This window comes from Bos indicus, chromosome 13 (genome assembly GCF_029378745.1).
Source record: "Bos indicus isolate NIAB-ARS_2022 breed Sahiwal x Tharparkar chromosome 13, NIAB-ARS_B.indTharparkar_mat_pri_1.0, whole genome shotgun sequence".
Lineage (NCBI taxonomy): Eukaryota > Metazoa > Chordata > Mammalia > Artiodactyla > Bovidae > Bos > Bos indicus.
Genome location: NC_091772.1, coordinates 42,002,049 through 42,120,989, shown reverse-complemented (window position 1 = coordinate 42,120,989; position 118,941 = coordinate 42,002,049). Strand labels below are relative to the sequence as shown.

The following is a 118,941-nucleotide window of genomic DNA, read 5'->3' as shown; positions in this document are numbered from 1 at the left end:
AGGCTATAGAAGGCACTGCCGGCCGCCAGCGGCTGCCCTGGTCCCTGGGCTGAGGCAGAAGGATGTGGCTGACCCTGGCCAGAGGCTTGCTGGTCCCCCACGTGCAGGCCAGCAGCAGACTGACAGCCGTGACAAGGCACCGCCCTAAAAGGCCCAGGGGACATTTGCTCTTTCCAGACTAAGACACCTAAGAAACCACGGGGCTCAGGAGGTCAGAGGTAACAGGGCCAGGTCTCCATGGGACTTCTGGGGTGGTGGGCCTGGGGTGGTGGGTTTTTCACATGCCATTGTCCTCATGCAACCCTTCTACAGATGGTGTCCATAATCCTGTGATGTTGGTTTATCAGCTCCTAAGCAGGCTATAGCGAAGGATAAGGAAGCCTGGCGTGCTGCAGTTCACGGGGTCACAAAGAGTAGGACATGACTTAATGACTGAACACCACCAACAAAGCAGGCTACGTCACTTAAATAGTGGTCAAGACCCATCCTGAAAACAAAGGGCACCCAGGCCCTGAAGGCCAATGGCTGCCGTCGCCTGGTTTTCTGTGAACATACCTCCATTCTCCCCAGGCAAACAGCAGCAGAAGCTGAAGAGGATCCAGACTTTGCTGCTGTAACCTTCAAGTCTTCAAGTCCTTTGCCCGTGTTTTCTATTTGGTTGTCGGTCTTCCACTGATCTGTAGAATTTCTTTATCCTTAATGATTTGTGGGTAGGTGTGCTGCAAATATCCTTTTCTGGGTTGTGGTTTCCTCTTTCTGTTTGAGCTATGCTAAGTTGGTAAAAATACATCTTTACTGTTAATGATGTGTGTGTGTGTGTGTTAGTCACTCAGTCTTGTCCGACTCTTTGTGACCCCACGGAATGTAGCCAGCCACGCTTCTCTCTGTCCATGGGATTCTCCAGTAAAGAATACTGGAATGGATTGCTATTCCCTTCTCCAGAGGGTCTTCCCGACCCAGGGATCGAACCCTGGGCTCCTGCATTGCAGCCAGATTCTTTCCTGTTTGAGTGATAGAGGAGTCCTTAATGGAGTGAATGTATCAATTTTTTTTCTTACATTTTGCAGTTCTGATGTCTATTTAGGAAATTAAGGTCATAAAACTATTTTCCTGTATTTTCACTTAAAACTTCTTAAAGTTTTAAAGTTTAGCATTTCATATTTATGTCCATGCCGATGCTGCTACTGCTAAGTCACTTCAGTCATGTCCGACTCTGTGCGACCCCATAGACGGCAGCCCACCAGGCTCCCCCGTCCCTAGGATTCCCCAGGCAAGAACACTGGAGTGGGTTGCCATTTCCTTCTCCAATGCATGAAAGTGAAAAGTGAAAGTGAAGTCGCTCAGTCCTGTCCAACTCTTAGTGACGCCATGGACTGCAGCCCACCAGGCTCCTCCGTCCATGGGATTTTCCAGGCAAGAGTGCTGGAGTGGGATGCCATTGCCTTCTCCATTTATGTCCATAACTATCAAGATTTTCTTTTTTTTTTTTGCATGGTGTGTTTACTAATGTTTGTTTAGAATTTTTGTATCCATGTTCATAAAGTGAGACTGGCTCTAAATTGTACTTTCTCACACTGACCTTTTCTGTTCTGGGTTTCAAGGTTTCAGACAACAACCTGGGGAGCATGTCTATCTGGGTCCCTGCAGGACACACTAGCAAAAGGAGGGCTTACTTATGGGGGTACCTGCAATGCTGTGGGCGAAGGAACCCAGGGCACAGGACTATTATTTCCTGAAGGATGAAGGGAGCCAACTCCAGTGCTTTGGCCACCTCATGCGAAGAGTTGACTCATTGGAAAAGACTCTGATGCTGGGAGGGATTGGGGGCAGGAGAAGGGGACGACAGAGGATGAGATGGCTGGATGGCATCACTGACTCAATGGACATGAGTCTGAGTGAAATCCGGGAGTTGGTGATGGACAGGGAGGCCTGGCGTGCTTCGATTCATGGGGTCACAAAGAGTCGGACACGACTGAATGACTGATTTGATCTGATCTGAAGGGAGCCTCAGATGGTCACCTGACCAGGAGACCAAGGAAAACTGCCATGATGTTTCTTACCTTCTGCCCTCCACCTCTGGTTGGGCATCTTTTGGCCAAACACAACAGGAAGTCAGAGGTCATGGCCCCATGGATGTAGTCCGTACAGGTCAGAACCACAGAGCAGACAGCACCACGAGGCAGCTGGTGAGTGGGGCTGGGGGTAAGGTGGTCTGACATGGAGAGGTTTCCCTACTTTCATTCTCGGGAAGAGTTGCTGGATTTTTAAATTTTTTTGTCCATTTGTTTTGGGGAATGGGAGGAGAGATTCCCTGATTTGACTTCATTGTCTACCAGACACCCTCCCAAAGTGGTCGATTCTCACCCTTAGAGGTAGTTCTGCAAAGTCAGTAGAGATCCTGAATTAACAAAGATTGAACCATCATCCTGCCCCACCTTTCAACCCCCAGGGAAATGCAGATTTGCTTCCCGTGTTGGTCACCCATCAGCATGTAACCTTCTTTCACACAACATATTTCATTTGATTTGACATCTTAGTGACTTGTTAACATGGACTCACAGCCCACAGCCCCACAACTCATGCCTGAATGAAGCTCATCCAACACACGTGTTTTCTCTGGAGGGCACAGTCCAGCCTTCTCCCTTGAAGACATTAGACAGCACTTCAGCATGGTGCTTGGGGGACAGTTTAAATAGTGAAATCACCAACAGAAAGTACAAAGTGGGGAAAACATGGCACTAAATAAACGACGAGAAGGACACTGATTTGTAACAAGAGAGCAGCATGGTCTAGTCCTCGTGAGCATCGGGCATGCCAAGGTCTCCTGCTCTGCCCATGTCCACAAATGACTGCAAAAGTACCCTGGTATTGATTTGGTTACAAATAGATGTTAGGGAGTAGGCACAGCAGCAAGTATGGAATCCGTGGGCAACAAGCATCACACATTTCCTGATCCTGTCACCTGTGCAGAGCGTGGAGGGGAAGAGACCTCACACCCTAGAGCAGCCAGGTCCATGTGATTGCTTCTGGGAAAGCCTTTCTTGCATCTTGGGATGGACTTGAGTATTTTGGTAACAGCCAAATGTGACAAAACTCAAATATGCCACAATGGTGAACTGCTATGTTACATTCGGGGCATGAATTGGACGCTCTAGAATAGTCATGTTCTTTCTTTTTTTATAGGCATACAGTTGTTCTACAATGTTGTGTCAGTTTCTGCTGTACAACAAAGTGAATGAGCTAGCTGTATACATATATCCCCTCCCTCTTGGGCCTCCCTCCCACCCTCTGCATCCCATCCATCTAGGCTGTCTTAGAGCCCCAAGCTGAGCTCCTTGTGTTATACAGCAGCTTCCTGCTACCTGTTTTACACACAGCAGTGCACATGCATCAATCCCAATCTCACAGTTCATCCCACTCCTCTCCAATCCATTTCCTACGTGTTTCTTAAACATACACTTCTTAGACTCCAGCTTCAGGAGATGCCAACACAGAGAGCTAGGGGGTTAGGGATCGGTATTTCTTGAACATCCTTTGGGAACTGCTTTAATCAACACGCTGATGCTGCCCTTGGAGCTTCTAGGTTGGTCCCGCCACCAAATCCACAGAGGCTGCTCTGCTTCTTAGATGCTCATGCCCACTTTTTGCAGTTTTTCTCTTTACTCCACATTGAGTACTGCCTCTAATTTCCTGCCTCCTCCTTTCCCAATTCTGCTCCAAATTAGTTTTTTGAAGTCAGAATAATGGATATAGTGAAAATAAATAAACTTCACCTGAGAATCTAAGGCTTCCTTCTGCCTCTGAAGTGCCTGCACTGTAGGAACTCTGTGACGTATGCTTTAGTGACCTTTCTTTCTAGGAGTTTGACCCCGTTTGCCTTGTTCTGTCAAGACAGGCTTCATTTTCTTAGATGTATTTTGTGTGCCAGAGCCCACAGTGTATGTATTAATAGTTTGAAGCTGTCACAAGTTCTCCTTTGGTAGTGACTTTCATAATTGCATCACTACCTTTGCTTTAGTATTCCCAAATATAAATGGTCTAGACTTTGCATTACAGAATAACTCCCTCTGGGACAGGCCGGGAAATCACTGGCACAGGAGAGCGTCTGTCTATGAATACTTCTCCTAGGAGAATAGACGTCGTCCTGGCAGGCAGAACTGTGTCCTAAGAAATCCATTTCACACTATGGCCAGCATTATGTCAAGAATAAGAGAGCTCAATGGCTTGCGTCCATTGAAAAGAATTCAGTCAATAGAGGACTATGCACAGATCCTATATATGGAAGTCTTCGGTAACCAAGGAAGAAAACAGACATTCACATGGAGACCGAAAACCAACTTTGAATTTGTCTTGGGGCAAATGCTTCCTTCTTAACTGCCTGGCTCTTCAGATAAACTGGGTCCTCTCTGGAGCTGAGCGGTGGGCGCGTGACCCTCGCAGGGTTAGGGCCCGTTTCCCGTGGCCGCCCTGCATCGCTAGCGGAGTTCGCGTGCGGTCGAGGTTTCCTGCGGGCACCCGGGCACCCGCCGTGTCCTCACCCGCTCCGTTATCCCGCGCCCCGGACCAACCCCTGGCCACGGTCGGTCGTGCTGGGCAGGAACTCCTGATGCAACGGGATGCTGCCGTTTCAGGCCGTCTTCCCTGGAAGCCGCGGGCCCTTTTCCATCTCCCGCATCTTTAAAGGCCAAACGCTCTCAGGCACCCGTCTCCAGGATCCAGCTGCCCGCCGGCTCTGCGCCCTTCAGGAAACGAGAGCGGACGTCTCGCAGGCTCCCGCGGGCCGAGCGCGGACTACAACTCCCGATAGGCTGCGCGCCGCGCCTCTGCGCCCGGGCGCTGCGAGAGGACGGCCGTGGCACTGCCTGGACTACAGCTCCCGAGAGGTCGCGCGCCGCGCCTCTGCGCCAAGCCGCTGAGAGAGGACTTGGAGGTGCGGGCGGCGCGTCCGGCCTGCTGAGGAGGTTGTGGCGGGGAGTGAGGCCGGCAACATGGACAACGCGGGGAAGGAGAGAGAGGCGGTGCAGCTGATGGCCGAGGCCGAGAAGCGAGTCAAGGCCTCCCACTCCTTCCTCCGAGGGCTGTTTGGGTGAGCGCCGGACTGCGCGTGCCCCGGGGAGGGTTTCCGTCCCTGCCCGGCGGCCCCCAGAGCGCCCCGGGGGCCCTCTAATCCCTACACACCCTCCAGAAAGTCCCCTAAGTCTCCCCGGAGCCCCCTGGGGTCCCCAGGACGCTGCAGGGCTCCCCACGCCCTCCAGGGATCCCCTAGGATACCAAAAGCCCCCCACCTTGCCTCCAGGGACTCCCTAGAATCCCCGGAGCACCCCCCACGCCCTCCAGGGATCCTCTAGGATCCCCGAAGCCCCCACACCCTTCCAGGGATGGCCCTAGGACCCTCGGAGGGCCCTCGGAGCCCCCCATCTTGCCTTCAGGGACCCCCTAGAATCCCCAGAGCCCCCCACCTTGCTTCCAGGAACCCCCTAGAATCCCCGGAGTCCTCCACCTTGCTTCCAGGGACCCCCTAGAATCTCCGGAGCCCCCCCCCCCCCCCTTGCTTCCAGGGACCGCCTAGAATCCCCGGAACCTCCCACCTTGCCTCCAGGGACCCCCTAGAATCTCCGGAGCCCCACGCGCCCATTAGAACCCTTCAGGACGACCCCAGGGCCCCCCACATGCCCTTCCGAGATCTTCTATGACCCTCGGAGGGGGCCCACCTACACCCCGCGCGGGTGGCGGGTCCCACTGGCCGAGCACCAGTGTGCGTGACGCCGCGGCGGCCACACCGGTTTGCTGTTTCGCCTGGACTCGGCCCGCCCCTCTCGGGAGTCCCGCGTGGGCGTGAGGCTCCGGGGAGAGGCGGGCCCCAGACCTCTGCTCGGGCTCCAGGCCCGCAGTCCGCCGCCCTGTGCCCGCGCGCCTTGCGCCTTGCGCCAAGCACACCGGTAATAGCCGTGGGGTGAGTGAGGACGTGCTCTCAACCCGGTGCCATTGCTTCGCCAGAGATTGATGTGATAACCAGGGTCTCCGGTTGGTTTAGGGATAACGCAGCTCCTCGAAGTCTGGGTCTCTTGGAAATCCCGTTCATTTCCTGTAATTCTTCTGCCCCCTCCTAGGGAAGGTCTTAAATTCGGACTTCCCAAAAAGCAGAGCCTGCACTGACATTTCTTGGAAGAATTCTGGCTGGTTGAGTAGGTGAATGATTCAGCTGTTTAGGATGAAGGAGGCAGAAAATTCCTGGTGGTTTTCCGTATTTTCTTATGAAAGCGAAAGGCCCTTGGCCAACACCCAGAGCATTTGCAAATTCAGCTTGGAATCTCCTTGTTTTGCCACCTTCGTTGTTTGAGTTGTGATATTTTACCAGTGTTGATAATCTCCAGGAAACGCTTAAATGCAGGTTTCATGCAGTGCGCGTAATATACGACGCAAAGATGCAGGAAGGTAACGGTTCCTGCCTTCAAGAACCTCTCTAGGCGTTTATCCCTGCTGCTGCTGCTAAGTCGTTTCAGTCGTGTCCGACTCTGAGCGACCCCACAGACGGCAGCCCACCAGGCTCCCCCATCCCTGGGATTCTCCGGGCAAAGAATACTGGAGTGGGTTGCCATTTCCTTCTCCAGTGCATGAAAGTGAAAAGTGAAAGTGAAGTCACTCAGTCCTGCCCGACTCTTAGTGACCCCATGGACTGCAGCCTACCAGGCTCCTCCATCCAGGGGATTTTCCAGGCAGGAGTATTGGAGTGGGTTGCCATTGCCTTCTCCAAGGCATTTATCCCTGGTGGTTTCTAAATTTATCATGTGATGTATGGTTTAGAGTATAGCCATGAATTGCAAATTTGTACTCCTTTAAAAGTTATGACAGTACTATAAGGAACCCTGTCTTATACCTAACCTTAACACCAAGCGGTAACTCCTTTCTCTGGTTCACAAAACAATTACAGTTTATTCCAGTAAAATTTAATGTCATAGCACCTGGAGCTGGGAGGGGATCTTAATGGCACAGCATTTCCAGTCCAGATTCGCATCCCTGGAAGAGAATCTGTAATCGGCAGAGAAAAAAGCGCCTGACAGCACTTGATGATTCTCAGAGGGATGCTCCTGCTGGCTCCTTTTGATGAAGAGGTGTTGCGTTGTGCTTCTTGTGAAATTTGACCACATCTTGAACCAGTAATCCTAAAAGGATTTTAGAAATGCATTTTGTCTTTAGAGAAACGTCTTTTTTTTTTTTTTTTCCCTTCTTGATCACCTGTTTTGTTGTGGAGCATTGTAGAAGACTTCATCCTCAGCATTCAGCCTCAGTTTGCACGGAAGTCATTGCATCTTAGGACTGATGCGGATCCAGCAGGTCGGTGCACTGTCCTTGCTCTGGGACCAGGGGCAAGTTCCTTAGCCCCTCCGTGCCTCAGTTTCCTGTGCTGTAAGACGAGTGTAAGAGAAGTGAGTGAAGGTTCCATGAATATATGCTTGTAAAATGTTTAGTCTTAAAGATGAGGATTATTAATTAGCATCTTCATCAGAATTATCAGGCCCGGTTATTTATCAAGGAAACAGAGAACCAAGCAGATGAAGCTGACTTTGCCAGGATTTCAGAGTCAGAGACTTTTTGGACTGCATCCTTGGGCTTTTAATGAAGTAAAATATCAATATTTGAAAGAGCTTTGCACCACCTAAGTGTTATTTATACTGTGGAGGACTGTGTAGTAATGCTTGTCTCCGGAAAAGCTTGGGGAAGAAGGGTACTCAGAGTTCTTTGAGCTTTAATAGCGTTACATAATTCTTTGAAGCCAACAGCTAGATCTAGTTTCTCTGTCACTGACAATGGGAAGACAGATTCTGTGTCAGTTTTAGGCGTTCAGAATCTTACCTTACGTTGGGCATAACTTACACCTGTCTTCAGCTTTCTGGGCTAGGATACCTTTGTTAATCCTCCCTGCCCTAGCTCCCTTAGCCAGAGAATTTTCCCCTCTACTTGTTTCCCTTTATTTAAACCACAGTGCAGTCCATCTGCATGTCAGACTCCTAAGTTAACAGCACATACCCACATATTGGTGTCACTGAGCCCACCTGTGTAAGAGCTGACAGAACTTTAATGGGGACAGGTGATGCTGTTTGGGGTGCTGGTGGCCGTTACAGGCACTCAACCTACTTTACTGCAAATGTTTCACGCTTGGGGCTGCTTAACCCAACTGCAGATTAAAACCTGTGTAAGAGTGGATCCCCTTTGCTCAGTGTCGATCCACACACTGTGCTAGTTCTGTGGCAATGCCGCCTTCTCACTGCTCTTCTGTGGCTGTTCCTTTTTGTTGCTTTCAGTAAAATTAGCCAAAAATATGAAGAAGTCAATCACGCATTCTTCTGTACGTAAGGCACAAGTTCAGGCTCCCCTGCGAGATGTCCGTGTTCCTCGCAGGTCTTTCCCACAGTACCCTGCAGGAAAGGACCTGCTGAGCCATCACAAGAAACCACTGTCATGATGGTCAGTCTTTCTGCTTGACTGACAGATCAACAGTGATGTGTTCTTGGAGTCCTGGAATTCAGTTAAAACTTAACTCCTTCACTGGCTTAGCTTAGTGTAGCAAAATTGCCACTGAAGGGGCTGTGCTTTGATTTTGTTTCCAAAGATGAGCTATTGAATTTTGTAGTTAACGTCAAATTTTAGTTTACCATCTTAATGAACTGATGGTCAGCCGACCTAGGTCTGACAGCAAGATGGCTTTGCATTTCTACAGCCTGTATTGTCTGTGCCATCCTGTTATAGGAGACCACAGTGGGGAACACTGCCTGTGGAGGAGAGTGGCTTAAGACTGACTGTGGGAGCAGGTTCTGGGTGGTTAACCCTATCTTCCCATGCTCTTGAATGTTCCCCAGGCTCAAAGCGTGTGCTACTGCTAAGTCACTTCAGTCGTGTCCGACTCTCTGTGACCCCATAGATGGCCTCCTACCAGGCTCCTCCGTCTCTGGGATTTTCCAGGCAAGAAAACTGGAATGGGTTGCCGTTTCCTTCTCCAATGCATGAAAGTGAAAAGTGAAAGTGAAGTCGCTCAGTCGTGTCCGACCCTCAGCGACCCCATGGACTGCAGCCCACCAGGCCCCTCCATCCATGGAATTTTCCAGGCAAGAGTACTGGAGTGGAGTGCCATTAAAGAGCTATAAATCTGGCAGTGTCAAAGTAAATTTAATGAAAGGCCCTATAGGGTTGTGTGCATGCTCAGTCATGTCTGACTCTTTGTGATCTCCTGTACTGTGGCCCACCAGGCTCCATGGAATTTTCCAGGCAAGAATATGGGAATGAGTTGCCATTTCCTACTCCAGGGGATCTTCCCCACCCAAGGATCAGACCCATGTCTCATGCATTGGCAGGCAGATTGTTTACCACTGTGCCATCTGGGAAGCCTCTTATAGGTTTGCTCAGAAATAACTGAATCTATATTTCTTAGCTACTTGTGAAAATTGGGAGTATTTCTTAAGCATTGTGGGCCATTAATTATCAGTATTTTTCACTCAGCTTTATTTTGGCAAAGACTGTGTTTAAATTTTGCCAAATTATGATGGGACATATGATGGCATTTGTAAAGCATTTAGGTCCACCTCAGTTATAGTAGATATTCAGATGCAGATTGAACTTTAAAAAAAAATTTATTATTAAGCTTAGATTTGGAGACAGGTGGTATAGTGTAAGAAGTATATATGTTATATTTCTTATAATTTTATGTAATAACAGAATAACCTGTTATGTATTATGTAATGTATATGTGAGCCATAGTAATATGTACACACACTCTGTGTGTGTGTGTGTGTGTGTGTTTATGTATATATATAAGGCCAAATACAGATTCTGGTTTATTGGCTTGGTGACCCTGGCCAAGCAAATCGTACTCAGAGCTTCTGTTTTTTTTTTTTTTTTTTAGCTTTCACATGGGCAGAGGGAAAGAATTTACTTGTCAGAGCTGTAAGGATTGAATAGGTGCTGCACAGAGCTGTATTATAATCATTTGGTTTTTTGATTTTTAGTGTCAAGTTATTTCGTATATGAAAGATAATCACGATTGGCCTTTTTCTGTTTGCGTTTTTGCAGTGTTCACCGTATTCTCTCATTTCTGTGAGCCCTGTGAGGTGCAGAGTCCTTTACCAGTGGTAGGGAGGACCAGGACTGTGCTGCCCTGCGGCTCGAGGGTGTAAGGTCCTGGGGGTCTACCTTGTTTGGTGGCTGTGGCCCAGCACCTCCCTGGGACTTCAGGGGTCTCCGGTGAATGCCTTACAGATGCTGATTTGTTTTCTTGTGCTCTTTCGTTTAGTTTGAAGAGCAAAGGTAACAAAGTGAAGGGGAGTCCATGTTGCTTTCTTCTGTGTTTCCTTCAATACTTGTTCGTTGTAAACATAGCAGCTACCTATGGTAGGAAATGGCAAGGAGTACAGGACGGTTTTAGTTGAAAAGTAGAGTTTTCCCTGAATCCTCATGCTCCTCAATCTTACTCAGCAGAGGTAACTGTTTTTAACTTTCCTTTTGATTCTTCTGATGGTTGCTACCATGATTCTAAATAATTTTAGAATACTTTTGCTACCTTACTAATTTTAGATAATGTTTGTTGATTCTGTTGAAAATGAAGAAGGTAGCATGGCTTACGTGACAGTGCATCTTCTTCACCTCCTGATTTTTGTGATTTCTCAATCTCTAAATACGATCTTTTATATGTAAATAGCATTTAAGCTTCATATAATTCTACTTTAAACTTTTTTCAGATATTTCCCTGTATCTCTGAGTTATAGAGTGACCGTGAAGGTAGTGTTCAAACTGGGATATTTTTGAGATGCCAAGAAGATGGGTATAAACCGGGAGTGTCCCTGCAACCAGGACAGAGGATCATCCTAGTTATCAGATCAGATCAGTCGCTCAGTCATGTCCCACTCTGTGACCCCATGAATCACAGCACGCCAGGCCTCCCTGTCCATCACCAACTCCCGGAGTCACTCAGACTCACGTCCATCGAGTCCGTGATGCCATCCAGCCATCTCATCCTCTGTCGTCCCCTTCTCCTCCTGCCCCCAATCCCTCCCAGCATCAGAGTCTTTTCCAGTGAGTCAACTCTTCGCATGAGGTGGCCAAAGTACTGGAGTTTCAGCTTTAGCATCATTCCTTCCAAAGAAATCCCAGGGCTGATCTCCTTCAGAATGGACTGGTTGGATCTCCTTGCAGTCCAGGGGACTCTCAAGACTCTTCTCCAACACCACAGTTCAAAAGCATCAATTCTTCTGCGCTCAGCCTTCTTCACAGTCCAACTCTCACATCCATACATGACCACAGGAAAAACCATAGCCTTGACTAGACGAACCTTTGTTGGCAAAGTAATGTCTCTGCTTGTGAATATGCTATCTAGGTTGGTCATAACTTTCCTTCCAAGGAGTAAGCGTCTTTTAATTTCATGGCTGTAATCACCATCTGCAGTGATTTTGAAGCCCAGAAAAATAAAGTCTGACACTGTTTCCACTGTTTCCCCATCTATTTCCCATGAAGTGGTGGGACCGGATGCCATGATCTTCGTTTTCTGAATGTTGAGCTTTAAGCCAACTTTTTCACTCTCCACTTTCACTTTCATCAAGAGGCTTTTGAGTTCCTCTTCACTTTCTGCCATAAGGGTGGTGTCATCTGCATATCTGAGGTTATTGATATTTCTCCCGGCAATCTTGATTCCAGCTTGTGCTTCTTCCAGTCCAGCGTTTCTCATGATGTACTCTGCATATAAGTTAAATAAGCAGGGTGACAATATACAGCCTTGACGAACTCCTTTTCCTATTTGGAACCAGTCTGTTGTTCCATGTCCAGTTCTAACTGTTGCTTCCTGAACTGCATACAAACTTTCTCAAGAGGCAGGTCAGGTGGTCTGGTATTCCCATCTCTTTCAGAATTTTCCACAGTTGATTGTGATCCACACAGTCAAAGGCTTTGGCATAGTCAATAAAGCAAAAATAGATGTTTTTCTGGAACTCTCTTGGTTTTTCCATGATCCAGCGGATGTTGGCAATTTGATCTCTGGTTCCTCTGCCTTTTCTAAAACCAGCTTGAACATCAGGAAGTTCACAGTTCACATATTGCTGAAGCCTGGCTTGGAGAATTTTGAGGATTACTTTACTAGCGTGTGAGATGAGTGCAATTGTGCGGTAGTTTGAGCATTCTTTGGCATTGCCTTTCTTTGGGATTGGAATGAAAACTGACCTTTTCCAGTCCTGTGGCCACTGCTGAGTTTTCCAAATTTGCTGGCATATTGAGTGCAGCACTTTCAGAGCATCATCTTTTAGGATGTGGAATAGCTCAACTGGAATTCCATCACCTCCACTAGCTTTGTTCGTAATGATGCTTTCTAAGGCCCACTTGACTTCGCATTCCAGGATGTCTGGCTCTAGGTGAGTGATCACACCATCGTGATTATCTGGGTCGTGAAGATCTTTTTTGTACAGTTCTTCTGTGTATTCTTGCCATCTCTTCTTAATATCTTCTGCTTCTGTTAGGTCCATACCATTTCTGTCCTTTATCGAGCTCATCTTTGCATGAAATGTTCCTTTGGTATCTCTGATTTTCTTGAAGAGATCCCTAGTCTTTCCCATTCTGTTGTTTTCCTCTATTTCTTTGCATTGATCACTGAAGAAGGCTTTCTTATCTCTTCTTGCTATTCTTTGGAACTCTGCATTCAGATGTTTATATCTTTCCTTTTCTCCTTTGCTTTTCGCTTCTCTTCTTTTCACAGCTATTTGTAAGTCCTCCCCAGACAGCCATTTTGCTTTTTTGCATTTCTTTTCCATGGGGATGGTCTTGATTCCTGTCTCCTGTACAATGTCACGAACCTCATTCCATAGTTCATCAGGCCCTCTATCAGATCTAGGCCCTTAAATCTATTTCTCACTTCTACTGTATAATCATAAGGGATTTGATTTAGGTCATACCTGAATGGTCTAGTGGTTTTCCCTACTTTCTTCAATTTAAGTCTGAATTTGGCAATAAGGAGTTCATGATCTGAGCCACAGTCAGCTCCTGGTCTTGTTTTTGCTGACTGTATAGAGCTTCTCCATCTTTGGCTGCAGAGAATATAATCAATCTGATTTCGGTGTTGACCATCTGGTGATGTCCATGTATATAGTGTTCTCAGGAGACTTTATAATTCATTTTTATGCTTTCACTTTGAGTTCATTTGATCACTGTATAAAATCAGCAAGACTTTTGTATCTTAAGAATTTTTGGTAAGTGATATGTAGGAGTTCACAGTAAGGAGATTTTGTAAGCAGAATTTCAGAATGTTAATCATGCCTGTATTTGAATATTAATAGAACTTATCTTAGGAATGTTAATTTAATTAAAATCTAACAAGTTAATAGATCAGTACTTTATTGGATTAAAATACATGTTTTTCACAGTAAGGAGATATCTGCCAATTCTGGTTTTAATGGGTGTTTTCATTATGGATTGAATGAAGGACTTATATTTTAAGGCCTTTTCAATAACTGTGAGGTAAGCATGACTTTTTCCCTTTAGTTATTAGTACATTAACCAAGGGATATCCTCATACTGAACTGTCCTGGCATCCCTTGAATAATCCCCTGAATTATAATGTATGAATTTTGTAATGGGCTGTTGGATACTGTTTTAAATTATTTCAAGTTCTTTTATTTGCAGTGTGTGTATGTGTGTAGTCTTTTTCAGCTGAAGCACTGATGTCACAGGGGCCTCATAAAAACAATTTGTAAGTTTTTATTTTTTATTTTTCTCCATGCTCTGGTCTCTGCATTTTTAAATTGAATCCTCTTAAGGGAAGTCATGTTGGGCTTTTTGGTGTTAATTTCCTTGATACTTTTCTTTTTCCCCTGGAAATGTTTAAATGTTTAAACTTCCTATCTCTACTGAGGTTAGTTTTGGTAAATTGTATTTTTAAGGAGCTCATTCGTTTCACCCATGAATATGCTTGTACAGGTATCTCTTCGAGAGCCTGCTTTTCATTCTCTCATGTATATGCCCCAAAATGAAATTGCTGGATTATGTAGTAATCCCATTTTTAATTTTTTGAGGAACTGCCATACTGTTGTCCACAGTGGTTGTACCATTTTACATTCCTATCAACAATGCACACAGATTCTAATTTCTTTACATGCTTCCTTCCAGCACTTGGTATTTTATAAATAATGTGCATTCTAACAGTTCTGAGGTTATATCTCATTGTAGCTTTGATTTGCATTTCCCTAATTATTAATAATGTTGAGCATCTTTTCATATGCCTATTGGCCATTCATACATGTCCTTTGGAGAAATGTCTATTCAAGTCCTTTGTCCTTTTTTTTAAATTAATTTATTTTTTATTGAAGGATAATTACTTTATAGAATTTTGCTGTTTTCTGTCAAACTTCAACATGAATCAGCCATAGGTATACATATAACCCCTCCCTTTTGAAACTCCCTCCCATCTCCCTTCCCATCCAACCCCTCTAGGTTGATACAGAGCCCCTGTTTGAGTTTACTGAGCTATACAGCAAATTCCTGTTGGCTATCCATTTTTAAATTGACTTTTTTGTTGTTGTTATTGAGTTTTAGGAGTTTGCTGTATATTCTTGATGTTAATCCCTTATTGGGTATGTGATTTGAGGATATTTTCTCCCATTCTGTATGAGGCCTTTCTACTCTCTGAATAGTGTCTGTGATGCACAGTTTTTTTTTTTTTTAATTTTCATGGAGTTCAATTTGTCTGTTTTTTTTTTTAACCTGTGCCTTTAGTGTCATATCCAAGATACCATTGGCAAATGTAGTGTCATGAAGCTTTTGCTCTGTTTTCTTTTAAAAGTTTTTGCTGTTTTAAATGTCACATTTAGGTCCTTGATCCATTTTGATTTAATTTTCGTGTAAGGCTATGCATAAGGCTGGAGCTTCCCTCATAGCTCAGTCAGTAAAGAATCTGCCTGCACAGTGGGAGATCTGGGTTCGATTCCTGGGTGGGGAATTCCCCTGGGAAAAAAAATGGTAACCCACTCCAGCACTCTTGCCTGGGAAATCTCATGAACAGAGGTGCCTAGTGGGCTGCATACAGTCCATGGGGTGGCAAGAGTCAGACACGACTTAGCGACTAATCCACCACCACCACCGTATGTAAGGCTCCAGCTTCATCCTTTGGCAAGTCAGTATTCGATTTTCCCAGCACAGTTTGTTGAAAAGACTGTCTATTCCTTGTTGAATATTTGACACCTTTGTTGAAAATCATTTGACCATAAAAGCAAAGATTTGTTCATGGGCTTTCTTTCTAGTCCCCTGGTCTGTATGTCTGTCTGTATTGCCAGTACCACATTGTTTTGATTACTATAGCTTTGCAGTAACTTTTGAAATCAGGAAGTGTGAGCCCTCCAGTTTGTTCTTCTTTTTCAAGATTATTTTGGCTTTCAGGGTTCCTGTGATTTTTGCTTTATAAAGATGGCTGCCATGTTTGGGTGCCTAGACGTTCACAACCAGTATACTTTCACTTGAATTGTATCTTTAGTATTATGAAGTGAATTTCTCTATTTCATTTGATACTTTTGAGCCCAAATTCCACCTCCTCTGATGCCAGGGTAGCAGTCTTTGCTTTCTTGTTACTTGTGATTGCCTGTTTTAGGGCTGTGTTAGTCAAGAGGATTATCTGATGCCTGTGGCCATGTGGCCTGGGCTGCCCGGCCCCAGGGAGAGGGCAGCTCCCCTCCCTCATCGAGTCTGGGCACAGTGGCCAGGGCTGACTTGGAGGGAGGGAGTGGGAGCAGAAGCTGAAGGGGTTGTCTATGCTTCTGTCACCAGAGGAGTACGCTATTACCCCGTGACTCTTCTTTAGTACCCTTTGCCTGATTTCCTTACTTGGGAATCTAGTGTTTTGTCTGCCCTGGGAAGCCTGCATTACCTACCTGTATGCCAGTCAGTGAATGTGCTCTACTTACCCCTCTATTCAGGGTGTGTGTGTGTCAGGGGGATTCAGGTATTTGTATAGGTCTCTTTCTGCTTACAGTAGGGTTATGTCCCCATAAACCCATTGTAAGTCAAAAATGTGTTTAACACACCTACCTGGCCTACCAGAGCACTTCCATTAGCCTACAGTTGGGCGAAACAATCTAGCACAGAGCCTGTTTTATAGTAGAGTGTTGACTGTCTCATATAATTCATTGAATACAGTACTGAACATGAAGACAGAGTGGGTGTCTGGTCCAGAATGATTGTGAGTGTGTTAAGGAGCACATGCCTGACTGTGAACTCAGATGGTGCCCTTGCCAGGCCCGTCACGAGAGAGGGTCACTGCAGACCACTCACCTGGGAAAGGGCCAACATTGGGAGTGTGCTTTCTCCTAAATTCATATTACCTTCACAGCACCTTCTGTTCACATGTTGGTGTGGTTTCCTTGATGACTAGGATTTTGGGGGTGGGTTGGGGCTTGCTGCCACTCCATTTCTGCCACCTCTGTTTCCCAAAACCCTGGGTTTTATTTCCAGCTCTGCTTTCTTTCACTAACTGCCAAGCCTCCTCTCTCCTTCCCTCCCCCAGAAGCACATCTTCTGGAGCCTGATACCTCTAGCCAGGCCCCCCTTCCAAGCCCCCATGCCCTCCAGGTCTCATACTTGTCTCCTGGACCCCACACTGCAGCCCCTCTCTGAAGGGGTGTTGCTGCCTGTGAACTGCACTTGTGGGACCCTGCTGCACCCCATCTTGTGTCCAGGTATCCCCTCCTGATTGCTAGCAGGGGCTGTCTTCTCCTTAGCTCTGTTGTGTGCATGCTAAGTCACTTTAGTTGTGTCTGATTCTGTGCGACCCTATGGACTTTCGCCTGCCAGGCTCCTCTGTCCATGAGACTTTTCAGGCAAGAATACTGGAGTGAGTTGCCATGCCCTCTTCCAGGGGATCTTCCTGACCCAGGGATCGAACCTGTGTCTTTGTGTCTCCTGCATCAGCAGGGGAGTTCTTTACCACTAGCGCCACCTGGGAAGCCCCTAGCTCTGCTGGTTCAGGGTTTTTACTGCCCCAGCTTTCTTAAATGAAATCTTGTTGACTTCTGACTCAGTGGTCTCCAATTCGTTGAGTGGATCCAATCCATTGGTTACATCCACTCCTTGTTGATCTGTGTGGTTCCAGAAAATACAAGGACCTGTTTTTGTATTTAGGCAGCTACCATTGTCCTATAGGAATCTCAGGTCTCAATGATTAAGTTTCTGTTTAAAAAAATTAAAATTTTATGAAGATTGAAATTAAATACCAAAGTTTCTCTTGACAAGTCATGTTGTGTGTGAGTCATTTCTGAGTTTATCCAGTAATTCCTATTCTTAGCTTCCTTGTAATGTTTAAGTATCTTGGTTTGTTTTACTAAAAGATCCAATCTATACATATCTCCCCTCTACAGGAGGCGTGACCCCTCGTCACACTTGACCCCTCATCTGGAGCTATTACCAGATAAAAGTCCCACCAGCTTTATGTGCTGTACCTATTCTTATAACTTTATTTCAAGAAGTTATGCTTAAATGCAAATACTTTGGTCAGACAGTCCTTAAACGTCTCAGATTGTTTCCTGCATTTGAGAATCTGTGATTCTTTTTTGTTAAATAGAAATAAAGTGAGATGTTCTCAGAAGGTGGAATCCCAGGGTCCAAGGCAGAGCACATGGTGGTCGAGGCTGAACTCCCTGCTCGGCTTCTGCTGGTTACTCTGGGAGTGCTGTGGATCTGGGGCAAAGGGTCAGGAGCTGATGGATCCTTGCATTTGTTTGTTAGCAGTCCGACTCCAAAGCCTACCTCCTTGCAGCCACACCTCTTGTTTCTGGTTTGTGAAAAAGCAAAGGATTTGAGTCAAGCAGTTACAGGCACGTGAGCCATTGGTGCCCACAGCTCTTGCCTTGTTATCTCCCCACCCTCACTGTCCATGTGCTCAGTTACAGTTTCCTGGGCTTCCAGATAGCTTTCACTCATCACAAGGAAAATGCAAGATTCTGAATGAGTGAGGGGTTAATAGTCTTGTCTGCGTGTAGATGTCATCTGAGCTCTCTGGACTACTAGGCTGTGATTTTCCCAGGCTGAGTTTTTCCCTCCTAAACAGGAAGGGGCAGGGAGGAGAGTCAGGGGCTTGGACCTGGCTCTGCTGTTTTGGGCTCCTGGGGAGCGGTGGGGGTGCGTGTCGCTCTCACCCCATCTCCTCTGTGGAACCTGGGGTGGGGGTGTCAGGCAATCAGATTTTTCCAGCCTGCAGTTAATTATTCTTTTCTCAGCACTTTGACCTCCTTGGTAAGAACGTTATTTTCTCAGTGTTTTCTGGCAGGTTAGTGCCGTGTGCTGCTGCTGTTTAGTTGCTAAGTCGTGTCCACCTCTTTTGTGACCTTACGAACTATAGCCCACTAGGCTCCTTTGTCCACGGGACTTCCCAGGCAAGAATACTGGAGTGGGTTGTCATTTTCTTCTCCAGGCGATCTTCCTGACCCAGAGATCGAACCCGAATCTTCTGTGTCTCCTGTACTGGCAGACAGATTCTTTACCACTGAGCCACCCAGGAAGCCCGCCATGGGCTGTACTGTATCACTTACAATGTAGACTCCTCACTGAAACTTGTTTCTGTTTTCATGAATCTTCTACCTCAGTTCTAAGGGCTTTGGATAACAGTCAGTCAAAACTATTTTTCTTTAAAACTCAAAAAAATCAATTTTCACAGGTATAAAACACAGTAGACATTTGGAGTGACTTAAAAGTAAATTTTTTCAGTGCAAGTTCAGTTCAGTTGCTCAGTTGTGTTTGACTCTTTGCAACCCCATGAGCTGCAGCATGCCAGGCCTCCCTGTCTAACACCAACTCCCGGAGCCTACCCAAACTCATGTCCATTGTGTCATTGATGCCATCCAACCATCTCATCCTCTTCTGTCCCCTTCTCCTCCTGCCCTCAATCTTTCCCAGCATCAGGGTCTTTTCAAATGAGTCAGCTCTTCGCATCAGGTGGCCAAAGTATTAGAGTTTCAGCTTCAACATCAGCCCTTCCAGTGAACACCCAGGACTGATCTCCTTTAGGATGGATTGATTGGATCTTCTTGCAGTCCAAGGGACTCTCAAGACTCTTCTCCAACACCACAGTTCAAAAGCATCAATCTTTGGTGCTCAGGTTTCTTTAGAGTCCAACTCTCACATCCATACACATCTACTGGAAAAACGATAGCCTTAACTAGACGGAACTTTGTTGGCAAAGTAATGTCTCTGATTTTTAATATGCTGTCTAGGTTGGTCATAACTTTCCTTCCAAGGAGTAAGTGTCTTTTAATTTCATGGCTGCATGGAGTAAAAAAAAATAAAGTCTCTCACTGTTTCCACTGTTTCCCCATCTATTTGCCATGAAGTGATGGGGCCAGATGCCATGATCTTAGTTTTCTGAATGTTGAGCTTTAAGCCCTCTTTTTCACTCTCCTCTTTCACGTTCATCAAGAGGCTCTTTAGTTCTTCTTCACTTTCTGCCATAAGGGTGATGTCATCTGCATATCTGAGGTTATTGATATTTCTCCTGGCAATCTTGATTCCAGCTTGTGCTTCTTCCAGTCCAGCGTTTCTCATGATGTACTCTGCATATAAGTTAAATAAGCAGGGTGACAATTTTTTCATGAATTCTTTAAGTTGTGTCTGTTTATGACAAGTGAGTTCTCTGGTGCTGTTAATGTCAGCATTTTTCTGGTGATTCTGTTAAGTGAGAGGTGAGGGTCTTGAGTCTCGCAGAGTTCATTCATTAGTTTTGTAAAGATCGCTGAACCTGACATCAGGTGTCCGCTCCACCACTGACTTTGGCTGGATGACAAGCCATTGACCTCCAGGTACAGTGTTTTCCCTTCTGTAATATGGAGACTGCATTCTGCAGTCCATAGGGTCACAAAGAGTCAGACACAACTTTGTGACTGGACGACAACAACACAGAGATGTCATCTTTTGTGGTCGTTGTAATTCTGAAGGTGGCAGAAAGCACATGGAAACATGCAGCATAAGACAGCATGTTGTAGGCGTTCTATTATTCTTAGCTGAACCTGCTTCTGAAAATAATAGGATAAAGTACATTTTAATTAAGCTAGTTTTATTTAGAAACCTTTAATAAGAATGATTGCACTGTAATTACAGTTCAAGATTCCTGGTACACTTTAGAAAAATAAGACACAGAAAGTGGCAAGCCTTTTGTTATCTCCAAGGAGCTGTGGCTAAGATTGAAAGCTTTCCTGAGTTAGGAATGTTCATCACAATAATTAGCTTTTTTTAAATGTAGCTTTGAAGTGAAGGAAAAGGAGCGTGAAGGTGTGAGCGAGAAGTCTTTGCTCTTCTACCGCTTTATTGTTGGTGTGGTTTGTTGCCATCCTGTCCCTGGTTGTATGACATACCCACCCAAAGGGGAGTTTTTTAGAGGAGAGGGAGACAGCTTTATTGAGGTGTAATTCACATACCATACTATTCACCCATCCAGAGTGTCCAGTTGAGTAGTTTTTAAGCATATTCGCTAAACGATGCGGTTACCACAGCAAGTGGTTTTAGCACGTTTTCATCACCCCAGAAAGAAACTGCCCACCCCCTCCATTTCTCTCCAGCACTCCCAGCTCCAGGACCAGCCTGTTGCAGCCCTTGCTGGTGCATGGTGGGCTCCCCTGGGACTGGCCCTTCACTCCACATGATGTCGTGAAGGTCGTCTGCTTTGTAGCACAGTTAGTGCGTCCTTCCGTACATCATTCCTTTTTATTGTCTGATCTGCTCCACTGTGTGTATACCACCTTCATTTATCATTTTTCAGTTGATGGACATTTGGGTTGTGTCCACTTCTGTCTATCATGAGCTATGCTTCTGTGAACATTTGTGTACAAGTTTTTGTGTGGACCGATGTCTTCGTCTCTCTTAGGTATGTGCCTTGATGTAGAATTTGGGGTCATTCAGTAACCATGTTTAACCTTTTAAGCAGCTGCCAGACTCATCCAGGGTAGCTTCTTATACAGTTTGCCACTTGTACTGGCAGTAAATGAGGGCGCTGGTTTCCTGCATCCTCCCTGCATTTCCTTAGTCCTCTCTTTTGAGTCTAACCAGCCTGGTGGGAATAAAGTGCTGTCTTATTTGTGGTTTTGATTTGCATTTCTCTGATGCTTAATGATGTTGAGTATCTTTTCAAGGGCTTATTGGCTATGTCTTTTTTTTTAAGCTTTGGGGAAGTGTCTATTCAGATCTTTCACTCATTTTTACTTGAATCATTAGTCTTTTTGTTATTGAGTTGTAAGGGATCTTTATATATTCTAGATACAGATCACGTACGAGGTATACAAATATTCCAGAGTTTGTATGCCTTCAGTACACAAATCTAGTTACAATGATCATCCTGACTGACTCTGGGTCCAGCCCTACACAACTCCATATGGATTATTTCTTCTGATCTTCATAATAACTCAGAGGTATAGACTGTGTATTACCCTCAGTTTACACATGCAAGATTGGAGACCCAAAGAAACTAAAGTACTAGTCTGGAGTCAGACACTCAGTGGTGACTGCCCCAGGTAGAGTCACACGTGATCTGTGCCTGCCCTCTGCAAGCTTCGTGGCATGGGGTGCCCCTCCTCTGGACTGCAGTCAGCCTTCGCCTCGCCCTCTCTCAGTCCTTAAATCCATTTTCTGCCGGGAGTTCCCCTTGGCGTGTGGTGTGTGTTGTGGAGAGCCCGTCTTGTTCTGGTTCTCTCTCTCATTCTTTCTTGTTTATAGAGTAGACACACGAGACAGAGGACCAGTGGGCGTAGAGGCCGCAGCTTGGTGCAGTGGAAACTCTGAAAGCAGTGGGGTTCCCCTACGGGATGTTGTAGAGTGCATTTCCACCCCCGGCCCCGTTCACGCCAGGCATTGCAGCCCTTGAGCAGCCTGGTGCATTGCTGCTCCTGCGTCGGGTTTTGTTTTTAAGTCTGAACACAAACAGCGGACGTTAAAAGCATCAGCATGTCTTTATCCTTCAAAATTCAGCCTCCTTTGAAAAACGTACTTCTCATTCCTTGGGACAAGTAAAACTTCGGTTCACATGCATGGAAAGGACGCTCTTGAGGGTGTAGGCCCTGGGTCCCGCCACAGCGGTGTTTGCGTCTCGGTGCTCTGGAATCCTCGCAGGGTGGCGTTTACTCTCTTAGACCTCGGTTCCCTCACCTGGGACAGCAAGGGTGATCAGAGTGTCCCGTCCGAGCTGCTGGCAAGGTTCTCTAGCACTGGTCTGGCACGTCGTAAGTGCTTGGTAGATGTCCATTACTTGAGGGATATTTAGGGACATGGATGGTTGTTACTGTAAAACTTAACCTCATCTTTACATTTTTCTCAGAGGAAACACAAGAATAGAAGAGGCTTGTGAAATGTATACCAGAGCTGCGAACATGTTCAAGATGGCCAAGAACTGGAGTGGTATGTATGAAGGTGGTGTTTGTTTGCTTTCCAGGCAAATAACTTTAAAATCACTTTGAAGGAGGACATGACTCTCCGCCTTCCCCTTAGAAAAACTGCTGGCTGCGTGGGCAGGGTGGGGGAGAGGGGCTGTTGATCCAAGGGAGCAAAGCTTGAAATACTGATTGAAGTTTAGGCATAAAGGCGTGTCTGCTTTAGTGTCTGCAAAGCACTTACTACAGTGGGCATGTGGTTTTAAAAGACTTACTATTACTTGGAGTTAAGAAGGGTAACCTTTGGTGTTTACTCATGTGCTTAAATAAATTTAGTACAAGGAGTGAAAGTTGAAGTAAAAGTTACTGAAAAAGATGTCAGATACATAGAAATGCCTGCTTTTCTTTGCCTAAACCTTGGTGGAGACTTTCTAACCATACCTTACCCTGATAACTGATTGTGGTGCCCTGAGAAATGAGGCAGTTGTGGGTGTTACTTCTAAATCCTGACAGACTCCTCATTTTCTAACATAATACTTTTTTTTTTTTTTTAAACTTTACATAATTGTATTAGTTTTGCCAAATATCAAAATGAATCCGCCACAGGTATACATGTGTTCCCCATCTTGAACCCTCCTCCCTCCTCCCTCCCCACACCATCCCTCTGGGTCGTCCCAGTGCACCAGCCCCAAGCATCCAGTATCGTGCATCGAACCTGGACTGGCAACTCGTTTCATACATGATATTTTACATGTTTCAATGCTCTTCTCCCAAATCTTCCCACCCTCTCCCTCTCCCACAGAGTCCATAAGACTGTTCTATACATCAGTGTCTCTTTTGCTGTCTCGTACACAGGGTTATTGTTACCATCTTTCTAAATTCCATATATATGCATTAGTATACTGTATTGGTGTTTTTCCTTCTGGCTTACTTCATTCTGTATAATAGGCTCCAGTTTCATCCACCTCATTAGAGCTAATTCAAATGTATTCTTTTTAATGGCTGAGTAATACTTCATTGTGTATATGTACCATAGCTTTCTTATCCATTCATCTGCTGATGGACATCTAAGTTGCTTCCATGTCCTGGCTATTATAAACAGTGCTGCGATGAACATTGGGGTACACGTGTCTCTTTCCCTTCTGGTTTCCTCAGTGTGTATGCCCAGCAGTGGGATTGCTGGATCATAAGGCAGTTCTATTTCCAGTTTTTTAAGGAATCTCCACACTGTTCTCCATAGTGGCTGTACTAGTTTGCATTCCCACTAACAGTATAAGAGGGTTCCCTTTTCTCCACACCCTCTCCAGCATTTATTATTTGTAGACTTTTGGATCGCAGCCATTCTGACTGGTGTGAAATGGTACCTCATAGTGGTTTTGATTTGCATTTCTCTGATAATGAGTGATGTTGAGCATCTTTTCATGTGTTTGTTAGCCCTCTGTATGTCTTCTTTGGAGAAATAACATAATACTTTTACGCAGGGAAGGTACACAAAATGAAATCAGAATTCTTTTCGAGAGGGGGTGGCTCTTTTCCAACACTGATTCAAGAAGCAGAATCTTTCCTCTACCCCTGGAAAAAAAGAGGTTACATGAAGGGGTTTTTCTATAGTGAAGGTGGACATGGCTTTTGACCAGGCCTGCCTGGTCTCTGTGGGTCTCTGGCCCCGTTGAGCCTGCAGATGACCTGAGGTGGGGGGCCTTTCCCTCCCAAAGTGCATTTGTTTCCCCAGGGGCTCTCCGAGCTTGACGGAGATGTCCATGCCACGCCGAGTCATGTGAACGTAAGGTGTGCGATCTCTCCACTTGTTTCTAAGGTGGATGCTTCCCAGTCAGTTCCGTGAAGTAGATGCTTTGGCTTAGATGGCCCTGAAAGGTCCTTTCTGGCTGTAAAACTCTTTTTAAAACATTTAGATAAGAAAGACATGTTCTGTTTCCAAAGTGCCTTTGCCCCTGAATTATAATGTATTTTAAAAGAGAGGAGAAAAGAGGATTAGTGGTCACCGCTTGTTTTTGGTTCAGGTCCTATTAGTGTTGTTGTTCAGTTGCTCAGTCGTGTCTTAACTCCTTGTGACCCCACGGACTGCAGCACACCAGGCTTCCCTGTCCTTCACCATCTCCCGGAGCCTGCTCAAACTCATGCCCACTGAGTCAGTGATACCATCCAGCCATCTCATCTTCTGTTGTCCCCTTCTCCTCCTGTCCTCAATCTTTCCCAGCATCAGGGTCTTTTCTAATGAGTTGGCTCTTCGCTTCAGGCGCCTAAAGTATTGAAGCTTCAGGTTCAGCATCAGTCTTTCCAGTGAATAATCAGGTTTGATTTCCTTTACGATGGACTAGTTGGATCTCCTTGCAGTCCAAGGGACTCTCAAGAGTCTTCTCCAACACCACAGTTCAAAAGCATCCATTCTTCAGGGCTCAGCCGCCTTTATGGTCCAGCTTTCACATCCATACATGACTGTTGGAAAAACCAGGGTAAAAAGTGATCTTATCTAAAAAGACCTTTTCCTTCCTTTATCTGGGGACCAGATGTTCTAACCTTTGAAAATTCCTTTCAGAGTGTTACTGTTTATATAACTGAAGAGGATATATGTGTATCCTCACCCCCACCCTTGTGATCTCTTGCCTGGGCTGACATCTCCCTGCTTCTTGACTTTACCTGTTTGTTTTAAAGAAACCAAAGTAGCCCTGTTGAATCTCTAGTCAGGTCATGTAATCTCAGAGCAGAGCTATAATCCTTCAAGGTGGCCTTCAGAGCCGAGCTGGTCTCCCATCCTCTCCTCACTCTGGACGCTTCTCCTACCCGCCCACTCCTTCCCCAGCACCCTCCTCTGACTCTTTGCCTGTGCTGTGCCCTCCTTCTGACACTGTCTTCCCCACAGTAGGGTGTGGCTGGTCCCTGTTTTCCTCCAGGCCCTTCTACAAATGTCATCATCCTCTTAGTGAGGTCTCTCCTGGCCATCCCTGGCAGTCCACTCTTCTGGGAAGCCCCTTCCCCTCTTCCCCGATGCCCTTAGCACCATCTAGCAAAAATAAGTGAAGTTCATTTGTTCGTTTGTATTGTCTGTGCTTTTATTATGTGCTGTTCCTCCTCGGAACATAAACCTTGGAAGGCCAGCGTGTTTCTGTGCTTCCTCTCTGCCCTGCCTGCAGGGCCTGGACCCATATGTGCAGCACAGTAGACAGGTGCTGAGTGTATTTTACAGAGTATTAGGTTCCTTGAATTTGGGACTAATGGACTAACAGATACCACTGTTTATAAAATAAACAAGGACCTACCGTATATCACAAGGAACTATACTAGATATTTTGTAATAGCCTATGAAGGAAAAGAGTCTGAAAATGAATATATATATATATATATATATACACACACGTATAACTGAAACAGTTTGCTGTCCATCTGAAACTAACACAACATTGAATCTACTATACCTCAATTTTAAAAGTGGTTAAAAAAGGAAATAATAAACTGAAAATTAGGTTCTTTGAAATCGTTGCCATGTTGCCGTGGTGGTGATCGTGATACCACTGCATCTCATCTGTTTATAGTTTTAGAAGTTATTTTATGAGAATAAAAGAATTCGTCTGATTTGTCTGTTACTGTGCTCTTGAGAGATCATCCTGGCAGGAATTAGATGTTTACAGTTGAGGAAAATGGGTCTGAGAAGGTGTGTAACTTTATTTTGATAATACACTCCTTTAAAGATACTTCCACATTGGTAGAGATAGAGGTTAGTGGTGTTTGGAGTGAGTGCTCAGGTTGAAAAGGTGAGCCAGCAGCTTGTTTTGGAAGGTGGGAGCGTGAAATTGTCAAATCAGCGCTTTTAATACTGTCTGGGGAAGTGGAGCCAGCCCGGGAGAGCCTGTGTGCTGTGCTGTTACCCCCAGCCAGGAAGGGATGGAACACCATTGGTTCTGGAATGGCCAGCGTAGATAAAATGTCAAAAAATGAAATTACTGGTGGGAGGAGGAGGATTAAGTTCTAAAAGAAATGCTGACATTTCAATCTGGCAAAGCACAGGTGTGCTCTGAGGGCAGATATACATGTGATTATGAAAATGGCCAGCACGTGAGTGTGTTTCTGGGGCCACGCTGTCCTGAGCACTTTGCCTAGAAGGTCTGAGTGATGGTACACACTTCTGAGACCCAACTCATCAGAGCTGCTCTTCGGCGGTCGCATTCCTGAACTATGGTGGGAAGTTTCCAGCTGCCCTGAGGTCCTGGGTTCCTGCCTACCACTTGGCAGCAGCTTGGACCCTCCTCTGGGCTGCCAGGTTCATGATCCACAAAGGTAGGGGTCAAGGCCTGGTGGGCAGGCTTCTCTGGTCCCACCTCCAATCTTGGGCCAGTGTTGGCTCAGACTGGCAGGGCCTAGGCTGCACTGGTGGGTCCATATCTTCAGAAGTGCCCGGAAGTCCTCTCGTCTTCGTTCTTATTCAGGGCAAGACTTGAAGCTGGGCGGTTTGATTTGGGGGCTTGTGCTGCCTCTTCTTGTGTTGCCATTTCTCCGGCTATGCTGGCCAAGTCAGTGGAAATGGACCCTCCCAGCCTCATGCCTCCTCGGAGACGCGCATCAGTGTGGGGCCTGCACTGGGGACGGAGCTGAGTGCTGAATGCGCAGTCAGTGTGGAAGGAGGCCTGAGGCTGAGAGCAGCACTTGTTGCTGGCCCAGGCGTCCCGGGCGTCTTTGTGGTCACCGGAGGTGACTGGGTCACATGCACGTGTGCCACCGTCAGGACGGGGCCTTCCCCAGGCGTGGGCTGGAGCGGGGCTGCCCTGGGGGTGGCTGCTCCTGTGTTTACTCACTCATGTGTTGTCTTCAGCTGCAGGAAATGCATTCTGTCAAGCCGCCAAGCTCCACATGCAGCTGCAGAGCAAACACGACTCAGCCACCAGCTTTGTGGACGCCGGGAATGCCTACAAGAAGGCAGACCCCCAAGGTGAGCCTCGCACCCCCCAGACCTCCCACGAGTTCTGCTGCTGAAGGGAGACGCACTCCCGGACGGTGGAGATTTGAAGATTTTTAACTCTGATCATCTGAAGTTTCTGTGGAGAAAATCTGTTAAATTTATCCTGTTGTCAGTACCATCATCTTAAACACCATCTATGCTGCATTGTGGACAGTTTTTTTGAAATTAGCTTTAACTTTATGTAAGTCTTTAATGTTAATTTCATGAATGTGTACCTCGCCCACTAAGGGAAACAAAGGTTCGTTCCTTTACTTCTGAATAGTTTATGTGGAGGTGCAGTGTACGGGAGGTCGTAAAATCCAGTAATTACAACAGTTTATACACACAGCATTCATCTGACTTTTTTAGTATATGTGCTGCCAAAGCAAGTACTATCTGACTATTTTAAAAAGCATTTTTCCAAGTGTTGGTTTTGAGGAAAGAATGATCTTGGTTATTTGAAGTGGTGAAGTTTTTCAGATGTCCTTTGTTTTTGAGCCGGAGAAATGTACATCCTGCAATTGAAGGCCTGACCTCTCTCCACACATGCACTGTGTTTGTGGGATTGCCCTCTGGTTTCAGCAGCCCATTTTAACACAAAAATCCCGAGTTTCCTGACAATCTCACATTGGAATAAGGGCTGTGGTATAAGGATTAGCTGTAGCTTATTTCCAAAGGGAAAAGCTGGGCACAGCCCAAGTGCACAGTAGAGTCATTGCACATCAGCATGTAGTGCCACACTCACGTGGTGCAGGCACTCAGGCCCTGACGTCCGGGACGCCCTGTGACCTAGGACGTTTGCACGGCAACTGAAGGACCACAGGGAGCCGAAATCTCAGGTTCACAAAAAGTGTGTACTCGTGGAAATGCGTCCAGAAAACAGAGGAAAAAGGCATCAAATTCCTAGCTGGGGGATTGAGTGGGATTTTGTGGGTAGCTCTTCAATTTTCCTGTATTTTTAAAGGCACGACTATCCATGTTTCTTATGCAGGTTGGGGGAAATCACTTTCATTGTCACTAATCTACTTACTTTCCTGATTCTTCCGTTGGGTCTTTTTGCTTTGCTGCCTCTCCAGAGCAGAAGCAGTGCCCTGGGTGCTGCCAGCTGCGTGCCCATGTTGTAAATGTCTCTGCTCTGTGAGGTGGGCACTCATTGGCCCCGTGTGCCCGAGTTGTAAATGCCTCTGCTCTGTGAGCTCACTGTTCTGGGAAATCGGTATTATTCATGAGCTCATTTATTAGACTTTTTCTTCCTGTTGATATTTGTTAGTACATCAAAAGTTAGCATCTTCTAACCCTGTACAAAAAGTAATTGTCTTCCAAAATCACTGCATACACGTGATGTCAGTGAGGAAGGAGCTGCCCTCAGGTTTTAGCAGATAGATGGATGGGTGTTGATGCTGGCTCTGGCTCCATTGTCCTGTCTTCTTGATGCAGGCTTCCCCATGAGGTCCTCAGGGTCAGGGTAGGTGTCACTGAGCCAGCCTCCCCTCCCCACCCTGCCCTCCTCTCTGATGCTGCAGCCTCTGTGTACTGGCTCGTGGAGGGGCTGGGCATGTGCAGATGCACTTTTGCTTCTTACCAACCACCCTGCCTCCCCTTTGCCCCATCGGGGCCCCCTTAGCGGTCTAGAAGCCCCCAGGAAGACAGGCTTAGCAAACCCTCTGACTGAATGGATTTTTCATTGTTTCTCTTGAATGCCTTCGCTTCAGAGGCTATCAACTGCTTAAATGCAGCCATCGACATTTACACAGACATGGTAAGACCTGCCTTGCTTGAGCGGCCGTGGGGTGGAGCCCTCGAGACGGCTCACGGTTAACCGGAACGTGACTGCTCTGTTTCCTCCCCAGGGAAGGTTCACGATTGCGGCCAAGCACCACATCACCATCGCAGAGATCTACGAGACAGAGCTAGTGGACATTGAGAAGGTGCGCAGATGGGGGAAGCTGGTGGGCGGGGACCCCAGGCGCCCCTGCAGTGGGGATGCGAGGGCAGAGGGAAGCATGTGTAGTTGGGGTCTCCTGGAGACCTCGGGTGGTGGCGGGAGGGAAAAACCCCTTACCAGGGCCCCAGGCTGCCTTTGCTCAGATTTGGGACAGCATTTGTGTAAAACCGAGCACTGTGGGCAACAGACACGCATCAGGGAGGAATGGCTGGTTTTGTTGGTGGTGGATGCTGAGCTCAGAGATCACCTTCATCCCATGCCTGCTTCCGCCCTGGACTGTTGTCACTCTCACTTCCTGTTTCACCTCTCTCTTGGCCACTGGAGCATGTCCTTCCTGGTGCTCTCACCCCTGCCCGTGGCTGCTTCCTCCTCTTCTCTGGGGGCTGGGCTCTCATGCCCTCCCTGCCCTCACTCCCGTGGTCCTCGGTGCTCACACAGCTTCACGGCATGTGTGCTCTGTGTCTGGCAGCAGCTTGTCCGCGTCAGCAGTGAATCAGGTGGTTTCTCCACTACTTACAGCCTCGGGGCCTGTCTCCTCACCCAGCACCTCTCCCCCCACCCCGGGCCGTGCTCCCCTGTTCCTCATGTGGTGGCCACCCTGACCTCTCCGGAGCCTCTCATGTGTCAGGAGTGCTCTGCCTCAGGGCCTGTGACTGCTGTTTCCTCTGCTCTGAGCTCTTCTACCACACGTCAGTTCTGCAGAGCTTTGCCTATTTGATACTGTGATGGGAACTGTTCCAGCCGCCTCACGAAAACTGGGACCTCCGCCCTCTCCAGGACACACCCATCGCCCCCCACCTCAGGGCCCCCCTTACAGGCTCTGTCGGCCCGCTCACCACCCCTGTCTCGCTCTCTCCCTCCACTGCAGTGGGTGCCCCACACCGGCCCAAGCCTGCCTCTGGTATACCAGTGTGTCTGAGACCCTGGCTCTGCTGAGTGAGCCGAGGGTGCCCTCCCCACCAGAGCAGATGGGATCCCCGGTGGGGCAGCCCCTCAGGACTGCCATGGGACGGGCGGCTTCCCCCTCTGGCTTCACGGGGGTGCCCCTGGTGGTCAGGCGGCTCAGAACTCACTGGCTTATGTCATGGACGGTCTCTGGGCCATCCCTGTCGTGCTGTGCCCTGCTCTTCTGAGGCCACCCTCAGACCTTGACCACATCAGGGCCGTGTGCCGTGTCTCCTGGGGAGGTTTTCTCTGACCCAGGAGCAGGTGCTGAACCCCAGCCCTGAGCCCGTCTTTGTGACTCTGAGTCTGCAGAGTCGATGGCAGAGCAGGAGTAGCGGGGCCGGGACGCTTGTCTGGTCAGGGTGTCTGGAGCGGGCTTGGTCTTTACTGAGTCTGAGCTGTCCTGAGAAGGGTGAGTGCTGGTAGGCAGAGTGTCCAGCCAGCCGAGGCTGCTCTGTCCTCTCCTGACCTCAGCGTTCAGTTTTCAGTCTGAAGGGCGAGATCTCAGGCAGCCTCTTCACCACATGCATCTCTGTGAGATTCAGGGTGGCTAAAACGATCTGTGGTGAATTCCTGGTTTTCTTTTTGTTAAACAATGTTGACAGTTTGTCATGGGAGTTTCTGCAGCCCGTCACGTCACTCCCAGTGCTCCTGCTGTTCTGCCAGTTGCTCACGGACCCTGAAGGGGTGAGGGGTGTCAGGGTCAGGGGTGTCAACGGTGTGGGGTGAAGGCTTGTGGAGCAGCTCGCCTCTCCTTTGGGCTCCTGTATCTAGAAACATCCTTGTCCTCGCCTCCCTGGTGGGACTCTCCAGATTGGGTCGGTGGCGCGTGACATTTGTTTGAAAAATCAGTTACACTAAGGCACCTTGTGTCTTATTCATTCATGAGTGAGTTTCTTCCCTGTCAATGTGGCCATAGTGTGTCCCTGGTTCACTCGGATTTTAGCCGGCGAATAGGGGTATGTGAAGTTCCGTAAACTTATTTCTCCTTTGACTTCAAGTAGAACATTAATATGGTAACAGTCTGTGATCATCAGTGACCCTGAGGAGCCCTGGTTCAGGTCCCTGGAGAACGGGGTTTCTCTTGTCTGTGTTAGCATAGAGTAGGTATTTATAGGGTAGGGTAGGCTTCTCAGGGTGTAGGTTCTAAAAGGATGATCCATCTGAAGGCTGTTTTACCTACACAGTGGGCTCTAGAGCTTGACTCTCAACCACTGTGTTGTCTGTAAGGCCCTGGTGGTGACCGTGGTCCTGGAGCCCCGTCTCTGCCTTCAGGGCCCAGTGCTCTCCAGCATGCTGTGGCTTATCAGGCTCCCCAGGGAGGAGTATAGTGATTGCTTTATCCAAATTAGAGGGTAGTAATTTTGTCTAGATTCATTGTTACATATGCTGTTGTTCTTGATAGTTGTATTCTACTTTTGATATTTATTGTCATCCTTGAGGGCTTCTCAGGTGGTACTAGTGGTAAAGAATCCTCCTTCCAATGCGGGAGACAAAAGAGATGGTGGGTTCAATCCCTGAGTCGGGAAGATCCCCTAGAGAAGGGCATGGCAACCCATTCCAGTATTCTTGCCTGGGGAATTCCATGGACTGAAGTGCTTGGCGGGCTACAGTCGATGGGGTCGCAAAGAGTCAGACATGGCTAAAGTGACTGAACACACAGGCACACCCTCCAGAACAGCAGTCCCACTGTTCCAGGCCAGCCCCGCTCCTCAGATTTTGGGTGGTGAGAGCAGAAGGGTGAGTAGTTTGCTCCCTCCTTGGAGAGAGGGCACACAGCCTGGTTCCCTGCACGGTGACTTGGTCTTGTTTCCCATACTTACCCCATCATTACAATGGGAAGGAGTGCCAAGTACTTTAGAGGATATGGACAGTTCAGAGATGATGTTTGATTGGTTAGAAATTCACGGAAAACCTGGTGGTATTGTAAGCAGGACTGCCTGTGCAGTGCAGCTGCCTTTGTCCGCTCAGCACCTGTTAGCTGAGCACTGGCTGTGGCAGGCGTCGCACTGGGCCTTCACCCTCGGCGCTCACAGGGTAGAGGGGGAGGGAAGTCCTCGGCAGTGTGTGTGCCATGGCTCTGCCCCTGCTCCAAAGGAGTCGATGCCAGCTGCATCTTTCAGGTATATGTTTTTTTATGGCTGTTTCTAAATGTGCTATTTCATAAAGAACTTTTCATATTGGAACTTCCTGTCATTATTCTTCTTCTTAGCACAGTAGCCCATTATATTCAATCACTTAAATTGTTCCCAGTTTTTCTCCTATTATCAGTTATACTCAGAAAGCTTGTATGGGAGCGTGTTAGTGAGGGAGGGCTGCATGGCTGATCCGTAGACCCCACGTGTCGTGACTCCACGCAGAAGTGTCTGCTTCACAAATGGGCTCTGGTGCCCTGCAGTCCAGTCGAGGTTGACGTGGCTCCAGAGGTGGCTCTGCTCCCTGGTCATTCCGCCGGCGCCCACGGGAAAGGGCCCAAGGCCATGCAGTCAGCTCTGGGGGCTTCCCAGTGACCCTGGTCCAAGGGCTCTTCTGATGGGGTTCCCCTGCATCCCCACACCCCCGTCTCAGATCCTTGGGGCTGCCCTGCAGACACTGAGCTGCTGGCCTGAGTCCATGTCAGGCCTTGCCTCGTCTCCACTCCTTGGGTGAACCTGGATGTTTAAGGCAGGACTGTGCACATCTACTGTCTGTTTACACCCACAAACTAAGGGCAGTCCTTACATTTTGTGATCACTGGTGGGAAGAACATTGCATGGCACATAAAGTGTGTGGGGTTGAAATTCCACCATCCACAGGCAGGTCTCCAGGCATGGCCCTGCCCGTTCACGCCCGTGTCCTTGGTGGCAGCCTCTGCTGCTGTGGGAGAGCCACGGGGGCAGCGGATGGAATGGCTCACGAAGCATTGTGTGTGTCCTCAGGCCTGCTGCAGACCCGCTTGGCCCGCCCCTATAGAAAACACCATCTGACTTCTCTTTCCAGTTGGGGTATAGAAGACGTTGGTGTTTTCAATCTTATGAGGTTCTGTCCATGTATAATTGCCTACAAACTAGCTGATCTTTCCCGAGTTCTTCTCTCTTACGAAGCCTTGCTGAAAACCAGGCACTGTTGTCTGTCTCTTCCCTTAGAATTCCTGCTCCAGCAGCACGGGTTCTGCTTTGAATCATCGGGTGCTTTATTTCACTGTGTCTTATGCCACAGCATGACCAGGGCTTCTAGCTCTCCAGACTGCAGCCTGTTTCCTCTCCACCTGACAGTTCACAGCATCCCCATCTAGGTGGAAGGCAACACCCTGATTCTACAGGATCCCTAGGTCTTGTAGGAATGTCTATGCTGCTGCAGCGAGCCATAGAGCTGAGTGGAATAGCTCAACTCTGTCACCACTTAGGGTTTGGCAGTGGTGGGGACACCACTTGGGAACCAGGCTGACAGAAAGGCTGCCATCTTCAGTTTATGGCTTCCAGCATCACTAGACGTGGTCGCTGCCTTCAGCTCATAGGAAGGGGACAGGCCTGGAGAAGGCTGCAGAGTCAGCTGTATGGACCACTCCTGGAGGTGGGCCACAGCATGTCTGTTGACATCCCCTTGGAGAGGATGGGTCACCTGGCTGCCCCTTACTGTCACAGACCTGGGGAAATGGGGTGGTGGGCATTTGTCTGGGTGGGGGGGTCAGGAAGAAGAGAGTCTGGTGGATGGCAAGCCACCTGCCACCAGATTTCTGGAAGCACATGCTTTCTTGTGTTCCCAAAATAAAGCAAGCCGGATTATGAAAGTTGTGCTGTTGAAAAGGGTTTTTATAGGAAAAAAATACCTGTGCAAATGTAAATGCAACTCTTCAAACAAGTAGTTTGAATAAAACATGTGTGTTTTCAGGCTATCGCCCATTACGAACAATCAGCCGATTATTACAAGGGGGAGGAATCTAACAGGCAAGTATTGTTTTTCTTACAATTTTGTGATATGTGATGAAAGGTTCTGATAGTTTTGTGACGTGTGATGAAAGGTTCTGATAGATTTGTGACATGTGATGAAAGGTTCTGATAGACTTGTGATGTTTGATGAAAGGTTCTGACAGTTGTGTGACGTGTGATGAAAGGCACACCTCTGCTTTTTCTCTGGGGGTCTCTTGCACTGGACCTGGTGAAGGTTCGCTGAGGTGGCTTGTCGTTTTTCTCTGGGACTGTCACCCTGCCTGGTTCTTGGTTTCAGCTCGGCTAACAAGTGTTTGCTGAAAGTGGCCGCATACGCCGCCCAGTTGGAGCAGTACCAGAAGGCCATCGAGATCTTCGAGCAGGTGAGGCTGCCGTCTGTGCAGCTTTGAGCAGAAGGCCTGCCAGAGTTCGCATGCTAGTATTTTGTTCAGGGTTTTGCATCGTGTATTCATATGGGCTGTTGGTCTTTAACTTTGTCTTGTGATGTCTTTGACTTCGGTAGCAAGGTAATACTGGCCTCAGAATGAGTTAGAAAGAGTTCTCTCCTCTTCTATTTTTTAGAAGAGTATAGAGTATTGGTGTTATTTCTTTAGATATTTGGTAGAATTCAGTGGTTTTCTGTACTGTTTTTCTATTTTCATTGATTCCTTCTGTTATCCTGATTTCTATCCTCTACTTTCTTTGGATTTATTTTACTCTTCTTTTTTAGGGCGTTGATGGTGGACGCTTAACTTACTGATTTTCCTCTTTGTTGTGTGGGCATTTTTAGTGCTCTCAATTTCCCTCTAAGTGCTGCTTAGTCTGTCACGATGCTTTTACATTGTTTTATCTTTATTCATTTTTATAACAGCAATAAATTATTTATTCATTTCCCTGGTTTTTTAATAAGTGTTTTGTTTAGTTTCCAAGTGTTTGGAGATGTCCCTGTTATCTTTGTTTTTGGTTTCTGGTTTGATCCTGTTGTGGCTGGAAAGTGCAGTTTGTGTGATCTCAGCCCTTATAAGTTTGTTTTATGTTCTGTGGTGCTGCTGTTGCTGGGTGACACGTTCTACAAATGTTGATAAGCTGCTCGTGGTTGATGGCGTTGGGTTCCTCTGTACACTTGCCGATTTTCTGTTTCTGTTGTTGAGAGTGGAGTGCTGCGGTCTCTATCATTGTGGATCTGTCTAGCTTGCATTTCTGTCAGTCTTGGCTTCACGTTATTTTGCAGCTGTGTCCGCTGCATGCTTATTTAGGGTTGCTGTGTCTTGCTACATTGGCCCTTTTATCTTATAATGCCCCCTTCTGTCTCTGGTAATTCTCTTTGCTTTGAAGTCTTTATCTGATACTAAATGTAGCCTCTTCTGCTTTCTTTTGATGAATGTGTATATGACATATATTTATGCATTCTTTTTCTTTCACCCTGCCTATGTTGTGACAGTTGAAGTGAGTTTGTTGTAGACAGCATAGAGTTAGGTCTTGTTTTTAAGTCTGCTCTGCTAGTTTCTTTTAATTGGTGTATTTGGACCATTCACATTTAATGTAATTATTGACATATTACAACTGAAGTCAGCCATTTTATTTGTTTGTTTTCTGTTTATCCTTTGTTTTTTGTTTTTCTGTTTGTTTTTTCTTGCCTTATAGGGGGTTGCTTGATTATCTAAAGTATTTTTGAGTATCTCTCTCTAAATAGCCTTTGTAGTGTTTTGCTCTAGGTGTTACATTTACATACTGTATCACAGGGTAATGATGTCATTTTTTTTCAGTTCCAGTGAAATATAGAAACCTTACCTTACTTTCTGTTCCTTTATCCTCTCCCATTCAGTATATAATTGTCTTTAGTATTTCCTCTACACACTTTTAGAAACACATCAGTCACTATTACAATTTTTACTTCAGTCACCCAATTTAATTTACAAAACTGAAGAGGAGAGGAAAGGCCCATCATATTTTCCCATATCTTGCTTATTGTGTTCTTTCTTCTTGATGTTTCAGGATCTCTTCCTGCATTTTGTTCTACTTGGAGGGCAATGTTTGCCATTCTTTTAGGGTAGGTCTGCTGATGACACATTCTTCTGGTGTCTCTTCACCTATGAATGTTTTGATTTCCCCTTCGTTCCTGAAGCTGGGTATACAGTTTCCCTGGGTATACAATTCTGGGTTGACAGCTCTTTTTCAGCACTTGAGAAATGTGCCCTTATGGCTGGCTTAGTTTCTGATGAGAGGTTTACTATCATCCAGGCTGTTTTCCCTGTAGGTGTGGTGGTGTTTCTCTCTGTCACTTTCAAAATGTTTTCGTTTGTCTTCAGTTTTCAGAAGTTTGTACGGCTTAGCAAGGGTGTTTGCTTTGATTTTGTTTGGAGTCACTAAACTTCCGGAATCTGTAGGTTTACGTTTCTTGCCAAGTTTAGGAAATTTTCAGCTACTACATTTTCAAGTGATTTTTAGCCACTCCTTTCTCTCCCCTTCTGGGACTCAGGCGGCCCAGATGCCAGGCCTTGTTTTATCATCACACACATCCCAGAGCTCTGTTCCTCTTTTCTCATCTGTCTTCTCTCTGCTGTTCAGACCGAGTAATTTCTAATGTTCTTCCATCAGTTCTCTGAGTTCTCCCTCTTTTCCATGGGTTCTGCTGTTGAACCCATCCATTTTTTATGTCAGGTATTACATATTTCAGTTCTGAAGTTTCTGCTCATTTCTTCTTTATATGTTTTAGGGCTTTTTGCTGAGAATTTTTTTTCTTTTCTTCATTGATGCTTTGGTTTTCCCTCTGGCCTCAAGCACTTTAGTAATGGTCGGTGGAAACATTTTAGGAGGAGTCCTTTAACACCTGTTGGATAATTCTAACATCTCGTCTATGTGAGAACTATTGTTTATTAGTTACTCTTTTTTTCATTCAACCTGAGTTGTTCCCTTTTCTTGGAATTGCAAGTGAGTTTTACCTGAAAACTGGGTATTTCTACATCGTGTTATAGGGCAGGGTCTTGTTTAAACTTCCTCTCTCTGCTGGTCTTCTTTGACACTGAAGAGGTATGACTTGTTCCTGCCAGGTGGAGTTGTAGGACCAGGCTCTCCACCTGGCCTCCTGGTTCCTAGCAGATGATGGTAAAGCCAGGCGCACTGGGAGGCAAGGATGCCTCATTCCCTCTAGGAGGAATGGTGCAACAAGCCCCACATGGGCTCCAAAGGCCTCTGTGGTGGGGGCGCAGGCTGGCTCCTAGTTGGCTCCCTTGGCAGAAGAGTTGAGCTCTCCGGCCAGTGTCAGGAGGACAGGCGTCCCGTCTCTCTCTGGCATTTGCTGCTGTGGGTGGGGTGGGCCAGAGCAGGTGTCATCTGAGCCTTCCCTGTCTTGTGCACTGCTCCCCTTCTGGTCCTCTGGTTGGAGAAAGCAGACTTCCGTCTGTTCCTTCACTGTTTTTATTTTTTTTCTTTGCCACACCCACTGGCATTAATGGGTTGTTGGCTTTTTCTGTTCCAAGTCAAGGATTTATGCAAGAAAAAGCAGGCACCTCCCTGCCATTTGCCCTGTTCCCCATGCTGATCTGCTCTTCGTTCTACGTTTTAGTCTCCTGACGTTAATTTTCTATAAAAGGATCAAGGCTTTTAGTTGTACTTAGTGGGAGGGACGGAAGACAGCGAGTCTGTTCTACCCTCCTGGACATGGAATTCTGAGTCGCTTTTAACAGGTTCAGCACTTTATGTCTCAAATACTGTTTCTTGTCCAGTAACATTTCTGGTACATGACTTTGGGTTAAAAGGATGGATTTCATAGATTCTCTAACATGAGACGCAGAGAGAGCACTTGCTAAAGAGCAGGTAAGGGTCAGCATGCTTTTTGTAGGAGAGCCAACCTTTTTACTCTGATCCCACTTTCTTGCCTAGATTGGGGCCAACACCATGGATAACCCTCTGTTGAAGTACAGTGCAAAGGATTACTTCTTTAAAGCCGCCCTCTGCCACTTCATAGTGGATGAGCTGAACGCCAAGGTGAGGCGCCCTGAGGCACAGCTTCTGATGTGCTTCATTCACCCTGAATGCGGGTGCTCAGCCGTCGTCCAGAGCAAAACTGCGCTGTATCCATGAAAAACAAGACAGGGATGAGTCCCTGACCCCATCCTGGCCATCCTGCGGCCACTGGAATCCCAGCTGTCAAGGGTCTTAAGTTAAAGCAACCCAGGGGCCACACCTCATTCAGTAGTTTGGTTTAAAGAAATCAGGGGGCTGAGAGGAGACAGGAAAAGTAGAATCACATCTTTTTTAAAACTTAGAAGTGGAGTTGGAGTGAGGATTGGGAGAAGTGAAAAACAGAGTGAAGGCTGGAGGCAGAGGCGGGGACAGGGTTGGGGTTCGGGCCCTGGCGTCTGGGCACAGCATCCGTCCAGCGCACGAGAGCAGATGCCTGCCCTGGGAGTTTTGATGATGACATCTGTCTTGTGTGGTTTTCTCCACAGCAGCCTCTTTCAGAAAAACTGGTTTAGCAGTTTATTCTTAACTGAAATTGAAATTAAAAATAAATAGATTTGATCAGTACAGGTTGCTTTTGATGTTGAGTGTAACACTTAAACAGGATGTAAATAAATTGTATTGAGGTTAATAGAACGTCAGAGCTTCATTTTCTGGTTCAGTGACTCAGATGTTAACAAGTGGTTTTCTTCCCCAGCTTGCTCTTGAGAAATACGAGGAAATGTTTCCAGCATTCACTGACTCTAGAGAATGCAAATTACTGAAAGTGAGTAAGTGGGATTGAAATCTAGGAATGTTTTAACCCTGTGAAGCCGTGAGTGCTGCTCTCGCACGCTAGGCCTCAGATGCCGTTAGGGTTGGGTGTACACCATGCTCTGAATTGGGTGGATCAGAAATGTTAGCACAAGGCTGGATCCCTGACCTGGGTGCCTCTTGTATTTGAAAACTTCCCCATTTTTGTAAGTCATTTAGCAACATCAGTTAGTGTAGTAAGAAGGCTGTTTCTTTATTTAAAGTATTCACTCATAGATGGAACTTTTAAGCCAACCAAGATAATTTTTCTGTATTTATTTTCCCAGAAACTTCTAGAAGCTCATGAAGAACAGAACAGTGAAGCTTACACAGAAGCAGTAAGTTCCCCTTTGGGATTTAATGCGTTCTCTGAAAGTTTACACTGTAGATACAACTTCTCTTTTTCATTGTATAAATGCTAAACATCTATTTGGACATCATTGTGCTTATACCTGTGTTGTTTTCCAAAAGAAATGTTTTTAGATTCCACCAACCTTCAAAATTGAGACAGTCTATGAGCTCTGCTGACTTTAGCTGTAAGGCAAATATATATCACATACAGTTATGATTTATTTGGATATTTTCTATGGAAAATAATCTGATCCATAAATAAGTGTGAAGTAATATCAGTTAAATCAGTTAAATTTAAAACATAAAAATAAAGCAGTGAGAGTTTGTTATATTCTTGGCATAAAATGGAAAAAAATTTTCTACATTCACCAATTCCCTGTTTTCCCATATTTTTCCATCTTATGTTTAGAATCAAAGTGAATTTCTTAGTGCCCTTCAGTAATTCATTCAACCTGGCTTTGAAGCCATGGTGGGAGGGCGAGTTTCCCTCTCTGCAGCTGTGTTTTGTGTTCATTGGAGACTGGAGCCACATTAATTTTCCACGTCCCTTTGTCCTTATACAAAGTCTTATGTCCTTTGTCATGTTAAACGTGCTCTTTGTCCAGTTACAAACGCTGCTGTGGATTTTTGCCATGGCATGTTAGCATAAGAGCAATGTAAAAAGCTCTTAATGAAGAAAGTTGTAAAGTAGAATGAATGATTTTAGAGTTAGTACAGTGTAATTCTGTGTTTGACTGTGTTTCCGTGGACCATTTTCTGCTTCTCTTCCCTTCACCAGGTGAAGGAGTTTGACTCCATCTCCCGCCTGGACCAGTGGCTCACCACCATGCTGCTGCGCATCAAGAAATCCATCCAGGGGGATGGGGAGGGGGACGGAGACCTCAAGTGAGGCGCAGTGTCCCTGCGGCATGCCACCGAGTCCTTGTTCATTTCGCGTTAGGGCCAGTGATCATTGTGGGATGCCCATTCAACGGCTTCATTTCGTTGCACGTGAGCCTGACGGTGTGTGTGTGTGTGTGTTTAAGCCACTGCGTGTATCACTGTGCTGTGGGCGGGTGGGCCGCTCCTATGCGTATTGTGAGTGTGTGATGGGCTGCCTCCCGCTTGTCAGAGTCCCCAGAGTTTTCCAAGAACTGCTTCAGAATCTTCCTCCTGTTATTTCAGTATGTGCAGAGCTCGTGTTTCATTTTGACACATGTTTTTATGTCCCTTTTCCTGGACTTGTGTGCCCAACCCAGTTGTTGTAATAGATGCTTTGCATGTTCTCTGTGAACTTGCACCTTGGTGGATTCTCTAAACGTGTGTGTTTAGTGTAGGATGGTTGTTTGGAATGCATTTATGGCTTTCTTCATTAGAATTATTTATCCTTTTTGTTATTTCGTGATTCTTTTGACAGTGCCAGTGACCCGTTTCCCTGCTCTTGTGCATTGTTCTGTAGCTGATGTGCATGTGAGAATTCAGGTCAGCCGGGCCTGCTGGCTGCTTGCAGTGGGGATGAGGGAGCTTCCTGACACGGCCCGCTGACGTGTGTGGCCGTGTGGAGCTGAACCTGAGCTCATAAGTGCACTGTGCGTGAGATCTAGGAGAGACAGGTGTCTTCCTTTCCTGGAGGGAGTGTCCACTTCTAGTTGGGGCAGGACCCTTGCTTCACCTTCACAGAAAGGTATTTGAACTGGCATATCCCTTTCATGTTCACACACTTTCCCACGTTGAGAGGGCACCCCGTGTGCCCCCTTGTGTACATCCTTACCAGAGCCGGGAGGTTATATCAGTCAAAGCTTGTATGTCATTCATTTTCATTTTTAATTGTCCGTCATTCATTTTATCTGTTAATTGGACACGATGGGCTTGGTGGCCTGAGTACAGTACAGTTTACTGTACCATCGGGAAAGAGTCCCAGTGAGCTGCTGAGGGGACCTGCCCTTAGCTGATGGATTGTTTTATCTGGTGTATTTGAATTCTGTCCTATTGTTTTGACTTATATATGTGCGCTATTGACCTATGAACTTAATCCCTGCACTTTATGTTACGTGCTAATAACCTCGTGCTTTAGACGTGCTCTTGTTTCCTGAATCTCTTCTAAGTGATTTGTTTGATGTGCATTTTTTGCTAGGTAATGGCAGTGTTGACAGATAAATGGGGTTTCCTATGTCCTGTCAGATGTTAACTGGTATTTGAAAGGTATTGCATTTTTGGATGGCCAGCAACTGGGATTCAAAGGTGCTGTTGGGCAGAAACAGAGAGTGGGTCCAGGTTGAGGGCTGAGTCGGGAGGAAGGTTGGGGATGGGGAATAAGTCCGACTAGGAGGGAGCAGAAAGTGGCAGAAAGGAGGCTGAGAAGGACCGGCGGAGGCCTGATCGTGGAGCAGCCCTGTGGGCAGCCGTGAGGATTCGGTGGCTGTAGTTGCGGGGTCATCTGTGCGGCCTGGGCTGGTGGAGAGGTGGGGGCAGTGGTGGCTCTATCCCAGCCCACGGGGCAGTCATGGACCAGGAGACATGGGGTACTCTGACCTTGGACCCTGGCATCCAGTGAGGATTCCTTCTTTCCTTCAAAGGTCTGGGATCCTTAAAAGAAAGCTGGCTGTTGGTTATGGTCCATTTTGGAACAGAGCCTGCTTGGTACTTCTTCACTTCCTGTCGGAACCTCTTAAGAAAAAAACACTTAGAGAAGTGGGGTTTTGTTGCTCTATGTGATTCAGTGCCCAGCCTGTCAGAAGCACGTGGGTGAGATGAGCGTGTGTCCTCCGGCTGCAGGCCTGCCTACCTGGGGGACAGTAACCCTCCCTGCCAGCCATGCACTTTTGTTGCTGGTCTGGAAAGTCTGCTTCCACTTATTAAGGAAACCTGTGGTCTGACTATGTAAAGGAAAAATCGAATGACGTTTATTAGCTTTTTATCCTGATCCCCTGACAGACCTGTCTGAAGACCTGTATTTTTGAGAATATTGGCACCATTTTCAGTCCCTGGGATGGGCAGATCCCCTGGAGAAAGGACAGCTGCCTACTCCAGTATTCTGGCCTGGAGAATTCCATGGACTGGATCGTCCATGGGGTCAAAAGAGCTGGGACACGACTGAGCCACTTTCACTTTCACTTTTGTCACATCAGAGTTGTTGTGTTGAAATGAACACTAGGACCAGTGCCTGAGTTAAGATGCTTTTGTTTTTAATATTTCACATGAAAAAGAAAAAAGTAATTGTAATGGCTAGAACAGACCACTAGAACATAAAAGTGAGAAGAAAAAAGTCCCAGGAACAGCTACAGGCTTCCTCCCTAGAAACATTCCATCAGAGTGGGCAGCGCTGTGACTTCCAGTATTTATAAATCGTTATTTATGAACAAAGTATGATTGTGTTGCAGTCTTTGTATTTTAGCGAGTCATGTTTAGTTCATTGTCAAGAGTTAAAATTTCTTATGGGAAAGCTTTGCTTTTTGTGGCAATGTTTTTCTAGCTAGTGTGAACTTCTTTTTTATTGAATGATTTGGAAGCAGTGTCCTTGCAGTCGTGACCGCGTGTGACGGTGCCCCTGTAACCACAGCGTGTGTGTTTATTGTTTCCTCTGACACCATGTATTTCAGATGCCCAGAGTCAACCCCCATGGCTTCTGTGGGGGTTCTGGGCCTCTCTTCCCCAGGGCTGTCGGGGAGGGTGTGTTATGAAAATTCACCCTGGATGATAAATCCACCTTCGCAGAGTCAGTGTATTTTGTGTGAACCTGTACAGTAAATAAAGTCCCAGTTATGAGCAGCGTGGTGCGTCTTTCCTGGCTGATGTGCACAGGTCAGGGCTGGCTTCTCATCCTGGAAGGTGTCCCCGGGCAGTGGGCATGACCATCCGGGCTCTGTGAAGACCAATCCTGTCGGTTGGTGCCACTGCTGGTCTGCTGAGGGCTCTGCAGGCTCCGCATTCCCATGCTTGCTGCTGCCAGGTCAGGGAGCTCACGACAAGGTTCAGGGAGGAGCGGCCCCTTGGTGGTGGAGGCCAGCGGTTGGTCTATCTTGGCGGAGCCACGTTGACTTGGTGCTGTCAGGGCCTTGTTCACATCCCTCCAAGATCACTCGAGGCAAACTCACAATACATGGTCTAACAGGTGGTCCCATTTAGGAGCTCTGCCCCGTTGTTGATCCTCAAGGTTAGTTTCTCATTCAGATGCCTCTCTCAGAATCTTTGTTTCCTAACAGAAGCCCTCATGGTGGGTTTGGCCAGCCTTGGGGAGGGTCCCATAGTCCCTTGCTGGTAGAGGGAAGTGGGCAGTTCCTAGGCATCAGCTGGGTCTGACTGATGTGCCAGCTGGCCCTGTGCCTATGTCCTCCTGCCTGCCTTGGTGCCTGTGGACAAATCACCTTTCACCTTAAGCGACAGGAACACCATCAAGTTAAGGGGACAGGCACTCTTTTGGTCTCAAAAGATGTCCCTGCTGTGGCAAGGCACGCAACATGCAGGTTAGTTTCAATTGTAACTCACACTCAAATTGGTCACTTTAGGTGACTGCCTTCGGTAAAACCACATTTCTGTGAAGGTCATCTTTAAGAAAGGTCTTCCCTTACCAACTGGCCAAATTTATTTGCAAAGTCTGTACAACAAATTTTGGGTAAAAGCAGAGGCAGGGGAGCTCTGGAGTTTGGGCTGACTGTGTCTTCCACACGAAGGCTAGAAGGTGCAAAATGGCCCCCTTGGGTAGCATGTCCAGAGGGTCTGGGGCTGACACTGACTTGGCAACACAGCACCCAGATGGGGAGAAACGGGAGATGTCCCCAAATCCCTGAGATGCACCTTCAGCAAAGTTTAGGGAGCAGCTCTCCCCTCCCCTCCGCTCCCCAGAAGCAGACAAAGTGACTGTAGACAAGGAGGCTCTGTGGAGCAGACTTACCATGGCCGTGACGAGGCCAGGCCCGTGCACTGGGCCAGGCCGGGCCGGGCACATCTCAGAACGAGTGCAGCAGACAGAGTTGTCGAGACTCTCCACAGACCAGAAAATGCAAATACTGGTTTCAGTCAGGAATCTGATTTCTACAGAACGTGAATTGTAATCATGAAAATGAACTTAGCCTTACAAAACTATTTTTACAAAACAAACATTTATTAACACATAAAACTTTTGTAGAATCTCTAAAACAAATTCAAGACAAAAATTAATTCCAGTAGGTAACAAAATAATCTATTATTCCTTCTCGTTAAGATGACTTTATCCCATAAAACAGTTTATCAGCACGCAGATTCATTCTGTTGAGAGAAAACGTGTGTGAAAATAATTTCTGTTCTGTAAATACAAGAGGGTGTTGCTGTCACAGCAGGAGACAGACGTGGGACTCAGTACCCCAGGAGCAGGCGTGTGGCCTGTGTCAGCCCCCGGAGCACTGTCAGCGTCTCACGGGGAAGAAAGCACCTAGGGTCTTCCTGTGGCGTTTCATGCGCCTGTGTCTCCATCTTAGACTTAAACATAAAGTACCTTTCTCTTAGAAAATGAGTGTTTTCACAGCAAGTTTAATAAATTAAAATGTAAGAAAAAGAGCGACTAGTGAGAGGAACTCTTTGCTTTTGATCTGGGTCACCTGTGAGTCAAAGCACTGTGCACCCAGTGAACCGCCCTTGCCAGCAGGTCAGGAACCAGGCTGGGGCGGGATGCAAATGCCACTTGAGCAAGAGTGGCCAGCGTGAGACAGGCACATTTAAGACAAGGCTGGCCATTCCGTGGTCCACTGTTAAGGCTAATCAGAGAGGAAGGAGCGCGCCCAATCTGCTCATGCTCCCAGGGGAACGTGTGTCAGTGACTTGCCTGTGTTAGGCTCCTCACGCAGTAATGAAAAACACTGGGTTTCTGAAAAATCACAGAAATGAAGTAAAAGTCTAGCAAAACTACCAATACTCTTGTGTTCTTAGATTTGCCACAACCACTGCATTGCTGCTTATGGATAAAATAACTACACTATGTTTCAAGTGTTCTCAGCCCCTGGCTTTTTTCACACCTCCTTGCAAAAACTACTCCACTGTTTTCTGCTAGTCTTTGGTAGGACAGCTTTTACCTAATTGGGTTTTTAGGAAGGAAACCTGATGGCCACATTTCACTTCAAGTCATTTTAATGACCAGCTTCCTAGTTGCATGTGTGCTACGAGCAGCTACCTGACAAGTGTTCGGTTTGGGGCCTACAAGCAGGGGTGGGGGCCAAGTGCTGTCATTCATCTCTTCAGCCCAGAGTATCTCTGATGGGCTTCAGTTTGACAGGAAAGAAACGGCTGAAATAAATACGTGGTCCCAGTTTTCTTTCACCTTGTTAGAAAAATAGCTTTAAAGTGTCAGAAACAAACCTACACAAAGCCTAAGGCAGCAAGCTGGTGCACAGCTCCAAGAGCAGGGTTGGTGCTCTGCTCCATGATTAAGCTGAGCAGTAACCGTGGCCTTGCAAGCATCAGGGTTGCCGGGCATCAGGGCGCTGCCACCAGAGGTCAGTGAGGCGACGCTAACTGCCTTGTTTGCTGATGAAGTGTGGCTGAGGTCATGCCAATCAGGATTTCTAAGGGAAAGCTTGAGAAATGACTTGATAGCGACGTGCAGGTAGCAGTTCAGGAAACTGTGGAAGCCATCCCTGCCCGCTTCTTTGCCTGCAGTTCTTGGCCCCTGACGAAAGCTCACATCCAGCCCTCCCGTGCTCAAGTGCAGGCTGGAACCCTCCAGGCAGGTGACCCCGCTCCAGTCCACGTGGGTCAGAGAGCGGAGCTATGTGGTCCTGGCTCTGTCTGTGGTGTCAGCTCGCTAAGCTCACTGATGGCAGTGGCCAGCAGCGTGTCCTGGGACCCCACAGGGCCGTCGGACTTGCAGGCTGGGTCTGCGGGGCTGTCCTCATGCATGGCAGGCATGCTGCCCTGGACGGTGGCCAGGTTGTGAAAATGGCCATTTTCTGCAAAAGATAGCAATTTATCGGAAAGTTTGGACGGCGCGTACTCGTCGTCAGGCTGCTCAGTCTTGTGGCCGTCGCCGTTCTTCGGAGAGCCGTCCACGATGACCAGGAAGGACTTCCATGGAGTCGTCTTGTCATGGATCTGTGGAGCAAGTACACAACAGCGGTCACCCACATGTCCCTGTCCAGGGTCTGCAGACCCCCGGTTCACAGCCACTTGTCATTGGGCCCGACAGCCTTCTCCACCCATCAGACCCCTGTCTTCACCGTGGTCCCCGTCAGAACGGACTCGGCCAGCACCAGGCCCCCATCCCGGATGGAGAGCCCCAGGGCAGGAGGACGGGCACTCTGCCATCCAGGGCCACACAGCTGGAAGCAGCACCCCCAGGGCCAGCCTGGCTTACCGAAGTGTGCCGCCGCAACGTGGACTTATCGGTGAACGCCCGCCCGCATGCGTTGCACATGAACGGCTTCTCTCCTGTGTGGATCCGGTGGTGGCGCTGGAGGGCGTTGAGCTGCGTGAACTGCTTGCCGCACTGGTCACAGCAGTATGGCCGCTCCCCTGAGGGGAAGGGATGGAAAGAGGGGGATAGGAGGGGAAGGGGTTGCCTATTGCTCTGTGGCCACACGGTAGCACCCCCCAACACCCCTCCCCCAGCCATAGCAAAGCTGCAGGAGCACACGTGCCCCCCCGCCCCCCCCCGCCCAGGCCACAAGGGGCCCTGGGGGCCGTGGCCTCACCCACAGCTGGTGCAATGGCTGTGGGCAGCTCACCTACTTTCTAGTCACACCTGACCATGCACACGTGTGGTGTCCCAAAAGGACATGCACACCGTCACCCCTAGTTCTAATCTGAAGGTTTGAAAAAGTTCACATGTCCACATCTGTGTACACATGTTCAGACCATTCCAGTTCGTCAGAGAAACTAGAAACTCAGGAAATGCTATTAAGACATACAATGTAAAGTTAAATTCCAAATAATTTTTCAATAAAACCTTCAGGATGTTTTCTTGCACAGTGACCTCCCATCTCTGGCGACACTCCAGCCATACCTGTGTGGACTTTGATATGCTGGTAAAGTGAATTCCGCTGAGCAAAAGTCCTGAAACAAACTTCACATTTAAAGGGTTTGGACCCAGTATGGATCCTATTGTGATGTTTTAAATACTCCTTGGAAGCAAAACTCTTGCCACACGTTTCACACATGAAAGGCCTCTCACCTACACAGAGAGAGGAGACAGGGAGTTAGATGTGACACAGGCGGGAGGACCGGGTCCACCCTCCCAAGTGCCCCAACAGGCTGCGGGCTACCTTCTCTTGTGAAAACTACCCAGAAACATCTACTCAGGTACAGCACTTGCTACCCACTCAAAGTTGGTGGAACTGCCCCCTGAAATCCCCAGAAAGATTCCAGTAGATTATGATGAAAGAGCATGTCCAGCCAGCTCACATTTTGGAAATGCAGTCATTCCCAAACAAGAACAGCCTGCTGGAAAAGTTGGACTTTTCCACAGGGCTGCGGTGGGTCTCTAGCAGAAGCCCTTCTGGAAGGGAGCGGAGTCTGTGGTGAACACACGTGGCTGTCCTGGAGCAGCGACCGCTCACCTGGGCAGGTGAGGACCAGGAGGGCGTCCACCCTCCATGCTGTGCAGTCTGCGCCCTAGACTTCTCTGTTAGGTTTGCCCTGATTTCTCAAATGCCAAAACTGGCTTCAATAAAATCTGAACATATTAGCAAGTCCATCAAATGACCAGTTCTAACTGAATGCTTCAGTGTGACCTGACCTCCCCTCCTCCACTCTCATCAGACACCACTTCTGCTTTTTCAGTCTAGAGTTCACATCATTAAGTGGCTCACCTGTCTCACCATCTGAACTTGAGGCTCACAGGACAGTGCAGAGAAGTAAACCTTTTAAATGCAGGCAGGAAAGAACTGGGCTTGTGTGATAAGCACAGTACCCAACAGCTGGACTCCCCGGGGCTCTGACCCCAGGAGCACTGCACAGAATCAGAATGGTGAGCTTAAACGTTCTCCCTAGCCCAGTGAAATTATACCATAAAACTTCTGAGAACCCCATAATTCCACCACTTCAACACCTCGTAACTCTTAAGTCTGCAGGTTTTCAGTAAAGCTGGGATTCACTGTATGCTTCACTGCGCATCTCTCAAGCTGACAACCAAGCACAGGTATTTTTCATAATATTTAGAGACCTTAGGCCCAAACGCTTGGTCCTGGGTGGGACGGGGTGGATTTACCCGATTATTGAATCACTTTCTTGGGGCTGGACAGTCCATTTGTTCCTGATTCTGTGTTATTAGAAACAGCAAGAATGGAGATAACAGCATATGGCTTTCCCCACATTCTGAGCAGTTTCTTTGAGAAAGATTCCTGGAAAGGGAACATGGGGCTGAAACACCAGGGTACCTCTGGATGCCTAGGACACAGGACCAGCAGTACACAAAGGTCATGGCCATGGAGGCAGTGGGCATATTTTATTCATTTACTTGTGCTCACTTACTAGATGAGGAAGCAAGTCCGGGCTTTAACCTGAACCCCAGGCAGACAGCAACATCTAAACTAATAAACTGCAGTTTCCCTCTACAGCCAGGAAATATATTCAATCACAACAGCATATTTACCTGTGTGACACCTTTTATGATAAATCAGCATGTGGTTCTGAGTGAATCTTGCACCACATTCATCACAGACAAAAGGTTTTTCCCCCGTGTGAATTCTGAAAGCATAACAGAATAATTCAGATTGTGTTCCAAAGCTCACTCCATCACCAAGCTCCTCCCTCACCTGCAGAAACCCTTTGCTCCACGAGCCCGAATGTGAAGGACTGAAAGGTAGTGAGGCCCAGGACTCTCAGCCCCAAGTCAGTCTCTGCCTGAGGCAAGACCGCCAAGTCCCGCTGGACACACAGCCCCCCAAATATGCCGTGTGGTTAGTGCTGCCCCACATGCAGGCAGAGGCTGCACCTCCACAGATTAAAACACTCAATAGCACTGCATGGTATTTATAAAACTGCCTCATTAAGAACAGTCACCTAGACTGACAAAGAACCACGTGCTCAAAACCTTTACTGTCCTTTTCCAGTTCAGTGTAACAGTCTAGAAAGAACTGTTAACACGTGAAGCCAGCTGGTCCCCAGGGCGCACACGTCAGCCCTGCATGTCAGGGCAAGGACAGAGTGACCATCACCACGTTTCCTGAGCCAGGCTGGGGCAGGGAAAGGACAATGAACGCCCACCTACCACCCCCAGACTGGCCCAGGGTGAGGGCAGATCTCGGGGAGAGTGGAAAACTGCTTTGTCTGAATTTCTAGTATAAGTACTGAGCATCAGAAGGGAATTTGTTTAAAAACTGAATGTCACCTCCCTGTACTTCAGAATCAATACACGTTATTCCTATCTGTCCTAACCCTGGAGCTTATCAGACTGACAGGTGGCAGGCACTCTCCAAGCCCAGAGAAGTGTCCCTCTGCTGAAGTCTCCAGGGAGACCGCACCACCCGGCTGGTCTCAGGCCGGGGTCCCAAAGTAAGGGGGTCTGGGGTCTCTGGCCCGACTCAGCAGGGGTGATGGGGGTCTGTAAGGGGTGGAGAGAGGCCCCTGAGCCTGAACGGGAGGCTGGGGTCCCCATCAGCCCAGGCCCCACCCAGAAAGCGCCATCCCCGCATCTGTCTCCAGGGAGAACCCAGACAATGGAAGCACCCCCCGACTTCGAGAAGGAGCAACCGAACAGTGACCCCTCCGGGGAGAGGGGACCACGCCAGCCGCCCACGCCTCCACGCCCACCCCAGGCCTACCTCAGGTGGGTCTTGAGGGCTGAGGGCTGCGAGAAGGTGGCCGGGCACTCGGAGCAGCCGTAGGGCTTGTGGCCGGTGTGCGTGCGCTCGTGCAGCCGCAACGCCGTCTTGGAGCTCAGGCCCTTGCCGCACTGCTGGCACTGGTGCCGCTCTCCGCCGCCCTCGTGCACCTGCACCACGTGCCGCTTCACGTCCTTCTTCCTCTTGAACTTCTTGCCGCACAGCTCGCACGGGAAGTGGCGCTCGCTGCTGTGCACGTGCCGCTGGTGGCCCTTCAGGTTGCAGCGGTTGGCAAAGGTCTGGCCGCAGGTGTCGCAGCGGTGCACCACCTCGGTGGCCACGCCGTGGTGGAGCCGCACGTGCTTCAGGAAGCTCTTCTCGTACAGGAAGGCCTTCTCGCAGCGCGTGCACTGGAAGTTGCTCCTCCGCCGACCCGGGCCCTCCTCTCCCTCCTCCTCCTCCTCGTCCCCCTCCTCACCTCGTCCCACTTTGGGCGGCGCGGCCTCTACCCCTGCCCCAGCCCCGCTGTCCTCCTCGTCCTTCGTGACTGCTTCTTTCTCGTTTTCCAGGGCTTCTGGGCTGGGCTCCCGGGGGCCCCCGCAGCCCCCCATGTCCTGCTCAACACTCTTCTGCTGCTCCCGGAGTCGGCGCGTGTACTTCTTTTTAGGGATTTCCACGAACACCTTCCTCCCGGCCAGCCGCCCACTAGCCCTTCTGAGCTTGGGGTAGGGGGGCTTAGCCACCTCTTTCCTCTTGTCTGGCTTCTCCCTGGACTTCCTCGGGGGCAGATCTGGCAATAGGCCATTGCCGATTCTCTCTGCTGGGGGATCCAAAGAACTGGCAACCCCATTGGCCAGAGGGCCATCAGGGGCCATCCCTGCCCAGGCCTCAGGGGCAAGAGCAGCCGTAACCTGGGCGCCGCTGCTCCCTTCTGCCTCCTGAGACTCTGAGAAATTCTGCAACTCCAAAAGTACCGACTCTAACATCTGCTTCTTCAGCTGAAAACAAGTTTCGGATAAGTCCAAACACTTCAGCTTTTCTGCCATTTCCAGCATGCGCTGTACCCGGTCTTCCTCAACCTGTACCTTGGCCGTGTAGACAAACTCAAGAAAGGAGGCGAAGTCGGCTACCTGCACTTCGTCTAAGTAGACGTTAGTCCTGGCACCATCCACAGTCTTCTCGTTAAGGAACACTTCCTTAAAAAACTTGCTGGTGGCTGCCAGCACTGCCTTGTGGGCCATGAATTCCTCCCGGACGCCCTGGTATTCCACGCTGACGGTCACGTCACACAGGTGACCCAGCAGGCGGAGCTGGTGCATCTCATGCAGGAGGTTGATTGGGGAGGACTTGGATTCCAGCAGGACCGCACCACTCTCCATGTTGCTTCTTCCCAGAAACACCTTTGAACACAAACCAAGAATTATTTATGCACAGCAACCTCCGAAGCAGAAGGAATAAGAACTGTGAGGATTATATATCAGTTCTTTAGAGGGTATAAACTGATTAACGACCTAAAAAACCTAACTTTTCTCCCGTACACTTTCAAGTCACACATCACATCTTAGCATTTTTTTCTGAAGTCCCAATGTACCTCCAGAGACATTTGTATGAAAAATGACTAAGGCTGTCCTAAAGTTATTATTAATGAAATATGTTAAAGCAACAATTTGCTTCTCGAGGTGATTCTGTTATTTGCCTGCAGACCCAGACCCCCTAAACAGAATTTAAAGCAACAATAAATTAGGTGTGCTGCTTTGATCAGGAGGAGGAAATGGCAACTCACTCCAGTATTCTCGCCTGGGAAATCCCATGGACTGGGGAGCCTGGCCGGCTAGAGTCCCCGGGGTTGCAAAAGAGTCGGACACACGACTTAGCGACCAAAACACAAACACTTTGATCTGGAAACCAGATAAAATACATGGCCACCACCGTTAGGAGAGCAAACCCTGTCTGACTTTGTAAACAACCGACTGAAGAAAATATCTACTTTCTACGAAGAAAATTTCCTGGAAAGTAGCGGACGATCCACGGCATTTCCACCCCCGGACGCCCGTCCTACTGCACTGGAGCGATCGGGGGCACAGCGCTGGGGTCCAGCTGCGCTACCTGGAGCAGGGCCCTCAGCTCCTCCGGCCACAGCGGCTCCTGGGCTGGAGGCTGGCCAGGCCGCCGTGGGGGTGGCAGCCACGCCGGCCGCCCGGCGACCCCGGGGCAGGCTTCGCGGGGTTGGGGGGGCCCTGACACGGTCACGGAGCGGCCGGGCCTGACTTGGGCCTCCCGCAGAGCACACCGCCTTCCAGTCGGGCCCGTCCTCCCAGACCCGGCCTCCGTCCCCCCGGTGCGGTCGGGTCCCTAGGTCGGCCTCACCGGTCCCGGTCCAGCCCCTCAGCGCCCTCCGGACGCAGGGGCCGTGGCCTCCTTTCCCCTAGCCCGCCGCCCGCTGAACCGACCCCGACTCCTCGGCGGCTTCCCAGCCCGCGGGTGGCCACTGAGCGCGAGGCGGGGGCCAGGCCTGCCGCCCACCGCCCCGCTGGCCGCGTACCCGCCACCCCGCCGCCGCCGCCGCCGCAGACACGCTTCCGAGGACTAGGCCTGGGGACGGACAGACGGACAGACAGGCGGCCGGACGGACGGGGGGCGGGGCGCGGGGGGAGGGGGCGTCGGCGAGGGCGACACCGATTGGCCGTGTCGGGCCCGGCCCCGCCTCCAGCTGGTAGAGGGGCGGGCCTGCGCAAGCACTGGAGGCAGCGGAAGCCGTTCGGAAAAGTTACGTGATCCGACGCACGCTGCCGCCGCACGCCCCGCAGGCTGCGCAGAATTGCGTCACCCGCCGCGAAGTAGGATCTGCGCCTGCGCAGAACACTGTGCCGGCGGCTCTGAGCTTCTCGCGACGCGGTAGCGGGGAGGGGTCAGGGCCGGGAAAGTCACGTGACCCGTGGGGGAGACCCGCGCCTCACGCACAGGTCTCTCCCCCGGGGCCCCAGCCGGATGGGCGGGACGGTAGGAGGGCGGGGCACCCGATGGGGCGGAGCGTCTGGTGGGCGGGGTCATAGGGCGGGGCGGTGGGAGGAGCCAGGAGGGGCGTGGTGCAGGAAGAGGGCGTGGCGGTGGGAGGGCGTGGCACCTGGAGGGGGCGGGGCGCCGCCACGTGCCGCAGGAATCTGTAGGTCTAGCCGGGCAGCACCTAGCGGAGTCGGGGCTGGGGTCGCTGTGGGCGCGCGGGCCGCAGGCGAGGCGCGCGGGCGGCCGTGAGGTGAGCCGGAGCCGCCTGTGCTCTGAAAGCCGCGAGCTTCGCGCTCGGGCCACCGCTCCCCGGGGTGTGCGCGCCTTCGGCTGTCCGCAGGCGATCCCGGAGCCTGGGCAGTCCCCCGCAACCCCGCCCCATTCTGGAGGCTTCACGTCGCCGCTCCGAACCTCCCTTTGTCTTCATTTGTCCCAGAGGCCCAGCATATCCTGGGCCGACCTCTCATCCTGTGTCTTCTGGTTCAGTTTGCATAGTGTAGACAACGTCCAGAAACGAGGCAGATCCTCTGCACGGTCCTCGTCCAGAACAAGCCCTCTATTACTGTCTCTGTACCAGTCTGGAAAACATCTGCCTGAAGCGGCTGGGACGTAGTGTGGACCCGGGTAGCAGGGCCCGGATGCCAGGGTCCAGGCAACGGCGCCTTAGGCAGCAGCTTCTTTTCCATGTTGTCAGGGCAGGAGGAATGGAAGCCATTGAAAATAACTATTTACCATCCTTTAGTTTCCATGTTTAGGACTATAAGCGCTCAAGTCCATCCCAGAGTGGGAGGCCTCGCCCTGAGGATCGCAGTGTCACTAGTGGAAGAAGCCCAGGACCAGAGAGCCTGGAGGCCGTGTGGCAGAAGACTGAGCTCAGCTTGCCATGGCCCAACTCTTCCTCCACACAGGGCACATGTCACACGCCCTCCCTGCCACCTGGCACTGTGCCCACCTGCCCTCCCTGGGTGCAGTCAGGGCAGAAGCCCGTGACCTTGGGGAAATGGGTCAGCCGCTATTCACAGTGAAGCCCAAACAAGATAAGCAGTTCCACCATCTGTTCCGCCCTACTTTCTAGCTTCTGATTTGTAGCTACTGCACAATCTCTGTTTTCTGCTGCAGCTAAAAAAACATGATGACTCTGCCGGTTTCCTGCCCTCCTTACACACTCGTGGGCTCTTCCTCCCTCCAGGTGCACTAGGAAGTGTATCCCACAGTGCTCCTTCTCAGGAGGATTTCCAGAAGTCATCCCAGTTTCTGGAGGTTGGCCTCAGGCCCAGGTGCATGCCCTGAGAGTTTAGTCTCTCTCCAGACTGGAGTCTCCTTCCCTCCCTCACCAGGGAGGGCCTGACTTCCTCCTGCAAACAGATCTCCTCCCAGCAACTTCACCCAAACTGGTCTCAAGTCTTAGGATAATAACAGAGCGTGCTTCATGGTTACAGAAGGTGGGCCGCTACTACACCATTCCCCCATTACTGATGTTAGTCACTGCTCACAAAACTCTGAGGGGGTAGTATTATTGCCCCCATTATATGAACGAGGAGACTGAGGCAGAGGGAGGTTGGCCAACTTACCCAAGATCACACAGGGAGAACAAGACAGCTAGGATTGAACCTCCATAACTCAGCTCTGTGCTGGCCACACGCCTCTGCCGCTACACAACAGAGCTGTCTCTTGTCAGATCAGGTAAACATCAAATGGGAACTAGGGAGGGTATGATTAAGTATCAATAGCATCCTAGATGTTCCATGTCTGTTTTGTGTGAATCCAAAAGTGAATACTGAGAAGTGTGGTTTCTAAGGTGCTGGGGGGACATGGGGGGGGGTGCTGCCCATTAAAGTCCAGCAATCCAGCCCTACTGCCTGGGCACATGGCTACCATCTCTCACCTCTGCACTCTCCTGGTATCGGTCTGCCAGTGACTGCTATGAACACTGGTGTACAAGAATCTGAGTCCATGCTTTCATTTCTTTGGGGTATGTATCTAGAAGTAGAATTGTTAGACCATATGGTAATTCTGTGTTTAACTTTTTGAGGAACCCCCAACTTGTTTTCCATGACAACCACACCATTTTCCATTCCCACCAGCAGTGCCTGGGGTCCAAGTTCACATGCTCACTGATGGATGGAAACAACTTTAAGCAAGGGATTTTTACACATACAGTGTCTTCAGCATGATGTTCTGTTTATCAAAACTCTCAATAGTTTCAAAAAATAGTCCTCAGTCTTCAAGATGTGTGCCCAAATAAAATGTTTCCAAGAAAAGTGTATATGCTAATGATAGAAGATAGGAAACATACGAACAAATAGCACCTTATTTGTGGAAAGAGTTCAGATTCCATTAAGCCATGTATGTTTTAAAAATACATATATCCTCTTATCATGAGCACCACATTTGGATAAATTTAATCTGGCCACACAATTTAATCTGCTTCAACACAAGATGTCAAAATAGACCCACCATTCTTTATAGGACAATTGCATATAAAATGTAACACCACTGCAATCTTACTTTGTCACTAACAAAGAGCCTAAGTGTTTAAAAGAGCACATTAAGTATTTAGAATTGTTAAAAGTCCAAGTAGACATAGAACCAGGATATGTGGAAAAAGCAGCCAAAATTCTGTGTTCTACCTAAGTTGGTTAGTGTTCAGTGCTGAAAGGACTTCTTTATTCAGGGTCATAATAGTTTTAATGATTAAAGTGAAGAAACTGGATGTGATTATTATAAGTTTTATATTCAGTTCCCTTTAGAAATGCTACCTGATCAGGTTCCAAGGTAGAAATTACAGCAGGCTATTCAAAGAAGCTTTAGAAAATGAAGAAACACCAACAGCCTAATACAAAACAAAGAATACAAATGGACAACTCACATACATGTACGAATGGCAGAGACATCACTATAAAAAGCAATGATAATGAATAGGACAAACTGACCCGAAGTTAAACATAACCTGTGATGCAGGAGAAGTTGCATGGGAAATGCAATCTCAGGGGAATAGATATTTATCTCCATGTAACGCCCTGTAGTCATCCTGAGGAAATGGAGTGAACAGCTTTCAGGTAATTATGTTAGTGAAAATTTGGAAACAACCTACTTGCCCAGAAGGAGACAACTGAATATACCCATGCACTGGTTTATTATGCAGTCATTAAAACAACGTTTTAAAAAGTGTTAAATGGAACTCGTGGTAATCATTCCACAATGTATATGTTTATCAAATCATCATGTACACTTTAAAGACAATTTGTCAATTATACTTAAAGCTGGAAAAATGTTTGAGGAAATCTTCACTATACTGTAATGAATAAAGAAGGTATGCTGTTGTACCCAGGAAATGATCTGATTTAAAAGCGAATCTTTGGAACCAGACCGTAAGCAACTCCCCACATCAAATTCTAAACTGCCCAGGGAGGGTAGCCGGAGCTGCCCGCCCCGTCCACAGGAGGCCGCCCTCTCCGGAGGCCGCCCCCTCCGCCCACCGAGCGCTGACGAGAGGCGGGGCTGGAGCCTCGGTTTCCGATGGGTCCCCGGACGTCGCCGGTGATGCTATTGGCCTCCCTGCGTGCGCCGGGATGCGCGGCTTAGTGGCCTTTGAGTGGGCGGAGGCGGGTCGGGCGTCTGTGCCTGGGGCCGGTGGCCTCGCGGTTTGGGTTCAGGGTGGGGACCCGGCCCTCTGTCCCACCCTCGGGGCGGCGGGGCCGGGCAGGGGTTTTCTAGAGCGGTCCGGCTGTACGGTTCACTGCGAGATCCGGTTCAAGTGGGCCAGGCCAAGCCGTATTGGGTCAGCTGGGGCTATATCAATGAGATCAGACACGTCTTCACCTGCCTTAAATTTGGGCAGCGTTTCCAGACTTTAACTTCTCACAGGGCCAGGTGGTGATCTTTAATAAAACACCCTCCCGCCCCTTTTTTTCTTTTCCCCCGCGAACCCAGGATGTTTCAAAGCGTTATCTACTTGGATACTTCACTGGTAGGGTCAGGCTCAGGTGGGGACGCTCTGGGGCGGGAAGCCACTCTTCGAGGTGTTCACAGCAACTTGAATGCCCCTATTTCTGGCTGTGAAAACAGCCTTGATTATTAAATGAGATTTTAATTTAAAAAACATGATGCGCACACTGTATGAAAATCTACGAGGACATTCGGCATCAAGTGCCTTGTCTCCGTGTTAAAACTCTAGAACCCAGTCCCTAAGGACAGGCGTACTTAACATTTTTGCCAATCCTCCCAGCGGTCCGTGCATATAGGGCAAGCCTATATGGAATTTTTTTTTTTTTTTAAACACAAAGCAAGTTTCCTCATTTTGTAAAACGGGGCTTAAAATGGTGCAAAGTATCTTGAGCTGTTTTGGGGATGTTGTTCTTGCTGCCTGTAACAACTGTTGTTAATATTCTACCAAGTATTTGAACTTCAGAGACTCTCAAAGATTTTTCATATTTGTATCACAGACAGGTCTGCGTCTTCAAGCCGCCTTCAGAGGGGCTGTGAGCCCCTGCTACTCTGAAGTGCAGGCCTGCATGCTAGCTGCACTAGCGAAGACCCACAGAGCAAGTGATGTCTGACCTAGCTCTCAGTGGACTCTCAGTGGTCAGACAGCAGCTGATGCCCTTCAGTGGGGCACCCTGATGACATGTGGCACTCACTTGTAGATGAGACAGTCCTGCATTCACCTAAAGCCCCTCAAAGCCTCGAGGATTAGAAGGCTCTGTGTCTGGACTCTTCCTCAGCCAAGCTGGTGTACCTCTAGCCCCCTGAACCAACCTCTGTCATCACTGAGTTTCTCAGTCATGAGCTTTTGGAGGGAAGCATTCTGTAAGAGGAGTTGGCTATCTCTGAACCTGGATCTTTTTTCTCTTGGGGCACTGGAGTGGGTTTTCTGAGGCCTCAGCACTGCTTAGTTCGTGTGTGCTAAGTCGCTTCAGTCGTGTCTGACTCTTTGCGACCCTACGGGTTGTAGCCCTCCAGGCTCCTCTTTCATGGGATTCTCCAGGCAAGAATACTGGAATGGGTTGTCATGCTCTCCTCCGGGGAATCTTCCCAACCCAGGAATCAAACCACCTTTCCTACATCTACTGCATTGGCAGGTGGGTTCTTTACCACTAGCGCCACCCGGGGAGCCCAAGACTGCTTAGATCTGGCCTTAGAAAACAGACCTCCTGCCGTGGGGGGTTCTTGCTCCCCTAGCAACTCTGAGCCCTGAGGACCCTGTCCACTCTCTGCCTGGCTTCTCCCAGAGGCCCAGTGATCCGGCATCTGAGCCACCCCCCCACCACCCCCCACCCCACCAGCCCCACAACACACACCGGGCTCTGTGTTCAGGCCTGCATGCCAGCCTGGGACACTGACCAGGGCTTGCCCTGAAGTACAGGCTGCCGCTGCCCCCCACCCTCTGTGCAACAGCCACCGTCCAGCCTCCTGCCCTGTCCCTCTGTCCTGCCAGCTCCCAGTCCAGTCCCCAAGGTCAGGCCCCTTTTCCTCTATCAGAGGGGAGTGAGATCCTTATACCCACCTTGCCTAGCCATCCCCAGTGGACGCCATAGCCCAGGGCTAGAGGTCCCTACCATCTGTGCAGCCTACACAAGTCCCCCATTCCTAATCCTAACCCACACCCCCCAGCCCGACCTTTGATCACAGATTTACCTGGGGAAACTGTGTGTCCACAAGAGCTCATCTATTAATCAAAGGATGATGGCAACAGCTCATTTTTTCTTTACTTTGGCGAAATGGGGAGAGTTGGTCCTCAGGGTCAGTAAAACCAGCATCTAATTCTGATGCCCTCCGGCCCCACCTCAGTACTCCCTCCTCTTAAAAGCAGGTCTCCTCTTTGTAAGGGAGTAGTCAACAGAGCTCCCTGTTTACAAGCAGTTATTAGCTAACTCCAGGTATCTTACCTGTTTTCATCCATGTAACTCCCAGCACAGGTGCAAAGTCCCAGTGCGGGTCCAACCACCTAGTCAGGGGGTTCTCTAAAATGTTTTAATAGACAGCTAGGGGGCTTTTGTAAAATGCCGAAAACGCTCAGGCCCACCCTCTGAGATTCAGGAGTTCGACCAGGATGTGTGCCTGCTGATTTTCGAAGAGTCCCAAGGGTGTCCTCTGTGTGTGCGGCTGAGTCCGGCTCTGGTACACCTGTGCACACACCTGTGCCTGGGGCAGGTGCTCAGCCCTGGATCTCGTCTCTGCAGTGCCTTCTGCTGGCCTTGCAGCTTTAACCCTCTTTCTCCTGGGCCCCTCTCCCCAGTATCGCCCAAACACATCCAGCAAGGAGAAAAGAAGCAACATTTTATTCATCAGAATTTCCAGAACCAGAGTCTCTCCTGGGCAAATAGAAAAATAGAGAATTTTACTACTTCAAAAAGGCAGCTGTGACAAACCAGTATATGCCCAGACAGGGGCCCCTCAGAGTTGAGCGAGCCCAGGGTTCAGGCTGGGGGTGTCCCGCCACCCCACTAGCAGGCCCAGTCCTGGAACCGGAAGCAGTCGCTGGCGATCTTCCACACTGTGTTGCTGGGTGAGGCCTGGGCCGTCAGGATGAAGTTCTGGTTGAAGTCCCGCTGTTTGTTGCCCTCAAACTTCACTGTCCCACAGATCACCACAAGGACTGTGGTCTGGCTCGGGGTGGCTTCATCATGGACAGGCTGGCAGTCTACCACGTTGATCTGGAACTCGCTGGAAGGCAGCATCTCAAAAAACTCACTCAGGGACTCTTGCCCGGAGACGGCGTTGCCGTTCCACACCAGGGTGGCTGTGCCCATGTACAGGCGGGACAGCAGCCGCCGCCGCTTGTCCATGGTGCTATAGTACACGTTCACAAACTCCTCAGCTGCGCGGCACGCCTGGTCCACATAGGTCTTGAAGTCCACGGAAGCCATCACTGGCCCCGCCAAGGGAGGCCGTGGCCCAGGTGCCTCCTGTACCCAAGGCGGCTGGAAGGTGGAAGAGACCCTGTGTGAATGCTGATGACCGTCATGGCCCACAAAGGACCAGTCCTCCCACTGAGGCAAAATTCTGGGCGCCCCCTGCTGCTGACGCCTGGTCCGGCTGGGCTCCAGTTTGCTCATTTGAGACAGGAACATCCCTACCCGTGCATGACTATGACTGCAGTGCAGGATAAAAGGAAGCAGGGGACACCACACACTCAGTTAAAAAGCCTGAGACCCACACGGTCAGCAATGACAGCTATTACTATGAATTTTAACAACCTTATTTTATAAGCTGCAGTATTTTATAACAACGGACTGTGGGAGGCTGCTTTTTCCTGGAAGCATGGAACTGCTGGTGACTGTCTGGTGCAGACACCACATCTGGAGAAGGGAATAGTGGCCTAACGAAGGCTGATCCGTCTATCATGAGCTCACCTACTGGGCCTGGGAGGGTGAAGAGAAGGCAGGCTTCCTAAGAGGGCAAAAGAACAAATGTCGAGAGAACAGGACAGCACCAATAATGGTGGCCACAGATCTCACTATGGGCTCTACTTAAGGAGCAAGGCTGGAGCTGACTGGAATGAGTGAGGACTCAAGAGCTCCAGGGAGCACAGGGGAGTCCTGTGAGCCAAGAAAGGACAGGTCAGACAGAAGAAATTCTATGGGGTGAGGAGGTGGTGACAGCAAGGAAGAATTTTAGCTGTAGCCAAAATGAAACATTTCCTTAAAAAAAAAAAAAAAGTCCAAAAGTATAAGGAAAAATTATTTGCTTTTTTTTTTTTTCAGGGTATACAATAACTACTGTAGTTCTATTCTTTTTTGCCTGATTAAAATATTTCACTACACAAAAATCCAACAGAAGACAACATTACTAAAATATTGGATGCATTTAGATTTACAAACTTAAATACTGAGTATTTTTTTTCATTTCAACGTTGTGCATGCATGCTCAGCAGTGTTCCTTTGACTCTTTGCGACCCCATGGACTGTAGCCCGCCAGGCTCCTCTGTCCATGGGATTCTCCAGGCAAGAATATTGGAGTGGGTTGCCATCTCCTTCTCTAGGGGATAGTCCAGATGGAACCCGCCTCTCTTATTTCCTGTACTGCAGGCGGATTCTTTACGGGGATGAGCCATGGGGAGAGTCTAACTTAAAAAAAAAAAAAAAAAATCAGCTTTTGAAAGAGATAAAAGATCCCACGCAAGGTTAGGAGGGAGTCAGGGAGAGGAAGGTGGAGGAGGTCAGAGCCTCCAGGAGAGAACTGGCCAGGGGGAGGGGGGGTAGGCGGGGAGAGCTCCGGCCTTGAAGAGAGCGCTGAAGGCCAAGCTCCGACGCGGGTCCTGCCACACCCTCGGGGCGGGGGTGGGGTGGGGGTGGGGCCTCAAGTCCCGCCGCGCAAACACTCGCTCCAAACTCTACTTCCCAACGCTTTATATACACCCAGTCCTTCAATAGTCACCGCGAACTGATGAGGCGTTACGGTAACAACTTCGCAACGAGGAAAGAAAACCCAGGTGTGGACGAGGTCGAGGGTGGACACGCCCCTGATCTGTCCTCTACTAGAATACGCTGCCTGCCGGGACGGCGAGGTTGTCTCACCGGCTCCTGCCTCTCTGGGTCCAGTCTGGGGACGCAGGGTTCCAGGATGGCCAGTTTGTAACCTCCCCCTCCGGGCCCGTCGCCCTCGCTGGACACCACCCCCCGCACCCAGCCGAGCCCCCATCAGCTGGCGTCCACGCCGATCACCGGCATCTTGGGCCTCCGCAGCTCAACCAGCTGCCCGCCCGAGGGTCCTTAGGGAGCGGTCGTTTCTGCGGGACTGCGACCGCCCCATACTCGCGGCGAGACCAGGCGGCATCCTCGCCACGCGGGGGCCACTGACGGGGGGGGGGGGGGGGGCACCTCCTACGTACGCGAGGGTCATCTACCAGACCGGGGAGCGCAGATCTGCGCAGGGGCACCTACCTGCGCGAGAGTGACCGCCCTGCTCAGTGCGGGAGATGACCGGGTCAGCGGGGGGCTCAGTTGGGCGGGCAGGTGCAGGGGAAGCACCGCAAGGGTCGGCGTGGGCGGCTCAGTTCACGCGGCTACGCGGAGCCCCCCGTGACCGTAGGCCGGGCCAGCCGAGGCTCCGCGGTCCTCGGCCGCCTGCCCAAGGGGGCCCGGGAAGAGCCGCCTCCGTCGCACCGCTACCTCCGAGGACCTGCCGGGTCCAGCCAGCGCCTCTGCGGGTTCCCGCGCGCGGCCAGCGAGCAACGCGCAGACTCGAGCGCCCGGCCCCTTCCCGCCCCGTGACGGACAGCCGTTTCAGCCAGTGGGGCGGCCAACCGTAAGGCTAGCCCCGCCTAAGTGTGGCAGGGGGTAGGGCAGCTTCCGTGAGAGGCATGTTCCCAGAAGACCGCGCGCTCGAGTCTTCATTGGTCTATAGACGCCGGCCCGAGGTTAGGTGAGGTCTCTGATTGGACGAAGTCTCGCAGGTCCCCGGCTCTGGAGGCGCTTTGGTGCCGTCTCGCGGCTGCGCGGAAGCCTCCAGGCAAGGGTTAACTGATGCTGCCGCCTGTTCTGGGTGTGTTCACCTTGGCAATGCCAGGGCGGTTCTTTGCCTGCTTTCCTAAGGGAACGCTTGCTCTCAGAGTTCAGGACCAGTTTAGAAAATGATGGGCTCTTCAATATAGGCTACCGCCCCCCGCCCCCCATGAAAAATGTGGTTTATAAACAAATAAGTTGTAGGTTGAGTAGAACGTTTGAATTGAACTAGCGTCTTTGGAACCGTATGCACAAGACAATGTCTTTGCAAAGCCCGATCCAGTGAAATTGGAATTTAATCTACAAAACTCCGAATCCCAGCATCACTAGCATGAAAACGAGAGTTGACCTCGTGCATGCCCACTGGGTTGGATTGTCGCTTTTAAGTTTCCGTATGTTTCCCATGTAAACCCGTTTCATTCTCATAACTTCAGGGAGACATCATTATTCCCGATTTTATAGACTAGGAGGTCGAGAGACAGAAATTAAGTAACAGTCTGGAGTCACAGAGCCTCTTCAATCCTAGAAACACTGGTCGGGAGGATATTTAACCAGCACTAGGTTCTGATGAAAACAAGAGTTTAACCCTGAGAGGCAGCCCAGCCAGCAACAGGAAGATGGGAGGTCGGGAACTTTCAGATTAGTCTCTACCATCTAAAGTGTGCCTGATCCACAGCAAGGGATCGGCAAATACTGTTTGAATGAGCAGACAGGGTTCAAATCATTGCTTCACAACATTCTAATAGGCTTGCAAGCAAGCCTATTTTATACTTTCCAGTGCTCCTTGAGTTTAGAAAGTTAGACACACTGCTGGCTCTAAGGCAGCAATTCTGGGGTGGTGGGCTGCCTAATTAGGGCCGCTGAACCTAGAGAAGGAGTTTGCCAGGGGATTTTGGAAAAGATGCTATTTCTCTTTTTCCTTCTGGGCATGTGATGTGTGGTGGTGCTGCTCCAGCCATCTTGCTATGCTGAGGCGGGCACCTTGTGCCATGAGGCAGACAGGAACGAGGGGGAGAAAGCAGACTTTGATGACTGTTGGGAACCAAATCAACCCTGAAGCTTAGACTTTCTAGTTTCAAGAGTTAGTAAATTCCCCTTATTATCAGTACTACTAAAAATTGGGCATAAACAAACAGTGTTAGTTGTTCAGTCGTGTCTTACTCTTTGCAACCCCATGTACTGTAGCCCACCAGGTTCCTCTGTCCATGGAATTCTTCAGGCAAGAATACTGGAGTGGGTAGCCATTCCCTTCTCCAGGCAATTTTCCCAATCCAGGGATCGAATCTGGGTCTCCTGCATTGCAGGTGAATTCTTTAGCAACTAAGCTATCAGAGAAGCCTATAAACAAACCTACTTGTAGGTTAATTAGTGTGGCTTCCTGCACTAGCAGAGTGATTGTGCAAGTAAGTTAACCTTCTTGAGGTTCAGTGCCTCATGTGTAGAAGAGGGACAGTAATGCCCTCATTTCCTTGGGTCAGGAGTGACTGGAAGAGGGTGTGATCAGTGCTTAGCCCAGGGCCAGGCGCAAAGCAAGCATCCAGGAATCATTGGTATGCTTTGACGTTTTGCATTGATAACAGCTTGCTTATTTGCCAATGATCCTTCCAACAACTGGCTTTTAAACTTGGAACAAGTGTACCAACAAATTGGTGGGATTTGTCACCAAACCACATGGGCGCCTTCTGGAAGATGAGCCTGGCTTGAGCAGCCGTGGAGCCAGTAGCCTATTTGCCTCATGGAGTCTGTCCAGGGAGGAAGGACACAGCTGGTCAGATGTGCCGAGCTGCTGGCAGCTCTGAAGACAGGCTGGTATCCTTGGGTCTGTAAACCTGGTACCGAGATTCTCCCCTTATCCACATAGTTCTCTGCTGCAGTATCTGATGGCATTTGCTTGATAAGGCTGCGTGACTTGGAGCTGATCTCCTGGTGGTCTATGGCGATGGCTGGGCAGTTGTGCCTGCAAAACAGGATGACCAGCACCATTGTGTGCTGTTCTCTCCCTGCTACTACCACCCCTACCCCCTCACCACCCCCCACTAGAGGAACTATTAAAAATTGAGCATAAACAAACATAATGTTAGTTGTTCAGTCATGTCTTACTCTTTGCGACCCCATGGACTGTAGCCCACCAGGCTCCTCTGTCCATGGAATTCTTCAGGCAAGAATACTGAGGTGGGCAGCTATCCCCTTCTCCCACCCTCCCCCCACCCCCACCACTGGAGGAATCATCCAAATTGCTGCTGGACCAGAGTGAGCTGAGACTGCCTTTCTGGAAGGTCACTTGGGACCTGTCTTTTCTGGAGGTCCTGGGAAGGCAGGGATAAAAGAAGTCCATTAGTTTAGGAGCTGAGCTGTGGCCAGGAGCCCAGAGGGGACGTATGAACAAGAGAGAGGTAGGGACGGAGAAGGGGAGCAAGTGTGTGTGCACACATCTACACACACACACACCAGAGAGGAAGCAGCAGAACTACAGAGGAAGCAGTCCTGGGAGTGGGCTGCCTTTGAAATGGACCCTCCAGTTCTGGTCGGGCTGCTGGGCTGGTGTGGCTCAGGGCAGACATGTGCCTCCCTGCCAAGCCCTGCCCTGATAGGTGGCAGACTCCTGAACAAATAAACGGCTGGTCCCCTGTGATGCACCGAGGATCATGTGGTCCATTATGCAGCACTCTCGGAGGCTCACTGAAGCCCCATCCTGAGGCCCAAGGAAAGCCTCCGGAATAGCACCTCACAACTGTATGACCTGGTGGGCCACTTGCCACTAAAGGGACCCTGAAGACAGGGCCCCTCCAGGCCTTCCAGAATGACACCGCCTCAAGAGCTGCCCATGGTCCGAATTGGCTCCCTCCTCATCTCTGAAATTGCACCCAGACAGAAGTTTGTTCATTTGCAGCCCGAACCTGTGTCCTGGGGACTAGAGCACCCCGTGAGACCAGCACGGGGTCTGAGGGAGCAGGGGAGGTGGAGGCCATGGCAGCATGGATGGGGCCGCGACCAGGACCAGGGATGATGGTGGATGATGTGATCTGAAGGGTCTGCTTTCCCAGGAGAGAAAATGTCACTTGAGGGGACCAGACATGGTCCGTTGAGCACAGCTCCCTCCAGCAGCACAGCCCATGTTTGTCCCATAAGCTTTCCACCTGCTTCGGTATCTCCCACTGGGCTGCTGGATCATAGCCAGACTGGCCTGGAGCTTCCTTTTTCTTATGGATGACATTGTACAGGAGGCAGGGATCAAGACCATCCCCAAGGAAAAGAAATGCAAAAAGGCAAAATGGTTATCTGAGGAGGCCTTACAAATAGCTGTGAATAGAAGAGAAGTGAAAGGCAAAGAAAAAAAGAAAAGATATACCCATTTGAATGCAGAGTTCGAAAGAATATCAAGGAGAGATAAGAAAGCCTTCCTCAGCGATCCATGCAAAGAAATAGAGGAAAACAATAGAAAGGGAAAGTCTAGAGATCTCTTCAAGAAAATCAGAGCTACCAAGGGAACATTTCATACAAAGATGCGCACAAGAAAGGACAAAAATGGTATGGACCTCACAGAAGCAGAATATAATAAGAAGTGGCAAGAATACACAGAAGAACTATACAAAAAGATCTGCATGACTCAGATAATCACGATGGTGTGATCACCAACCTAGAGCCAGACATCCTGGAATGCGAAGTCAAGTGGGCTTAGGAAGCATCACTATGAACAAAGCTAGTGGAGGTGACAGAATTCCAGTTGAGCTATTTCAAATCCTAAAAGATGATGCTCTGAAAGTGCTGCACTCAATATGCCAGCACATTTGGAAAACTCAGCAGTGGCCACAGGACTGGAAAAGGTCAGTTTTCATTCCAATCCCAAAGAAAGGCAATGCCAAAGAATGCTCAAACTGCCACACAGTCGCACTCATCTCACATGCTAGCAAAGTAATGCTCAAAATTCTCCAAGCCAGGCTTCAACAGTATGTGAACTGTGAACTTCCAGATGTTCAAGCTGGATTTAGAAAAGGCAAAGGAACCAGAGATCAAATTGCCAACATCTGTTGGATCATTGAAAAAGCAAGAGAGTTCCAGAAAAACATCTACTTCTGCTTTATGACTATGCCAAAGCCTTTGACTGTGTGGACCACAACAAGTTCTGGAAAATTCTTAAAGAGATGGGAATACCAAGTCACCTCACCTGCCTCTTGAGAAATTTGTATGCAGGTCAGGAAGCAACAGTTAGAACTGGACATGGAAAAACAGACTGGTTCCAAAGACGGAAAGGAGTACATCATCCTGCTTATTTAACTTACATGCAGAGTACATCATGAGAAACACTGGGCTGGAAGAAGCACAAGCTGGAATCAAGATTGCCGGGAGAAGTATCAATAACCTCAGATAAGCAGATGACACCACCCTTATGGCAGAAAGTGAAGAGGAACTAAAAGGCCTCTTGATGAAAGTGAAAGAGGAGAGCGAAAAAGTTGGCTTAAAGCTCAACATTCAGAAAACGAAGATCATGGCATCTGGTCCCATCACTTCATGGGAAATAGATGGGGAAACAGTGTCAGAGTTTATTTTTTTGGGCTCCCAAATCACTGCAGATGGTGACTGCAGCCATGAAATTAAAAGACACTTACTCCTTGGAAGAAAAGTTATGACCAACCTAGATAACATATTAAAAAGCAGAGACATTACTTTGCCAACAAAGGTCCATCTAGTCAAGGCTATGGTTTTTCCAGTGATCATGTCTGGATATGACAGTTGGACTGTGAAGAAAGCTGAGCACCAAAGAATTGATGCTTTTGAACTGTTGGTGTCGGAGAAGACTCTTGAGAGTCCCTTGGACTGCAAGGAGATCCAACCAGTCCATTCTGAATGAGATCAGCCCTGGAGTTTCTTTGGAAGAAATGATGCTAAAGCTGAAACTCCAGTACTTTGGCCACCTCATGCGAAGAGTTGACTCATTGGAAAAGACTCTGATGCTGGGAGGGATTGGGGGCAGGAGGAGAAGGGGACGACAGAGGATGAGATGGCTGGATGGCATCACCAACTCGATGGACATGGGTTTGAGTGAACTCTGGGAGTTGGTGATGGACAGGGCGGCCTGGCGTGCTGTGATTCATGGAGTCACAAAGAGTCGGGCACAATTGAGCAACTGAACCGACTGACCTAAGGGTGGAGCTGATTTCCAGAAGAACCAACCCAGTGATGAGAGGATTAGAAGGTAGAACTTTCAGCCCCAGGTCTGGACCTCTGAGGAGGGGAGAAGCTTGGAGGTTGAGTTCAATCACCAATGACCAAAGATTGAACCAATCATGCCTATGTGCATAATAACAGACTGGTTCCAAATAGGAAAAGGAGTACATCAAGGTTGTATATTGTCACCCTGCTTATTTAACTTATATGCAGAGTACATCATTTGAAATGCTGGACTGGACTAAGCACAAGCTGGAATCAAGATTTCCAGGAGAAATATCAATAACCTCAGATATGCAGATGACACCACCCTATGGCAGAAAGTGAAGAAGAACTAAAGAGCCTCTTGATGAAAGTGAAAGTGAAAGTGAAAAAGCTGGTTTCAAGCTCAACATTGAGAAAACTTTGACTGATGCTGAAGCTGAAGCTTCAATCCTTTGGCCACCTGATGCAAAGAACTGACTCATTAGAAAAGACCCTGATGCTGGGAAAGATTGAAGGCTGGAGGAGAAAGGGACAACAGAGGATGAGATGGTTGGATGGCATCACCGACTCAATGGACATGAGTTTGAGTAAACTTCGGGACTTGGTGATGGACAGAGAAGCTTGGCATGCTGCAGTCCATGGGGTTGCAAAGAGTTGGATACGAGTGAGCAACTGAACTGAACTGAAGAACCTAAAAGGATGGGGTCCTGAGAGCTTCTGGGTTGATGAAAGCCCAGAAGAAGGAGGCTGGTGAGCTTGGAGGGGGCAGGGAAGCTCCACCGTTTCTCCACACCCTGCCCTGAACATCTCTTCCAGCTGACTTCCTGAGTTACATTCTTTTATAATTCATTGTCCCCTTTCTGGCCCCTGCAATGTATTATGAAAGAATGTAACTCAGGATGTGGGGACAGTTACATTCTTTCATAAAGCAGTGGTCTAGTAAGGACTGATTTCTGTGAGTCACTCCAGCAAGTCAGCCTAAGGGCGTGGAGGAGTGGGGTCGGAGGAACCTCTAATCTACAACCAATTGGTCAGAAGCACAGGTGACCACCTGGACTTGTGTCTGGCATCTGGGGAATTTTGCCTGACTGAGCCCTTAGCCTGACACCATCTCCTGGTAGAAAGAATTGTGTGGAGTTGTTGGACACCAGTTGTGAAGAGTCCCACTCCAGTGAACCTCAAGGATGGTGATGTTGACTTTTCTGACTCTTGAGACTGCAGTCGACTAAAGCTTGGGTTCTGTCGACCTTTGCCCTGATGCTGTGCTGAATTCTCCTGCCTGAGCCCCTTCACGAACACACATGTACCCAGTCAAACACTCTGCCAGGCAAACACTCTTTTGGGGAAGATCCCCAGGGTTCTCTTTATTTCCTGCAAGTAATACATTTCTCCTTCTCCTGCTCTTTGGCTTGACTGTGTCTTTTGGCCCGACACCCTCAAAGAGGAGGACCCAGTTTTTCAGGCAACAGTCCCACCTTGGAGGCCAGAGAGGGGACAGAGCTGGGGTATCTGCATCTAACTTCTGAGGATCCCGGGCTGAGGGAGGGTGTCGTTTCCTGGCACCAAGTTCTGGAAAAGCCCTTGGGCACTTGGAAGTTAGTTGGAGCCTCTGGCTTGGGGGACCCCTGGCTGTGGTGGGGACAGTGGAGTTGAGGAGACAGGCATTGTAAGAGTGTGGTGACCCTCATATTCAATGTCCTTCACAGGCCACCCCTTGGTGGTGGGCCTGTAAGGTGACTGGTGCCAGTGTTACCACTCCTAGATACCCAGCTGGGTAGGTTGGCTGGGTCCTTCCTTAAGCCATAGCTGCTCTGAGCCGACCACCCCGGGAAGAGTGGAGTGCTTCCTGGTTCCCGCCCTCTATGAGCTGACCATCTGTGTGAGGTCCTCAGGGAGAGGTGGTCTGGTAAAACTGCCTGTCCCTGGGGCCCCACTTCACTCCCTCTAAGGTGTTTCTGTACAGCATCTGGTCACCTGTGGAGGGACCCTTCTGGTCCAAGAATCAGCAGGGCCCAGAATCAGCAGAGATGCGTGTCTGAAGCAGCAGTGCCCCACTGGGAGATGACAAAGTGTCCAGGGAAGAGGGGACTCGAGACGCCTCAGCCAACGTGGGGAAACTGAATAAGGAACCAGAGTCTCTGAACCTTCCTTCTCCCTGGCAGCCTGGGGAAGCTTGGTGGAGCTGACAGTGGGGGCTTCCACGCTGTCCTTTCTGGATACAGGTCCTCTGGCCACAGACTCCAGCCTCATCCAGGGGACAGCAGGACACTGGGGGGTCAACACCCCAGAGCTGCCCTCAACTATAACAGATGGGGGCTGGAGGACTGATGGCCCAGCTCCCGAGCCCTGGGAGGGACATCTCTGAGGCTGCCTGAACCATCTCCAACACCCCCAGTGCTGGCCTGCTCACCACACCCCATGTGCTGACTCCTCCCCATGCCCAGAACATGTGTCCTGGGATCACCTCCCCAGGGCTCTGCTCACACTGGAATGATTGTCGGGGTTGCTTCTGAGGGAACCCAGCCCCAGCAGTGAGTGAGAAGACAGGACTGCCTCAACATGAAACATCCTGGGGAGTCTGCAGGGGGTCCTCCTGACTTGTCAGTACCTTGGCATCCAGGTGTGTTGCGGCAGTAGCAATAGACAGCAATAAACCCAAACACATCTAACAGAGCACGGGTATTGGGACCCTCTGGAGGACTTCATAACTCACAGATGCTGGAGCCTTGGCCTCGTTTTCTGCTTAGAAGGATGGGTGAGGCCTGGGTTAAGCCCCAGGGCTTGCTGGAGCAGTGAGTGCTGGTCTGGGACCATGTAGACAACTGCCTTTCTGACCAGAGGACGGGCTAGGGGATGGGTCTCTGAGGGGCTGCAGGGTGAAGTCTGGGGGAGAAGTCCCCAGAAGTGGAGGCCTACTAGATTCTGCTGATGGCAATGACCCCCCAGCCCATACCCAGGATTCTTGTGTCTCTTGTGATCTTAGCACCTTGAATTGGGCGTTACTTTCCACCCCACTTCTCCGTCCCATGGCAGTAAGTTCAGACCTGACTGCACTCCTGATTTCCATACCTCACAGATGAACTTTCCAGCCCTTAAATTCTGAGCTGCTATTCAAGCAATGGCCACACGAGTGTGGTCCAGACTTTGGAAAGAGCCTCTGCCCACACGCCAGCTCAGCTTTATGGCTTCGGGCCTGTGATGACAAAGCGGCTCTAGAGCAAACCCAGGAAAATGCGGAGAAGTCCAAGAATATTTCTTGTGCCTCGGCAGTGGGTTACTGAGGGGCTTTGGGTTTTTCTTTACTGGAAGGAAGTGTTGGAAGCCTTTGGGAAAGCAGATGCCCTGTGCCCTCCTGGAGCAGCAGAGCCATCCTGGATGGTGAGATCAAGGAAATAGTCCACCAGCATCAGGTCTGCTGCCTCCCAGAAAAAGAGGAAAAGGTGTCCCCAGAGAAGACCGCTTGATGGTGACTGCGGTGGGCATGCTGCACCACAGATGACCCTTGCTGGCACAACCCCTGCCAACAGCCCAAGATCTTCCCAAAGCTCTGGATTCTCTCAGTTGTTCTTCCAGCCCATGCTCATTACTTAGGAATGAACTTTGTGATTTGGAAGTCAGGTCAGATGATGGTTTACTTCAAAGAACTGTGTAGAAGGATTGCAGACTTATCTCCCACCGTCAGGGTCATGTCTGGTGGCAGCTCCAAAATAGCAGAGATTTTTTTGGAGGGAGGAAAGGCAAATGGATGTTCCAAACCGAAAACTGTTTTTCAAGATTCTGGGTGAGAAGCGGTTTTTACTGTCTCAGAGAATAACTGCTTCCATCTATGTATGGCTTTATCCAAAACCCCCACAACACTTCTGTGAGAGGGATTTTGTGAGTATTGCCATTACATAGAGGAGGAGACTCAGGCTGCAAGGGTGAGGTATTAGTCAGCTCAATTGCTGTAACAAAGCATTGGGTTGGCCAAAAGTTCATTGGGGTTTTCCATAACATTGTGCAGAAAAACCTGAATGAACCTTTTGACCAACCCAGAATAGTGGAGTGGGTCACCCTGCTTATTTTGTCACTTATATGCAGAGTCAGATCAGATCAGTTGCTCAGTCATGTCCGACTCCTTGCGACCCCATGAATCGCAGCACGCCAGGCCTCCCTGTCCATCACCAACTCCCAGAGTTCACTGAGACTCAGGTCCATCGAGCCAGTGATGCCATCCAGCCATCTCATCCTCTGTCGTCCCCTTCTCCTCCTGCCCCCAATCCCTCCCAGCATCAGAGTCTTTTCCAATGAGTCAACTCTTCGCATGAGGTGGCCAAAGTACTGGAGTTTCAGCTTTAGCATCATTTCTTCCAAAGAAACCCCAGGGCTGATCTCATTCAGAATGGACTGGTTGGATCTCCTTGCAGTCCAAGGGACTCTCAAGAGTCTTCTCCAACACCAACAGTTCAAAAGCATCAATTCTTTGGCGCTCAGCCTTCTTCACAGTCCAACTCTCACATCCAGACATGATCACTGGAAAAACCATAGCCTTGACTAGATGGACCTTTGTTGGCAAAGTAATGTCTTTGCTTTTTAATATGTTATCTAGGTTGGTCATAACTTTCCTTCCAAGGAGTAAGTGTCTTTTAATTTCATGGCTGCAGTCACCATCTGCAGTGATTTGGGAGCCCAGAAAAATAAAGTCTGACACTGTTTCCACTGTTTCCCCATCTATTTGCCATGAAGTGATGGGACCGGATGCCATGATCTTCGTTTTCTGAATGTTGAGCTTTAAGCCAACTTTTTCACTCTCCACTTTCACCTTCATCAAGAGGCTTTTGAGTTCCTCTTCACTTTCTGCCTTAAGGGTGGTGTCATCTGCATATCTGAGGTTATTGATATTTCTCCCAGCAATCTTGATTCCAGCTTGTGCTTCTTCCAGGCCAGCGTTTCTCATGATGTACTCTGCATATAAGTTAAATAAACAGGGTGACAATATACAGCCTTGACGTACTCCTTTTCATCATGTGAAATGCCAGGCTGGAAGAAGCACAAGCTGGAATCAAGATTGCCAGGAGAAATATCAATAACCTCAGACATGCAGATGACACCACACTAGTGGCAGAAAGTGAAGAACTGAGGAGCCTCTTGATGAAAGTAAAAGAGGAGAGTGAAAAAGTTGGCTTAAAACTCAACATTCAGAAATTAAGATCATGGCATCCGGTCCCATCACTTCATGGCAAATAGATGGGGAAACAATGAAAACAGTGACAGACTTTATATTTTGGGGTTCCAAAATCACTGCAGATGGTGACTGCAGCCATGAAATTAAAAGACTCTTGCTCCTTGGAAGAAAAGCTATGACCAACCTAAATAGCATATTAAAAAGCAGAGACATTACTTTGCCAACAAAGGTCCATCTAGTCAAAGCTATGATTTTTCCAGTAGTCATGTATGGATGTGAGTTGAACTCTAAAGAAAGCTGAGCACTGAAGAATTGATGCTTTTGAACTGTGGCGTTGGAGAAGACTCTTGAGAATCCCTTGGACTGCAAGGAAATCCAGCCAGTCAGTTCTAAAGGAAATCAGTCCTGAATATTCATTGGAAGGACTGGTGTTGAAGCTGAAACTCCAACACTTTGGATGCAAAGAACTGACTCATTTGAAAAGATCCTGATGCCAGGAAAGATTGAAGGCAGGAGAAGGGGATGACAGAGAATGAAATGGTTGGATGGCATCACCGACTCAATGCACATGAGTTTGCTCAAGCTTCAGGAGTTGGTGATGGACAGGGAAGCCTGGTGTGCTGCAGTCCATGGGGTTGCAAAGAGTAGGACATGCTTGAGCCACTGAACTGAACTCCCAGACCTCACTGTGCCCGAGTGTCATCTGTGTATCTGAGATTATTTATATTTCTCCTGGCAATTTATATCCCAGCTTGTGCTTCATCCAGCCTGGCACTTTGCGTGATGTACTCTGCATGTAAGTTAAAACAGCAGGATGACAGTATACAGCCTTGGCATACTCCCTTCCTGAATTGGAACCAGTCTGTTGTTCCATGTCCAGTTCTAACTGTTGTTTCTTAACCTGCATACAGATTTCTCAGGAGACAGGTAAGGTGGTCTGGTATTCCCATATCTTGAAGAATTTTCCACAGTGTGTTGTGATCCACACAGTCAAAGGCTTTTGACTTTTTGAGGTCTTGGAACCTGAAGCCATTCACAGAATACTTTCAGAAGGTCAGTTGAGAGGGTGGGGCCCAGTCCCTGGCAAGGTTAGGAGAGGAGGGTGCCTCCAACCTCTATATATGGTAAACACAGAGCCATTTCCACAAGATGGCTCTGTGTTGAGAAGAGTGGAAAAGTGAAGGAGCCAGCAACACCCAGCCCCACTTCCGATTCTCTCTCAACCCCTCCCTCACCCCCTCCTTCAGCTGTTGGGTCCACTTGCTGAGCACTCTTGAGGGGTGAGTGGAGGAAGGTGGGCAGGTGCACAGGTCACACAGATGTGGCCTCAGCTCCCCCTCTGCATGGCACCCAATGCTGTTCCTGGGGCCTTTCCTGTTCCAGTGGATGCCCGTCCACAGTCAGCTTCCCAGCATATGATCTGGCCGTCACACAGGGCCCTGCGTTTGGAAGGCCTCAAGCTTGCTTCCGTGCTTTGTGTCTTGGAATCCTAACGACTTCTAAGCAGGGTACCCCAGGTTTTCAGCCTGCCCTGGACCCAGCAGATCCTGTAACCCTTCTTCCTGGGGCTTTGATTTTCTACCAGAGGAGGAAGGAGGGACTGGATTGGGCCCAGGGACCCTGAGAGAAGTGGGCATGACCTCTGAACTCAGCACAGTGGACAGGCTTGAGCAAGGCTGAGGCCAAGATGCTCCTAAGACAAGGACTCATGTGGATCAGGGGCAAAGGCCCAGCTGCTTTGGGGACCAAGCGACTGAATATGAGATAGGGTTGGAAAGAGGGGACTCTCACCACATGAAAACTCAGGCCTACTCCAGCATCCAAATAGTGTGGGAGGCCGGGAGTAGATAGTGGGGTGCCTGCAGGGCTCTTCCCGAGTGGCAGTGGTTTGTGAACAGCAGGAGACAAGGAATAGCTACAGAGGGGACGAGGGGAGTAGTGGACAGATGCTGTGCACCACAGAGAAGGCAATGGCACCCCACTCCAGTACTCTCACCTGGAAAATCCCATGGACGGAGGAGCCTGGTAGGCTGCAGTCCATGAGGTCGCTAAGAGTCGGACACGACTGAGCGACTTCACTTTCACTTTTCACTTTCATGCATTGGAGAAGGAAATGGCAACCCACTCCAGTGTTCTTGCCTAGAGAATCCCAGGGACAGAGGAGCGTGGTAGGAGGCCATCTCTGGGGTCGCACAGAGTCGGACACGACTGAAGCGACTTAGCAGCAGCAGCAGCTGTGCACCAAGACCTGTGGGCCCGTGTGTGTGTGTGTGTGTGTGTGTGTTTGGAGGTATCTGAGCCCTTCTACTGGCACATGGCTATGCTGGTCCCCTGAGAGCTTTCTGAAGCCAGGTTAATGGGAGTCCTGGGCCGCTGGCTCACGGTCGCTGGCAGACTCAGAGCCTCAGTGTTGAGATCACGAGGCAGGATCCAAGCTCCACAGGTGCTCAGGAAATAGGCACTGCTGTGATGAAGGCTCTGCAAACCTGGCCGCGATCCTATGAAGCTGACATCAGAGGCCGGAGGGCCTGGATCCTCTGCGGCCAAATAGGGAGTGAAATGAGACAGGCCTGAGAGTCATTGGAAACAACTGCTCCCTGACTGTGAGGGAACCACGGCCCAGAGCTTCGAGGTGTCATTCCCAGGGTCTCAGACCAAAAAATCCCCACCTCCTGGCCCTAAAGGGTGCTCTTGCCCTCTCCATCCCCCTCCAAGATCAGACCAGACAAGGCCACCCAAGTCACCTTCGGGCCTGTATGGCTGGTTTTCTTTTGTTACAAAGTCCAGCTCGGGGGCAATAGTGGGCAGGACAAGTGGGCAGGCTACTCTGGTTCATCCTCAGGTCTCGGTTCAGGCGTCATTAACTGGGAAGTCTTCCCAGAGCCTCTCAGCCGCCAGGGGTCCTGAGAGTAGCAAGCACGTGAAATAGCAGTTCTCAGCTTCCCGTCTGGTTCTTGAACTCTGGTAGCCTTCCAGGAAATTTCCCTTTTGGCCTAAGTTGTTCTGTTGCTTGCACACCAGACCCCTGACTGTTTCCGGTGGAAGGGACGCCCTGGGAGGAGGAAAGGGGTGCACAGGGCAGGATGTGGGGACGTGCAGCAGTGGGCCTGGCCGGCGTGGGGCCCAGGGCTGGCAACTCGCATAATGCTGTGTGCTTTGGGGAGCCTTCTGAGGAAGCAGGGCAAGGTCCCTGATCCCGTAGGATGGTCAGGAGGTGGCAACTGGCGCTGTTCCTCACCTTTGTCCCCAGGTGGCTCAAGTTGAAGTTATTGGTGGGTGAGGGGGAGGGGGGGTGGTCTGTTCCTGTCAGACCTCTGGCTGTTCTGCAAGTTTGCTCAAGAGTCTTGAGCAATTTCCCCCGTGGACTGAGCCTGGAACAGGAGCATGAAAAGCCTTGCTCCAGGGAGCAGTCTGCAAAGGGAGGAGTTTTGGATTCTCCAAGAACAGCGTGTTTGTGTGGGTCAGCCAGGGTCCACGGGCGCCTCAGGCGGTCCTGTTCTCCCCCTAAATAGCAGGGGACATCGGACCTCCACCCCAAAGCCAGGCCAGGAAAGGGTGCTTTCTCCGAGACCTGTTCGCTGAGCCGACAGTCGGCTGGGCTGTGTCTTCTGGGCCAACAGGTTTGCAAGTGCACTTCTGAGTGATGGAGCCTCAGGCAATGCCACAGAAGGTGACCCTGGGTCCTTTACTTCAGAGTTTGAAGGAGCCGCTAACCGGCCCCTGAGACACGGGGCAAAGTTGTGGCCTTGTAGCTCCATTCCCAGGTGTAGCCGCCCGTCCCCTGGGCACTCAGGGTCCTCTCTAGGGTCATCTGCCTTCCTACAAACCTTCAGCAGAGCTCCACACGTGCTCTGCTCGACACGCAAGAGGTGGTTGCCAGGGGACCCCAGTGAATCTCAGCAAGTCACCGTCTGGCATCCAGACCCCTTCATGACATTTAGGGGTGATGTATCATGACATCTGGGGGTTGCTTTTTTTTTAAATTTAAGTGAGGATTAACAAACTACTGATTTTTGCCATAAATCATGGAGTATTTTTGTGGTTGTGCTGGGTCTTTGTTGCTGTACGCAGGCTCTTTGTTGGGGTGCACGGGTTTTCTCCAGTTGTGGTGGGTGGGTTCTCTAGTTGCGCACGGGCTTAGTTCCTGAGCAGGAATAGAATCCACGTCCCCTGGCTTGGAAGGCAACTTCTTAATCACTGGACTACTGGGGAAGTTCTTGGGGGTTGCTTTATATATTTAGCAACTATTTTAAAAAAGACTTCACTGCCTGTTCTAGAGTTATCACATTATGATTGTGGAGGGAAGAATGGGGGAAGGGATAGTCAGGGAGTTTGAGATGGACATGTATACACTGCTGCTGCTACTGCTGCTGCTAAGTCGCTTCAGTCGTGTCCGACTCTGTGTGACCCCAGAGACGGCAGCCCACCAGGCTCCCGGTCCCTGAGATTCTCCAGGCAAGAACACTGGAGTGGGTTGCCATTGCATGAAAGTGAAAAGTGGAAGTGAAGTCGCTCAGTCGTGTCCGACTCTTAGCGACCCCATGGACTGTGGCCCACCAGGGTCCTCCGTCCATGAGATTTTCCAGGCAAGAGTACTGGAGTGGGGTGCCATTGCCTTCTCCATGTACACACTACTATATTTAAAATGGATGATCAACCAGGACCTAGTATACAGCACAGGGAACTCTGCTCAATGTTATGTGGTAGCCTGGATGGGATGGGAGTTTGGGGGGGAATGAATACATGGTAAGTAAGGCTGAGTCCCTTTGCTGTCCACCTGAAACTATCACAGCATTGTTAACCAGCTATACCCCAATAGAAAAAGTTTAAAAGAAGTAAATAAAGTTATCACAAACATTAAAATATTTTTTCAAGAGTTTATGGATATCTACTAAACATGATGATGTTGAGAAGTTATTGTGATTTGGGGTCACACTTCCCTGAGCCCTCTCCAACTCCTGGGGGTGTGTTCCCCCTGAAGGTGCCATAGGCTGGAGTTTAGGAGGAAAGACAAAGGTGGAGAAGAAACTCACCCAATAACCACTCTGGTGCTCCTGCTACACTTGGCCTGAAGGTGGGCTTGGCCTCCAGGGCTGCTCAGTTGTTGCACTGGTTGCTGACAACTTCCTCACCTTCACACCTCACACCTGCCCTGGATCCCAGCTGGAATTCTCCTCACAAATGTTTGGGGGACTCTGCAAAGGAAACAGCTTCCCAAGTCCTCTGGGGACATAACAAGAAATGAGACCAAGTCTCCACTGAGTGCTCTGCAGAGAGAAGGTGAGAGACCCTGATAGGCAAGGGTTCCTACAGATGCCAGTCCTAGAGCCAAGAGGCTAGGTGGTCTGCTTAACTTCATTCCTGCCTAACCCAAAGTCGCGAACCTCCTCCTCCTCCCAGATGGAGTTTTCTGGAGTCTTCCCTTCCACTTCCACCTCTGCCCTTGCAGTCCTCACCAACCCCAAGGGTAATGCCAGTTCCAGGTACAAACAAGTTCTTGGAGGGCAGTGGGTGTCTTTGATATGCCTGTTTCTCAGGCTGGAGCTTAGTGCTTGACCCAAGGCAGGTGCTAAACTTAGAGACATTTGAAGTAGTTGAGGAAAGAGGTCACGGTAGCTGGGGGAGATCCTGGCAGAGAAATGGGAACAAGGGACCATGGGGGAGGTGCATATGGGGGCCATGCAGACAGGACTGCCTGATGGGCTAGGAGAGGGAGGGCTTGGGGTGTCTGTCTTGGAGGAAGTGGGAGCCCCATCTGCACCCATTTGGGGTGTGAGGTCCACAGGGCACCTGAGTGGGTGATCACAAGGCAGCTGGACAATGAAAACTGGAGGTTGGGGAAGAAATCGGCCCTGAGTTCTCATTTTTAACTGGGTCATTCTCACTCACAGGAGTAGACGAGCCTGTCTGCAGTGGGAATTTCAAGGGGTAAGAAAGAGTGTTTTGGGCGAGGAACGGTGGGAGGGTGGCTGGCATCTGGCTGAAGCTCCACGGGGCGGTGGGGCACTGATGGAATAAGCTGGAGGATGAGAGGGGTGGGCGTCAGGCTGGAGCAGCCGAATGATATGCTGTGGTATGGAGAGCCTCCCAGGGGTGACTTTTTTCTACAAGTCACTTCTTTGTCATCGTAATTCCCCCTGGTGAGATGGGCCCAGAGACAGAGCCCCCCCTCAGGTCTTCCATCAGAGATGCCACCTCTGATTGGGACCCTGGACCACACCTGGCAATGGGACCACAGCCACAGGGATGCTGAGGCAGGAAATGGCATAACCAGCCGCAGACAGACTGGCAGACTGAGAGGGACACCATTGGGCCTGGGACGTTGGGCCTTTAGGCAGAGGGGATGGAGTACGGGGAGAGCAGCAGGTCGGTGAGGGCCACTAGGAGGAGGTTAGAGGGACGGAGGGGCCAGCTAAAGCTTGGAGATGCTTGTTGACCATCTCCCCTCTGCCCAGGCAGTTGTCTGCGCCACACAACACATCCCCCAAACCCTGGCCTTGAAACAGCAATGACCATTTATTGTCTGCCGCTGTGACCCCAGTTCAGGAACTCAGATGCGACACATCAGGACAATTTGTGTTTGCTCCAGGATGAGGCCTTGGCTGGGAGTTGTGAGGGAAAGAGATTCTCCTGAAGTCACCCACCCACAAGCCCCCAGGGGCTGCTGGCTCTCTCCCACTAGACCTCCATGTGGAAGGGCGAGCCTGGGGGTTGGGGAGAGGTTGGGAGGGAGAGACCGAGGGACAGAGCGAGACACACATGTCTCCAGGGTCCAGGGGCAGCTGTGGTTTGAGTTGTTCAGTTGGTGGGGCCACTTCTGCTTTCACTCACTGATCCTTGGCTCCTGGAAAACCCACGTCACCCCCAGGGTGGAGTTAGAGGGCTGATTTGGAGTGTTCTTTCTTCCTGTAGCAAATGTGTGTCTGGAAAAGAACTGTCAGAGACTTCCACTGAAAATCAAAGCCTTTTCTTATTTTTCAATACTGTCTGTAATGTTGTCATACAGTTTTCAGAATAAAAAGCTTAAAGCTGTACCTTTAAACCCCGATTCTGCAGTAGGAGAGTCACACAGCCTTGGATGTTGTGCTGATTAAGAGGGTCCTTTTTTTCCAATCCTGTATTCACAGCTCCTCAGCTTTTGTGTGACAGAGCAAGGGCATTGTGTTTGGATCAGTGCATCAGTGGAGCTGCCACTGCCCAATAGATTTAGGCGTGATGGGTCTCATGGCCACCCCACATCAACTACAATAGTTAAGCAACCGACTCCCTTGAGATATATGGAGCAAATTTGGATTTTGTATGTTTCAGATATTTTGCATATTTTTCATATATTTTGCAGTGATGGTGAAATTGCCTTGGCCTCTGGTTCTGGTCTCAAGACGTTGAGTGGATACGCAAGCTTGGCGTGGGGAGGGCTGGGCTGTGGTCAACTGGAAAACAAGTTTTAACCACAAGCAGTCGATGGAATGAGGCAGGCTCGGGCGGTCCCTGACTTGTGGAATCAGCAGCTGTCAAGAGGAGTCCACAGGGTGCTGTGGTTAGTAGACATGTTCAGGCAGCCAAGGTTTCCACCCCAGGCCCAGTGTGTTTGCAGGGAGACGAGTGCAGGGTCCCGGTCAGTGTCACACCCTCCGTCTGACTTCAGCTGACGGCATGAGGGGCCCCAGTGGAGAGTGGGGTGTGTTGGGTGGGGACCCTTGTGCTTCATCATAAGGCCTGTAGTGTGAACCCAGAGCTGGTGGAGAAAGTGAGAAAGTGAGTTTTAGGCTGAAATCTAAGAGTAACTATTGGGGAAATCATGGGTCGATGCACAATGAGGACCGCAGCAAGGGAGATGCCCAGGAACCCGTAGTGGGCACCAAGGAAGAGACGCAGCGGTTTGCTGCATGGATGCTGCTCTCTGCTCTCCGCTCCCATCCGTCCCAGTCCTGGCTGGTGCCCTGCAGATTGCATCCTTAACCCCTGGCTGCAGGGCACCAGCCATAGTGGGTCTCATAGTGGGTCTGTCCTTGAGGCTCTGGTCCCACAGGGCTGCAGGAACACAGCCGCTCTTCAGCCTTAGGGTGTCAACAGCCTCAGGTGTGTTTTCTCACACCCATCTGCATCTCCCTCCATGAAAGGTTCTGCCCTAAATGTCTGAGTGGAAATCTATTTTCTGCCAGCACCACGATCAAAGGGTGAGAAAGCACTTTGCATCGCATCGAAGTGGAATGGGCTTTCTGATGCACTCTTGAAGCTAGAGATGCTTAAGGCTGACGTGGGCAGTGTGTCAGCTCAGGAAGCCCATGCCAAGATGGGAGATTTAGAGGACAGCCACTTGTCTGTGGAGGAGATGGGGTTGAGGGGCCTGTGCAACACGGCTCTGACATCTGTGAAAGCAGGGAGGCTTGGGGACAGGCGCCCTTTCCCCTGCCTTACCTTGTAGCCCTCGCATTCTGCAAACCTGCTTCTTAGCAGAGCAGTAAACACGGCTCCTTCACCCTGTTGGACTGGAGACGTGGCCCCTGGGAGATGGTCTCTGCAGAGACCCTGAGATCTTAGCTGCAACTTCCTGTTGGGAAAACTATCTTTCTCCCTTCAAGCTTGCCATCACCAGCCATGTGCTTTGTGCTATTTTGTTCTTTTAAGGTAAAATCTGTAGGGTGACGAAGCAGAGGTCCTCCAGGCATTTTGTCCAAACATGGTTCTGCTGCCCGGGAGAGGGGGTCAGCTCCCTGGAGTGCAGATTCCCCAGCCTTAGCATCCACTGGAAGACAAGCCCCAGCGTCATGTCGGTCTCAGCACACTGCAAAGGCTCTGGCCAGCGCATTGTCATACTGGCACCTCGGCTCCTAGACAAGCAGGTTCCAGAGCCATAGCCCCACCCACCTGAGGATGGGTCGGTTCAGGCAAGGCTGGTGGGTGAGTACCCACCTCCCATTGCCTGTCATGAAGCTGAGAGTGTGCAAGTTGCATGGATTGAGCGAGACCCCAGAATCCCTGAATACACCTGGAGGAGGTTCTTGCTAGGGGGAGCCCCTGGTCGTGGCCATGTTGTTGGGGTTTCTGGCTCTGGCCATTTCTGTGGCCTCTTCTTGCTTGGTGGTGTTTCCATGAGGCTACATTTTAGCCCATTAAGTTTCTTCCTCTCCAGTTCACGTCTTTGGACTTTTCCCTTAAAATAGCTGTCCCTCGGTGCCCCAGGGGGCCGGCCCCTTTTAGATCCTGAGTGTGGAGAGCCTGTCCTCGCGATGGGAGTATATTCCTTCAGTCTCCTCTGACCTTGCTGTCCCTCTGCCAACAACTGCACTGACGACACAGCACAGATGCACAGACCATGCAAAGCTCGTGTGGCCGACTAGAGACAGCTGGATGCTCTGCTGCTCTTTCCAGTGACAGGTGGGGTCTGGTTCCCCGTCCTCCGCTCCGGGCCACTGGGCCCGCAGATGGCAGCGAGTATTGAAGCACGCTTCAAACATGTGTTAGGTACATTCTATGCATTTCGCACTATTCAAATGAGAGGCAGCTGACATCCAGGGCAGGCATCTTGCTGGAAACGTGTCAGAGAAAAATGACAGAAGCTGCTTGAATTCAGAAAAACAGGGTTTGCACAGCCTCCCTCAAAGTGAAGCGCAATGGAGGGCCTCTCCCCCACCCTCCCAGGGGTCCCCAGGGACTCAGATGCCATTTGGGGGGGACAGACACTGGGATCCTTTTCCAGGGGAGACAGTGGGGACTCTGGAAGATTCCTGCTCAGATGCGACCTGTCTCACGTCTCCCGCACACTGGGACCACGGGGCATGAGCGGTCCAGAGGTAATGCCCTCCGTGCCCGGCTGAAGGCTCACTGCAGGTCTGCATTAGCTGAAACACACCTCATCTCAGGGGCGTATACGGTGGGTTTCACCACAGAACCCACCCCCATCCCACCCCCTGCCAAAAGCTACCTGCTTCTAAAGGAAGAAATCATTATTTCCCTGGAGACTGGCTGGTCTCTAAACTCCATCATCACCGTGTCCCTTCACCAAGAGTGCTCTCTCCGCACTGGCGCCCTGACACCAGGATCCCTCTGCAGGCTCAGGGATCACCCCTTCCTCCCTGCCCCCACTGCACTGCAGCCGGGATGGAAGGGCTGGGCTGGGGCCCGGGTGCGGCTGCCTCCCAGCACAAAGCGCCTTTCCTCTGGCAGCCGTCACGGCCCAGGGTCATCGTCCACTAGGCCCACACCTACCCCAGCACTGTCCCCTCTGATCCTTTGCTGGGGAGTTTCTCTGAGGGATGACAGGAAGGGAGGGGACGGAGGTGACCCTGCACGGAGGCCAGTCTCAACAAAACAGCAACGTAGACTTGGGGCAGAGCTGCCAGAGCAGTCAAGCCAAGTCTCCCAGGGCAGCCTTGAGGGGATGGGCACCCAGGCTGGGGTCCGTCTCTGGACTGCGTGTTCCACCTGAAAAGATGTGCAGGGGCTGGAAGCCAAGTCCCTCCCAGCTACTCCTCACTGCCTCTCCTCTGACAATCTCACATGGCTGCCCTGGCTCCTCTGCTGCTGCTGCTGCTAAGTCGCTTCAGTTGTGCCCGACTCTGTGCGACCCCATAGATGGCAGCCCACCCGGCTCCCCTATCCCTGGGATTCTCCAGGCAAGAACACTGGAGTGGGTTGCCATTTCCTTTTCCAATGCATGAAAGTGAAAAGTGAAAGTGAAGTCTCTCAGTTGTGTCTGACTTTTAGCGACCCCATGGACGGCAGCCCACCAGGCTCCTCCATCCCTGGGATTTTCCAGGCAAGGTACTCTAGTAGGGCCCTAATCAAGGGATGTCCCAGTCCTAGCAGGGCCCCTCCTGCCCAGAATGGTGCCTGGGCTGCCCGTGAAGACCAGCCCTGGTGGCGTCTCCTCACCTGGTCCAGGCCCCTTTCACTGTGTGGGTGAATCATCACCAGAAACTCCAGAACCAACAATGGAGCAACACCCTGAGTCTGCTGGTGTGCTGGGAGGGAGGTTGGGGGAGAAGGATTGAAAGCCACGGCGGGAAGGAGGCAGTTCTCATCTTCTAAAGCAGCTTCTAGGGTGCTGCCCAGGAGCAGAGCCTTAGCAAGGAAGCTGTTCTACCTCCCTTGCTGCTGGGATTGGGCCAAGCTAGAGTCCGAGGCCAAAGGGAGCACCCAGAAAGGGACCAGATTGGAGGGTGGGATTCAGGGGCTGATGGATGCACAAATCAGGAAGAAAGACTGGTTGAGAACAGGCTCAGCCCTAACCTGTCCCAGAAACAGGGAACCTTGCCTTGTCCTTGGGGGTCCCCTGAGAGTGGGACCCTGGACTGAGATCCCATTTCACCAGGTTGGTGGGGGTGAGAGAGCTGCGGTTTATGGGAGCCTACTACATGCCTCGGGCAGTTCACGTGTGACACGGTGGTCAGGATGGATCCTCATGGTTGGCATCAGAGTCCCTGTAGGGGAGAGTGTTCTTTGCTGAGGAAATGCTTGGATTAAGGCTGAAATCACCTCTTTTTCAGTGCTGCTGTGATTTATTAGAAATACACGCTTGGTCTTCATCCCCGTCCTGGCCCAGGGCTCCTAACCCCTGGAATTTCCTAAGAGACAAGCGTGATAAAGGTGTCATGTTAATGAGGTGACTTTTGGAAATGCCTAAGGATGGGGACCCAACCACATGATTGGGTCCCAGCCTCTCAGCAGAGGGTTGAACTTTCAGTCCTGAACTCCTATCTCTGACTTCAGGGAGGGAAGAGGGGTTGGAGGTTGAATCCATCAACAGATGCCCAATGACTTAACAGATCGTGACTATGAAATGAATCCTCCATAGAAACCCCAGCTTCCCTGGTGGCTCAGTGGTAAAGAACCCACCTGCCAATGCAGGAGATGAGAGTTTGACCCTTGCTTTGGGAAGATCCCCTGGAGGAGGACATCGCACCCCACTCCAGCATTTTTGCCTGGAGAATCCTTTGGACAGAAGAGCCTGGTGGGCTACAGTCCATGGGGCTGCAAAGAGTCAGACACAACTGAGCAACTGAGCACACAGCACCATAAAAACCAGGACTCAGAGAGCTTCTGGGTTGGTGAGCACATGGAGATTTGGGGAGAGTGCTGAGCCTGGAGAGGGCTTGGTACCCCTTCACCACACCCTGCCCTGGGCATTTCGTCCATCTAGCTGTTCCTGAGTTACATCCTTTCATAATACATTGATCATCTAATAGGTCAAATTCTCCCTTGACTTCTGTAAGCCTCTCTAACAAAGTAATCAAACACAAAGAGGGGGTCGTGGGAATCTCTGATCTAGAGCTAGTTGGTGAAAAGCACAGTTGATGACCTGGTCTTGAGATTGGCATCTGAAGTTGGGTGGGGGGTGAGAAGTGGAGGGTGGAGTCCAGGGGGACTGAGCCCATATCTGTGAGAATCGAATTGAATGTGGAACACCCAGCTGGGGTCAGAAAATCAACCGGATGTGTGGGGAAGAAACCCCTATGTTGGAATTGGGCGCAGGACATTAGTCCCGCTCCCCGAGGGCTGAGGGTCTGCTGGTTCTATGGCTTCTCACCCAGGGAAAGGAGTCAGGAAGGGTGGGGTGAGGGGTAAAGGGAGGACTGGGTGGGATCGGCCAGGGAGACAATTTCTGAGTTCCAGCAGTTAGGCCCCAAACCTTTCCAGAGTTCTTGAAAATGTTGTCCAAAGACCACAACAGTGGTCTATACATACTTGAAGAGGTGTTCAGTTTCTGCAGACATCGGGGAAATGCAGTTAAATCACAAAGAAGTTGTCCACTTCCTGCTACAGGCCTGGCTTCAGCCCACCCCCACCCCCAACAAAGGAGCCTCCTCCCAGCCTCAGCCCAGGCCTGACCCCGATAGCACTGATCAGCAGCGCCCACCGTCGACACTCTCCCAGCTGGGAGGAGCTCCTCACAGGAGCATGGTGGCCAGTATCCCAGGACCGAGAGGTGAGGCTCTGGTGCTGCCCAGGGTTCCCTGGGTCCATGTTCTGGGCCCAGCGTGAGCCACCTGGTTCTCCTGGGACTCCAGAATGTCTGGTGAGCCTAGTACCAGTGAAGTGGACTTTGTGTCTGGCTGAGTGAGATGGGGGTTGAAATCAGACTTATAAACATTCGAGAAAATAAAGACTCTGTATTGGTTTGTGCGTGCATGCTCCATTGTTTCAGTCATGTCCGACTCTTTGTGACCCCATGGACTGTAGCCCGCCAGATTCCTCTGTCCATGGGATTCTCCAGGCAGGAATACTGGAATGGGTTGCTGTGCTCTGCTCCAGAGATCTTCCTGACCCAGGGATTGAACCCACGTCTCCTGCATTGCAGGTGGATTCTTTACCATTGAGCCACCAGGGAAGCCCCAAATTGGTTTGCAGGTGAGTAGAACTATCTCGAGTACAGACACAAACAGGCGGCTTCCAAGGAAGGGAGCTGGGTGCTAGGGAGCTGGAGAGGCAGTTTGCCCTGTGTGTTTTTTTTAGCGTTCTGCCCTGTAAACACATCACCTATGAAAAGATCAATGCGCTTAAAGAGAAAACCCAAAGAAACCTGACTTTTCCTTCACACGTTCTGGGAGTCAGACGCCAACCAGCCACGTGAAGCCTGGGCACTTCAGATGCCTGCTGGAAGAGCTACCAGAGCACCTTAGGAAATCCTTCCTTTTCCTTTTTTGTGTTTGCAGCACACAAAACCTCGTGCCTTACACAAAATGGGCGGCATTCAGTCATAGGTGTGGGATGTACATAAAATCTGGGCATCGCTCACCTCCTGGGGAGTGGGACCCCTCGGCAGGGGGCACACCTGCAGGAACCAGGGAAGAAGCCTCTTCTAGTTGAGTGACTCTCCTGCAGGTTTCACACAGATTCCCCAGCGCAGGCCCCACCCCCCTCCCCTTCACCCCTGCTGCTGGCCCTAACACCTGAGTGCGGGGGGGGCGGGGGGGGGCGGGGGGGGAGAGGTGGGAGGGGAGAGGGACAGACAACAAAGGTTTGTAGGCGAGGGTGGTGAGTCTCTTGGGATGCGGACTTGGAGCAGGCAGATGGATGCTGTGCAGAGCTCCTGTGTCAGAGGGGGCATGGAGCTTGGAGGGCAGGGGCTGTCTGGGGTGGGAGGGTGGACAGAGAGTCCTGGGGCCTAAGCCTCGGCTGTGGTGGGAAGACAGTAGGTGGGGTGAGAGGGTGGGGGACACAGGGGCCATGAGGAGGGCGCTGGGAGGGCAGGACGGCTGTGGGCTGCAGGTAGAGGCCCACGCGCCTGCTCACTTCATCTGCCTTCCACTTGTTCGGGACTGAAGGGGAAATAGAACAACCTCAAGGGCTGCCAGGAGCCACGTGCGCTGTCTGGGCGGGCCCACAATGGCTCCCGCTTTGTCACTTACTGAAAATGCTGCAACAAATAAAATTCTCTGGAAGTTAGAAGTGGAGTCCACCCAGGATTCTGCACTTTCTCACGATGATAATCCATAATTGAATAATTCTTGTGTTTGATAATTGACTTATCAGGAAAAGTTACTTTAAAATTTTTTATTAATATATATAATAAAATACATACATATATATATATATGTATAGCTGAAGTGTAGTTGATCTACAATGTTGTATGAGTTTCAGGTATAGAGCAGTGATTCAGCTATACACAGACACACACATACTGTTTTTCAGATTCTGTGAAATGTATTTTTGAATTACTGAGGCAGCTCTATCAAATTTTATGCAAATTTTCTTGAGTTAGTTTTCGGTTAACTAGACTGAGTTTGTTGGAGCCTCCTAAATGATGGATGGATGAAGCTTTGCTACGTTGTCCCAAGCAGCACGGCTCACTTGTCTGCTGTCTAACTCTAGAGCCGGTCAGCTGTTTCTTAAAAAGCTGGAAGTCAGTATTTTCGAACTGCAGGCTGGATGGTCTCCTCACAGCTCTTCAGCTCTGCTCTGGGTGATGTATCTGCAAACACGGAGCAAAGGCGAGGCCAGGGCTGTGTTGTGGCCTGCTCCCAGGGAGGTGCTGGCCAATAGGAGGATAATAATATGAGCCACACATGCAATGTTACCCTTTTTGGTAAGCCTATTAAAAGCACAAAGAAAGAGATAGGATTAATTCTAATAATTTGTTGTTTTTCACTTGCTAAGTCGTGTCCAACTCTTTACGACCCCATGGACTACAGCATGCCAGGCTCCCATGTTCTTCACTGTCTCCCAGAGTTTGCTTAAATTCTGGTCCATTGAGTCAGTGATGCTATCCAACCATCTTATCCTCTGCCACCCACTTCTCCTTTTGTCCTCAATCTTTCCCAGCATCAGGGTCTTTTCCGATGACCTGGCTCTTTGTCTCAGGTGGCCAATTCTAATAATATATTTTACTTAATCTCGTACATCTCAAGTATTATCATTTCAACATGTAGTCAAAGAAAATGAGATAATTCACACCCTTTCCCCACACATACTTCCAAACACGGCATGTGCTTTACATGAAGGCATATTTTTGAAGAGTGTCTACAGGTAGAATGTGTGCCCACGCATGCTCACACACGGGACCACACTGGACAGCAGAGCCCAGCCCTGGACACTTCACAGTGGTGTGAAACTCATCTTTGCTGCTGAGTCTCTCATCAGCTTTCTGCTTCTTTCCTGGTTGGAAACACTGTTGGAGGTTCCTCCACATGGGGGGCCAGCACACTGTGGTGGGGTGGGGTTGTGTCTATATGTGAATGTGCATGGGTATTGTGAGTACATGCATGTGTATATATGCATGTGTGCGTGTATCTGTGTATGAACGTGTGTGTGTGAGTATGCTCAGTCATGTCCGACTCTTTACAACCCCATAAACTGTAGCCCACCAGGCTCCTCTATCCGTGGGATTCTCCAGGCAAGAATACTGGAGTGGATTGCCCTGTCCTCCTCCAGGGGATCTTCCCGACCCAGGGATCAAAACTTTGTCTCTTACGTCTCCTGCATTGGCAGGTGGATTCTTTCTTTTTTTCTTTTGTTGTATTTAATTTTTATGTTTGTACCAGTAGAAAAAGAATTATTCATACCAGTAGAAAGGCAGAAACATTAGTTTGCTGACAAAGGTCTGTCTAGTCAAGGCTATGGTTTTTCCAGTATTTATGTATGGATGTAAGAGTTGGACCATAAAGAAAGCTGAGTGCTGAAAAATTGATGCTTTTGAATTGTGGAGTTGGAAAAGACTCTTGAGAGGCCCTTGGACTTAAAAAAGGTCAAACCAGTCAATCCTAAAGGAAATCAGTCCTGAATATTCATTGGAAAGGCTGATGCTGAAGCAGAAGTTCCAATACTTTGGCCACTTGATGCGAAGAACTGACTCATTGGAAAAGACCCTGATGCTGGGAAAGATTGAAGGCAGGAGGAGAAGGGGACAACAGAGGATGAGATGGTTGGATGGCATCACCGACTCAATGGACATGAGTTTGAGCAAGCTTCAAGAATTGGTGATGGACAGGGAAGCCTGGCGTGCTGCAGTCCATGGGGTCGCAAAGAGTCGGACACGACTGAGTGACGGAACTGAACTGAACTGAATTGAATCAGTGGAAAAATAATTAAGCAAAAAAAAATTTTAAACAATGAAATAAAATATCATAATTCAGAAAAGGGGAGAGTACTACTTCTTTTACATTTAATTAATTTGTTTTGAAACGGGAAAATGTCTACCTACAATTAATCTATGACAGCCATCAATAATAGTTTCACAGTAACTCATAAGTGAATTTTAATAAAACTGGAATATTTCTGAAAGGTATATTTTAGGCAAATAGCAAATTGTACCACTGATGCATTGGCAGGCAAATTCTTTATCACTGCGCCACCTGGGAAGCCCCATGTATGTGTATGTGTGTATATATATATTAATACATACACATGCTTGTGTGAGTGTGTGTTTAGCAACCCTCGCCATAGGAGGCAGGATTATGAGGACAAATCCCTGAGCGTAGGGAACTCCCACGATAGAAAGTGGGGTGGAGGATGTCCCTGGTGGCCCAGTGGTTAGGACTCTGAGCTCCCAGTGCAGGGGCCAAGGTGTGACCCCTGGTCAGGGGACTAGATCCCACTAAGAGTCCCAGTGCTGTGACTAAAGAGCTGGCACAGCCAGATAAGTAAATTTGGGGAAAAAAGAAAGTGTGGTGGAGGGAATGCCCACAACACATGACGCCGTGCACGGTGTGGGCAGAGAGGTGTGGGCAGGGCTGCAGGGCCGCAGGAGTGAGGGGGAGCACCGCATCGGGCAGCAGTTGTGGGGAGAAGCTGAGGCTGAAGCCAGGAGACCACGTGGGGAGGCTCCTGGGCAGCCTGGCCAGTCTGGGTCTCGAGACCACGGGGAGGAGCAGGCAGGACAGTGATGGTCGAGTGAGTGGTGGGTGCAGAACAGATGGCTGGGAGAGAACAGGGCAGGATTGGAGAGACAGGTGTGTGTGGGATGCGGTGCTTTTGCCAGAGGCAGGGCAGTTGCAAGGACCAGGGATGTGTCTGGGTTTGGCCCCGAGGAGGGTGACCCAGTCTGCACAGTGCATGACGGCCTCCAGACATCCACACTGTGCCCTCATCCAGAGGAGAGATGGAGGCTCCATTGGCAAAGAGGAGGGCAGGAGCCGTGGGTGGGAGGGAACTGTGCCCGAACTCCTGCTCCTCAATGATCTGACTTCGATTTGATTTAAAGGTCATGTCAGATTCCTTTTAATGAGTGGAGATTAATTCCTGTCCGTTTACTTAACATCCTGGCCTTTGTTATCAACACACCTTCCTTTGACATTTTCTAAGGTCAGATGAATCGCTGAACCTTATTGGGTAGTTCAAAGGCTTCCTCAGATGTGGGTGCAGGCTGTATTCTCTTCCCTCGTCTACATTACCATGTAAATAGGGTTGTGCAATCACATTGGGTAGGATTTGTTTGAAGTCCATGATGGATGACTTCATCTACTCTGCTGTCCTTTAAGAAGTGCTATTGGTCAATCTGAGAGGCCTCTTGTGCCGGGTCCTCAGGAATTGAGCCTGGTCCCTCTAGGTCAGCTCAGTGGGGGTCACCCCTGGTGTGCAGGGGCCCTCCCCTTGCTGTGTGGTCCCCCCTCTCTAAGGTGCTCATGCTACTTCCCCTCTGGAGGGCTCACCACCACAGGAGCTTGGGCATCTTACTCAGACTCCCTAAGACCTTGGTTTCTGCGATGGTGAGCTTGCAAATAATAGCCCTGGATTGGTCATGCCAGAACATTCCATGGAAAATCTCATCAGACCCACAAGGGGACTGCATGTGTAGAAGCTCCATCTTTGCTAAGGGTGAGGAGGATGGGGGTTGGAGATTTACAGATCTTCCTCCAGCTCCTATGAAACCTCTCATCTTTTGTGTTTTTTCTTCATTTCAGGTGGAAACATGCAAACACATTTGAATGGGAGGAGGCTGTTTAAAACTTCCCATCACAACTCAGCATGCGTGCAGATTTGAGACCTTACTCTGCTCACCACCCTGTGACCTTGGGCCACCTGTATCCCAGGGACGTTCCAACCTCTCTAAACCTTGGGTTCCCGGCATGGGGCCCGGAATGCTTACTGTCCACACCCAGTTGTTAGGTTCGTGAGACCGCTGCTCCCTGCCCTTGCCAAGACTCCAACATCCCGTCATCTTTTTACCCTGCCTGGGTAACTCTTCTTGAAAATAAATGTATCAGTGTGTGTCTGTTGGGGCTGCTTTAACAGAAGACCACAGACTGGGACTCAGATAATAGCAATTATCTCTCAGTTCTGATAAAATTTATAGTCGAGATAAATGAAGCAAAGAAAATGAAACCAACAAAGGAAATCAATAAACCCAAGATCTGGGTCTTTGAAAAGATCAACAAAATCAACAAATCTTTACCCAAATTGATTAAGAAGAAAAAGCAAAGACTCGAATTACTAAAACCAGAAGTTAATGTGGGGACATTACACCATTCCACAGATATGAGATTACAAGAGAGTTTTATGAACATTTGTACACCAACCAATCGGATAATCTAGATGAGATGGACAAATTCCTGGGAACACAAACCCATCAGGCATGGATCCAAGACACAGAGCATTTGAATAGACCTATTCATAGTAAGATTATTGAATCTACAAGCAAATATCTTTTACTAGGAAAAGCTCTGGCCCATTAGGTTTTACTGATGAAATTTCATTAAAAAATTCTTATGAACCAAGTTAAAACCACTTGTTAAAAACCAAATTGGTAGCTGGGGAGAGAGATTTGGGTTAGAAATTGAGAGGGGAGTGGTCCGTGAAGGCAGGAACCAGGTGGGAACAAGCAGAAAGTCTGAATCTGTATCTTGAATCCACCTCTCAGTCCTGGGACAGGCTGCGCCAGCGAGACAGCTGTGTCCCATCTCGATAGCCCGCTCCACATGTTTGCTGATGTTCCCGTGGTGAAGATGCCATGTCAGGAAGAGCTGACTGCCTGATGGCATCTGGGCACCACCAGCAGGGACTCTGAGTGGACACTGGGCCCAGAGGAAGGTCCCAGGGCACAGGAGGGGGGCTTGAGCCCAACACCTCACGTCTCTGGAAAGAAGACATGACCTCACCCAGCCCAGCTGTTGCTGCAGATGTTTTCCTGCTGATTAAGGTGCTCAGTTGTGACCCCAGGGAAACACGTGATGCTGCAAAGCAAGCCCAAGAATGAACCACTGGGTGTCCGCTCTCTGTGGGGGCCCCCCTTGAAGTGGTGCCCCACTGCGTGGGCTACATCCGGAAACAGGGTCTGCCTTTGCGGATGGAGCCTGGGGGCCTCAGGCTGCAAATCACAGACTTCCAGGTGGGTGTGTTTTGTTTTCCTAAATCTCCTGATTATATTGGCAGAAGCATTGCAGCCCAGGAACAGCATAGAAGACACAGTGTCCCTTGTTCCCACCCACGCTCAACCCCACCTGACCCCTCAGCTGGAGTGTGAGTGGAGACACTTTCTCAGTCCCCCTCAGCGGGGAGAAGAAAGCAGGGGTGGAAAACACTCGAGGCTTTCTGACTCCAGACGTGGCCTCCGAGGGGCCCTGAGACAGGCGGGTTAGTGCCAGACAAGGCCTGCACCCCTCCACCCTCCCCAGGCCTGGCGTCCTCCCCTCTCATCCCTCAGCACCCCACCCCCATCCCCAGACCTTCAAGCCCCTCTGCCCCCACCCTGGGCTCCATCCCAGGCCCACTCCACCCCCCTCCCCTCAAGGATTTCTCTTCCTAATCAAGTTCTCCCGATTTTGTTTTCACACACACCGTGTTCTTAGGAGGCCTCTGCCTGTTCACTTGCAAACATTTCAGAACAAATTTTCAGCAAAAAGAATTTAAAGAAATTAAAAAAATCAATTTATTTGGCTGCTCCAGGTCTTACTTGTGGCGTGTGGAATCTTTAATTGCGGCATTGGGCTCTTGGTTGGGGCCTGAGGGGTCTAGTTCCCTGACCAGGGATGGAACCCAGGCCCCCTACATTGGGAGGGCAGAGTCTTAGCTGCTGGACAGCCAGGGAAGTCCCCCAAATGGATTTTGAACGTAGCCGCACTGTGGTCCCTTCGTGGGTGTTCTACCCCTTGTTCCTGGTGTCAGGCGTGTGGGATGATGACGGGTGCTCGGGGACCCTGTGGGAAACACACCAGGAGTCCCCCTCACCCAGTATCTGCATGGGGGCTATAGGCCGAGGAGGCCCTGGGGTTTTGGCCTCCAGAGCACCCTGGGGATTAGCAGTGCTTAGATAGTGAGCACCCAAGGGTCAGTTCATCTAGACCAACCCAGGCCAGAGATTAGGTCACCTCTCCTGTCCTGCTGAGCAAGCATCCTGCCCCCCCAGACGGTGTATCACGTCTTTATAATGGGGCCTGGGGGAAGCAGGCAGGCTCTGTGACGGGTGTGAGTGAGGCCGGACAGGCCCTCGGGACACCTCTGGTCTCTCACCAAGACGAGGCTGTCTTGGGGACTGTGCAGTTGTTGCTGTGACTCAGAAGGGCCTTACTGTGGGGACGAGACCTCCCTCTTGTCACTCGCAATGGTACTGGCTCATTGCCAACTGCACGGATGTGTTCACTGTCTTCTCATTTCTCCTTGATGCTTTCCTGGTTTATTCGCCTGTCTGTCTGCTTATAGACGGCAGCCCCCAGGAATATCAGTTCTGGCCAGGCAGGGAGCTTGTGCTTCTTCCTGTTGCCTCCTGGTGTCCACACTGTGCTGGGCCATTCTGTGCCCTGGATGGCATGACCTCAGCTCAGGCATAGCAGCATTTCAGGATGTGCTTCTCAGGGAAGGCTCAGTGCTGATCTTCGACAGGCTGCTGGTGCTCACCGTGTGACTCATCCCCTTTGCCAAAGGTCAGCGAGGCCAGAGCAGTGACTGTCGATGATGTGAGGCTGGACACTCACAGACGCCGGGTGGAACCAGCAGGTCTCTACACGCAGACAGCTCCTCCTGCCCTTCACACACCACTTGTGCCTGTCTGGGTTCCAGCTCCAAAGTGACTGCCAATCTCCAAAGACCACCCTGCCTCTCCCAGGGCCGGGATAGTGGTACCCTGGGCATGGTTCTGCCAGGGAGGCAGAAGGTGAGCCCAGAGAGAGAGGCTCCCCACTGGAGGCAAGGCCAGCCTGGCTTTGGGACCCCTGCATGTCCAGACAGATTCCTGTGTCATGGAGTCGGTGGCCTTGAAGGGGCTTGGGTGGCTGGAGACTCTGGGTAGGAACACTTCCCCAAACATGGGCGACTGGCTACTTGAGATGAGAAGGTGGTTGGGGGAGAGGAAGTGGGCATGGTCAGAGCCCCCCATCCAGCAGTGGCCATGGGTGAGTTCACACACTTTCAGGGCAGGTGCAGCAGCTTGGCTCACCTAGGTCCCATGGGTGTTCCTGACGCCTTGACCTGCTGTTCAGCGAGGCCACTGAGCGCGGTAGTGCCTGCCTGTCTCACGTGCACACACTCACCTCCAAGGTTTGGGGGCTGCCGGGAGTGGGAGGGAGCTTTCCAGACTAGAGCAGCATCAGCAGCCAGGTGCTGGGAAGCAACTAATCCATCGACCTGGCATGCGTGTTGTGCTAAGAGATAAACCCTGGACATACAGACGGGAATAAAACAAAGCCCAATCCAAGGCTGCCGCAACCCAGGAAACCCACAGGAAATGAGAAGTGGAATTTCCTTCCTGTAAACAGAGTCCAAAGGAAAATGTCGGGCTGTACAAAGTAGGGTGTCAGTGAACAGACAGGGGGTGGGGGGTGAAGGTGGGGTAGGCAGTGAGACCTATGCCAAGTAGAGAGCGGTGCTACAGGATCTCGGGGCAGAGGGCAGACTTTACCTCCTGGCCTCATCACTGCCAGGTTAGGGGTGACGGGTTAGTCACTTACCATCTTAAAAAGTAGCTGGGGGATGTCCCTGGTGGTCCATTGGCTAAGGATTGCCTGCCAATTCAGGGGACATGGGTTGGATCCCTTGTCTAGGAACTAAGATTCTACATGTCTCAGGGCAACTAAGCCCATGCGCCACAACTACTGAGCCCACGCTCTGCAACAAGAGAAGTTACTGCAGTGAGAAGTGCGCGCACCGCAGTGAAGACTAGTCCCTATTCATCACAGTGAGAAAGCTTGCACGCAGCAACGAAGAGACTGCGTATGACAACAAAGACCGAGCGCAGCCATAGATAAATAAAATAAATGTTAACTATTAAAAAAAAAAAAAAAAAAGATAGGCAGGGCTTCTTGCCCTACCAGCTACCTGCTTTGTCTGCTGCCTACCTGCTCTTCCTTAACCTATTCTATCTGTAATCTGTCTTTCTTACCCTCTACCTGCTCTATCAGCTACCTGTCCTGTCGCCTGCTCTATCTGCTACTTGTCCTACTTAGTACCTACTGTATCTATTACCCTCTGTTTACTATCTGCCTGCCTTACCTGGCACCTGTCTTAACTGCTTGTTCTACCCACTACCTGCCCTAAAAGAATCTTCTGTGCTCTACTGTTTATCTCTCCTTCCCTCTTAACCCCTGGCAACCACCTATCTTTTTTCTGTCCCCTTATTTCTGCCTCGTCCAGAGTGTCACAGGGTTGCAATCACAGTAGCATTTTTAGCTGCCTGCTTTCACTTAGAAATAATGCATTTAAGCTTCCTCTGTGAATTTCATGGCTTGATAGCTCATTTCTTTTTATGGCTGAATAATGTTCCACTGTCTAAATGCACCCCAGACTTTGTATCCATTTTAAATGCCCTTTATTTTTCCTGAAGAAGTCCTTAATTGATTGGCTAAGTATAGCATTCTCAGTTGGAAACTGTTTACTTTAAGAATTGAGAAGGTGTTGATTTCTGTTCTAGCTTTCAGAGTGGTGGTGGAGCAGCTGGTGCCGCAAAACCCTGGTTTTCATGGAAACCTCTATTGGTTTCCCCCTGGACGTGCAGGGGCTTCTGGCGTGGGTCTGTGTCCAGCCCACGTGTCGGCCTCTTGGATGGCGTGAGCACTCTCTGGGTCTACAAATCCCTGTCCTGTGGCCATGTCTGAGCCAGATGAGAGGGCTTGTTTCACAAGTGTGTGGTTACGGTGCAGCTGGCTGCTGCCCCACTCCTGGCAGATTGAGTTGTCACCTAGTGCCGTGACTGCCTTGGTCTTAGAGGAAGTTGAGTCACTTTCCAGTGCAAATCACAAGCTGTCAAAAATGCTGTGCTTGCAAGTGAACTTTCCATGTATCAAAAGCAATAATGGCTTCACAGGAGCCAAGACAAGTCAGGGCTCTGGTGACACTCAATTGTGCCGACAAGGCAGCTGCTGAAAGACAGACTGGCTGGCGGAGATCCATCTGGGCTCTCCCAGCTCCGCGCTCTCGACCTCAGCGGGACCTCCGCACTGAGAAGAGGAGTCAGGCTGGGTAGGATCCCATCACCTGGCATCCTGGATTTATCAGCGATCAGGCCCTGAGGCTTCTTACAAATGGAGAGTTGGCTTAACTCTGGCCAACCTCTGTCTCACTGAGGATGTAGTTCTTTCTCATCTGAAGACAGTCTCTGATGGGGTGACAGGGTGGCTGCCCGCTGAGAGGGACGGCGTTGGGCCATAGCCTTAGCCCTGCACCACAGTGCTGGGCAGATGTCACTACTCCCACCCCACGACGATGATTGGACCCACAGGCCCATAGCCCAGCAGAGATCAGACTCACTTCCGGGTCTTTTTTGATCCGAGCCCCCAGCTCTCTCCACTGGGCAACACTTCCCCCTGGTCCTCAAGTGCAAATATATGTGCTGACATACAAGAGATGCTGTGGGAGCCTGTGAATGGAGCATGCTGGAGGGTCGCTTCTGCAGGGAAGAAGGGCTGTGTCCGCTTCAGACCAAACCCCCTGCTCCTTAGGTGGCCTGGGCCAGTTGGGGGTGCCAAGCCTGGATTATAGGCTGGATCTGAGTCTGGGCTCTGATACTCAGTGGAGCCTCACCAGGCAGTTGCTCCAAACCTCAGATTTTCTATCTGTAAGTCAGGGGTGAAAATGTGGCCTATTTAGGGTCACAGGGCTCTGTGACAACTGGGAAGGGGGAGTGGGGTGGCGTGGGGAGCATGCTGTCTGCTAAGTATCCTTTTTTTAAAAAAAATTTTTGGCTGTTCCCTGCGGCATGGAAGATCTTAGTTCCTCGGCCAGGGATCAAGCCTGTCTTAACCACTGGACCACCTGAGCAGTCCTTGCTAAACATTCTAGAAACCGTGGAGCTCTACGTGATTGCAGCTGCTGGTGGTGGCCACCTGGACACGAGAAGGGCTGTCCCCATGGGACTGCTGTTCACTTAGGTAGCTGTGTGGGTTTCCTGCCCTCCTAAGCACTGCTGCTGCTGCTAGGACTTTCATTTTTGCTGATGGGAAGGAGCGACTAGCATTTCCCTGGACTGATGCTAGGACCCCTGCCTTGTGGAGAATGGAGAAGGGCGTGTCTCAGAGTCCAGTGTGGAAATGAGCCTCTTCCCTGGGGTGGGTGTGGTGTCCGCTGTGCTCTGGCCAGCAGGCAGGGCGGGTCTGGAGGAAACGAGAGGGGCCGGGCCCATGTCCTCTTAACACTGCCGCCCCGTTTCACTGTGACAGATATCTGTCACAGTGTCCGTGAAGTTAGTGCCCCCAGGTCAGCAATGCCTTCCGGGTCCCATCAGCGATGAGTACCACAAGGGACCAGCCGGGGGTGGGGGGTGGACAGTGAGCTCTTTGAAGGAACAGGTGGGAAGTACCTGGAATAAGCCTTCCAGGCTTGAATTCTCAAATTCGCTTTCCCAAGTGGTTACTAATGGCAAATGCAGAGTGACCTCCATGAGGACACAGACTCCCAGGCATTTCATACACAACACTTTCCCGTGCTGGGCCTGGAGAGGATGGTCGGTCAACACAGACTGAGCACTCCCCTGTGCCCACCACTCCCTATGTGTGATGAGCAGCGTCTCTATTTCAAGGTGAGGAAGCAGGTTTAGAGGAGAGGAAGAGAGCTGACAAGGTCAGGCAGTTGTCAAGTGGTGGGCCTGGAGTTAGAAGGTGGGGGTCAGACCCTGGGTCTGCACTGTTTCACTCTGAGGGCGGACATCTTGGACAGGGCAAGTCTGGCGTGCTGCAGTCCATGGGGTTTCAGAGTTGGACATGACCGAGAGACGGAGCAACAACAATCTCGGTCACCTGCTGAGAGCGATGGTTCCTTGTGTGACCTGTGTGACCTTGTGTGCTGCTGAGCTCTGGGCTGTCTGGGGCTGACAGCACCCCTCTCTAGTCACGTCCCCTCTGACTGTGTCCAAAGGAGAGGGTCACATCTCAGAGTCACCACTGACTGCTGTGTAATTCGTCAGGAGCGGGCATCCTGAGGAGGGTGGGCCCTGAATCCAGTGTGGCCGGTGTCCTGCTAAGAAGAGACACAGAAGCAGATGTGCAGAGAGAAGGAGGTGGTGGGATGAGGGGCAGAGGCTGGAGTGGCAATGCCACCAGCCCAGGACCACTGGGGCAGAAGCTGGAAGATGTAGGAAGGACCCTCCCTGGAGCCTCAGAGGAGGTATGGGAGTGAATGTGGCCTCAGGACTCTGAGAGAATGGTTCCTGTTATTCTTGCCCTTTCTACAGCGTGGTGATTTCTCACAGCCACCCTGAGACACAAACCCACACACTCAGCACTTTCTGCAGATGACCTGTTAGACTGCAGACCTGTGGGGTCACATTGGATGAAGACTTCCTTCCTGCGACATCTGCCTTTGGGCCTGGTCACCGCCCCGGGCTGCCTTTCCTGTGGTACTGGGAGGGTGAGTCCTTCCACTGCTTCCTTGGAAGGGAGGGAGCTTCCTGGACCTGGTGTCAGAGGCTCCAAGCATCACCCAGGAGACCTGCATGCGGCCTTGGAGGGGCCTCCCAGTGGCTTCTCCTGCAGGTACCACCCCCTCAGACAGGTGACAGGGGAGGTCCATGAGCCCATTCTCTGAGGACCCCAGGCTGGTGGGCCAAGGAAGCCCTTGGATGGAAGAGAGAGAGAGACATCGGGGAACAAGGGAGGGAGGGGTATATATCTCCTTTTCGGGAAATCACAACTGTTAAGACTAAATTAGCTTTGCCCTAAAGAAAAAGAACCTTCATCCTGCCATCTGCTCTCAGATCCCAGCCTTCCTTATAGCTTTCTCTTGTCACCCACATGAAATCAAGGTTACCTTCGTGGTGTAAGGTTATTTTCAGACCTTCCCTTCATGAGGCCTTATTGTCCCTAAAGACAGATGCTAAAGCTCCCAGAGATGGTGCAAAGAAACTTCTGCCCTGCCCCTCCCCAGCTGTGCGTTTTCTCTTCACCAAGTACACTTTCTGCTACTCGAGGATCTCCCCCATCCACTGCAGAGTTCCCGTATAACATCATTAGGTTGGTTTGGCCCATCTTTTTAGTCTTTAGTCTTGAGACTTAAGTGGTGTTGATTCTGTTAACTGACCTATTACCTTTTATTCCCAGTTACAGGTCAATCACTTCATCCAAACACCATATACGTGATTTTATGGGATAAGACCTCCGAAGAGCAACGTTCCTTGGGACTTTCAGAATAGACTGTATTTAGCAAATTGTTGGTGACTCAGCAGTAAAGAATCCACCTACAATACAGGAGCCACAGGAGACGTGGGTTTGATCCCTGGGTCAGGAAGATCCCCTGGAGGAGGGCATGACAACCCACTCCAGTACTATAGCCTGGAGAATCTCATGGACAGAGGAGCCTGGTGGGCTACAGTCCATAGCACCACAAAGAGTCAGAAATGACTGAATCAACTTAGCCTGCCTGCACGCAGAGCAAAATGGTAGATAACCTGTTTACGGTGAAAAACAAGACAAGACTCCTTTGCCAATGTAGTGTCTGCTGTTGCAGAGAATGAAATTTAGCAAGAAACAAATAGACCAGCTATAAGAACCTTGCCCCTGACTACCCATTCAGGATGGAGTCATAAACAGCAATTCCTCAGTGATAATTTTTATGATCTCAGATTATGTTTCTCTCACTTTGAGTCCTCAAAACATGTCCCATTACTGGATGCATTCTCTGTACATCCTCACAAAGTTCCACCTAGATCTCGAAGCTCTTCTGCAGTCAGTATGTGTCCCTTCCATTTGGTCAGTAGCTATTCCCCTGGGCACACTTTACTAGCAAATACAGAAACTGTTAGAAATTCAAACACAGCATCAGTGACATGAAACTGATGGCTCTGTCATAACACCCTGCACATACTGTGGAGACACCCAGGTGCTCTGGGTGAGTGCCCACGGTGCCCCCAAGGTCATTCACTGACCAGATGACTTAGGCATGGCCATGAAAAGCCAGACATGCCATTCTATGCACTTTTGAACATCTTTGGTGGTCTAGAAGGCTGTCCCAGGTGACCAAAAGAAGCCTTCTCAGCCCACGAAGACAGAAGGAGCCATCTGAATTTAGTGTTTGCCTGTCTAACCCACTGTGACCCTGAGTAGCTTTATCCCTTTTCAGAGCAGCAGGGAAGGATTTTCAAATACACAGATGATGAGTCAGAGCTGCAGACAGGCAGTGGACTCCACAAATGAAGAATGAAGATGTCACTCAAGAAAACACAGCCAACAGAATGTGGTTTCAGCACATGCACAAAGTGGCAGCAGTGATATGCATGGGGAAGCGGCTTTCCAATATGTGGGAATGCGGATATATTCAGTAATGACACTTGGGTTCAGTTATAATACTTGGATATTTGACTAAAATTAGACTCATGCCATATTCATAGATAATACTCATGTGCAATATCCATGTATAATATTCATGCAATAAAGCAAAATCCACAAAGTTATTATAGAAAATTGAAAGTTTGGGTAACATAAAAATAATTTCTATGATAAAAGGCATCATAAGCAAAGTTTTAAAACATATGAAAAAACTGGGAGAAAAATGTCATTTAAGAAGTTCTAAAATCATTTCAAAAGGCTAACAACACAGGGGCCAGGATATGACTGGGTTGTTCAGAGGAAGCTCACCAGCCAATGTAAACACCACCACTGTTCAGGGAAATCCAAACTAAAACAACTGTGAGATAATAGTTTTCACCTATTAGGCTGGCAAACAGTAAGATGTGCTATGATTTCAACTGTTAGCAGACGTGGGAAAACAGCTGTTCTGATTTGGGGAGAACAAGTCTGTACAGCTATTTCGAGAACAATTTGATGTATTTATTAAGATAAAGAGTAAGCCCAGATTTTGGCTCAGCAATTCCACTGCTCCATGTCACTCTAGAGAAACAGATGCACATTGGAAACGGAGGGAGATGTTCATGGCAGTGCTGTCACCAGACAGGAGCTTGGGCTACAGGGCTGAAGTAGAGGTTTGGGGAGGTCAGGGGGTTGTGGCGGAGGTAGGGAGGGTGATGGTGGTGAAGGGAATCTGTTTTCACATTGTTTGATTCTTTTGTGATGTGTTCAGTTACTGATTTAAAATGATAAATTAACAGATGAGAAAGATTATGAAATAAACTTGTTTTTGAACAAAAATTATATATGGACATATGTATAATACTGGCTTCCCTGGTAGCTCAGATGGTAAAGAATCTGCTTCCTAATGCAGGAGACCAGGGTTCAAATCCTGGGTCAGGAAGATCCCCTGGAGAATGGAACAGCAGCTCACTCCAGTATTCTTGCCTGGAAAGTTCTATGGACAGAGGAGCCTGGTGGCCTATAGGCCGTGGGATTGGAAAGAGCTGGGTGTGACTGAGCATCTAACACACACATGTATAATACAGGCGTCCCAGGTGGCTCGGTGGGAAAGAATCCACCTGCCTATGCAGGAAACGTGGGTTTGATCCCTGGTTCGGGAAGACCCCCTGGAGGAGGAAATGGCAACCCACTCCAATGTTCTCACCTGGGAAATCCCATGGACAGAGGAGCCTTGTGGGCTACAGTCCATGGGGTCACAAAGAGTTGAACACAGCTGAACAGACAGCAGAGAGAGATGTGTGCTACGTATGGGATAATATACATCTGTATAATACATATCAGAGAGAAAACATCAAAACATACACAAAACACTGTGTAAAGTGGAATCATAGATCATTTGAGACTTTTTGGTTTCACTTCTTTGGAGTTCCTAATTTTTCTACAAAAGCATAGAAGTTCTCTATAACGGATTTTTTAAAGGAGACCCCTACCCGGCGACTGCCAGCACCATGTGCTGATATCTGAGCGCCGTGGACTTTGGGTGTGGCCGCATTCTAGGCAGATCTCACATGCGGTCATTCCAGGGGCAGAGGCCAGTCACAATGGGAGGTTTCATGGGCTCTGGGGGCCTCTGTAAGGTGTCCAGACTCCACTTCACTGCCCAGAGGTGCACTGAAGACAGGGCACACCCCTCACTCCCTCGACATAAGCATGGAGGCTATGTGGGGACTATGTGCCTGGGGTTAGTTCTTCTGCAGCTGTTTGCTGGAACTCTCCATGAGGTTTGGGGAGGTCTTAAGTGTAGCAAGCCAGATATGTTGCTCCAGGGTGGACCATTCTGAGATTGACAGGACCCAGATGGAGGCAGCAGGGCACAGGGCACCACAACCACCCCTGTTGCCCACTGTAGATGGTTTTGAGTCAGGACGTCATCACCCCCATCACTGCCTCCTTGGGTCATTGCAGGTGGCCTGAACGTTCTGTGTGGAAGCCACTCAGACAGAGATGGGATGAAGCAGAGCTGGATGGATCTCCGGGTTGGGAAGACCCCCTGGAGTAGGGCATGGCAACCTACTCCAGGATTCTTGCCTGGAGAATCCCATGGACATAAGAGCCTGGCAGGCTACAGTCTGTAGGGTCACAAAGACTCGGATGCCACTGAAGTGACTTAGCATGCAATGGCCCACAGGCTTCAGTGAAAAGGGATACTTTCCCGAGACCATTATGTCACTTGTTGGAAGTCTGGACAAAGCTGTATGAGGCTCTTCAGCCAGTCCAGGGGGACTCGGGACTTGAGTCCAGAGTGCTGGCCCTGCACTCGCTGGGGTTCCAGGTGCATTCAAATCCTTGGAATCTGAACCTTCGCTGGGCACCCACAACCCACCAAGCCGGGGTCACATTCATGCCCTCTGAGGAGGAAATGGGCCCAGAAATCGGCTCTTGCTTAACCAGCTGGGACTGGAGGGAGGACCGGCCTCTGGACTCCAGATTTCCCAGGGCTCAGCTCGACCACTCAAGCACTGATGAAAAGACATGTTGATCTGGGGTCTTGACTAAACAATAGGTTTTACAACTTGAGACCCCTGAGTCCTATGGTGGGGGGTGGTTACATACAAACACACACACACACACACACAGGTGGCGTTAGAAATATGGGTGATGGGGCAAGGCTTCTTTGTTTCCAGGCTCGAGGAGATTTACTGGAAACCAGAACCATGTTCTAGCAGTGTGGTTGGGACTTGAAGCTGGCTGTGTCTCCTTCTGCATCATAAGAAGGGCTGACCATCACTGAGAATCCACTGGTTCCAGCAGCTGAGAAAATAAAACCCTTTGAAATGCAAACTGTAGAGAGAAAATACTTCTCAAAACGTTGGAGCTAACTGGGGAAGACACTGTTTATCGCCTGTGGTAAACGTGACTGGCTGTGCCAATGTCACTGGTATACGGGCTGCTGTCAGTGGGAGAAGGGCCGTGGCAGAGTCAGCAGTTCCTTCTAAAAACACAGAGGCAGAAGGCCCTGAGGGTGGGCCAAAGGCCACTCCCATGGTCCTCTGCCAAGAGGTGGAGCCCCAAATTCCAGACTAAGTTCAAGGTCCTGACCCTGGGACTGATTCTGCCAACAGCAGTCAAAGCTGCCTCTGGGTTAAGGAGAAGCAGCAGGCAGGGGCGTAGGGTTAAAGGGTCCTGGCCAAGCTCCAGTGGCGAGTGATGGTTCAAAGGACCCGCCCTGCCTAGAGTCCTTCATGAAAAATCAACCGGCCCTTCAAGCAGCGAGGCAGCCATGATAGAGCCCAGCTTCTGCACATGCTGTGGGTGCTGGGCCACAGGCCGAGCCCCGGCCCCTCCCCAGGGCGCCAGATAACTGGTGATTCTGTGATGCAGGAGCCTCGGCAGCCAGGCCTCTGTTGCTGTCCACTATTTATTTTTTGACTATGCTGCATGGCATATGGGATCCTAGTTCCCCATCTACGGATCAAACCCATGGTGCCCCCTGCACTGGAAGCATCGTGTCTCAACTACTGGATCACCAGGGAGGCCCAATATCACTTATTTTAGAAGTTCTCCGTTACAAATTCCACAGCTTTTCATTTGATTATGATTCGGGCAGGGTGCTGGGGCCCCACACAGATAAGATGTTATGTCTGATGGTGGTCTGCTGCAGTCTGGTTCTGCCCCTGTGACCTGGGCAGGGGTGGCGTGGGGGACTGTGGGCACAGATCAAGGGAAGCATGGAGAATGGGGGCTGTGGGAATCTCCCCAGGACCTAAGACTGACCACTGAGGGGCCCGCTGACCAGGGGGATGGTCTACCAGCTCATGTCAGCAGTGACCATAGGCCTTCAGAGGACTCAGTCCCCACTGTCCTGCTCTTGGGGCCATCTCAGTTGAACCCCATTGGCAGATGTGGGTTCTGGTCTTGGGGTGGAGCCTGTAGGGGAGCAGCAGGAACATGAAGCCCCAGGGGAAGATTCCACAGAAGTCTGGCTGGATGGTGGTTTGGGCTGGGACTGAGGGACAGGGAATTGGGTGGGTCAGGGATGGATGGTTTTGGAGCTGATTGAGGTGGGAGGGGTCAGTGAAGGGGAGGACAGGTGACTTTCTTTGTGATGTGATAGTTCAGCCCCCATCCCCTTCCTGGGCCCCCAGACATGGGCAGTTTATGCCTCTGGGTCACTCAGCTCTTGCTTCACCCTGAACAATTCCACGGAACATACAGATCTTATTTTTTGAGAGCTGTAAACAATGATACATATTCTAAATGGTCAGTGCCAAGTTTGACAAAATAAAAGACTCAGTTCAGTTCAGTTCAGTCACTCAGTCATGTCCGACTCTTTGCTACCCCATGGACTGCAGCATGCAGGCCTCCCTGTCCATCGCCAACCTCTGGAGTTTACTCAAACTCATGTCCATTGAGTCGGTGATGCCATCCAACCATCTCATCCTCTGTCGTCCCCTTCTCCTCCCACCTTCAATCTTTCCCAGCATCAGGGTCTTTTCCAACGAGTCGGCTCTTCACTTCAGGCAGTCAAAGTATTGGAGCTTCAGCCTCATGATCAGTCCTTCCAATGAATATTCAGAGTTGATTTCCTTTAGGATTGACTAGTTTGATCTCTTTGCAGTCCAAGGGACTCTCAAGAGTCTTCTCCAACATCACAGTTCAGACCACCACAATTCCCACGTCCATGGCCGTGCCTTCCAGAAAAAGATGCGCTCTGGCCATCCTCTTCAATCCTCAAATGAGAGCCTGTGTCCTGTTGGTTATCATCACTGTTGGCCCAGATCGGCCTGATTCTACATAAACTTAACTTACTTCTCTTGGTCACGGGGCTTGTCTTCCACCTGTAACTCTGCGACTGAGAACACCAGTGTTTGACTTTCACAGAAGCATGGCAGCGCTGCAGGGGGAAATGAGGTCAGGCTGTTTCCTGGAGGGCTTTCTTGGTGTTTTGGGGCGGGAAACCCTGCGCTCCTGTGTTTGGGGTCAGAAGGCCAAGGGCAGACGTGATGTATGAAGAAGGGCGGGGATGAGAAGGTGAGAGGGAGGTGCCATGTGTACCCCTGGGGCCAGCACTCAGGTTCATGGGGCTGGGGGCACTGAGGCTGAGACCAGATGCCCGTGCCAGGTGCTGAGCCCACCCCGCTGTCCTTCCGGGCAGCTTCCTTCTGGTGTCTGTGCCCCGGTTTTCTCCTCCCAATGACAGGATAAAGAGCAGTGGCCTCAGTGATTGTGAGGACCAATGAGGTGCCCCTACAGGAGCTGAGAGAAGTGTCACTCTTGGAGCTGATGCTTCCATTTCCGCTGCTGTAACTGAGTGGACAGTGAAATGACCAGCCTGACCACAGGGGGCTGGGCAGTGTCCACAGGGACAGCCTGCCCCTCTTCCTTCTTCTTCCTCCTTTCTCTTCCTCCTGCTGTTCCTCCCATGCCCTCATGGAGGCATCTCGTAGGGTTGGCTCAAGGATTTTTCTGGGTGTCTAGGAGCCTGGTAGGCTGCAGTCCATGGCTTCGCTAAGAGTCAGACACGACTGAGTGACTTCACTTTCACTTCTCACTTTCATGCATTGGAGAAGGAAATGGCAACCCACTCCAGTGTTCTTGCCTGGAGAATCCCAGGGATGGGGGAGCCTGGTGGGCTGCCGTCTCTGGGGTCACACAGAGTCAGACACAACTGAAGCGATTTAGCAGCAGCAGCTGCAGCAGGCTGGGGTCGGCAGCCTGTGATGCTTGGAACAAACCGGGCTTCACCTGGTTGTGCTTGGCTGAGGCTGCTGGCTGGACCTGCAAGTGAATTCAGGACGCTCGTCACTCCAGAGTCAATGCTTATGGCTGGTTCATGTTGTTGTATGACAGAAGCCAACACAATATTGGAAAGCAATTGTCCTCCAATTACAAACAAATTTTAAAAAATGAACTGAATTAGCAAAAAAAAAAGAAGTCAATGATCAGTGTTACATGGCAGCCTGGATGGGACGGGACTGTGGGAGAATGGATCCACGTATATGTATGGCAGAGTCATTCTGCTGTGCTCCTGAAATTACACAACATTGTTCATCGGCTACACTCCAATATAAAATAAAAAGTTTTTTTTTTTTTTTTTTTAAAGTCAATGTTCTAGAGACAAAAACTTGTGGGAAAAGAAGGATATTTTATTTAGGAAGCTGGCAACCTGGGGCGATGGTGGAATAGCATTCCCTAAACCGTCTCCCCTTTGTCAGTTACAGGGAAAGAGGTTTTACAAGGAAAACTCGGGAAGTTTCAGGGGGTGTGGTGGGGGCTACGTGCAAAACAGCACAGGCAGCTCAGCAATCATCTTGATTGTTCTAAGCGCAGTTAATCTTCGACTCCAGGGTCGGTTTGTTCCCATTTCCTTGAGGTCAGTTCTGGAAATCATGCAGGTCACAGACGCAGGGCTGCTGGGATGTTCAGCCGGTGTCATGGCTGCAGTCTAGCCACCATGCACCTAGCTCTTTATCCTCTGGTGGTGGTTATCATGTCTCCCCGACAGTTTAGGAATGTGTCTGGGATACTGCTATCTGTGTCCTTTGGGGAGGAGCTAGGCCTCCTGTGAATCTATCGTCCTGATCGTTAAGTGCTTGAGCCAGCTCCTTGGTGACTCAAGACAGCCTGGGAGACCAGCTTTTCTACAAACAAGAGGCAGGCCCAGGACATGGGGGCAGAGTTGTTCCTGGGAAGGCCCCATCGGGTCCTTCCTCATTGCAATTTTTACATTTTTAGATGATTGGGGGAAAAAGTTCAAAATAACATTAATATTGCATGACATGGAAAATTCAAGGTCTAGTGCCCATAAACCCCATTTTCTTGGCACACAGAGATGCCCACCTGCCTGCGTTTGTCTGTGTCTGCATTCTCACCTCAGCTGCTGGGGACCAGCGTGACAGAGACCAGAAGGTTCACAATGTGGGGGCTCGCGATGCAGGGGGCCAGGCACCTGGAGTGAAGTGGGCAGCTCATGGCAGGACAAACACAGGTCTGGAGACCTGGGGGCCTTGATGACCCCTCCTCACCCTGTCGGTCACTGGAAACCTTCACCCTTGGCTCCCAGGACTGTTTAGGAAAAACCTAACTCAGGGAAGTTTTTCTGACAAGTGGGATGGCTGTACGTCTGGAGTCCATCTGGGGTCCATTTTTAGATGATTTCCTCACTACTTTCACAAAAGCCTCAGAGCCGGAAAAACTCATGTGGTCCTGTGGCGGTCAGTGAGTTTGAGTGGGTGTCCGGGTGACCCCTGGTTTCATGAACCTGGGCTGTGCGTGGGTGTCAGGTGTTTCCTGGTTCTGAAGAGGACAACCCCCAGGACTGGCCAGACACGGGGTGTCAGGTATGGGGGTTCCTGTCCCTCTCATCATTCACTCGCATGCTCCCCTTGGACACCAGGTCAGCCCGATATTCTGCCTCTGGGCTGTGACCCACGGACTTGACTTGTGTGACCCACGGGTGGGCATTAACATTCATGAACGTGAACTCCAAAACTCCCAGTAATCTGTGCTTTAGAAGATGCTTGTTTACCTAAAGGATTTCTTAAGGTAAGGGGTGAGGTAAATATGTTCATCTCTAGTTATTTACTTACTTATCTATATTATGACGTACTTCAAACATCAGAGACATAATTACCTCAGATTATTTACAAATGATCCTTGTGTTTGTTTGTTTGTTTAAAATATATATTACAGTCTTTTATAGTGTTCCCTGGTGGCTCAAACTATAAAGAATCTGCCTGCAGTGCGGGAGACCTGGGTTTGATCCCTGGGTTGGGAATATCCCTACAGGAGGGCATGGCACTCATTCCTGTGTTTCTGCCTGGAGAATCCCAGGGACAGAGGAGCCTCGTAGGCTACAGTCCATGGGGTTGTAAAGAGTCAGACACGACTAAGTGACTAAGTACAGCACACATGGTGTTTTTAAAGTGTTTTTATTTATTTTTGGTTGTGCTGGGTCTTCGTTGCCGAGCACGGGCTTTCTCTAGCTGCGGTGATGGGGGCTACTCTCAGTTGCAGCGTGTGAGCTTCTCATTGCAGTGGTTTCTCTTGTTGTGGAGCACAGGCTGTAGGCATTTGGGCTCAGTAGTTGTGGCTCATGGGCTTTCATTGCTCTGAGGCATGTGGGATCTTCCCAGACCAGGAACTGAACTTGTGTCCCCTGCACTGGCAGGCAGATTCTTATCCACTGTACCAATAGGGAAGTCCTATGCATTTTTTGTGTGTGTGTGTGGTAAAATACACAGAACATATAATTTAGCCTTTTTAGCCATTTTTAAGGGTACAGTTCAATGGAAATATCACATTCACATTGTTGGGCAACCATCTCCACCATCTATCCCCTGGCTTTTTAAATCTTGCCCTAAACTCCGTCCCCATCAGACACCAACTCCACACTCTCTTCCTAGCACCATTTGTTTTTAAAGATTTAGCCTTGTTGAAAACATACAGTTAACATGTCAACTTCAGCCACAGTTGAGTGGACCACAGAATGAACGTACCGCACTTTATCTATTTTGAAGTTGGTGGATATGGACATTATTTTGGTCTCTCCTTGTTGCAAACAGTGTCTTTAAAAAATACAGGAATGATCACATTATCATCTGTCCAGATGCTTGGAGATCGTAGGAAAGGCATTAAAGTAGGAAAAAACAACAACAACAACAACAACAAAAAACCGAGGAAGTAGGAAAGTAGGTCAGTCACAACGGGTCTAAATACAAGACAGCCTTGCAGCAACTCTGAGCGTGGGCTGCCCTGGCCTCGGGCACGGGCTCCCTGGCCAAGCCGGGCCACAGAAGCAGGTGTGTTAAGGCTTGATGTGGCCATACAGCAGTTCCTGTTTCCACCCACATGGCCTGTTTCTTCACAGTAAATACCCCTGCTTTAGGGGATAAATAAGGCTTGTTGTCAGAAGAAAATGAACTGATACAGAACCTGGCTTTTGCCCAAAGTGACCTGAGGCAAGAACTGGTTCCTCACAAGATGTGCCAATGTCCTCTGAGTCACCTTGGACAGTGGTTTCCCCAGAGGGCAGCAGGGGTCTAAAGGAACTACTATCAGATGAGTAAGTACTGGTTCCTGGTAGACGTCATCCTAGGATCACTTAACTAACCCATAGTCGTTTGGAAATAGGAAGGGGGTGAATTTTCTCCCTCTGTTCCAGGCAGTGTTTCAGGTGGGGAGCATATATGTTCCTGGTGGGGAGTACATAGGGCATGGGTGAGGCAGGATGGCATAACCAGGAGGTGGTTTTGAGGACTGAAAGTGGTGGGTGATGGGCTAGAATTCTGGAATTGTCACAGCTGGGTGTCTGTGAGCAGGGAACCCACCTTCTCAAAGCTATAGTTTCTGCACTGGTGGTGAGGGGTTTCAATAGGACTCACCCCAAGGATTTGTTTTAAGGAATAAATGAGATGACATTTTGAGAAGAAAAGGAGGAAATGGGCAGCATGGAGACATGCCCAATATATGCTGCTGTTGTTCAGTCGCTCAGTCATGTCAACTCTTTGTGACCCCATGCACTGCAGCATGCCAGGCTTCCCTGTCCCTCACCATCTCCCGAATTTTGCCCAAGTTCATGTCCATTGCATCAGTGATGCCATCCAACCATTTCATCCTCTGATGACCTCTGAGTATTACTATAATGATCACCCAATATATTGTCATGATCATTATAATAATAGTAAGAATGATAATAGTGAAGATGGTGGAGAGCTCATTGTTTCCTTCCCAGTGTGTGGATAGGAATCTTAGGTCTTGCCCTCCTTGGGGAGGGCAGGGTTTCTCTGAGTGGGACACAGGCGGGCAGCCACCCCTTGGACATTTTGTAGACTGCTCCCCAACGATCTGTCTGGCAGGGTTTTAGCAGCTTGACAATTCAACTGTTTTTTGCCTACACCCAGAAGAAACCTTCTGAGGTCAGCCTTATGGGGACATGAAGAGTACGGTGGGGGAGGCAGTCTTGCCCCACAAGCTCAGAACATCTGTTCCTGCTCTGTGTCTTCACTGACCCTGTCAGCAAAGCCTGGCTCACCTGGTGTTCCAGCCCATGGAGCTCTCTGATGCAGGGACCCTGAGCCCTACCCAGCTCACAGAGAACACAGGAGACCCGCTGGCGTGCAGTGCGGGCCATCCAGCTCCCTCCAAACACCAGTTCTGAACCCACCTCCTTGGCAATCCACTCCAGTACTGAGGAGGGTGGTAGGCTACAGTCCATGGGATCGCAAAGAGTCAGACAAGACTGAGCGACTTCACTTTCCTGCAGGGGACTCTCTCTGAAAACTGCTGGTGGTGTTTCCTTTTCATTCCCCTGACTTTTTATGTACTTTTCTACTGGACAAACCATGAGCAACGTAACCATCTGTGCTGAGATTTAATTGCACTTCCTGATTTAAGGATGGATCGGGTCACATATGGTGATGTCACTGTGGCAAATTGTCATTAACTCTTCAGGGCACACCTGTCTTCAGCTGCCTGCCTGGACATTTTTTTAGCCTGAAGACTTTCTCTGGCACCAGACACAGCTTCGTTGCCACTGTAGGCTGGAAGTGCCAGGGCATTAAAAGCCCAAGAGCAACCCTCTTCCTAGGGCTGGAGTGCGGGATAGATGTGTTAATACCCCAGCTCTCTGGTCTCAGGGCCACTGCAAGGCATGCTCTACATGTCCTCCCAAAGGGCTTCACTGCAATTGCCCACATGATGTCTTGATTGACGGGACACCCTTATTTGCTGCCTCTCTTTGAATCAATTTCTCAGTCCCCTACCTGGGCTCCTGGGCTCACCGTCCAAATAAATTTACACTTGGATTCTTAATCTAGAGTCAGCTTCCAGAAGAATTCACCTAAGATGCCTTTTGCATTGTTCTCAAGATCAGCGGGTTCTTGATAGAAATGTCATCACCATGTATCAGCACTATCCTGGCCAAACATGACCCTCCCCATTCATCCCTCCGCCTTTTTAAAAAACAACTTCTTAAATGGATATTTATTTATTTGTTTGTTTATTTTTGGCTGTGCTGGGTCTTCGTTGCTGCACCTGGGCTTTCTCTGGTTAGGGTGCGTGGGCTTCTCATTGCAGTGACTTCTCTTGGTGTGGATCATGGGCTCTGGGGGCGTGGGCTTTAGTAGCTGCAGCATGCAGCCTCTAGGCTGAGGGCTCAGTAGTTGTGACGCATGGACTTAGTTGCCCTGAGGCATGTGGAATCTTCCCGGACCAGGGATTGAACCTGTGTCCCCTGCAGTGGCAGGTGGATTCTTAACCACTAAACCACCAAGGATGTCCCCCCTCCTCTGGCCTTTTTTGTTTTGAACAGCGACTCCATATTCATAAGGCAGAAAGTAAGATCTGGACCAAGTGAGAAGCTGGCTCTCCCACCACCACGGCGTCCAGGCAGCCCAGCCCAGTGACCCTCATCCCTGTCTCTGCTTTCTCTCCCTGTACATCCTCAGCTCTGTTTGTTTACACCCTATAGTCCCCACAGCCAGGGAGAGTTTATCTGGAGCAATGTCTCTTATTAAGTTTACCTGGAATCCTTCTCCTTCTAGGAGACCCTTGGGGGCAGGGGTTGGGGAGGTATTTCAGGCTTGAAGAAAGGTTTAACACTGTTCTCTGTGTGACTTAAGTCCAGGCCAATTACCTGCTCTTATTCCTGACCCCAAGCTTCTTTAGCCAACCACATTACAGGGCAAAGTCTCTGCTACCTGAGCTGCTAGCTGAAATGTGTGGATGAGTTTGACTTGTTAGTCAACTACTCTTAAGTGAATTTATGAATTTAGGCATTAGAATTTTAAAAAGTTTATTGGAAAAAATGTTACTCTAAAGGACATAATAGGGACAATTGATGTAATTTAAATATGGACTCTGTGCTAAATGATAGAATTATATCAATGTAAAATCTTCTGATTTACATATTGCATAAGTATGTAAGAAATTATTCTTGTTTTTATGAACTATACAATTAAGTTAGTAGTAAAACAGAGGACACTTTCTCCTAATTGCTCTCAAACAACTTAGAAAAAACTTCATATAGATTCATATGTGTGTATATATATATTTATATCAGAGTGATAGAATGACTAAGGAAAAGAGGCAACATATAATTAACTGGTGAATCTGGGTAAAAGGTAAAGAGGAGTTCCTTGTACAATTCTTGAAGCTTTTTAAATTTGAAATTATATCAAAGTAAAAAGTCACAAGGAGTGTGCTGTGGACAAAGACTGTGACGAGATGCCCAACTCCCACACGTGGGGAGCAAGAGGAGTCTTGCCACTCATCTTGCAATCACTGCTTGCTTCCTGTCTTGTTTGCCTTAAGGCCTTAAACGCAGGAAGTCCTTAGAGACACGCTGGGGAGGGACGGAGTTCCTTCCTCCCCCAGGGCCACCGGTGGGCACCTGCTCAGACCTCCCTGCCTTCCCCCATCCTGCCACACGGTGGCACTGTGGCAGACTGCACGTCTCCCTGTGGCTGTACCGAATGGGCCCCACGCTGGCCGGCACCTGCTGGGCTCCTTGAACTTGGAGGGAAGGCCGACTTGTGACTGTGAAGTGCCGTGGGGGAGGCTGATTCCCTGGGGATGCGACAGGCCTCCATGGTGTTGGCATGGCTCTGGCCTTGATGGAGGCTGGGTTTGCTTGGGAGGAGGGACCAGGGAGGGTAGGTAGGTGGGCAGGGTGTGGGTGTGCAGTGGTCTTGGAACACACGATGCTCAGGAGCAGAGACCTCTCATGGGATCTTTGATTGTTTGGGACCCGGGAGTGGGGGGCTGCCTACCTGTGTGTCAGCAGAGCCCATGGTAGGTTCTCAATGACCATACGGGGAATTACAGAGTCTGCAGTGGTTATAGACCATTCCTGCTGCAGAAAGGGCTGCAGCCCTACCCCCGTCCTCTATCCACACCTTTGCAACTTGACTTTGCAAAGGTCACCATCTGCAGTCATTTTGGAGCCCAAGAAAATAAAGTCTGTCACTGTTTCCATTTTTTCCCCATCTATTTGCCATGAAGTATGAGGGAGGGCCGTGGAGAAGGGGTGCCTGGGGCAGCTCTAGAGGAGATGCTGGAGTTAGAATCTGTAGACCCAGACACCAACTCATGGCTTCACGGTGAGTCACAAAGAGCGAGGTGGGGAAGGACAGCAGAGGGGGATGAGGATGGAGCCTGGGGGACTGTGGTAATTCTCGCTGCCCTTGAGGCCTCATTTCATTTCTGCACAAGGACAGAGGTGACAGATGGGGAGGGGAGACATGGAGTGTGTCTGGTCCGTGGAGCAAAGAAGCCTAGGGGATTCAGGCTCCGAATGTGCTGATGCTTGGGGCCCAGGAATCTTAATGCATGCCCACCTGGCCTCCTCCCTCTGGGCTGGATGGGTCAAAGGTAGTTCACAGTGTTGAAAGCAGCCCAAGCCAGCAGCTGGCAACGAACTCTGGTACTGAGACCACAGGCCTGGATGGAAAACACAGCAGGTGCCCAGGGTCCATGGGGCCAGCAGCAGGAAGCTTGTCTCTCAGACAAGGTGGACCATTTTCTGCCGGGGCCAGACCAGCTTCCTTCCGCCCAGCATGTTCTGAAGCTGGTGGCGTGGATGCAACCTCAGGTCCCCAGATCTGGCGCTCACACTCCCAGGAGATGCAGAGTGAGTCATGGGGAAGCCACAGGTAGCATTAGTTTTCATTTTTGGAAGAACGGGAAATACCTGTGTCGTTCAGACCACAATGCAGGTGCCACTGGGTGTGAGGCTGTGCCTCCTGGACAGATGGCCTGTGTCTAGTCTGGTCCCTGAAAGCAGAGCCATGGCAGGACATGGAGGCAGGGGGTACAGTCAGGAGTCCCCAAAAGCTAAGGAGGAGAAGTGAGAGGGGCAGGGGTGTTTATGAGCAGGGCCTGCTGGGGTGGTGGGGCTGGCAGGGCTGTGCACGGGGTGGGGGGGGTGGGGGGGCAGGGAGCCAGGCATCTGTTCCCCATCACCCATGCACTGGCTCATCATTCATCATTCACTGGCTCCACGTGCCTGCTGGAGCCTGGCCCTGAGGGTATGCCTGAATTTCAGTTTTATTTTATTTTATTCACCCAAGAAGTATTAATCCTCTTCTTGCTGCCCTGATGTCTAAAAGTATACTTCCCTCCATTTAGACAGTGAATGTTCAAGTTTCAAGTATTTTTCTTGCATTTCTTCAGTTATTGTGCCATCCATTGCCAATTCTCTGGGCAATTAAAATTATGATGAAGAATATCTGCTCGTCAGACGCCAACAGACTTGTTAACTGTTACATTTGTGTGTGTGTGTGTGCGCATATGTGTGTTTTGTGTGCCTATGTGCACACATATGGAATGTTTCTCCCAGCCAGGAGTGCGATAGAGGGGAGGAGGCGGGGGCGGGGCACTTCCTCTGCAGACACGCAGAGCAGTCGTGTTCCCAGGCCTTGTTTTAGGGACCTATACTAGTTTGCTTTGGCTCATGTCCGAGGATCTCACTATGGTGCCGTTTCTACATTGGCATTTTTGCCAAGAGACAGGCTCCGGGGTCGGGGCCAGGCAGAAGCAGGTGAGGAACAGAAAGTCCAGCTCTCAGGTAAGGTGAAGGCTAGTGGGCAGAGGTGGGCTTCATCGGGTTGTGGGCTGTGGCTGGGATCACCTGGCTCCTTGGGGCTCAACGGGACAGCACCTGGCTCAATGGGACCATCTAGGAGAGGACGATCGCCCCAAATCTAAAGTCATCCCAAATGTGCTCACACATGACATGAGTATATGTGCCCACACATATTCTGTACTTGTGACACTGAAGTGGAATGTTATCTGAATAATAGAATATCCATCAAAATAAAAAGATAACAGAGCAAAGATGAAACACATAATATTTAAAATAATCTGTGTTATTTTTATTGTGGACACAATTTCTTTTTTCTTATTAAAATGGTACTGGAAGCATTAATATGGTTGAACATGTGCTATGGATTTTATAAATCCTGACCACACTTTTGGAACCAGCGATTCAAGCTTCTGAGCGTGAGGCGTTTGGGGATCTGGTTCTGCAGATCCTGCCCCAGCTGGACACACAAGCACATGATTCTGTTTGCAAGTTTTCTCAGTACACAGATGTAATATTTTTATAAACAGTATGGCTATACATTTCCGGTAACGAAATCGCGTAAGGATGGAAAACACTCCACATTTTTCAATCTCTTTGGGACAAGTTTCTGTAGAGAGCAGTCTCTTTCTCTCCCTCTGTGAAAACCTCACCTTTCCCCTGAAAAGACAGCTTCAGTGGGTTTATGATTTTTTTTTTCAGAAAGTTTGCTAGGCTGCCCTTTGATGAGTAGCCTTTGTCCACAGAGGACAGTGCATCCGAAGAAGTGTCCACCTTTTTGTGAAAGAGAATTGCCCACGTAGTCTCTAGAATCACCTGAGTGCACGGATCCACGCCAGTCGAGGGGTGTAAGACTTTGCATAGTCACCCCCCTCTCATGTCAAGGTCCTTCCCAGATCCTCCCGGGTCATACAGCAGGCCCATGGAAACATTGGGCGGAACCCGGCTGAGTGCCCGCACTTTCTGACTGCTCATGGACTTTTGTGAGGGCAGTGCTCGTCCATGAGTGTCAGCCCTTACTCTAAGAACTGGGGGATGCTCTTTCTTATGTTCTGGTGACATTAATGTAAAAAAAGCTGTGGTGTCCTTCCCAGGCCTTGCTGGACCATCTCACACACTCCTGGGGTCACGTGGTCTAGTTTGGGAGCCCCTAATCCAGGCTAAGTGCAAGTGGGAAGGAGCTCCAGGTTCTCTGGCCCAAGCTGTGCCTGCACACACGTCCTTTGGAAACTGGCTGAGAACCTCCCGGGCACACTGGTCAGGGCAGGTGTGGCCGGCACTGTTACACCCCCGACAGGGCAGGTCCCCTCAGACTCTGCCGTGCGGTCTGCTGATGGGTCACCAGGGGTGTGCTGGGAGTCGTAGATGTGTGTTTCTGATGTGTGTATAGTATTGGTGAGGTGGGTGCATTTGCTCTCATCTCACAGATGGTGGGCCTGAGACTGCAGGGCGGAGAACGGCAGGGCGGCCCTGCCCCCACAGCCTGTCCACTAGTCCCTAGCCCCCATCTCGCCTCCTCCCACTGGCCGCCTGCTCCTCCTCTCTTTGGCAGTGGGAGGGGCACCCCCACCGAGGCAGAGTTTTCTTCCTCTTTCTGCAAAAAAACATTGCCTGCTAGCCAGAATGGGTTCCAAGATGCCCTGTCCCTTCCCTCTCCAGGCGGGGCGAGGGGTCGGGGGTTGAGCAGAGAATGACAGGCATTCAGGGTCAAAACTTCTGGGGCCGTGAGTCAGAGCTGATTTTCACAAGGCCTGGTCCTTCCCCGTCCTCCCCTGGGAACGGCTATCCGCAAGCTTGGCCGCCATGTTCATGGTGGAGCTGGTCTCTGCTCACCAGCTCTGGGCTTGTCCATCAGGTCCCGGGAGGCTGATGCTAATCCTCTGGCTTGAGAGACCTCCTGACCCATCATGGACACCTGATCCCAAGCCCACCAAGCCTGTAGAGCTTACATCCATATACTTGGCCAGCAAGGACTTCCTGCTTTTAAGTTCAGGAAATTTCTTTAAAAACACAAACAAATGGAACTTGTTTTGGACCTTGGGTAAATATTCCCCAAGAGCATTTTGCATGAAACATGAATAAGCAACATATGGGCTATGTTTCCTTGAAAACACACACGTTTCAATGGAAAGGAACCTAGAAAAATAACACATCCCAGATTTCTGCTAAGAGGAAGAAGATCTGGAAAAATTGCATATATTTTTTCCAGCGGTTAATTGGTTAATAATACAATTTCTGGGGCTGGCATTCAAGGGCTGTCCATGCTGCAAACCCGGTCTCTGCCCCATTGTCCCCCATCCTCTGCCTCTTGGCCCCGGAGATGGTCTCCCAGCTTGTTCGTGGTGGGGCAGGAGAGGCAAGTAGAGCAGGATGAATAGGTTGTGAGGGAGCCTCAGGCTGAGCCCCTCCTCCTTGTGGGATCAGATTGGGGCCAAATCAAAGTAGATCCGGATGGGGGCCAAGAGGGCCTTCTGCTCAGTAAAGAAGGGGCTGGTACAACAGGGAGATGGTCAGACCGTGAGGTCAGCAAGGGACCCCGGGGGCAGGTGAAGGGCCATCTTCTTTGAAAGGGAGGGTCACAAGGCCAGCAAGGACCTTTGTGTGGGGAGGGGACAGGGGGTGAGCCGGTGGCAAGGCAGGGAGGTATCCTGACAGCCCACTTCTTGGCCGGGGGCCTTGAAGGGGAGTGCTGGCGAAGGGTGCCCACATTCCAATGGGCTCAGGCTGGGCTGGTCCAAAGTCCAGGGGCCTGGCAGGGAAGGAGGAGAAGCTTCATTAAAGTTTGGAAATTCAGGTGAGCAGGTGTTTGTCTAAATTGGTCCAGCAGCAACAAGCAACTCAACTAACTATTAACGGGACACGACTGGGCGCTGGGGTGGTGTGTGGCCCTATCCCAGGTGAGCAGGGAGGGTATCTGGGCATCTCCTCTAATCCCTGTGAGGGTGAGTCTTTGCAGCGGGCCCCTACCAGGAACACAGAGAGGGAGAGTTCTTAAACAGCAGGCTCAGGGTGGCTCAGCATAGTCAACACGGCATCACCTTGGTAATTGTCCCTTCCATCAAGCTCCAATCTTCTGAGAGTTAAAATAATGAGACTCACACAGATGCAGAAGGAACATAAGCCCAGTACCGCACTTAGCTAACCACTGAGGGTGTCAATCAGGTGGGGAAGTTCATTCCGAAAGGAGTAGGGGATCAGGGTTCCATCCCTTCGCCCCCAAACATCATCCTGAGATAAGTTTACTGCCTCAGGGTCAACCCTGGCTGGTTAATGCCTTTGGGGGCAATAAAAACTGTAATATTTGGGATTACGTTCCTTCAGAACAGAAATTACATGCATCTGTCCTAGATTTGGTCTCTAATGACCATATAATCTCACAGTGTCTAACTTCAAATCAAAGGACATGGCAGGTCAAACATAGCCCTTTCCCCTCCCCAGATAGTTGAAGAATCCTTGGGTGGTCTTGTTAAACATTACCCAGTGTGGTAACGAAAGTTCCTGACACCCACTTTTTGCACATTTTAAATACTTTTCTTAACATCTCCAAGGATTTATAGAAACCTGCTCAGGA

The 118,941-nt window shown here is 49.8% G+C and overlaps 3 protein-coding genes across 9 annotated transcripts; 1 reads left to right on the top strand and 2 right to left on the bottom strand.

Moving 5' to 3' along the window:
- The first annotated feature begins 4,860 nt into the window (after nucleotides 1-4,860).
- NAPB (NSF attachment protein beta) lies at nucleotides 4,861-42,963 on the top strand. Of its 2 annotated transcripts, XM_070801072.1 has the most exons (11): nucleotides 4,861-5,086; nucleotides 22,310-22,389; nucleotides 27,187-27,303; nucleotides 29,025-29,071; nucleotides 29,163-29,240; nucleotides 34,073-34,128; nucleotides 34,409-34,493; nucleotides 37,993-38,097; nucleotides 38,771-38,839; nucleotides 39,153-39,203; nucleotides 39,995-42,963. In XM_070801072.1, exons 1-11 carry the CDS (start codon nucleotides 4,989-4,991, stop codon nucleotides 40,103-40,105), a joined length of 897 nt encoding a protein of 298 aa, XP_070657173.1. In that variant the 5' UTR covers nucleotides 4,861-4,988; the 3' UTR covers nucleotides 40,106-42,963. The 2 variants fall into 2 exon arrangements, with proteins under 2 accessions (XP_070657173.1, XP_070657174.1); XM_070801073.1 differs by lacking the exon at nucleotides 29,025-29,071 and having other exon boundaries at nucleotides 5,028-5,086.
- A 1,312-nt stretch (nucleotides 42,964-44,275) lies between these two features.
- Nucleotides 44,276-52,581, bottom strand: GZF1 (GDNF inducible zinc finger protein 1). 6 transcript variants are annotated; one of them, XM_070801068.1, is made up of 6 exons: nucleotides 52,465-52,581; nucleotides 49,923-51,322; nucleotides 48,752-48,846; nucleotides 47,165-47,332; nucleotides 46,517-46,674; nucleotides 44,276-46,254 (listed from the first exon to the last, which is right to left on the bottom strand). In XM_070801068.1, the coding sequence occupies exons 2-6, from the start codon at nucleotides 51,299-51,301 to the stop codon at nucleotides 45,919-45,921; spliced, it is 2,136 nt and encodes a 711-aa protein (XP_070657169.1). In that variant the 5' UTR covers nucleotides 51,302-51,322; nucleotides 52,465-52,581; the 3' UTR covers nucleotides 44,276-45,918. The 6 variants fall into 6 exon arrangements, with proteins under 6 accessions (XP_070657169.1, XP_070657171.1, XP_070657168.1 ...); XM_070801070.1 differs by having other exon boundaries at nucleotides 52,373-52,529; XM_070801067.1 differs by lacking the exon at nucleotides 52,465-52,581 and adding an exon at nucleotides 51,910-52,458.
- Nucleotides 52,582-59,187: 6,606 nt separating this feature from the next.
- NXT1 (nuclear transport factor 2 like export factor 1) lies at nucleotides 59,188-62,110 on the bottom strand. The gene is made up of 2 exons (XM_019973267.2): nucleotides 61,811-62,110; nucleotides 59,188-59,848 (listed from the first exon to the last, which is right to left on the bottom strand). Exon 2 carries the CDS (start codon nucleotides 59,792-59,794, stop codon nucleotides 59,372-59,374), a length of 423 nt encoding a protein of 140 aa, XP_019828826.1. The 5' UTR covers nucleotides 59,795-59,848; nucleotides 61,811-62,110; the 3' UTR covers nucleotides 59,188-59,371.
- Nucleotides 62,111-118,941: the final 56,831 nt, after the last annotated feature.

Bases quoted from the DNA above. Each gene is read 5' to 3' on its own strand.
- NXT1 (XM_019973267.2), bottom strand. From the start codon at position 59,794: ATGGCTTCCGTGGACTTCAAGACCTATGTGGACCAGGCGTGCCGCGCA.
- NAPB (XM_070801072.1), top strand. From the start codon at position 4,989: ATGGACAACGCGGGGAAGGAGAGAGAGGCGGTGCAGCTGATGGCCGAG. The intron at 22,390-27,186 runs GTATGTATGAAG...TGTTGTCTTCAG, and splicing joins GATGGCCAAGAACTGGAGTG to CTGCAGGAAATGCATTCTGT. The intron at 34,129-34,408 runs GCAAGTATTGTT...TCTTGGTTTCAG, and splicing joins AAGGGGGAGGAATCTAACAG to CTCGGCTAACAAGTGTTTGC.
- GZF1 (XM_070801068.1), bottom strand. From the start codon at position 51,301: ATGGAGAGTGGTGCGGTCCTGCTGGAATCCAAGTCCTCCCCAATCAAC. The intron at 46,675-47,164 runs GTATGGCTGGAG...CCTTCCCCTCAG, and splicing joins GCATATCAAAGTCCACACAG to GGGAGCGGCCATACTGCTGT. The intron at 46,255-46,516 runs GTAAGCCAGGCT...CTTGCTCCACAG, and splicing joins CGTTGCGGCGGCACACTTCG to ATCCATGACAAGACGACTCC.